This window comes from Molossus molossus, unplaced genomic scaffold (genome assembly GCF_014108415.1).
Source record: "Molossus molossus isolate mMolMol1 unplaced genomic scaffold, mMolMol1.p scaffold_m16_p_6, whole genome shotgun sequence".
Classification (NCBI taxonomy): Eukaryota; Metazoa; Chordata; class Mammalia; order Chiroptera; family Molossidae; genus Molossus; species Molossus molossus.
In genome coordinates, this window is record NW_023425399.1 from 11,962,207 (window position 1) to 12,090,306 (window position 128,100).

The 128,100-nt window shown below is 49.5% G+C and overlaps 7 protein-coding genes and 3 pseudogenes across 16 annotated transcripts; 6 read left to right on the top strand and 4 right to left on the bottom strand.

Annotated features, from left to right (window-relative positions):
* Positions 1–3,327: 3,327 nt before the first annotated feature.
* Positions 3,328–5,010, top strand: LOC118618430 (annotated as a pseudogene).
* An 11,448-nt stretch (positions 5,011–16,458) lies between these two features.
* PIGT (phosphatidylinositol glycan anchor biosynthesis class T) lies at positions 16,459–25,994 on the bottom strand. The gene is made up of 12 exons (XM_036245230.1): positions 25,791–25,994; positions 25,074–25,251; positions 23,328–23,455; positions 22,904–23,004; positions 22,655–22,741; positions 22,037–22,124; positions 21,831–21,928; positions 21,574–21,739; positions 20,775–20,975; positions 17,796–17,961; positions 17,619–17,702; positions 16,459–16,960 (listed from the first exon to the last, which is right to left on the bottom strand). The coding sequence occupies exons 1-12, from the start codon at positions 25,975–25,977 to the stop codon at positions 16,708–16,710; spliced, it is 1,737 nt and encodes a 578-aa protein (XP_036101123.1). The 5' UTR covers positions 25,978–25,994; the 3' UTR covers positions 16,459–16,707.
* A 6,690-nt stretch (positions 25,995–32,684) lies between these two features.
* Positions 32,685–56,631, bottom strand: DBNDD2 (dysbindin domain containing 2). 6 transcript variants are annotated; one of them, XM_036244843.1, is made up of 4 exons: positions 56,599–56,631; positions 34,580–34,726; positions 34,258–34,395; positions 32,685–33,344 (listed from the first exon to the last, which is right to left on the bottom strand). In XM_036244843.1, the coding sequence occupies exons 2-4, from the start codon at positions 34,716–34,718 to the stop codon at positions 33,139–33,141; spliced, it is 483 nt and encodes a 160-aa protein (XP_036100736.1). In that variant the 5' UTR covers positions 34,719–34,726; positions 56,599–56,631; the 3' UTR covers positions 32,685–33,138. The 6 variants fall into 6 exon arrangements, with proteins under 6 accessions (XP_036100736.1, XP_036100737.1, XP_036100733.1 ...); XM_036244844.1 differs by lacking the exon at positions 56,599–56,631 and adding an exon at positions 37,089–37,206; XM_036244840.1 differs by lacking the exon at positions 56,599–56,631 and adding an exon at positions 36,460–36,742.
* SYS1 (SYS1 golgi trafficking protein) lies at positions 34,643–56,775 on the bottom strand. 2 transcript variants are annotated; one of them, XM_036244847.1, is made up of 3 exons: positions 56,599–56,775; positions 54,922–54,989; positions 34,643–34,726 (listed from the first exon to the last, which is right to left on the bottom strand). In XM_036244847.1, exons 1-3 carry the CDS (start codon positions 56,758–56,760, stop codon positions 34,720–34,722), a joined length of 237 nt encoding a protein of 78 aa, XP_036100740.1. In that variant the 5' UTR covers positions 56,761–56,775; the 3' UTR covers positions 34,643–34,719. The 2 variants fall into 2 exon arrangements, with proteins under 2 accessions (XP_036100740.1, XP_036100738.1); XM_036244845.1 differs by lacking the exon at positions 34,643–34,726 and adding an exon at positions 51,581–53,720.
* TP53TG5 (TP53 target 5) lies at positions 45,285–47,914 on the top strand. The gene is made up of 4 exons (XM_036244838.1): positions 45,285–45,332; positions 45,573–45,644; positions 45,835–45,962; positions 47,434–47,914. Exons 1-4 carry the CDS (start codon positions 45,285–45,287, stop codon positions 47,912–47,914), a joined length of 729 nt encoding a protein of 242 aa, XP_036100731.1.
* Positions 56,776–58,577: 1,802 nt separating the features above from the next.
* LOC118618431 lies at positions 58,578–58,885 on the top strand (annotated as a pseudogene).
* Positions 58,886–67,700: 8,815 nt separating this feature from the next.
* Positions 67,701–68,677, top strand: LOC118618432 (annotated as a pseudogene).
* Positions 68,678–73,227: 4,550 nt separating this feature from the next.
* SDC4 (syndecan 4) lies at positions 73,228–91,140 on the top strand. Its single transcript, XM_036246019.1, has 5 exons — positions 73,228–73,314; positions 84,702–84,840; positions 85,812–85,858; positions 86,667–86,868; positions 90,103–91,140. Exons 1-5 carry the CDS (start codon positions 73,246–73,248, stop codon positions 90,252–90,254), a joined length of 609 nt encoding a protein of 202 aa, XP_036101912.1. The 5' UTR covers positions 73,228–73,245; the 3' UTR covers positions 90,255–91,140.
* An 8,217-nt stretch (positions 91,141–99,357) lies between these two features.
* RBPJL (recombination signal binding protein for immunoglobulin kappa J region like) lies at positions 99,358–108,870 on the bottom strand. Of its 2 annotated transcripts, none has more exons than XM_036244562.1 (12): positions 108,849–108,870; positions 107,538–107,646; positions 106,195–106,320; positions 104,859–104,929; positions 104,569–104,684; positions 104,163–104,337; positions 102,217–102,354; positions 101,699–101,808; positions 101,281–101,433; positions 99,958–100,113; positions 99,741–99,844; positions 99,358–99,634 (listed from the first exon to the last, which is right to left on the bottom strand). In XM_036244562.1, exons 1-12 carry the CDS (start codon positions 108,868–108,870, stop codon positions 99,358–99,360), a joined length of 1,557 nt encoding a protein of 518 aa, XP_036100455.1. The 2 variants fall into 2 exon arrangements, with proteins under 2 accessions (XP_036100455.1, XP_036100456.1); XM_036244563.1 differs by having other exon boundaries at positions 99,358–99,637.
* Positions 107,470–121,417, top strand: MATN4 (matrilin 4). 3 transcript variants are annotated; one of them, XM_036244558.1, is made up of 10 exons: positions 107,500–107,614; positions 109,901–110,014; positions 110,722–111,291; positions 113,876–113,998; positions 114,091–114,213; positions 114,296–114,418; positions 116,622–117,035; positions 117,129–117,281; positions 120,860–120,967; positions 121,050–121,417. In XM_036244558.1, the coding sequence occupies exons 2-10, from the start codon at positions 109,936–109,938 to the stop codon at positions 121,106–121,108; spliced, it is 1,752 nt and encodes a 583-aa protein (XP_036100451.1). In that variant the 5' UTR covers positions 107,500–107,614; positions 109,901–109,935; the 3' UTR covers positions 121,109–121,417. The 3 variants fall into 3 exon arrangements, with proteins under 3 accessions (XP_036100453.1, XP_036100451.1, XP_036100454.1); XM_036244560.1 differs by lacking the exon at positions 113,876–113,998 and having other exon boundaries at positions 107,470–107,614; positions 121,050–121,413; XM_036244561.1 differs by lacking the exons at positions 113,876–113,998; positions 114,091–114,213.
* The last annotated feature ends 6,683 nt before the right edge of the window (positions 121,418–128,100 follow it).

A 128,100-nucleotide genomic window follows, 5' to 3' on the forward strand; every position in this document is an offset into this window, starting at 1 on the left:
ACCGGAGGGTCATTTTTGCAGAAGCAGAATGGCCGTCATCCACACGGGCCACCACCTTTTTTTCAAATTTCATTTTACATTATGTTGTTGTTGTTTTTTTTTTACCACAATAAAAGTAAAAAGGTGGGTGGGAAAGAGAAGACATTTCTAAAAGAAGAAAAGGAAAGGCCTTCTATAATCCCACCGGGATTTCCAAATGCTGGAAGAATTTGTAAGGGCTAGTGCTTCAGGCCCAGTCCCAAGACTGGCTCCTTTGGGGATTATGATGTAAATTCAGAGAGTTCAGCTTCCTGGGCGCAGGAGCCCATGGCAGGGGCAAAGGGAAGCCTGCCTGCCCATGATGTGCACCCAGCGCGATGCCCGCCTCCCATCGGCACCCCCTCCTGTCTGCCGGACCCTGTTCTCAGACACCCAGGGTGTCCTCCAGGAAACTGGGGGTGTCTGCTGGGTGCAGGAGCGGTTCCACTGGCTTTGACCAGAAGGGCTCGCGTGGCCGCGTTGTGCGGACAAGCAGAAGAGCAGCAGGAAGCCCATGGTGTTGAGCCGGCAGTTCCTGGCTGACGCTGGTGTGTTCCTGTGCAGCAGAGTGGCCCTGAGGCGGCCACGAAGACAGGGCCTCCTGGGGCTCCTCCAGCGGGCCGGCGGTGGTCAGGGTCTCTTCTCTCTTTGGAGGGTGGAGCAGGAGCTGGTGGACGTCCTTCAGCCGAGCTCAGTGCCGTGTAGGACGCTGCGGTTGACAGTGCACAGACGGCTGCAGTCTTTCCAGATTTTGTTGTGGCCGCCTTTGCGTGAAAGTCAGCAAAAGCACTTCCCTGCCACCCAGGTTCAGTCCTTGCAGGGGCAGCCTCCGTTTTGATGACAGACAACATTTTGTGCCAAGAGATATCAGACTTCCGGTAATTTTACAGTTTCTGGAACACTTCTACCATATACCTTTACAGAGACAACAGAAAGAGTTTTGATATTTGGATACTTGACTAAATAGGATCATAAACTTTTATGAAATAATACTTATATATTTGACCAAAGAAACAATAAAAGATTTCAAGGACAAATACAGAAGGTTAGCTCTTACTATTGACAACATTGCATTTTCTTAAGTAGTCAAAGATCCAGTTAAGATGACAGAAAATTGTTTTGATAAAATACAGAATCTTTGCTTTCTTGGCAGATTACCTTCTACAGTCTCATGTCAGGAGCAAACAGTCCAAAAAAACTTTGTCCTTTTAACAGATAAAAAAATGTTTTAGTTTTACAGTGTACATCATTTATAATAAAGCTTAATTTTTAGAACAGAACCCTCATTCAATTAAATTAACTTGATTAGATTTGTTCAATCTAATTAACTTGATTACACATAAAATTCCTTTTTCATAAACCTTTGACAACTTTCTGTGTTCATTTTACTTCATCTCTTGTTGTCTTACCCATTCAGAAAAAACAACTTTATATCAGGACAAAATTAGTTTATTTTATTGCCTCATCCTGAAATGAATCGCCACACCTTAGATCATGTTTTACTAAAAACATATATTATTTTCCTTCCATATTATTTAGAATTCTTAATTCTTAGAAACCTTACTTCTAGTGAAAACTAAGAAGAAAGCAATTGTGTATTGTCTGTTATACCAATTTTTTTTAGACCAACAAATTTATAAATACATTACATAATTTCTAGAAATATATGTTTTTTTATAGTACAGTCTTTCAATGCGGCACATGCTCACCAAAAGACCCTAGTTTATCTTTTAATTTCTCTGTAACAAGAAGTCAAAAGTTGATAAACCTATGTTTAATAATTAATGTTTCATTATTTTATCTTATTGGGAAATGATCTGGATATTCAATTATTTTCGTCATGTAATTTAACTGCAAAATTCTAAGGTTTCAATTACCAAAATGTTTTGGGAAATGACTTTTAAGTACATATACCACAATACATTAATTATTAATGATTTCACCTAAAAAACTTTTATTCTACTAACATCTGCTTACTTGTTCTTAAAAATTATGTTTAGATTACTCAGGAAAATTTCAATGTACTGAGTTTTTTTTCTTGCTGACAAATTTTTGCAACAGAAATAACACAAGCCGATTTCAGTAAACCTAAGCAAAATAAAAGTATGACATTTAATGGTAATAACTCTGAACACTTGTCTCTTTTAATTAAACAAACACATTTCATTAGACTTAATATCAAGTATTTTCCCCCAGATCATGTGAACCAGAAAAGCATTTGGGTTAGCTTTTATTATATTATATGGAGATTTTTAAAAATATAGTGCTTTCTTGGTTAAGCCAATTAAATAGAACTCCTTGACAAATTAGTAATATCAGAGGTAGGGAAATCCACACAACACACACACAAACAGACAGACATATGCAAACAAAGACCTCCCCAGTCTTGGTTTTAAAAGTATTGCCATGACACTAGTGGCAGCCAGTCCTGGTTTGCAGCTTGGCCTGCCCCAGGCACCTTCAAGCCCAGCACAAGTAGTAGATTGTTTTGTATCTCATGCCGGGTGGCCCCAAGCAGGGCACAGGTGGTGGCTGACCTTGGCCTGCACCGCCCGGGAGGCCCCAGAGCCAACACATCCAATGGACAGCTTTGGACCACACCAAGGCACCACCCAACCATCTCCATGAGCAACAAACCCAAGGTATGGACTTAGCAGGCACAAGAGCCCTGCTGAAGTGAGTCCTACTCTATGGGGTTGACCCCTACACAGCAGACCCCCCATGGTGGTCACAGCCAGTCCTCACAGTCAATCAGCCTGGGGTAAATTCCTCCCATTGTTGTGCCAATAGCAATCAAGGTTCTACTACAACAGGAAGGTGCACACAGCCCACATGGGGCGGGGGCGCACCTAGAGCACCCAGCTTGCATGACCAGGAAAGCTGTGCCTCTGGGCCCTACGGTACACCTACTACGTAACGACACAACGACACTCTACCAAGACCAGGAAACACAGCAGCTCTATCTAATACACAGAAACAAACACAGGGAGGCAACCAAAATTAGGAGACAAAGAAATATGTCTGAAATAAAAGAACAGAACAAAATTCCAGAAAAATAACTAACAGTGAGGACAAATAATCTATCAGATGCTGGTTAAGGATGCTCAATAGGAAGTAGGCTTAGTGATAAGAGGAGGGAGGTGAGGAGGTGTCTGAACCCTGATGGTCAAGAACGATTTCATTGGGCATAGGATTTTAGACCTGGTGGTATATGTGTGCAACATGGGTGTAGCTGTAGTGCTGTACAACACATTTACACGAACCTGAGGTTTCAGACAGTCTGTTGAGACCAAAACAAAGACTCAGACTATGAGTCACCAATCAGACACTCTCCACAAGCCCTGTGGCCAGATGAGGAGCCAGGGCCTCAGAAACCAGAGCCCCCACCCCAGCTGATGGAGCTGATTCTGTGCTCGCAGCAGACCACAGAGGACTACATCATGCAGCGGGAGACCAGGCTCCTGCAGAAGGACTTGGAGAAGCAGAGGCACAGCCAGGCTACCAGGGAGCAGGGAGCCATCCTTGTCCACTTAATGTGTCAAGTGGCCAACTTCTTACAGTAGCCTGGAGTTGTAATTCCCTCTAGGGGTGATGTTGGAGGTGGGCAGTAGGCCCAATCATCCAGGCAGCCTAACCAGCTCTAAGTCACCAACTGAGTGATTCGGAAGCTGCATTTGTCAGTCATGACCTGTCTCATTGTGGGATTGACATCTCTGCCTTATACCACTCCAGCTTCCAGGACGACACAACCTACCATAGAGACAAATACCACGAGGACAAGAACACCTTGGGCTTCATTGACCTTGGTATCAATGAGAATAAGCTCTACATTGATCTTATGACTGAAAGGCTGAGTTGAAGTGACATGAACTACATTGGTGATGCCCTTTAGTAAAATTCTGACTGCACAGAACAAGCATTCCTATGGGAAGAAGTGGCCTGGTTCCTGATCTACTACTGCAAGGCGCCTGCCCAGCTTGATGCAGAAAATGTGGTTGTTCTAAGTGGCTGCTGCTCTGCCTTCTCAGTGTTGACCATGGTTCTGTGTGATCCAGGTGAGGCCTTTCTGACCCCCAGCCACTTCTATGCTGGCTTCACCTTTACTTTCTGCATATATGTGAAAGTTGAGCTGATTCATATCCACCTGCTCAGTGAGATCACTGAGGTGAACACTCATTTATTCCAGTTGACTGTGGACACGGTGGTGAAAGCCCTGCTTGAGGCTAGGCTTAAGGGGAGAAAGGTCAAAGACCTTGTGCTCATCGACTCTCATAATCCTCTGGAAGACAGCTACTCCCAGGACTCACTGAAGGGATGCCTGGAATTTTCCAAGAGATACAACCTACTTGTGATTATTGATGATATTTACATGCTATTTGTGTTTGATGAATCCATCACATTCCACAGTGTTCTGAGCATGGGAAGCTTGCCTGACCCCAACAGGACCCATGTGATCTGGGTACCAGTTAGGGTTGTGGGATCTCTGGCTTCCATTTTGGTGCTCTGTACACCTAAAACACGGAGGTAGCCTTTGCTGTGAGCACTTTTGGATTCCTCCACGTCATCTCTGACATCACCCAGCACAAGCTGTGTGAGCTGCTCCAGGACAGAGAGTGGATTGACAATGTATACCTGCCCACTAATCACTCCCGGCTGCGGGCAGCTCACAGGTACATCACTAACAAGTTAAACACATTAAAGATCCCATTGTTCAATCGTGGCTCTGGCCTCTATGTCTGGATTAACTTGGAAAAGTACCCGGACCTATGCACTTTTGAGGACGAGACGCTCCTTTATCACCACTTCCTGGACAGCAAGATAATATCATCCCCTGGCAAGTACTACATGTGTAAGGAGCCTGGCTGGTTCTGCCTCACCTTTTCGGATAAGCCCTTCCCCCTAAAAGTCACCATGTAGTGGTTCTCTTGAGAACTAATGAAGCAGAAGCAGGATTTGACAAAGAAGCAAATAAAGGATGCAATGAGGGTATAAGTGGTCTGCCTTCCAACCAGCAGCTCCAGCCAATCACATGCTCAGGGTGTCCCTGATATCAGCCTCTGGCCCAGAAGGCTAGGGTATTAACCTGCTGCTGTGACAGAGCAAAGAGTGGGCTCCTCCAAAAATGGGCCCATCTTACCCAGTCACCACCTTCAAGCTGAGCACTTGTTACTTTTGAAAGCTTTGTATTTTTTTTTAATTCTTTCCTAGCAATTTTGTGGTGTGAAATTATTTAAGAAGTTTAGGGTGGGAAAGCTTGTAGAAATAAGAAAGCCCTGGATGGGTTTTATTTTGTAGACTATATCTAATAAGTTCCATATTCTCCTATAAAAACAAAATTTTTAAAAGGATGCTTAATCATCTCAGCAAGAACTTCCACAAAGAGATAAGAAACATAAAAAAGGAACCAGTCAGAAATGAAGAATACAATAACTGAAATGAAAAATAAATTACAGGGAGTCAACAGCAGTAGATGAAGCAGAGGATCAAAGTAGCAATTTGGAAGATAAGAAAGAACAACAAAAAAGAAAACATCTCCCCAAATGAGAATAGCTTAAGGGGCCTCTGAACTTCACGCACACCAACATTCACATCTTGGAGATGCTGGAAGGAGAATATAGAGAGCAAGGAATTTAAAACCTATTTGAAAAATAATGATGGAAAAGTTCCCTAATCTAATCTAGTTAAGAAAATAGACATATAAATCCAGGAAGCACAAAGAGTACCAAACAAGACGAACCCAAAGAAGCCCACACCAAGACACAACTAATTTAGATGACGAAGATTAAGGACAAAGAGAATTTTTTTTTTTTTTTTTTTTTATCCTCACCCGAGGACATTTTTCCATTTTTTGTTCAGATAAAGTGGGAGGGAGAGAGAGGAAGAGAGAAAGAGAGAAACATCGATGTGAAGGGACACATCGAGTGGTTGCCACCCGCACGACCAACCAGGGCCGGGGACAAACTGCAACCGAGGTACATGCCCTTAGCGGGAACCGAACCCGGGTCTCTCTGTACCGCAGGCCGACGCTCCAACCGCTGAGCCAAACTGGCCAGGGTGACAAAGAGAATTTTTAAAGTAACAAGAGAAACGCAGTGAGTTGCCTACTGGGGAGCTCAAATAAGACTGATTTCTCAACAGAAACATTTCAGGTCAGAAGGGATTGCCACAAAATATTTAAAGTGATGAAAAGCAAGGACCTACAATCAAGACTACTTTACCCAGCAAGACTATCACTCAAAATTGAAAGAGAAATTAAGAGCTTCCAAGATAAGTAAAAGCTAAAGTAGTTCATCACTACCAAACCAGTGTTACAAGAAATGTTAAAGGGTCTTCTTTAGGAATAAAAAGAAAAAAAGATTAAAAATATGAATAATAAAATGGCAATAAATATATATCTATCAACAATTACTTTAAGTGCAAATTAAATGCTCCGATCAAAAGACATATGGTGGCTGAGGAATAGCAAAACAAGACCCTTACATATGCTGTCTACAAGAGACTCACTTCAAATTGAAAGACACACATAGACTGAAAGTAAAGGGGTGGAGAAAGATATTTCATGAAAATGGAAATGAAAACAAAAAGTTGGGGTGGCAATACTTATACCAGACAAAAGGTCTTTAAAACAAAGGCTACAACAAGAGACAAAGAAGGACCCAGCTATTACACTTCTGGGTATTTATCCAAAGAAACCCAAAACACCAAATTGAAATGACATATGCATTCATATGTTCATTGCAGAATTATTTACAATAGTTAAGATATGGAAGCAACCTAAGTGTTCATCTATAGTTGAATAGCTAAAGAAAAAGTGGTACATATATGCAATAGATATTACTCAGCCATAAAAAGAATGAAATTTTGTCATCTGCAATAATATGGATGGACCTAGAGGCTATTGTACTGAGTAAAATAAGTCGGACAGAGAAAGACAAATGCCATATGATTTCACTTATATGTGGAGTCTAAAAAAACACACATACAAAAAAACCCAAAATAAATGAACAAACAGAACAGAAACAGACTCACAGATACAGAAGATATTTTGACAGTTGTCACATGGGAGGAGGGTTGGGGTGAAAAAGGTGAAGGGATTAAGAAGTACAAATTGGTAGTTACAGAATAGTCATGGGGATGTAAAGTATAGCATAGGGAATATAGTCAGTAATACTGTAATAACTATGTGTAGTGTCAGATGGGTACTAGATTTATCAGGGTGATCACTTCATAAGTTATACAAATGTCTAGTCACTGTGTTGTACACCTAAAACTAGTATAATTGTATGTCAACTATAATTTAAAAAACAAAAAATTATTTTTTAAAAAAGTACTGCCACGCCCGGTCGATGTGGCTCATTGGTTGAGCACCGACCCACGTACCAAGAGGTCGCCGGTTCAGTTCCTGGTCAGGGCACATGCCCAGGTTGTGGGCTCGATCCCCAGTGCAGAGCATGCAGGAGGCGGCCAATTGATGTTCTCTTTCAACGATGTTTCTCTCTCTCTCTCTCTCTCTCTCTCTCTCTCTCTATCTCTATCTCTCTCTCTCTCTCCCTTCCTCTCTCCCAAATCAATAAAGAAAAAATATTTTTAAAAAAATGTTTAAAAAAAAATTACTGACATGAGCCCTGGTCAATTTGGCTCAGCGGTTAGAGTATCGGCCTGCAGTCCAGAGAGACCCAGGTTCGGTTCCCGCTGGGGGCACGTGCCTCAGTTGCAGTTTGTCCCCGGCCCTGGTTGGGTTGTGCAGGAGGCAGCCACTCAATGTGTCCCTTTCACATCGATGTTTCTCTCTTTCTCTCTTCCTCTCTCTCCCTCTCACTCTATCTGGAAAAAAAAAAAAAAATGTCCTCAGGTGAGGATTAAGTAAATAAATAAATGAAATTACATTTAAAAAATAATTAATGGGCATGATCATGAGATGGGCATGATCACGTACAATTTGCTAGTTATAAAAGAACAGTTGGAATAAGTTAAGTTTATTTACTTAGATGGTTAAGGCTTTTTCTTGTTAATAATTGTGGGGAAGATAATCTTGTGGAAGCTAAGGGCTAGATTTAAGCAAGGAAGCTTCTATACTCATTTGTATTTTTAGAAAAATACTTCCTTTTCTTTTCTTTTTTTCTTCTTTCTTAGGAATTGAGGGTGGTAAGGATAAGTGGGCTTTGCACTGCTTGCAAAGCTGCATCTCTGGTTTCACAAAGATTTGTAAGATAAGAACAATTGCCCTGGCCGGTTTGGCTCAGCAGTTAAGAGTGTTGGCCTGAGAGACCCGGGTTCGGTTCCCGCTAAGGGCATGTACTTCAGTTGCAGTTTGTCCATGCGGGTGGCAGCCACTCAAGGTGTCCCTTTCATGTCGATCTCTCTCTCTCTCTCTCTCTCTCTCTCCCACTCTATCTGAACAAAAAATGAAAAAATATCCTCGAGTGAAGATAAAAAAAAAAAAAATTGCTCTCAATTCCCCCAAAGAATTGGGTTGTAGCTTCAGTGAAACATAGGTTGATCTACTCATCCAATTACACCATCCTTAATTTGCTTTTCCCCCTCTGGGCACATAGTATGATTTCAGCTGAGAGGAAAAGACCTCAAAAAGAAAAGAAAGGAAAACCTCTATCGGGCTCTGAATATCAGCTTCCAATGTGGCCAAATTTCTGATGAAAAATTATTAGTTTCAAATATCTCATCAGGTTTCAGCCAAAATACACAATAAATATTTCTGGCCGTTTTAAGTAGTTACATGATATTTTAACAAGCTTCCCCAAAATCAGATTCTAAGTAGTCTCTCTGACCTCTAATAAGTTTGAGGTTTTCCAGACGGGTCCTGGAACATCTTAAAGGACTTGTTCTCTCTCCTTATAAAAGGAGAAATGTTCATCTAGCTAGGATCATTTCATATGTTAAATTACCTGGGAAGCATTAATAACTAAGAAGTAATACTAAACCTTATTAGGTTATATTTGGATTGATATATGTTATTAATATGGGTCCCAGAATTAGATAAAATTCCTAATAATCTGATATGCCCTGGTATATCAGTCATAATTCCGGTTACCCTATTTGTGTAATAACCAGAGCCAAATTAGAAAGAAGTTAAAATAGCAAGTGATTCCGTAATAGGTCAGTTATTTTATTTGCTGATAACCCATACGCTATAAAGATTGTTCAATGTAAAAACGTGTTTCCTAGTTATAAAAAAAATGATACTGTTCAATGTCATTCAAATGATACTAACATGAATTTTTAGAAATTAAAAATCATTTGAAATTTCACCACCCAGAGATAACTACTCTAAATGCATTGGTGAACAACCTTCAAGTCATTATTCTATAGGGTTGTACACATATTTTACATGAGTGGGACCATATTAGATCTCCTATTTTGTGATTTGATTTTTTTTTTTTTATCCTCACTGAGGATACTTTTCCATTTATCTTCAGATAGCGTGGGAGGGAGGGAGGAAGGAAGGAGGGGGTGGACATCGATGTGAGAGGGACACATCAGTTGGTTGCCTCCTGCATGACTCCGACCAGGGCCAGGGATCAAACGGCAACTGAGGTACGAAGTACGTGCCCTTGACTGGAATTGAACCTGCAACTCTTTGGTCCATGGGCTGACACTCTAACTGCTGAGCCAAAGCAGCCAGGGCTTGATTTGATTTTTTATTCAACAAAATTTACGGTCCCTCTTCATGTTGATGTATATAGATTAACACTATGCTTTTTGTTTTGTTTTGTTAATGCTCACCCGAGGATATTTTTCCATTGCTTTTTAAATAGAGTGGAAGGGAGGGAGGAACGGAGGGAGGAAGGGGGGGGGAGAGAGAGAGAGAGAGAGAGAGAGAGAGAGAGAGAGAGAGAGAGAGAAACATCAATTTGAGAGAGACACATTGATTGATTGGTTGCCCCCCGCACGACCTCAACTGGGGCCAGGAATCCAGGTACTACATGCCCTTGACTGAGAATTGAACCTGAGACCCTTTGGTCCACAGGCCAATACTTTACCTGCTGAGCCAAAATGGCAACACTCTGTTGTTTGTTTGTTTGTTTGTTTATTTATTTATTTATTTTTATGCATGCTTCTTAATGAATGCATAGAAGCCCATCAATTCCCTTCTGATGAGCAGTTCCATTTTTTTTCCCCAAATTATAATTTTTTGCCATTATAAACAAGGCTATGGCAAACATGACGTCGAGTTATGAGAGGCTGCAGGGTGCAGAGCTTGGGATTCAAAATTAGATCTAGGTTTAAACCGCAGGCCTGAACTTACAGGTTTTATGATTTAGGGAAAATTATCATGCTTCTCTGAGCTTCAGTTTCTCCATTTTTGAAGTGGCGACAGCAATGCCCTCTTCGTAAGATTGGTTAAATAACGCAGAGTATGGCAAAGACCTAGCGTGGTGCCTGGGGTAGAAGAGGTGCTCAGGAAAGCCCTTCTCAGTTAGTAAGAACACACAAGGACAATCCTGTCCTTCCTTACCGCTGCAGCCAATCCCAAGCATCGGCTCCCAGGAGTTGTCCCGGACTCTCCCCGCCTGGGCGAGCTCCTCACAGCTGGTGCTCCTGCAAAGGCTATTTCTGCTGATGCTTCTACAGCGCTATGTCCAGTGAGTCTGAACACTTAACCTACGGTGGTTCTCAGGGCAATACGTATGTTGACACCCCAGGGAGCTGTTTGAGGGTCTACAAACCACCTGATGCATCCTTTCCTAGAAGATGGAAGAGTGTTAGAGTGGTAGGATGATGGACATGTGCAGGGAGAGTGCTGGTGAGAATGGTGATGTTAGTATGGGAGCTGGTGATGACGGCGATAATGGGAGTCAGGGACGTGTCACCTCGGTGCTAATGAGGTGTAGATAGCCAGGCTGTGCTTGATGCTGGATGGGTAACACAGGTGAAAACAATCCTGGTCCAGGGGTGGGGAACGTCCGGCCTGCAGGTTACATAAGGCCCATGAAATCAACACCAGCTCACATCACACTCCTCACCAAATTAGCCTGACCAAACACAGCAGGCTAACGTTTAAGTTGATCATTTTGTATGGCCCAAGAATGATGTTATAAATATCCAAATGGCCCTCGGCAGAAAAATGTTCGCCACCCCAGATGCCTTTTTAAATATAAGGAGGTTGCCCTGGCCGGTTTGGCTCAGCAGTTAGAGCGTCGGCCTGCGGTCCAGAGAGACCCGGGTTCGGTTCCCGCTAAGGGCACGTACCTCGGTTGCAGTTTGTCCCCGGTCCTGGTTGGGTCGTGCAGGTAGCAACCACTCGATGTGTCCCTTTCGCGTCAATGTCTCTCTCTCTCTCTCTTCCTCTCTCTCCCTCCCACTCTATCTGAACAAAAAATGAACAAATGTCCTCGGGTGAGGATAAAAAAATAAAATAAATAAATAAATATAAGGAGGTGCTGCTGTGGCAGAGGTGAAGACAGCAATGGGGACGACCACGTAGACAGAGATGGCGAATGCGACGGTGGCCCTGATCATGCTGGGAGGTGATAGATAAGAAGAGGCCCCCAGGAGGGTAGATGTTGAAAGAGTAAGGAGTCCAGCTTGATGGCTCTGGCTCCAGGCCACCAATAGCCACCCGGAGGGAAGCTGATTGTCATCTTCCTTACAGAGATCAAGGTAAAGAGATGCCAGCACATTCCTAGGTCTTGACTAAAGGCTGGCTCTGTCGCCATCCCTGCACTGAGGCCCTGTTCTGAACCCATCCTGGAGCCTTCTGGGGATGGGTCAATAAAGACTCGCCGTGTACCCCATCTTCTTGGTCTGAGCATCTATCCAAGGACATTTCGGTTGTTTCCATGCCTTGGCATATATATATTTCATGTCATGTGGTACATTTATACAATGGGATACTGCTCAGTCATAAGAAAAGATGAAATACTGCCATCTGTGACAACATGGATGGATCTTGAGAATATCGCGCTAAGTAGAATAAGTTAGACAGAAAAAGTTAAGAACCATGTACTTTCTGCCCAGGCCAGTGTTCTCAGTGGTTAGAGCAGCAGCCCATGCACCAAAGGGTTGTGGGTTTGATTCCAGGTTAAAGTCACATACCTGGGTTGCAGGGTTTTTAAAATTGATTTTTTAGAGACAGAAGAAGGGAGAGAGAGACAGAAACATTGATGTGAGAGAGAAACATCGATCAATCAGCTGCCTCCTGCACACTCTCACAAAATCCAACATGTGCCCTAACTGGGACTCGAACCAGGACCTCTCAGTCCATGGGATGACACTCAAACCACTGAGCCACATCATTGGGGCTGGGTTGCAGGTTTGATCCCCAGCCCCAGTCAGGGTGAGTGCAGGATACAACCAATCAATATGTTTCTCTCGCATCAATGTTTCTCTCTCTCTCTCTCTCTCCTCCCTCCCTTCTACTCTCTAAAAATCAATGAAAAAAAATATCCTCAGGTGAGGATTAACAACAAAAGAACCATATGATTTCACTCATGCGTGGGATATAAAACTGAAATCAACAAACAAACAAACAAAAACTCATAGACACGAAGACAGTATGGTGGTCACCAGAGGAAAGGGGTCGGGGAAGTAAAGGGTAAAGGGGGTCAAATATATGGTGACGGAAGATTTGACTTTGGGTGTGCACACAATACAATATACAGATAATGTATTATAGAATTGCATACTCAAAACCCATGTAATCTTATTAACCAATGTCATCCCAATAAATTTAATCAGAAAAAATTAAGACTTGATGTGGCCTGAAGACTTCCTCCAAGGACCCTGAGCCTGTCCTTAAAAATTGGTCACAGCCTCCTCAGCTCTCATGGATGATCAAACCAGCTTCATCCTCACAACATCCACCTCCTTTGGGCCCTCGTTTTCCTGTGCTCCCAAATTAAAGAGAGGACACAGGACACAATTTGCCCTCTCACCGGAGGGTTATCACAGAAGTCAGACTGCATGGAAATTTGGGGACCTTGCATGTCTATCTCCAGAGCCTGCCTGCTGCCCATGCCTGGAGCTCCATGCTGAGCTGGAAGGTTCCTTCTGTCCAGCAGGAATCACATCCTGGAGGAGGGAGGGGAGGAGCAGACATGCAGGCAATTTTGGTCAGCCAGGGTGTGACTCCCCTCCTACCCAGAGGAATCCTGGGAAAACAGGGGTTTACTTTTTAGCAGTGTGGTAACATATATACAATATAACACTTACCCTTTTAACTACTTCTAAGTGGACGGTTTACTGGCATTGGGCATACTCACACTGTAGTGCTACCATCGCCACCACCCAGCTCCAGAACCTTTTCATCTCCCCAGATGGAAACTTTCTACCCATTAAAATCCACTCCCCATTCCTCCCCCCAGCTCCTGGAAGTCCTGTTCCTCTTTGTCTCCAGCAGTTTGACTGCTGTGAGCATCTGTGGAATCATGCAGTGTTTGCTCTTTCGGTCTGGCTTATTTCACTTAGCATAACGTCCTCAAGGGTACCCATGAGGTAGCATGCGTCAGACTTTCCTTCCCTTTTAAGACTAAATAATATTCCATTGTTATGTAATATTTTCAATGCCTGACGGGTCTGCCCTGACCACCACACCCACCTCGCACCATTACCCTCTCCTCCTGTCCTCCCTCTAGTCCAACCACTTCCCCTCGTAAACAGAAACACTACCCGAGATAAACAGCAATCCTAGAAGCCAGAACCTGGATTCCCAGATGAGACCCCTGTCCTTGGTGATGCCACTGGTGTTATTCTTGTGTGCGTCTCAATCCCATACCCCTCAGGTGTCCTGGCATCCCTTCTACTTGGCCAGGGATGGATCTAGGTCATGTGAAATCACATCAGGAAGAACGTGTTGAGTAGCCCAAATTGCCTTGCGCTCAACCCTCTTGGAGAAGGCCATGGCCAGGCATACACTTGGAGAACCCCCAAATGAGCATAAATGGAAACACCCAGGCCCTGTGTGCAGGGATAAGAGAAGACTGTCCCAAGTGCTGGCACAGAAGGAATTCCAGGCTCAGAACCCAGGTGTATGGGCGACCTGGCTTGTGTAGCAGCAAAATTACTGCATGATCTTCATGCATTCATCCAGCAGTTGTGGGGATTCAAACTCATGCTCCAGCCACTGCAGCCACAAAAGGCAAAAACGTTGGCCCCTGTAGAGCTCAATACTGATTAAACAAGATAAGTAAGACACGCAGCATGTTAGATGGCAGGAAGAGCGATAGAGGGAAACAACGGGAGAGGAGCCAGCTTGTAGCTGGGGTAGCGATTTAAAACCGTGGCCAGGAAGACCCCACTGATAACTTGATAGTGGAGATGAAGCGACAAGAAGTTGGATGCTGGGTGGATTCTGAAGGTAAAACAAACAGGTTTGCTGATGGGGTGTGCAGGGTGTGTGAGAGAGGATCAGACGGCGCCAAGGTTTCCGGCCTGGGCCACTGGAAAGAGGAGAGTTGCTGTTAACAGAGATGAGCCGACGACGGATGAGCGTGTTTGGGGCGAGGGTGGAAGGTAAGCAGCTCAGTTTTGGAGATGTTAAATCTGAGATCCTTTAGACATTCGGGTGCAGATGGCAATCTGGAATTCAGGGAGGAGGTCTAGACTAGAGATGTGGGGTGTTGTCACCGCACAGGTTTCACGACATGGTCGCAGGGGGTGTTTCTATGCACCGCCTTGGCAGGGGTATAAAGGACAGCCAGCCACAACTCCCGCTCTCCTGACTTCGCCGCCCACGCAGGCTGCCAAGACCACTGAGCTTTGGGGGCACACCCACTGGCATTCTCCCCATTTACACCCTGCTTAGTTACTGCTTTGGCAATAAAATCAAGTCAAAGCATCTTAAGTTGCATTTGTCCATGGCCTAGACTAGTTCACCGCCTACCTCCCTTCCCACCCATACTCGGTGCACACACATCACTTATGTGTTCTGAGGGCTCTTGGAAACCCCTCAGAGGCAACCTACAGTCCCATTTATGTTGGCTCTCCAAGCATCACCAGTACCATCGTCCTAAAGACTGTTGCACTCATACTTGTGGGGTTTACAGGTGCCCCTTGCCCTATCCATCCCTGCCTGTAGAGCCTAGATCCCCACCAGAACAGCCCGTACCCACTCATGCATTTACCATTTGCTGACTGAGCACTTACGGGTCCCGAGCTGGGGCAGGTCCAGATGGGAAGACAGCCCCTGTGCCTCCGGGAAGTCCGTAGCCCAGTGGAAACGAGAGGGCACCAGGTGATAAGGAACATGTAAAGGTAAGTCCGGGAGCTGTGGGAGCAGAAGGAAGGGGCACCCACCGAGCCTGGTGTATCAGAGAAGACTTCCCAGAGGGAACAACTCATCTGGTTGGTAAGGGTGGATCAGGCAGTTGGCTGAGTGGGGTGTGTGGCTGGTGGAACAGGGCATTCTAAACCAAAGCACTGTGATGGGAGGGAGGGAGAGACCGAAAGTTAACTTACACAGATGCCAGGTGTCTGAGGAAGAGATGGAAGAGGAGCAAGGGGAAGTGTCTACCTAAGGGCCTGCTCTTTGGAACCCAGAATTATATAACCAGAAGGGGAGGTGGTAGGGGCAGCCTTCAATCCAAGGGGCCTGGCTTCAAAGTCTGAGGGAGGTCTAAGGACCACCTGTGACACAAGCTCATGAGGAGCCTGATGAAAATTCCAAGGCTGGGCTACACCCAGACCACCCAAATCCATAGGATCTGGACCCCAGGAAACTGCATTGTTTTCACAAGCCCCAAATGGCTGTGGTGAACAATCCGGCTAGAACACCACCGCACACTGATCTCCCGCCTCTGCACTTGCTCATCGGGACTGGTCTCAAGGCCCCTAAAACAGGCGGAGAAAGCTTCATTTTCACGGTCACGGATGGACTTACAGACACCGCCAGCCACAGCCAGGGTCCTGGGAGCTGCTGTCAGATGAGGCTGGTCAGGAGGGGTAAGCAGACTGGCTGAGGCAGGAGAAGATCGGGAGTCAGTTTGTTTTAGGGGGTTGGGGTTCTGTGCAGGCGCTCAGCAAACAAGCCCTAGGCCCCAGCTCTTCCCCGGCCTCAAGGAGACAGGACACAAAGATCCAAGGAAGCAGCCACTTTTTATTCCACAACCAGTAAATCCCACCTACCACACAGTGGAATAAACTCTCCAGCACAGCCCGTGGCCTAGGCCAGTGCTGCCCAACAGAACTTTCCACAGCGGTGGGACGTTTGTTCACACCGTCCGACACGGTAGCCACTTAACTACTTCTGGTTACTGAAATGTGCTCAGTACAACCGAGGAAGTGGAACTTTATTTTATTTTATTTTTTATCCTCACCCAAGGACACTTTCCCATTTTTGTTCAAATAGAGTGGGAGGGAGAGAGAGGAAGAGACAGAGAGAGAGAGAGAGAGAGAGAAACATCGACGTAAAAGGGACACATCGAGTGGCTGCCTCCCGCATGATCCCAACCAGGGCCGGGGACCAACCGCAACCGAGATACGTGCCCTTGACGGGAATTGAACCCGCAACTCAATGGTCCGCGGGCCGACACTCTAACCACTGAGCCAAACTGGCCAGGGGGGATCTTTAACTTAAATTCACTTAAATTCAAATGCAGCTCAAGGCCCTGGCCTAGTCCAGGGACAGTTTGGTTCAAGAGCCAACTCTGGGAAGAGCAAGTGGCAGGAACAGTCCTCGGGGTCACCACCGCTCCCAGAGAGAAACAGCAGCCCCAGTGGTGAAGAGGTCGCATCTCAGAGCAGGGGGACGCCCCGGGCGCGCCGGATGAGGTTAGCCAGCCTCTTGGCCAGGCCGCCCTTCTTGGGCTCCTCGATGTGGAAGGTCCGGGTGAGCAGATTGTAGAAGGAGCCATAGCACACGGCCACCACGGTGCACGTGAGGCAGATGACGTTGTAGGGCATGCTGAAGTCCGGAGTCGGCAGGCTCACCAGCAGCGGCTCCGTGTAGAGCCGCACAAAGTAGCTAGAGCTATCAGAGACTGGGAACCTGGGGGTCAGGAAGGAGTGGTGAGGCAGGACCCCGGCTCCTCCCCCTCTCCCCCTGTTCCCCCTCGGGCTGCACCAGGCCAGTGCTTGGCAGTAAAGATTTTTGCAGCTGTCTTAGCCTCCCAGCCTCTCTGACAGAAGAATCTCAGGAGAAGGCTCCTCCACACCCTGACAGCTGCCTCAAACTGCGGGCGGGGAAGGGGCCTTCGCTTGGCTGCCTCTTCCTTCTCCTTCTGTCTCAGCTAACGGCTGTCTCCTCGGAGAAGCCTCCCCGGGTCACTCACCAGGTTCCTCCCAGCGCCACCTCGGACCCCACCGCTCCCTAGAATGGAACCTCCTCTCGGGACCGTTAGCTTTCGCTGGGCAGGGGCAAGTCTGTTTAGTTTACTGTTGGGCAGCAGCGCTCTCTGCAGTCCTTGCATCCGGTAAGTGCTCAGAGAAATATCTGTTAAAGCATCAGTGAGCCAACGGGCTTTACACACTGCTCTTCTCACCGATCTGTGCCCCTAGTCTGAATGATTACAGACCACTGGGCCTTCCACCAGGACTGAGTTCAAGCTCACGTTGCTGGGGGAGAGGCAACACCGAGCCCCAGCCTCCCTGCAGGAACCTGACCATCTGTTGATGCCCCTGAACCGTGCAGCTGAGGTCACACTTACAGGCTGTTGAAGAGGGGACTCTCTTCCCAGTCCACGGGTTTGGCTGCCACCATGCTGGGTACGAGGGCACTGAGGACAGAGGGGCTGCAGAGAAGCAGGCAGGTATTCCGTGAACCAGGGTTGGTGGCAGAGAAGGTGGGTCAGGAGGGTAAGGGCAGCATGGGGGGAAGGGCCCACCTGACATAGAAGCCGTGGTTGGGGTCTGGGGTGTACTCGGTCCACTTGAGCAGCGCCCGCTCAAACTGGATGGAGACTTTGGTGACCGAGCTGGCCGGCAGCTGAATGAGCATCTCCAGGAGGTGCGGCTGCAGTCGGTCCTGGGCGGGCTGGTAGTGGATGTAACCTGGAGACAGACAAGGCTCGAGCGTCACCCTACCTCTTCCCTGGGGTCAGACTACCTGCACCTCCTGCCTCACCTATTGAGGCCTTGAGGCCTGGATCTGGGCACCCAGGGGTGGGCTCTGGGTCAGAGAAGCCAGGCTGGCTCAGAGCAGGGAGCAGGGCCTCTGAAAAGGAAAAAGATGTTTCCAGGACAGCCGTTCCAGGCAAGCAACTAATCAGTCTTCACATCAGGTACCAGATGTGATGCAACAGGAAGTTCACAGAACTACCTGTGATGTTTTCCTGCCAAAAACAGGGGATCTGAATCTAATTAAGTCTCTATTGGAACCACCATACCCCAAAAGTATAGGGCATGGAGGAACATGTAAACAGCGATACAAGGATAATTCCAGAATGTGGAACATTCTGTACAAAAAAAGACCCCGTTTGCCAAACCAATAAACTTTTTAAAAAGAAGAGGAATGGGAATTGTTACAGGTTAAAAAGAACTTAAGCCCGGGCCAGTGTGGCTCAGCGGTTCGACCAGCGTTGGCCTGTGGACCAGAGAGTCCCGGGTTCGGTTCCCGCTGGGGGCATGTACCAAAAAAAAAAAAAAATTAAAACAAAACAAAAAAGAACTTAAGCCTTGGCCAGGTAGCTCAGTTGGTTAGCATCATCCCGCTAAACCAAGGTTTCGAGTTCGATCCCTGGTCAGGGAACATACAAGAATTAACCGATGAATGTGTAAATAAGTGGAACAGCCCAGCCGGTGTGGCTTAGTGGTTGAGCATTGACTCATGCACCAAGAAGTCGCCAGTTCGATTCCTGGTCAGGGCACATGCCCAGGTTGTGGGCCTGAACCCCCAGTGAGGGGCATGCAGGAGGCGGCCAATCGATGTTCTCTCTCATCGATGTTTCTATCTCTTCCTCTCCCTCTCTCTCTAAAAATCAATAAAGGCAAAAAATTTTAAAAAATAAGTGTTATTACAAATTGATGTTTCTCTCTCTCCCTTCTTCTCTTTCTCAATAAAAAAAAAAAAAAAAAAAAAAAAAGACCATTGGGGAAAACAGGAATGATAATGATAGTCTATATATATATATACACACACACACACACACACACATCTGTTAGATATATACTGAGTTATTTAAAGGTGAATGATATGATGTCTAGGACTTGTTGTAAGATACTCCAGCAGAAAAATAGCCAAACCAAAACAAGTGGGAGAGGAAGAGAGATGATACAAAAATGAGAGGAGGCTGGAGACTGCTGAGGCTGCTGATGGGAACAGTGGAGTTGATTCTACTATTCCATTTGGGTGTGTGTTTGAATTTTTCCAGAGCAAAAGTTAAAAAAAAAAGAAAGAAAAGAAACAAACAAAAAAACCCAAAATACACAGGCGGGTTGTTCGAAGCAGATATTTTGAAGGTGGTGCAAGTAGTGGTGCCGAAAGTCAGTAGAACTATTAACCACAGGCACGGAAAGAAGGGAAGCCAGAGCGGGCTTTAAAGAAGCCGGTAAGCCTGCCACCTGGCGTGTGCTGTAACCTCTCCTAAGGACTCTTTTCTGCAGTATCAGTCTTTCTCCACGCCAGAGTGCTATGCCTAGCACTAGCAGAAAGCAATCAGGAAATATTAACTCCTCTTCAGAAAAATAATAAAAAATAAAATAGGCCCAACCAGCGTGGCTCAATGGATTGAGCATCGACCCATGGACTGAGAGGTCCCGGTTCCACTCCCAGTCAGGGCACATGCCTGGGTTGCAGGCTCGATCCCTGGTAGGGGGCGTGGGGGAGGCAGCCAATCGATGTTTCTCACGTCAATGTTTCTATTGCTCTCTCTAAAAAATTAATAACAATATATTTAAAAAAAAGAAAAGAATAAATTTTAAAAACACTAACTTCTGCCCTGGCCGGTTTGGCTCAGTGGTTGGAGCATCAGCCCATGGACCACTGAGTCGCGGGTTTGATTCCAGTCAAGGGCACGTACCTTGGTTGCGGTTCACTCCCGACCCTGGTCGAGGTTGTGCGGGAGATGACCAGTTGATGTGTCTCCCTCACATCACTGTTTCACTCTCTCTCCCTCCCTCCTTCCCACTCCCATTCTTTCTTTTTTTTTTTTATCCTCACCCGAGGATATTTTTCCATTTTTTGTACAGATAGAGTGGGAGGGAGAGAGAGGAAGGGAGAGAGAGAGAGAAACATCGATGTGAAAGGAACACAACGAGTGGCTGCCACCCGCACGACCAACCAGGGCCGGGGACAAACTGCAACCGAAGCACGTGCCCTTAGCGGGAACCGAACCCGGGTCTCTCCGGACTGCAGGCCAACGCTCTAACCGCTGAGCCAAACCGGCCAGGGCCCACTCCCACTCTTTCTGAAGATAAATGGAAAAATATCCTGGGGTGAGGATTAAAAAAACAACAAAAATGACACTTTGTCCCTCCCAAGGAAGCAAAACCGAAAGCATCTCCAGGTTGGTTATGGTCTTTGTTCCCCAGCTCCCTGTTCTTGCTAGCCCCTCCTCTGCCTGAAAGGGCCCACACCACAAAGCCTGGAGCCCCAGGAAGGAGAAAGTGGAGAAGACCAGGAAACTGCTGCCCTCCTCAGGTCTTACTAAGAATCACCAGTAGTACGTGTTTAATTATTTTTGCTTTACAAATTACTCCAGATCTGGTATTGCTGAGGCTACCCTTTCCATTGTCAAGCTTTTCCTAATACTTTCTGCCTGTACTTTCTCTGGGTATGGAATTTAGGAATTACCCTGAGAAATGAGGGTTTGGGGACCTGGAGGTAGGCAGGGGTGGGGGGGGCTGGTTTGGAACTCAGTTCTCACTTGGCTTGTTCTCCTTGCCCTTGGAGGTGATGGTGAGGGTGTGCACATACAGCCGCAGGTACCAGGGCACGGTGTCCAGGAGCAGCACGGGGAAGGCCCGGTACGGGTGGGTGTTGTACAGCAGCGTGCTCAGCTCCCCGCTCTGCAGACCATAGCCACTCACGTACCGCTGGGCATACAGAAAGGGCACTGGCGGGGCCTCTGCGTAGACCAAAGTCAGCAGTTAATAGCTCCTAAAGCAAAGGGTGATTCCCCACCCCAACTCCCCAGACCACAATCACAGACTCAAAGCCAGGGACAGGATGGGAAAGAGTTTTGCTATCAGAAACCTGCATTCTGGAATCATTTCCATCTTCCCCAGGCCACAGCGATAACAGAATTACTATTATTTCCTGAATACTTATATGTGCCAAGCTCATGCCCCTTCCAATCAAACCAGGTGCTCTCAGGATATTCTGTACAATCACAAGTAATTAATTGTGTGATGTCTGCCTCAACTAGTAGACATTAGGTTTCTCAAATGCAGGGTATCTTCTATATTTGTTGATTAAATGAATACATGGACAGACTCCATATTTTACATTCATCATCTCATCCTATCTGCTAGGTATTACTGTTCCTATTTTCCAGATGAGGCAGTAAGGTCAGGAACCTGCCCAAGGTCAGAGAGCTTTGAAGAATGGAGTTAGAACCAGCGGACTGAGTCTAGAGATCTGGGTCTAAACATTAGCCTGTTATCTCGGGTGATGACGCAGGATGATCTACCCGAGAGATGACATCTCAGCCTGTGGGGGCCCACCATTCTCAGGGGGTCTCTTCCACTTGAGCTGGAGGTTGAGGTTGCGGGAGCTGTTGATCACGGCCGTGTCCAGCAAGTCGTAGACAGCGTAGGTCTTCCGGGTGCCCAGGATGACATCCTGGTATGTGGTGAGGGGAGGCGGGTTCACTTCCAATGTCTCATTATCCTGGGGACACAAGGGCAGGACTGAGAAGTGAGCAGAGGGGCAGGCTGGCCTTGGGGACAGGGGTGATGAGTTTGGCTGGAGACCTCGGTACCTGGTTGTAGCTGGTGATGTCCACGTAGACTCGGCTCTCTGAAGCCAGGGGGCAGGGCTCTGTGAGGGTTCGGGAGAACATCCGGAAGAGGGACCAGTCTGAGGAGCAGAGAGCAGGGTTGAGCAGGGGCTGGGACTAGGCGTGGTCTACATAAACAGAGTGGGGCTGGCGATGGGTGAGCAGAGATGAGTTGCCACGTAGCTTACCTTTCTTCCCCTGCCCCGTGACAAAGGCATCAAATACAACAGAAAGGGTCTGCCTCAGCTCCCAGGAGATGCTGGTACAGCGAGCATTCTACCACAAGGACCAGACAGCAGCAATGAGGACGTATCACTCCAACCACAGAGCCTCAGGGACTCCTACCTGGACTTGGCCCCTCATCTAGGATGTAGCTTCCCATCCATTGATTTGCTACCATTCACTACCAAGCGCTTGACCCTGTGCCAGCAGCTTTATGCATCAGTCGGATGAACCGTCGCCAACAACTGTGGGGAGTACTACCACTATAACTCTCATTTGACAGATGGGGAAACCAGGCTCAGGGAAACAAGATGATTCACTCAAGGTCATGCCAGCTGGAGAGTGACTGAGCTAGCGGCGCACTGCATAGCTATTCTGCAGCACTATGCTCCATGACAAAGATTTATTGAATGCCTGCCAGGCAACCACTCGGTGTCCTTGGTGCATGGCCAATGCCCCGAGAAGTTGTCATTGTATTTACCACTTACTACTGGCTCAGCCCTCGACAGACACTGGGCTACGTGCTTGGCCTGCACTTTCTCTCAGAGCCTTTGGATGGACCCACCCCCATTCCCATGACTTACTCTGCAAACAGGGCGGATATGCACTGCTTGGGAGTGGTAGCTAGTGTGGAACAAGCGGTCAGCTTTCAGCAGCATAGAGAGGCCTGCCTGGAGGAGGCGGGAAGAGATGGAAGGTCAGTGCCCTGGGCACCTGGGCATATGGCAGAGGTTATCTGTAAATACGCCTGAATGACTTGCAGTGAAAGGGCATTTGCCAACTCCATCCACTCTCTGGGGCTCCCGCCCACGTTCAGACGATTCTGGCCTCACCTTGGAACTACAGGGCAAGAGCTTCTTCCATGGGGTGAGGTTCTCAGTGCAGACAACCTCCCGCGGCAGCACAGCGTAGCGCAGGAAATAGTGATCAGTGTCTGAGGGAGACAGAAGTTTGTCTGGCGTGGGCCTTGGGGGCCCACTCTTCAGGACCCCCACGCTAGTGATAGGGGTGACCACTCCTGCTCCCCACACACCTCTCTAGCACCACCACCCTCACAGTCCCAGCTGGGAGTGGGACCCTCGCCTTCCCTGGGAAAGGCCAGCAGAGACAGCAGTCTTGGGAAGCCTTCTTCTGGGGCCTGCACACCAGGGGACTCATGCTCTGGCCCCACCAAGGAAAGAGGAAGCTGGAGGCGAAAGGAGGCAAAGGTCTGGGACAGGGTCACAGGGAGAAGGAAAGGCTGCAGGGGCGTCTCACCATTGGCCAGCCCCAGGGGTTTGAAGGAGGCAGTGGGAGTGACCGTGTTGGTGGAGTCGATGAAGTTGAGAGAGGCGCAGAAGATCCCTGAGAGGACGTTACTGAGCTCCTTCCAAGATTTATCCACGCTGGATGGAGACACAAACCCCCTCACTGTCCAGGGCTGCCTCTGCTCCCATCTCAAAGCCTGCACTGGCTGCCACACCATTAGACCGGCTAGCTGATAGAGCTGAACAGTGACACTGCCCCTGCCTCCACACAGCTCTTTGCTCAGGTGACTCCTCCTCCTGCCTAGGAATGCCCTACTCTCTCCTCTCTGCCACCTTCAAGGAGACTCCCCCCTCCAGGAAGCCTTTCCTGCCCTCCTCAACCACAGCCTCCACCTGTGCTGCTGCGGTTCTGACCATCCGAGTCTCTCCCTAGACTCCTCCTGGGAGATGGCTAGGTGGTGGCAGCATCTTGTCCTAAGCATCATTCTCCTCAACCAGGCTGTAAGCAACCAGAGGACAGGGAGCAAGTCTGAGTCCCTATGATGTTTCACAACACCATGTAAAGTACCCCACACTCGGCTGGGCAAAAGAACATATTCCCTGTGAATACCCTGGGCAGGAAGGTAAGTCCTGGTTCTATCTTCAGGGTGGGAAGTCTTACATCTATAAAGACTCACTGAACACAGGAAAACAACCATTCCAGGAATAAAAAAATAAAAAAAAGCGCCAGCAAGTTAAATTAGGTGTTGTTGTTTTTCCTTAGAGAACTATCAAAACAGATTTCTTCTCTATATTAATCGTAGAAAGCATAGAACCGGAAATCTAAACGTCAGCTCCATATTATAGGCAACTACAAGGTGCGGGGAGACAGTGACAGCAGAGCCGATGGAGAAAAAGGCAAGGGGCCAGTGTTCAGACAGAAGCCTTGGCAAGTCTGTGAGGGTCACTGCTTGCTCCTCATTTGATATCACCTTAGTGCTGCCCTGGGGTTTTTCAGTTGCTCCAAGCTTTAAGTCTCCAATAAAGATTGCACACTTGAAGCCTGAAAACTCGACCCAAAGCAGAATCATGTTGCATTTGGTGTGCACAGCAACCTACATAGCATGACTTACATTTTCCAATTCCTTGCTGATATTTAAATTTGCCAATTTTCACATTTAAATCTAGATTTCTGGTATCTCTTTAAAAATGAGAGTATCTTACAACAGTGGGCCTCTATTCCCATGGTAGTGATCCATAGGAGGTGAGTGGCAGCTGTCTTCTCAAGCTCTCTAGCCTGCCACAGTCCCCACCACTCCCTATTATTGCCCTAAATTTTTTTTTAATCATACTTGTGCTATTTATTTCTCATAGTGGAATTAAGAGGAAATTGTGGTACAACAGCAGTATCTAGCCCCATCCCCTCCCAAACAAAAGCAATTCCTCTAATATGAAGATCTGGCATCTTGTAGGCCAATTCCAGCCCACTGATGTTTTGCTTGGCTTTACATCCAAGTAAGCTTCAATTATTTGTTATCTGCCTCTGCAGAGATATGCATGTTACCTCCGGTCTGGAAGTCGGTAGGGGAAGTAAGTATATTCAGCAAAGTAAAGCATGCCACTCAGTGGTAACTTTATTTCTCACTTCCAAGGTAGCCTTACCCCCATGAATTACTGCCTGCTGGAACTGCTGCCCCTAAGGGCTGTGTCAAGATGATAACACCTTCCCGTCACAGTCCCTCCGTGGCCTGCAATAGACCTCAAGGTAGGCACTCACTCAGTGACGGTGTCTTGGAACCAGACCCAGAGCTCTGCACCTGATGGGGCCTGCAGGAAGGGTGGCCCCCAGTATCGAGTCCTCCAAAAGCCTTGAGTGAGTGACAGGTGCAGCTCCCGGAGAGAATACTTGGAGATCAACTGCCCCAGGGCTTTGGGGAACAGCCTGTAATGAGAAACTAGAGAAGGGAGAGCAGGTGAGAGATGATCCTGGAGGGAGGGTTCTTAGTCACCCCAAAGCAACAGCAGACCCCAGGGTCTGGGGTCAGAGAGATCTGAATTCCAGACCAGACTGTCATTTACCAGCGATGTGACCTTGGGCAAGTGTGTTTACCCCTCTACATCTCTAATTTCTTCCTAGTAATCTTTCTAAGGATTTAGCACTGTGCTTAGCACCCAATATAAATGGTGAACGTCAACAACATCATCATCAGTGTCGCGGAGAGAGGGCTCTAACTAAAGGTTTCGAGTGGCAGCCTGGAGCTGCAGGAGGAGCACTGGACTAGGAGTCGCTGCCCCTGTCTGCGCCTTAGTTTCACCAACGGGGCAGTGGGGTTCTTCAATAACTGTGCCATCCTTCCCCCCAGGACTCACTTCGTCCGGCTCCACACTCACCCGCCAGAAGCCCACCAGGGACTAGGCCCCGCCCCCATGGCTTGTCTCCACCCACTCCCAGCAGGTGCCACAGACACTTTCTCCGGTCAGTCTCTCCTCTCACCTTTCTCCCGCTGCAGCTCCGAATCCCAGCGCGTGCGGAACTGGAATGTGGCGGCTACGTCTCCAGAAGGCAGCGGGGTGATGACGAGCTCCTCCCGCAGGCTGTCGCGTGGGGGCTCTGCATGGCCCCAGCTGCTGGGCCCCAGAACGAGCAGCACCAGCGGAGCTAGCCGCACGGCCGCCGCCATGCCTGCGGCCGCTTCCGCCCCCAACAGCGCCCGCCCCCACGAGAGACCAGCCTCCAATAGGAAGAGCGTACGAGCAGTGACTTCCGGTGCCATCCCGGAAACCGGGGTGCGGTTACCAGGGCGATGGCAAGCCTAGGCCCTTCGGGGCTAGTGAGTTCAGGTGGGCGCACGGAGGGTGCGGAGAGCGGTGGGTGTGTGGCGTGTCTGGGGGCAGGGTTGAGGGTCCCCAACTTTGAGGTGGTGCCACCCACGAGAAAGTGCTTAATGATACCGAGTGCTTCTGCGATAGTGGAGAAAACAGACCGCCAAAGGTTCATAACTTTTGCGAGATGACAGGCTTTTCCCCTCCTCCCTCAGCTTCTAGTGCCTCCATTTGCTCCGTCCTAAGACTAGCCAGCTCCTCTGGTGGCAGAGCTTTCCTGCAAACCCCCAAATAATTGGCCCTTTTCTTATGAAGAATTTAAAACATACAGCAAAGTTGAAATGAACACCTGTTTCCCCATCACCTAGATTCCACCATTAACATTTTACTATTTTTGCTTCATCGCATACCGGCCTATAAATCCCTCAGTTCACTGAAATGCAATGTTTTAATGCATTTCAAAGTAAATGGCAGACATGAGTACACTTTCCCCTAACTATTTCAGCATTCATATCATTAACTAGAGTTCTATATTTGTTTACATTTTCCTTTTGGTGTAAAATTTACATACAATGAAATGCACAACTCTGGAGGGCACACTCATTGAGTATGACCAATGCGTTCAGCTGTGTACCCAAATTTATATGAAGAAAGAACATTCCTAAAGCCCCAGAAAGTTGGCTCATGCCCCTTGCCAATCAATTCCTGCACCCTACCTTCCAGAGGAAACCACTACTCTGATTTTTCTTCACAGAATAAGTTAATCTGTTGTAGATCTTCATATAAGTGAAATAATCATATAGTATGTATACTTTGTGTAAAGCTTCTTTCATGGCAAGGATGTCTTTGAAAATCATCCATGTTCTTGCATGTATTGGCAGTTTTTATTGCTGTGTAATATTGTAGTATATGAATATACCATAGTTTATCTATTCTCGTTGATAGACACCTGAGCTCTCTCAAGTTTTTAGTTATGAATTAGACCTCTGTACAATTTACTTTGTAGACATGTTTATCATTTACCTATCACTTACTAAATATTTAGTAGTAAAGAGTAGGTTAGGAGTATGTTTAATTTTTTTTCTTGCCAGTTTATTCTTGGGCAACAGACCTATTCAAACTTTCCGCCCAATCTCAGTTACAAACATCAAGTCATATTATTTTAGCATTAGAAAAGGCATTAAAGATGATCAATACTCAGATTATCCAGCTATGGAAATTAAGAGAGGGTAATGGAGCCCAGGCTGGGTAGCTCAGTTGGGTAGAGCATTGACCTGATATGCCAAGGTTGTGGATTCAGTCCCCGGTCAGGGCACATAAAAGAAGCAACTAATGAATGCATAACTATGTGAAACAACAAATCAGTGTTTCTCTCTCTCTCCCTGCCTCCCTTCCTCTATCTAAAATCAATCAATAAATAAAAATTAAAGAGAGGGTAAGTGAAATGGCATGACCACAATCAACATACAGCTGGCTGCTGGTATAGGCAGAGTAAAGCCAGGTCTCCCAACTCCTCTCTCTTGCTGTCCCCACCTCTTTACAGAGACTGTAAGTGAAAAATTAGCATGCATTCAGCTGAGATGAATCTTGTAGCAAAAATTTCGGGATTCTCTGCAATCTTTTTATTGAGATTCAAATCAGGATCACTGGGTTTCTTTTCTTCTGTTTGGGCGTGTATCGCCAATAGTACACAGGATTTAAGCCAACAGGCTCTGACTGCTGTAACCAAGGGAAATGGGAGGATCTGGGAGTCAGTTTGTTTTCAAGACGTTTCCAGGAGGAGCGGGTTGGGCAGTGCTCTCTGGCCCACGGAGCTTGGTACCAACTTCCTTTGCTTGTCCTGAGTACCAGAAAAAGCTTGACTGCTTGTTGCATCAAAAGATCAGGTTTTGAATCTGATTATAAATCACAAATATTATAGAGTGCTTATTTAAAATGACAACTTCTAGAAAATTGTGGGAAGAATAACTTTGTTCTTATTGGGAATGCAAATCTAGCCACTAGTATTTCCTTTTTAAATTTCACATAGCTTGTTTATTTTTTTCCTTTTTGAATTTATTGGGGTGACGCTGGTTAAAAAAAATTATACAGGTCTCGGGTATACAAGTCCACAAAACATCATCTGTACACTGTATTGTGTGTTCACCACCCCAAGTCTGTATGTTTAATTTTACAAGAAACTGCCATACCTTTTGCCAAAATATATACTTGTACCAACAATATATGAGTTCTTGGTCAATATTTGGTTTTAATTTAATTTTTCATTTTAGCCATGTGGAAATGTATGTAGAGGTATTTCATTATGGTTTTAATTTGCCTTTCCTTGGTGGCTAATGATGTTGAGCATCTTCTTATGTGTTTATTGGCCATTCATGTATTTTCTTTTGTGAAAGTTCTGTTAAAAGGTTTTTGCACCCTCCCTCTTTTTTACTGGTTGTTTGCCTTTTTATTATTGACTTGGGGTTCCAGTGTTAAATTCCTGCTTTAGGTTGTCCAGTTTCCCTATAGGGAACACATTCATGAAGAACTTTGTACACGTGTCTTGGTAAAACTCACAACCATACTTCTACGAAGAGCAAATTTGCTGTCAGGCAGGTGTGCCAAGATGTATTCCAGCCAACCAGAGGAAGTATCAAAAAGGTGTCCTTGTTTCTTTATGACTTCACTCTACTTATATCCAGTGTTCCTGTCCCATTAGACGTGGAATAGAAGGCAGGCCATGAGTTTAGATGTCAGACAGATATGGGTTCAAACCCCCTGCCAGCCTTCAACCCATACGAGCATGAGCAACCTGAGTGTCAGATTCCTCCTCCATAAAATGGATAAACCTACGCTCAGGGTTGTTTTAAGGATTAAAAGTTATGTGCATGTTGGATAGAGAATGTAGTAAGTGCTTAATGACATCTACTCAAACAACTCTTCGAGGTGGGTACTGTTACCTTCAGTTTATAGATGAGAAAACTGATCATTGTTTTAAGATCACAGTGAGGATGGAGCCAGGACTAGAGGATTTACTATCCACCTCAAAATTAAAAATAAAAAAGTAGCTGCCATGACTATGATTATGATTATTTTTTCTATGCTTTCTTTCCTTTTGAAATTGCCTGTTCTCATCATTCAAGACCCAGCTACCTGCAGAGAAGACTTGTCTTCGCCTGTCTAGTGCGCTACAGTCCTCTGTGCTCTTCTGCTATAGCTCACATTGTTTCCTTCACCCTTGTCCACGTCTGCTCCTGGAAGGGCTCTTTGTGGCCTTAGTATTTCTGTTGCCTAAGCAAGGAGGCTAGCATATAGCAGGTGCTCAGTAATGTTGAATGAACACACACACAAGACAGCATCGTAGCAGTTCCATGTTGCCCACACTGCCATGCTGCTCTGTGTCAAGCTCTGGGAACTGCTGCAGTATGAGCCTTCTAGGGAATCTCCCCCTGGGTTGTGGTCTCTCCTATTTCTTCCACACACAGGATTCTATAGAACGAGTTTGTCTTCCCTCCTTTCCAGAGTCTGTGATAAGTCTATACAACAGACAGAAGAAGCCACACTGGCTTGGGAGAGTAAAAGCTGGGCTGCTTGCCTTGGAATTGGCTCCAAATCACCCTCCCATCTCCAAGGGCACTGTGTTGCCTCAAGAAACAGACAGCTGGAGATGCTGGCTCTGAAGGCCAGCCAAGCCTCTGTGGTTTGGCAGAAGAAGAGGTCATTGTCCATCCAGGAAGTGGTCCTGGGTCTCAGCTGACCCTAGACTTTTCTAGGCAAGGCTGGAATTCTTAACAGCTGAACTGAAGGCTCCCAATAGGCTCCCAAACAATTCCACCTCTCCAGAGGGCTGTAGATGGATCCCTCTCCCCAGGCAGACTCCCTGCCCCAAACCCCACAGATCCTAGCCCTGCATGCCTGGGGTACTAAGAGGTTTGTTGACATGTTAACAGCAATCAAGCTAGTCTAGCCACTCATCACTCACCTTGGAGGGAAGTGTGGTGATCCCGGGAACTGAGAACCCCTGCAGAGCAAAGCTGCAGAGATTATGGGCTCCAGCCCAAGAGAAAGCTCAGCCACAGTCAGACAAGCGGTTGAGAGCTTGATGCTCCAAAGGAAGGGAGAAGGAACAAGCTGATAGAGGACAGAGACCATATGTACAGCAAAGTCAAACAACCCAGAAAAACTACAGAATTTAACATGTGATTGGGCCCTCACCCAGCTTAGTGGATGATCTCAGCTTGGATACAGTGGCTTTTAGACAAAAGGAACACAAAACTCCCAAGTTCCAATCCAGCGCTAGGGAGAGCACTTACAATGGCCTCCTGCAGGGGTAAAAGGATGGGACTATGGGACAACTGCAGCCCTGTCACTCAGCCTGGGTGGCACAAAGAGCTATGAGATTTAGGCTGAAGGTCACTGATCCATGGGTGGTGTTTGATGTATGAAAGGAGGGTGGAATGATCTGGTTTCTTTTTTCTGTGAGAAATGACTTCACGTTCCTTAAGGCTGGGTCTTACAACCCCTTCTTTCATTCCATACACACTCTCTGGACAAGCTCATTCACATCCATGGCTTCACTTACCACCTTTACATTGATAGCGCATGTATTTATTTTTCCAGCCCAATGCTCCCATCTAAATCCCACACTCATGGATCCAACTATCTCCTCAACATGACCCCTTGGATGTCTCAAAAGCACCTCAAACTCATCATGTAAATCAAATTTATGACCTTCTTCCCACACCTGGTTCTCTCCTAAACTCCCCATCTGGATGAAGCCCCCTCTTGTACAATGCAGAAACAATGGCGATGCCCTTGACCATTCCTCTCTCACACCTACCAGATCTTTCAGAATTTCCTTCTAAATAGCTCTTCATCCCTTCTGCTTTTCTACATACCCCCCACCTCCACCTTAGTCCATTACCTCTTATCTAGGTGGCTGCAATCATCTCCCAGTTTCCAGACATCCACTTCGGTCCCCTCCAATAAACACTCCATAAGGAGCCCTTCCAGCCTCTTCCCCTACTTGACTCCTACTCATCTTTCAGATAGCTCAAATGCCACTTCCTCAAGGGAAACACCTCGTGACCTCTCTGAGTAGGCTATTAACTCCTTTCTAGCACTAGTCAGAGTTGCAATTTTACATTTGGCCTCTGCAAAACTCGAAACTCCGTAAGAGCAGGACTGTGTCTGTATTTGCCACTACTGCATTCCTAAGGCCATGCTCAGTGTCTTACACATGTGCAATCCCGACATCTAATATCTACTGAATGAGTGTCATTTGTTTATACCCAGTTAACCTAATCATCACCACAGTCTTCTGGGCCACTGTTATGTCTTGCATGATTATGTTGTTATATGTCTATCTTGACCCTGTCCTCCTTCAGTAGATTCTCTACACTGCAGCCAGAATTGTCTTTTTAACAAGCAAATTCAACCATTTGTAATCTTCCATTACGCTCAATAGAGTTCAAATTCATTAACGTGGCCTCTAACATGAGAACTGCTAGTTAACCTATCCATAGATTGTCGTCTTCTTGTTCCTTAGTAACATAGCTCTGATTTTATCAAGATAGCAGTGTGCCCTACTAAAGGACTAGCCCACCCTCCCCAGTAGCCAGCCGGCTGCTGAGAGATTTGAAAGGTAGAACAACAATCAGATGCATTGGTAATTCAGTGACTTGAAAGGGTTCTTATCTTTCCAAAGGCCAGAACTGCCTATCTTCTAGATAATGCTGTGTCCCTCCATCTATAAAATGAGAAATAAAACATTTCTCCTATCAGCAGGTGCTGGCCAATGAGATGAAAGTGGATGGTACTGGTTCAAACTTCCCAAAATGCTTGACATGGGAATACACAGCTGGGTGTGCTTTGCTCCTCCCCAATTTCTTTGCGTTCTGCCAGTTTCAAGGATATGACGATGGGGGCTTCAAAAACCACCTTAGACATGAAATAGCAATGAGAACTCAAGCCATGTGCCTGGGATGGCTGAGCAAAAAGAGCCAACCAGGACCCGGCGCCCACTACCGAGGAGCCACGTTGCCCTGTACTTTGGACTTTTTAGATGAGGACATAAATCTATTATCTTAAGTTACTGATATTTTCCTAGCAGTCAAATTGAAACTTGATACAGGCTGGATGTTTTTTCAGTTCCTTGTAGCTATTTCTCTCCATTTCAAGTCTTCCCAAGCTGTTCCTTCTGCCTGGGATACAGCCCCCACCTGGCTAACTCCTACCCATCCTTTGGGTTTCAGCTGAAGAACAGCCCTTCAACGACCACACAGCCAGGTGAAGATGCCCCCGTTTTCTAACACCAGAGCAGTTCCCTGTCATGTTGCTCACTGTACTGTGAATTGTGGTATTTACTTCATCTCCTCCCCCAGAGACTTCAATTCCATGAAGGCTGGAGTACAGCCTGTCTTATTCAAAACTGCATTCCAAATGCTCAGCACAGGTGTTCAATAAATATCTCTGGAATAAATGGAGTAGATGAGTGAGGGGGATATGGTGTTTACAGAGCTAAACAAATACAGTGGGGTCGACATCTTTGCAGTGTGAAAAATGAAGTGGAATGGTTGGTGTGTTATCATTTGTTTATTGTTTATTCTGTGCCCTATTCCAAACGAGGACACAGGGAACCAGGATCGCTCGGGCACCGCCTCACGTGAGTGCTGAAGGGTTCGCGTCCATTTAGAGACACTGGTGTAGGAGGCTCCGTTAGAAGACTGCACGGGTAGTTTGGGGGATAAGGGGTGCTAAGAAAAGCAGTGGCATCTTGTCCTACCTTATCTCCATCTCCTTGCTCGAAGCTCTACCTCAGGAGTAAGCCAAAAACTAATGGGAGGGTTGCAGCAGGAAAGGTTAGCAGTAAAACAGGAGAGGGTTAACTCCCAGGAGGTATACCACCCCACCTTCCTTTCCACCCTCTCTCTGGTGCCTACTACAAGTAGAGTCTGGTCTTCTCCGAAGGGCTCTGGCTGGGCCTAGGGTCTCATGTGGAGAGTAGCCAGCTCGGCCAGTCCATAGGTGGGGGCCCACTGCTAGCTGCAGGCTCCAGGCTCTGCCCCTCCCTCATCCCCATCCTCCTCCTCGTCAGACTGTGCCAAGGGCGTGTCTGCTCCGTCGTCACTGGGATTTGGGCTGTGCAGGTTGGTGGAGGAGTCAGAAGATGAGGAGGAAGTGCGGGACGTGGTCCTGTCTGGCCTGTGCATTGGCAGGCTCAGCTCCTCTGGATGGTCAGCAGCCCCTGCCCAGAGAGAAGAGCTGGTCAGGGCCACAGTCGGGGCTTCAGAGGACTCTCAGGGATGATCTGGCCAGGAGAGACTGAAGCCCAGACAGGGCCAGGGACTTGTCCAAAGTCATTTAGCCAGTCCAGCAAAGAGCCAGGTCTCCTGACTCCCAGCTCCTACTTCTGGGATCACATCTGGGCCCTAGAGTCGAGTCAATCAATTCAAGATTTCAAGTTCTATCTGTGTCACTTATTTACTTAGTAGTGCTGGGCAAGTCACTTTCCTCTTGAGGACTCAGCTCCTTCCCTGTAAAAAATGGGATTCCTACATTCCAGAGGGGGTTTGGGGATGAACTCTAACAATGCTGATAAAATGTCTGGCACACAGTAGTAGCCTATCAAGCAATAGCAGCAGCTTTAAATAAGAGGATGCCTACAAGTTAGTATATGGGCTTTGGAGTCAGAAAGCCATGGTCTGAATCCAGTTTTTCTACTTTCTGGCTATGTGACAACTTCTCCGAAGTCGAATATCCCGCTTTATAAAATGGAGATAATACTACCTGCCCTAATAGGACATTTGTAAGGATTGAGATAATATATGTAAAGTATTTTAGCACAGTATCAGAAACTTAATAAAGTGCCCAATAAATACTGTATTATTAAGATGACTAAAACTGCTTAAGTTCTCTAATGTAAAAATTACATTAATCTCACAAGTATAAAATTAATAAGGCTAAGGGGGGTTGGGCATTCCTAGAATTTTAGATCAGGGATCTGTAACCCAGCTGCCCTCAGGGTCAACTTCCCTAAAATCAGAACAGACAGCTGTTTCATTGGTGGAAACGCCCCCTTCCAGCCTTCCAGTCACACTTCAGAGCCCCAACATCCGGCTCTGGCTAAATGGCGCCCAAGTCTCAGCACAGGAGCATACCAGACGTCTGGGGGGTTGGTGGAGGATCTTCGCAAGGCAAGAACACGTCTGCTCCGTCCTGATCCCCAAGGTCAATAAGCTCCACTTGCTCCAGGGTGTCCACATTCACTTCCATGGATGAGATACTACCTATGGGGGCTGCAGATCAAGAAGGGGGCAAGTCAGGAGGACCCAGGCTGGAGCTGATAGGCCAGAGATATCTGTCAGGTCCAGAGATAGAAGTTCAGAGGGCCAAGAAAACAAGGGGGAGGAGCCCCCAAGATTCTGGATCTTTAAGACTTTCTCCTTATCCCAGTCCCTCTCCCCAGGACTTAGAACTTACGTCTCTGTGCCTCAAGATGCAGGTGGGACAGGGGGAAGACAAACTCTGTCTCTGGCTGTAAGATGTCCTCAAAAAATTTCTGCCGCTCCCGCAGGCGGAGCTGCTGGCGCTCCAGCGATGCCCGAGGATTTGGGTCCATGTCAGCTCCTGGAGAGTGGAAGACGAAGCTATGAAGCTGAGAGGCAACGCAGTGGGGGCCTGAGCTTGGGGAGCCCCACTGCAGCCAGCATCCCAGCAGTGAGGCCTCTGGTTCCAGCCCAGACACCTCTGAACTTGGCTTCCTCCTTCTCCTTCCCTAAAACAAAGTCCATTACCACAAACTTCAAGTCTCATACAGAGGCGGGGCCAACCCTAGCTCCACAAAGGGGATGCCAGTTCCAGGCACCGCAAGAGAGGCTCCTCTGTACTCAGGGGACAGACAGAGCCAATGGCCAAGTCCCAGAATCAATCCCATCTGGGGGTGGGGGGTGTTGGAGGGACTGATCCAGCCCAAATTGGGGAGGCATTTATCCACCTCACGGACCCCTCCCTCCTCAGAGGCCAGGGAAGCAGATAGGACAGAGGTCTCGGGGTGGAAGGTCCTCTTCCTCTAGTGCTCTGGTTCCTGCCCATTCTTCAGACACCCGAAAAAAAAGCTTAAGTACCCCCTTCCCTCCTCTCTCTCTCTCTACTCACACCCCCCCATCACCTTCACCCCCATCCTCTCCAAATCCTGCTCTGAAGTCACAGACCTGACTTCCAGACTTGGCTCTTTGCCTAAGGAAGTCAGCCTTCTAGTCTGTCTTTCCGTCTGAAAATGGCATATCATCCTACCTACCTCAAACACAAGACATAGCTTGCGAGGGTGCTCTGTGAGACGTAAAGCTCGCTCTTCTCTGCGCTCCCACGGCTCTTTATTTGCGCTGATGTCCCCTCTGACACACGTCCCCTCTGTCTTATCTCCCCACCAGTGAGTAGCAATTGGAAGGGCAGGTTCTGGGTCCAATTCGGACCAAGCCCAGTTCTGAGAGCTTTCCAGAACACCAGCGCTCTGGGCAGCCCAGGCCCTGTGCATTCACTCGTATTGGATCAATCTACTTCCAGGCACTGGGCTCAGAGCCCATCACCGGAGGCAAGGAAGTAGTATCTAACCCGAGGACGATCCTCCTCCTCCGCAGACTCCTTCCTCGCCCCATCCGTACTCAGCGTATGCAAGACCCCATCAGCTCCACCGGCGCTGGGGCTGCGGTGATGGACCCAAACCCACTGGACCAGGCAGCGCCATGGAAGTGTGGGGAGACCTTGCAGCCACGGGCTGGCGGGCTAGCGGTGGAGGAGAAAGGCGCTGACACCAATTCCTGGGAAAGGCTCTTAGATCTGCGGCCCAGGTCACAATGCTAAAAATACCCGGGCTCCTGAGGCCGACTGCTTTAGCAGCGGGTGGGGGAGGGCGAGTGAGAGGGTGGGGGAGTGACAGGGACCAGGGGCTCCTGGACGCCTCCTCGATGTTCCCTTCCCCCAACCCCCATCAATGGCAGGAGACGGAAGGAGCTGCCCCCCGGGGGGCCACAGGGCCAGTGCTGAACAGAAGTAGGGACTTGTTTACACGACTAACGGTGCTGGGGAGAGAGGTGAAGAGATTTGGAGGCAAGAGGTTGCCAGGGGCCCAGCTGGGGACCAGTGAAATGGAGAGCGCCCTCCTGGTCTCTGCCCCACCCGCACTGTAGTCTGGGAGAGCGAAAGAATTCCCTAAAAAGGGACAGCCCTGTCCGCGAGGGAAGGGAGGGGAGGTGACGGAGACACCCCCACCCTTGCCCTGGCCATTCCACCCGGGATCGCCCCCCCCCCCCCCACCGGCCCTCCCGTAGCACCTGCGCCCGCCGCCTCGGCGGAGCCCCTACCTGCCGCGCTGGCGCCGCCGCTGACTCAGTCTGTCCGCTCCAGCGAGACGGGGACGGGGGCGTGGGAGCGAGCCGTGCCGGCCGGGGTGGGGCCGCGCCGCCGGGTCTCCCCCGGGACGCACGGGCCCTGGGAGCCGGGAACGAGGAAGAGGCGGGAGGCGGAAGTGGGGGAGGGGCGGCGGCGGGCACACGCGCTCGCCTCTCACCCCGCGGTCTTGGGGAGCCCCTTCGGGCGCGAAATCTCTTACTTCCAGGGCAGGCGAAAAGTTCCCGGCCCGCATCCTTCCTCCCCGCTCCCAGCTGGCCTCCGTCCGGCCACTGCCGTGCGCTCGGGGCCGCACGCTCGGCTCCACTAGCCGCGCCCTGTTGCCGGCGCAGACCCGCCGTGGGGACACGCGCGGGCTCCCTACCCACACGCACTTGATGCTCCCGGACTGCCAGGCAGCCCCCACGCAACCGGCGCCAACCCGAACCCCCGCCACACTTGCACGTTGATGCGCACACATCTCGACAGGGAGCAAGCAGGGAAAGAGAGGCTGAGGACTGGTCGGAGGGGGTGGGCACCCACACAGTGCTACCCGTCAGGGCAGGTGCACTGCGGCGGAGGACCCCCAGACCCTGGGACTCACCAGGCAGCCCCTGGTTCCGAGGTCCAGGACTAGATAGAGCCAACGCCCAGCCTTCCAGCGCACTGGGCGGGGTGGGCGCCGGACCGGGCGGGTCAGGTCTAGAGGGGTGGGCCGCTGCGCTGCACCCCCAGACACCGGCGAAGAGCCAACTCCTGTAGGTACTAAGAGGGGCGCTGCATGCCGGGGCTGGCGGGGAGGGGTGCAAATTGCAGGACGAGAAGGGAAACACTTGCCCCCTTGCCTGCAGTGCCTCCTGGCTCAGACTAGTGCCAGAGTCCAGTCTAGCAGTTCCGGGAGAGAGAGACTGTGCCCATTCTCTTCCTCTTCCCTTCCACCCATCCTCTTGTGCTCATAACTCCAGAAGCCAAGGGGGTGGAGTGGAGGGGTGGGGGTGGGGGGCAGGTGGGGAAGTGTCTGTAGGAGATGCTTCTGCCCCGAGGGGTCACTTGATCATTCATTCAACGAACATCCTCGAGCAAGCCAAGAGCTAGGACTCATCCTTGGCACCTCCCTGTCCTTCTCTGCCCTCATTAAAATACATCTTCATTTCCTGTCGATTCCTTTCCTAAATATCTTTCCAATCCACCATTCCTCTCCGTTCCCACCACCATCTCTCCCTTGGCTCCTACAACAGCCTTGTAGTTGGTTTTCCTAAACTCATTCTGGCCCTGCTACACTCCATCCCCGCCTCCCCCAATCCCCCCAGCACTCAGTCATCATTTCAACATGTAAGTCTGACATGCTATACTCCCTGCTTAAATCCCTCCATTGTCAGAAAAATACCTAGGCCTGATATCTGAGCCGAGTTTTGAATAAATAAGTTCAACAAGCAGAGAAGAGGGGGAAAAGGAAGGGAAGTGTGAAAATTCATGACACATTCAGGTTCCATGTCAAGGGAGCAACACTCTGTACAAATACTTAAAGCACTGCCTCTTCTATTGTTATTATTGTTGTTATCCGGTAAACTCTTTCTCACTAGTTTACTGGAAGAAACGTGCGCAGTGGTTAGGCACAAAGGCATGGTAGTCAGACCCTCTTGGGTTGTAAACCTAGCTCTGCGTCCAGCCAGCTATGCAAACATCTAATTTCTCTGATCCTGGATTTCCTTGCCCCTTAGATAGGAACAATTAATCCCTGCCTCTTATGAGATAATTCATGTAAAATGCTTAGAACAGGACTTAGGCACTTTGGAGATGTTCAATAAACATGACCTGTTTTGACTGTAATGGGTTCTGAGAAAGGGAAGAAACTGCTTTCTTCTACAAATTTCTGAAATTATAAAGTATGTCCTAATAGTTAATAGTTCTACACAGCTTATTATGCACCTGTCATTATTATAAGTACTTTGTGTATATTAACTCTTTTAATCCTCTTAACAATCTTGTGAGGTAAGTACTACTATTATTTCCATTTTACAGGTACAGATACTAAGATGCAGAGAAGTGAAGGGACTTGTCCAAGGCCATACAGCTAGTAAGTGATGGAGATGGAATCTGAACCCCAGTAGGCTGCCTCCAGAGACTGTGCTTACAACCACTACTCCGGGCCTGTTCTTCTTTTACCTTGTTGCAGTTTTCATCTTCCAGGAAATGTTTTGGTCAGTTGATTCCTACTCCTCATTAATGGATAGAATGGATACCTGGTCCCATTTGCCAGCACAGAGAAATAAGGCCAGTTCAGGAGCAGAGTGGATGAAAACTCAGCTCACACGGTTATCTCCCCCCTTTTCAGGCTCATCGCTAGAAACAAGACTCCATGGATTATTTTGAGCTGTCCCCAAGATAGTGACAGATCAGGAACCCCTGTCCTTTCTCTTCGCCAGATATTTCCCAGATGAAAGGGTGGAGAGGGAAGAAAGCATCCGAACTAGAAATAATGCAGGGGCTATGCTGGAAAAGTGTCGGCCAAGAGGAACCCAGACAGCGGACGTAGGAGTGGTGGCAAGAGGAGCTGAAAGGAGCAGTGGAAAAGCAGATGGCTTGGACTTCTGGCTTCCATCCAGGATGCAGAAAGCTGGGAAGAGCATCGCTCCCACACTGATAAATTTTTAAATTGTTAGGTAATCCATAAAGTTATAACTTTTGTTGAATCCATCAGAGAGTTGAGGTTGCAGAGCAACCAATTAACCTGAATTCCAGAGGACAGGAGTGTTAAAGAAAAAATGGGATGCAGGCACTGGCACACTTGTGAAGCAGGAGGAAGACAAGGTCTCCAGACAAGCAGGTAAGAAGAGTTCAGTTACAGGTTTCATTGAATTGCTAAAGGCCCAGTGTGGCTAGCGTGAGAGTGGGAGTTCACAGATACTAAAAGTAATCATGGAAACAAAAAAACCCAAACCTAGTTCAACTCCTGACAAGATTGATTCAGACCTCTACCCTAATGGCCTAAGAAGAGATATGACAGTTTCTTTTTTTAAAGTATGTTTTTAGCCCTGGACGGTTCTGCTCAGTGGTTAGAGCATCGGCCCATGGACCAGAGAGTCCTGGATTCAGTTCCTGCTAAGGGCACGTGTACCTTGGTTGCAGTTTGTCCCTGGCCTGGGTTGGGGTCGTGTGGGTGGCAACCAGTTGATATGTCTCTCTCACATCGATGTTTCTCTCTCTTCCTCCCTCTCTCCCTCCCACTCTATCTGAGGATAAATGCAAAAATGTCCTCGGGTGAGGATAAAAAATATATATGTTTTTATTGATTTGTTTAGAGAGACAGGAAGGGAGACAGAGATAGAAACATCAATGTGAGAGAGAAATACTGATCACCCCCCAACCGATAGTGAGGACAATGTGACAATTTCTAAGCATAAATAATATTGTCCTCATTCTCTACTGTTCTACTCATTATGTTCATAAATCAATAAAACACTATAACATATATACAAAAAGCAACTTTACAAAAACAAAAAACAAAAAGCCCTATTGTCAAGAGACAAATTAATCAACAGAACCAGAACCAGACTGAAGACCCAGATAACTCTGAAGTTATCTGACAGAGAATTTAAAACAATTGTAACAATATGTGAAAGGCCACTGTTGGAAAAAGTAGACAACATGTATAAACCGAAGGGGAATTTTAGCAGAGAGATGGAGACTATAAAAAAAGAGTCATATGGAAAATTCTAGGAATTTTAAAAACATGTAACAAAGATGAAGACTGCCTTTGGCAAGCTCATCAGTAAACTCAATACATCTGACAAAAAAATCAGTAAACTTGAAGATAGGTAAACAGAGACCACCCAAACTGAAACAGAAAGAGAAAAAAGAGTGAAGCAAAGCAAAACAAGAACAGAACAGAACATCCAAGAGCTTAAAAATGTGTAATTTGAATCCCAGAAGAAGAAATGCAGATAAACACACACACACACACACACACACACACACACACACACACACACAATATGACCTAACTATATAGTCAAACTGTTGAAAACCAAGGAAAAAATCATGAAGGCAGCTAGAGGAAAAAAATACACTACTTACAGAGGAACAAAGGTAAGAATTAAAGAAGACTTCTCATAAGAGGAGTTATATGATTAGAAATTATATGATCAGAAGACAACAGAATGTTATCTTTAAAATGCTGAAAGAAAAAACTATCTACCCAGAATTCTATACCCAGCAAAAATATCTTTTAAACTTGAAGGTGATACAAACACTTTTTTCAGATGAACAAAATAAAATTCATTACTAGCAGGTCAGCACTACAAGAAATGGTAAAGGAAGTTCTGGAGGCAGAAAGAATTTGATACCAAAGAGAAACCTGGATCTACATAAAGAAATGAAGATCTCTGGAAATGGATGAAATAAAGGTAAATATAAAATATTTTTCTGCCCTGGCCAGTTTGGCTCAGCAGTTAGAGTGTTGGCCTGCAGTCCAGAGAGACCCGGGTTCAGTTCCCTCTAAGGGCGCGTACCTCGGTTGCAGTTTGTCCCCAGCCCTGGTTGGTCATGCGGGTGGCAGCCACTCAATGTGTCCCTTTCATGTCGATGTTTCTCTCTCTCTCTCTTCCTCTCTCTCCCTCACACTCTATCTGAACAAAAAATGGAAAAATGTCCTCGGGTGAGGATAAAAAAATAAAATAAAGTATTACTTTGTTTTTAATCACCTTAAAAGATAATAGACTGTGTAAAGCAAAGAAAAGTGATCTGCAGATATATAAAAGGAAAATGTATGACAATAACAACAGTAAAAAAAATGATGGGATGAGGAATTGGAAGTATACTGTCAAAGGGCCCTTATGCTATTTAAGAAGTGTTATAATATTATTTGAAGACTGACTCGATTAATTAAAAATATATATTGTAAATACAAGGGCAACCACTAAAAAAAAAATTGAGAAGTATAACTCACAAGCCAATAGTGGAGATAAAATAGAATCATAAAAATATTGGGATGCATCCTACCTGGACCTCTTTGTTTTCAATATGACTGGTTGAGTATGTTAAGATTGCAAGGCCCTGACTTCTCTTTCACTTGGACCCTTACTCAGAATTATTAATACAGCTAGCAATTTTGAGAGGTGAGATCATGTGTTTCTCAAACAAAAGCAGGCTTGTTTATCGCTTGCTATAAAAGTGCTAGATGCGGGTTTCTAAGCCACAGTGCAAACCCACTTTATGTATACTGTGCATCTAGGAACTCTGTATCACTGGTTGGACTTAGAGCTGATGTTCATGTTGTTTGGTGTACTATTAGAAATATACTGTCTTGATTAGATACAGTCTCATTCTCTACTTTTTGTACCCATGAAGTTAAGGTTTTTCCCTGACAAACCACAATCAATCCAAAGTAAGGAAGAAAAAGAAGGAAAAAAAATGCAGAGATGAAAAAACATAAAACAAATAGTAAGATGGAAGAGTTTAATCCAAATGGTCAATTAAAAGACCAATTACTAGATTGAGGGAATAAAAGGAAGAGGCAAGAAACTCAATTTTATTATAAATAAATATATGGGTTAAAAGTAAATAGATGGAGTAAAATACCATACATACACTAATCAAAGCAAATTGGAGTGGCAGTATTAATGTCAGAAAAAGTAGACTTCAAAAGAAGAACTATTAACAGGGAAGAAGAGGGACATTACATAATGATAAAAGCTTCTATTCACTAAGAAGACTTAACAGACATAAACATATATACATCTAATAACAGAGCTTCAAAAATACATTAAGCAAAACCAAAAGATGTACAATAAGAAAGAGAAAAATCTACAATACAGTTATAAAACTCAAAGCTTCTCTCTCAGTAATCAGTAAAACAAATACTAGATAGACAGAAAAAAAGCTAAGGCTACAGAAAACCTGAACACTAGCAACTAACTTGTTCTGATTGATGTCTTATAACCCTTTTCCCCAAAACAGCAAAATAAACATTCTTTTCAAGTACACACAAACATTCACCGAAGATACATCATATTCTGGACCATAATGCAAACTTTAATAAATTTTAAAGAATTTAAATCATATAAAATATATTTTATGACTTTAAAAGAACTAAAATATAAATAATAACAGAACGATATCTGGAAAACAGTGCAACACATAGAAATAAAACACAACACTTCAAAATAACCCAAGTCAATGGCCCCGCCGGTGTGGCTCAGTGGTTGAGCACCGACCCATGCACCAAGAGGTCACCGGTTGGATTCCCGATTCCCAGTCAGGGCACATGTCCAGGTTGTGAGCTCGATCCTCAGTGTGGGGCATGTAGGAGGCGGCCAATCGATGTTCTCTCTCATCGATGTTTCTCTCTCTCTCCTCCCTTCTTCTCTCTCTAAAAATCAATAAAGAAAAAACAAAATTAAAAAATCAAAATAACCCAAGTCAAAAGGAAATTTTAAAATTATCTTGAATAAAATTAAAATGCAGCAGCCAGCTACCTAAAAAGCCCCATGTTCCTTGCCTTCTGTTTATTCAGACCTTTGTATAGTTCTCTTCTATACTATATTAAGATTAATCTATGTGACCAATAAGCATGGCAGAAGTGATGGTATATATTGCTTCCAAAATTAGGATTTTAAAAAGAAAGGGCCACAGCTTCCATCTTGGCTGTGTTCTCTATTGCTTGGATCACTCACTCTGGGGGAAGCAAACTACTACTTTGTCAAAAGCCTCACAGAGAGGCCCACATGGCAAGGAACTGAAGATTCCAGCCAGCAGCCAGAGGAGAACAGAGGCCTGCCAGCAACCACATGAGTGAGCATGGAAACAGTTTCATCGGCCCTCATAGGCCTAGAGATGATGCAGCCCTGGCCAGCAGCTTGACTGCAACCTCGTGAGAAACTGAGGCAGAACCATTCAGCTAGAGCATTCCTGGATTCCTGATGCTCAAAACCTTTGAGATAATAAATACTTCTTGTTTTAAACTGCTAATTTTGGGGATGATTTGCTTTGCAGACATAGATAGCACACAGAGATGTTGGCACTGGGGCAGAGGGCTGCTGTCACAGCACTCTAAAATATGGGAGTGGTGTTAGGACTGGGCAACAGCCTTTGAGAAGAGTGTAGTGAAAGCCTACTGTGCCTTGAAAAAGCTGTTACTCGAGGCCCTGGGCCTTTGATATGGTTGCAGTCAGTCACAGCATAGAGGAACGAGATATACACATTGGAAAGTGGGGGCAGAGGAATTCTTGTGATGTTGTGGCACAAAGTTTAGCAGCTCAGTTGCAGTAAAGTGGAAAGCAGAAAATGTGCCTGATGGGTTGAGTGATCTAGCTAAGGATACTTCCAAGTAAGGTGCTAAAGACGCCACCCGATCTCTTTTGCTGCTTATAGTAAATGCAAGTGGAGAGAGAGAGAGAAACTATAGCAGCAGTTCTCAAATGAGAGCAATGTTGCCTCCTGGGGGACATTTGGCAATGTCTGGAGACATTTTTGGTTGTCAAAACTGGAGGTTGCTACTGGCTTCTAGTTAGTGGAAGCCACGGATACTTAAATATCCTACAATGCACAAGACAATGTAAACAAAGTTTTACTGCAACACAACCATGCCCACTCATTTACATACTATCTATAGCTGCTTTCACACTACAGAAGCAGAGCTGAGCAGTTGCAACTATATGGCCTGTACAGAAGAACTTTCCTGACCCCTGGTCTAGCCTTAAGTAATGGAGATGTTAATAATGCAGGTTAAGTGTAAACATGTGTCCTGTCTATAACTGTTACATGTAAATAGCAACACACACCCACCCCCAAAATGAGAAAATATACTTCCAGTATTTGAAAACTATGATCCAATACAAGTAAGTTTCTCATTGATGAATGCGTGGAATTTCAACATCTTTGTTCTTTTATTTTTTTCACTTTTTCTTACTCTTAGTATAAATGAAAATATCGACATTCATGTTAGAACTACACTTGTTCATCCATTACCACTATAGACTGGCTATGGATACAAGAGTTAGGCACAATTAAAGATAAGGCACTGTAAGAATCAACTGGCTACACGGAACTTACAATAAAGAGTATTGTCAAATTTCATTATTTCAGATTTCTATTAGTAAAATTTATAAGAAACACATGCATGCCCTGGCCGGTTTGGCTCAGAGGTTAGAGTGTTGGCCTGCGGTCCAGAGAAACACACGCACACGCGCGCGCGTGCGCACACACACACACACACACACTGTTTTAGAGAGCCAATTATTGAACATTTACAAGCACACACTGTTTTGTTTGCCCTCCACTAGAATGTAAGTTCCTTAGGGTAGGAATTTTCTATTCCAGTACTCAGAACAACACTTGACATGTGACATGTACCCTGGGCATTTAACACATGTGATATAAATGAACAGATGAGCATAGTTGGGAACCCCTGGTTTCATGGGTTGACTGTTAGACCTTAGGTTTCCACCATTATCCAACTGTATGGATAATGTTATTTAACCTCTTTGAACCTTGGCTTCTTCATTAAAAGGGGATAATCCTCTTACCTCACAGGGAGGTGGTAACAACATATGCCTCTGCCTGGCTTTCTCCTCATATGGGAGTTCCTTCCTCACCCTCCACCCCTGCCACATACACACTCCTTGGAGACCCAGCCGCTGTTGTCACACATTTCAGTGATGTCACAGCTCCCCTCCCTGGGAGCTGCAGCGCAACCATCCAAATGGCCAGCCTGTGTGCTGGCTGAATTGAGAGGGGCAGGGCTCAGGCAGTACCTGGACCAGTCTTGCTCCATCTGTTTTTGAGGCGTCACAACCCCAGCATGAGTCCATCAGCAAAGAAGAGGCCCCGGAATAGTGTGGGTTCCAAGGTGGGACTAGGGACTGGAGCTAGAGGGGTCCTTACAAAGAGTCCAACCACACGGACGCAGGTGGAGGGAAAGGGAGTGCCGAAGGGTGAAGGGAGGTCAGGAGAGTTAGAATGATCTCCCTATTTCTGCCCCCAAACCGAGTTGACAAAACTGTCAAATCGTGCTGAGTCACATGGAGAGGCATAAGGGAGGTGTTGGGAGGGGGTTCCTCCTGTGTCAGCACTTGCCCCTCTCTCTCAGATGCAAGATGAGGAACCACACAAGATACAGCAGCCTGTCAGCAAATTATTTAAGTGGAACCGACTTAAAATGGTAAGAGGCCCCATCGTGGCCCGGCCGAGAGAGCCCCAGCCCCCATGCAGTCCTGCTCCGGCTGCATGAACAAGTGACCCGGAACAAGTCGCCCGGCTGAGTTGAGCGAAAGTCTGGATGGTGAGTGGGAGGCTATCACAGAACTGAAGCATCTGTTTTTTGTTGTTTTTTTATTTCTCTACTCTGACAGGTGTTAAAAAACTTGTCGCTCTTGAGGCTACTCAAGAACTCAAACCCCCGGATCCAAGAACTGCATAACCTGGCCAAAAGGTGTTGGAATTCACCGTTCAAAGTTCAGAAGGTCCTCCTGATCTCTAGGTGAGCTAAGCCCACCCACAGCCCCCACATGGGCCCAACATCTATCTCTACTAGGAACAGACACTGTGCTAAGGAAAGAATTTTCACAAAGGCTCTGTATATGAGCCCTATTTTACTAATAAAAAGCTGCGGCTCAGGAGATGAAGTGACTTGTCCCAGTTACCTGACCTGGTAAGTGACAGAACTAGGATTTGAAGCCATTCCTGTCTATCATCAGAGCTGTGATCATAACCATGGTCATAACCGTGCAGTTATGGGACTAACTACCACCTGGGGCCCTGAGCAGGGTGGGCACCCCTCTCTTCCCCCTCTCAAGTCAACACAACCCCAACATTCACCTGCAGACTAGGCATCTTGCTGAGGCTCAGATTCCTCATCAGTCACATCAGAATGTTAAGAAAACTCACCTGCTTTATTAGGCCCCTGCTAAGTACCGGATACTGTGCCATTGACCAATACCACACACCCGTTCTTTACAAGCATTGTCCCATTTAGTTTATTCTTCACAACAATCCTATTTAGGTAGACAGAATTATCCCAATTTTACTGATGACGAAACCAAGGCTCTGAGAGGTTACATTTCTTGCCCCAAATCACACAGAGAGTAAGAGGCAGAAGCAAATTTGATCCCAGGTTGCCTGTCTCAAAAGCCTGTGCTCTCCAAGCCACTTCACGGCCTCCTCCTGTGCAGGACTGTCGTGAGGGTCCCGGGCCTCACACATAGTGGGCGCTCAATCAGCGCAGGCCATTATCATCCGCAGTATTGTCACCATCTTGAGCCCAAGGCCTCGCTGCTCTCCACACACTCAGCTAGGCTGGTGCTGCCACTTTGCAGGGGACCCAGTCTATTACAGACACCCTTGGGGAAAGTCCCTTCCAGTGCTTCTGGGTAACTCCACCTCTCTGGGCTCCTCTCTCTCAGTTGGCCTCCTAGATGCAAGCCAGAGGATCAAGATCGTCTAGTCTCTGATAATTTTCCAAACTTTTCAAAGCAGCAGAACCTCTCTTCAAAATCTTTTCCCAAGCCTTAATTGTGTTGTGTGTGTGTGTTGGCAGGGAGGGGGTCTCCTGCCTTCACCCTGCCCCTGGAGAGGGGATGGGGGGATTCCTCAGAACCCTCAGGTTTCTTGGAACACAATTTGAAATAAACAACATCGGACTAGTTCACCCCATCCACTGAAACCCAGAGAGGCAGAACCCTAACCTGCATTTGATGCAGACTACCCATGTTCCTAGGCGTCCTACCTACTAGTCACTGCCTTTGCCTTCCCAACCTCTCACATCCCTGTGGCCAGTGTGTATCACATCCCTGCCCCCAGGTGTGAGGCCTCTGGGGGGTAGAGGAGGTCTCTTCCAGGCTCTCGCTAGCTTTCTCCACGGGCTCCCCCGAGCGTCTGCACACTATCTCAGGGCCAGGCTGGAGGACCAGGCCTCAGTCCTGCTCTCTGACTGCTGTTCCTCCCCTTGCCAGGGACACGGTCCGTGCTCAAGTGGACCAGAACAAGGCGGAGCCCCAGGAGGCCTGCTACTCCAAGAAGAAACTGGAGTCAAAGACCTTGGGGAAGCCTAAGGAGTCAAAGCCCAAGGAGGGGTTGCCAGAGAGGAAGGCCAGGCAGTCGTGTACGGCAGTGCCAGAGAGAGAAAAACAGGTGAAGCCTGAAGGCCTGATGACTTTGAGGGGTCATGGCCAGACCACTTGCCCTGGAGCCTGGGGGAGGCACCTACTCACTGGGGACCCTGGAGTTGTCTTCCCGAAGACCCACCATGGGCACAAGGAGCAGCTGGAAGGAGCCGACCAGAGGAACTGGTTTGAGGGGCTGCCCACGCGAGTCCACCTCCCAGGACCCCGGGTGATGTGCAGATCATCCACCCTGCGCTTCGTCAAGCGCTGCTGCACCCGCTTCTGCTCTGCGTCACTTGAGCTGCCTATGTGCCATCCATACAGGGTGTGACAACACCGCTGCCGGGCCAGGTGCGATGCAGGCCCCAAGCCAGACCCAGAGCTGGGCCCCAGAATCAGAGGGCCCAGGACCCAGGGGGCTGTGGCTGGCAGTGCTGGGAGGCCCCAACTTCATGCCTAGAAAGGGAAGCTCAGAGAGGGGGAAGCCATTGACCAAGACCACACACAGGCCCACTGGCTAGGCTGGAGCCTCTCAGGACCCAACTAGGGGCCCTAGGGAAGGAGAGGCACTCTGGGAGTGTGGATTCTGAGGGAGATCCTGTTGCCGGGAAGCCTCGGGAGGGGCCACGACTGCTATGACTCAAAATCTCACAGAAATCTGAGTAAGCAGTTTAGGAATTTAAGTGTGGGGGAAGACAATGTGGGCAAGTAGGGCTCTGCCACATCCCATCCCCTCTCAGTCCAAATCAGCTCTCCATTTGTTTTATTTATTCATGCTTCAAGTAAGATTTACTCTGAAAAAGTTCCTTAGCACGAAAAAGAAAGAAAGCACCCCAGGCCCTCCAAGAGAGAATTCAGGTCCCAGGAAAGGAAGGGGGTGTGGGCCCATATCCAACCTGCCAGACCTCGCTGCGCCCGCTCCCTAAGCCCTCTCCCTAAGCCCTCTCCCTGGACGGCAGCGCCCCCTGGGGGCGATCTTAGCTCCTAACACGAAGGTCTCTGCTCGCAGGTGTGTGACCTCGGATGGGAGCCAGAGTGTGAGCAGAAGGCGGAGATTGTACAATCATGTGAATGGGAGGGTTGGACGGGAAAATTCGCGAGTATACAAATAAAACCTCCCATATGGCAATGAAGAACACTTCTGCTGGCTCTGCCTGTTTGCCTGGGGCTGGAAAGGCCGGAGAAAAGAGGCCCTCCGTGGAGGTGGGGGAAGAGTGTGCATGGACTTCAGGCCTCTTCCACCCCAACCCCAGGCCCCTAAGGTAAGTCTAGAACCCGGAACAAAGAAGTCAGAGAGCTTCACCCCTCTCTACCTCCCTGAGCTGGCCTCCTGAGTGGTGTACTCTATGAAGTCATAGAAAGGGAACATTTCCTGGGTGCTTTCTGGGTGTTTCCTGGGTGCCAGATGCCTCACAATGGCCCTGCAAGCTCAGGAGAGAAGGCAACCACTGTGCAGAGAGGGAAGGTACTTGCCCAGGCTCTCACAGCTAGGAGCGGTGGTGGAGTAAGAAGCTAATGTCGGTCTCCTGGCTGCTCCCCCTTCCCTTTCCAGAAGAAAGGAAAAAGGCCCAGGGGAGCATCCATCCAGCCCTTCATGTGCATTGCTCCCTGATTATCACAGCATCTGGTGTCAATACATGGGTGTTGCTGGGCCCCACCTGAGTCACAGGTCACAGAAAGATGGAGTCAGGCCGGGACCTGGTACCGTGTTCCTACTGCTCCCATGAGACATGGCACGCACATCATCCAACTCCAAGCCGTGGTCCACCCACCCAGTCGGAGTCACCCTCTGTTGGTAGAAGCTATAGGGCCCTGAACATGCAGTTGGGAAGAAAGGTCGGTCTTTCTCGAAGACTATAATCCTCCGTACTCCTTCCCCTAGAGGCAGGATGCATTGAATAGGTGCCTCAAGGAAAGCAGTGGAGCCTTCCAGGGGCCCAGAGTCCCACCTCACCTCACCCCAACCCTGGGGGAGCCAGGGCAGTTGATGGAGAGGGATGCTCAGATTGGGAGAGAGGGAAAAGGATAGGAGGGGCTCCCCTTGAACCCTCCTACTTGAAACTCTCCACCCTACTGGTGCTCAGCACCATGATGAGCATCCAGCAGAATGGACCTTGTTTCCCTTGGAGCAGCAAGACAGCCTGGGTGCCCTGCACAGAAATGCTCTAGACTGCAAGCTCTGCCTGGGTAAGGAGGCGGGCAGCACTCCCTCCATCTTGCCACAGTGCTGCTCCCCTACTTACCATGCGTCCCCTGCCCCACCCCCCTCCCAGCCCCCACCACTTCTAATCAATCGCCACCCCAGCAACCTCTGCTTCAAGCTGTCTTCCCACTCAGATTGCATCCCAGCCTAGTTCTGAGTCTCCGTTTCAGTTCCCTTGGATGTCATCAATCCATCAGCCTTTGAAAAGAACCTCTACTAGATCTTTCCTCTCGAGCACTTTCCATTCCATCACCCCCCATTCATGTGCACTTCCTTCTTGCCCTCGCAGCAGGCAGGTGGTCAGGGCAGTTCGCTCCCAACCAAAACAAAAGACCTGTTGGGGGGCCCCTGCACTATTCTTTGTGGGACCCTACCCAGGGAACCCCAACTGGGGGCCCAGAAAGATCAGCAGCTTAGGCTTTGCCCCAAGGGAGCCAGAGCTGCCCACAGGCAAGGTCATGAAGCAGACAGGAGCCGGGCCAGGCCCCCTGTGACTCCTAGCAGGGGCACTGCCCAGCCTTAGCCCCACCTGCACTGGCACTGGGTCCTCAGACAACCTGCCTACCACAACCCCACAACTGGAATCTCCCCACAATACCCTCCCTTTGTTTAACCACTTCAATCTGAGGCTCTTCTTCTGGGCTCAGATCCTGATTTGGGCAGGAGGCTGCAACGGGGATCAGAAACCACCCCAGAAATGGTTCCCTAACAGTTAAGTGCATGGGGAGGGAGATTCAAGTGTTTGAGTGATTTTTAACAAGTCACATGACCTCTCTGAGGCTATTTCATCTGTTTACTAAATAGAGAACTAATATCCATTCCAGACGGCTCGGAGCCAATCAGGCTTGATGCAGGCAAGGCCGGTTTATGGGGTACTGAGCAAATGTCTGGCCTGTTTTCCTTGCCTTCTCCCTGGCCCTGCACCATTAATAAAGCCCTGAGGCTGGCACTGGTCCTGTTTCTCACTTAGGAGCAGCTGCCTAACTGCCCACTGCAGGGAACTGGCTGCTTTGAAAAAGCCAATCCTATGTTCATATCCACCTTTTGCTGAGATGGCATCCGGGTTCCCGAGACTGTCCTTCTCCCACTCAAACACGACTGGACCATGAAAATATGAAGCTACAGAAGCAAACAGGCATAGCTTCTTACCCTCAATTTACTCCTTATCCTCAATTTGTCTGCAAAATGAGGAAAATATTGGCGCCTTATCTCATTGGGTTAAGTGAGAATATACATAAGTCACTTTGCAGTGCATGGCACACAGGAGCTCAGTACTTGCTGGCTCAGAAAAAAGGTGTGTCCTCTGTTAAAAGGGGGGGAGGGGCAATAACTATAACTTAGATTTATGGATCACTTCCTGTAAGCACCGGGCCCAGTGCTGAGTGCTTCAAACATGATGACTCAGTGGATCCTCACAACCACCCAGGGAAGTAATACTATTATCCTCAGTTGACAAATGAGGAAACCGAGATAGGGAAAGGTGGCTAGCTTATCCAAGGTCTCACAGCTAGTAATGGGACTCTAGGACTTAACCGGGAACTCCATGATAGCTCTCAAGCCTTCCATATTAGACCCCTCGGATTCTGACTTACCCAGATAGGGGCAGGGCAGGGACTAAAACTCTCTACGCCCTCATCTCAAAGCTATATAAATAACAATAGAGGTTATTTATTACTAAAATGACATCACTGCCATTGTCCAATTCTCTCTGGAACTTGCCTGTAAATACTGCTTTTATTGTTACTTTACAAAAAAACAAAAACAAACAAAACAATTCATTAAAGTCACATATTTTTGACCTCATTGTTCAGCTCAGTCATTGTATTATTATTTTTTTAATTGACTCCCCTGACTTTTGGCAGTATCCAAAAACCAAATTAACACTCAGGGAGCAGAGATTGATCATAGGAAATACGCAGAATGGCACAGCTCCTGAAGGAAACCCCCAAAGAGGTGTGCCATCACAGCTGCAGCAACCACCACAGGTGACCAAAAGAAATGGCAGCCACATGATGAGTGTGCTTATGGCTTTCTCAAAATAAAGTTAGTCACGTGCCATTAGAGTTTGCGGTGTCTGGAGGGAAATCCACCTAGGGGAAGTCATCTTAGCTGGTATTGCCTCTCGGACCCTGCAGCCAGGGTTATATTACCAAGCTGCTTCCTTCCAGCTTAGCCAGAGCACCCTGAGTATGGAGATGCCTCACCCAGCACTTTCCCAGCCTCTGTCCAGGCACATTCACTCTTAAACCTTCATCTTGTCAGCCTCAAAGCCCTACTCTGGAGGGCTGGGGGCCAGGAGGCTAGAAAGGATTCCTGGGGGGATGCAAAACTCATCTGTGTAGCCCTCACATTAAAAGTTGAAAACTGACAGCTCTCCTGGGCAGACTCCAGAGGACCCAAAGAGGAACACCAATGGTTTCAATGCAGAAGTGGGTCTAGACCAGTGTGTTCCACTGGATGTTCAGAAATCACCAGCAAGTGAGAAAGGAATCCTGAGAGTCATGGCAGTTCACCCCAGGTGTAGCAGAGGAGGCTGCAGGTGGAGAGGGTGGGACACAGGTCTTCCCTGTACTTAACCAAATGAAAGAAGAATCTGGGTCCAGGAAATGAGAAGGTGACCTAATAATTCCTTATATACAGCTCCCTTGCCTGGCTGTGCTGATCTCTCACAGCCCCAAAGCATTACAAAGTAAGTACCGGCAGAACTGTGGAAAATACTGTATTTATGTACACAGGAAGGACAGTTATACGCCCCTCACAGAGGACACTCCACCCCCAAGAAAAATCTTAACAGCAAATTCCTATCTCCCTTGGCACTGTCAAGGTTGGGCTTCCTGTCTCGGCACCCATCATGCCCCTCCCACTGCAGAATTCCAAATAAGTCAGGAAAAGGACCTATTGCCAGAACTGATGTCCAGTGGGAGCTGAGCTGCCTGATCATTCCCAGAGATTCTACTACAAGGGTTAGACTGGGAACAATGCTGGGGCTCTTCTCTGGGTCCTAAGGCCAACCGTGCTGAAAGCTGGCCGCAGGGTGGGGACCCAGTAGAGAAACCTTGAAGTCAGTCAGTCATGGGTTCATGGGTGCACGCACACATGCATGTAGTAGGACACGGGTTGTGCATTTTCCTTGTGCTTGATTGCCTCCAGCTGCCATCCTCTCCGATTGCAGCCTAATACTTTGCACCTGCGTCTTTTTCTGTGGCTATGAATCCAGACATCAAGCGTTTCTCCAAACAGAATAGCTGTGGTTCGGCAACATGACAAAGGTAACAGCTGTCCCAGGGAGATAAGACAGATGACTAGAAGAGTGGTTTGCTTCAATCAAATATCCTTGATTTTTTTCTTTTTTAAAATAACAGGCTGGTGACAGGTATGATGGCTCAAGAGTGACATGGTTCCAATTCTGTTATTACCCTGAGAGAGGTCCCCTTGCTGATCTCCCAGATACCAAATTCAGATCTCTTTGCTGACCTCCCAGATACCAAGGCTTCAGCAGACAGAGGCCATTCTTGCAGCTGTGATCCTGACTGCGACCTGCCTTCTCGACGGGCCTCACTATCTCTCCCACACCAACAGACTTCACATTTCCAGGGTTCCTCTCAGACCAGGGCTGGACCTCAGCTGGAGGGTCTGAGCAGCCCAACGTGTAGGGGGGCCAACGGCCCAGCAGGGTGTCCAATGGACCCAATTCTAGACATTGGATTTAGGGGCTGAGTTGAGGGGGATCTCCTTGAGCTCCGTCCGCATGCACAGGTACTCCCCGATGACAGCCATGAGCGCAATGCACACGGCTTGGACCAGCCACCAGGTCAGCGCCGAGGGGAAACGGGAGCTGTAGAACCAGCAGCCCAGGAGGTGAAAGAAATGGACAGTGACAGTGAAATCCAGACACTGCTTCCCTCGCCGGATGAAGTACAGCAAGCCCAGGGCACTGTGGGGAGAGGACAGCAGTGAGTTGTCACTGGGTTGTCCTGGCCTTAGATTAGGTTATTTGGGGAGTGGGGACAATTAGGATGACAGCACAGAGATCAGAAGCAATCAAGATAAGTGTGAAGCATGGGTTACACTATTAGATGCCTAGAGGAACCTGTCAGGTAATGCTGAGCGTGAGTCAGGCTGGGTAGAAGAAAAACAAAAGTACGAGCTTGATGATAAATGGCAACTGTCACTCGGGGCAATCCTAGGGATTGGTGGGAATTATGGCACCCTGAAGCATACATGTTCCATGTGGGACCAAGGGCTACTTGCAGCTGGATAAATCATCATGCTAGAAGTCTGGCCTAGAATCAATCCTCCCCTTTTCCAACAGGAGCCCGAAATCTGGATTTTTTTATATATAAAATATTCTGACTTTCAACTAAGTGGAAAAATGTTTTAAACTCCATGCAGGTACTGACAACTGTGTAAGCCAAACAGAACACATTTGGGAGCCAAACTGGAGTCAGCCCACCAGTTTTCAACATCCAGTGTAAGGTCAAGAGTAGTCATGTGTAAGGTACTGTTCTAAGTAGTTCCATGAATTAGCTCATTTAATCCTTACAACTATGAGATGGGTAATATTACTGACCTCATTTTACTGATGAGAAAACTGGAGTTTAGACAGATTAATTTGTCCATAGTCACTAGACTAGTGGTAAGGCTGAGGTTCAAAGCCAAGTAAGTCTGCATCCAGAGCTTGAGATCTTAATCACTATGCTAACCTGCCTCTCAAGAGAAAGGCAATAGTCATGAGTGACATTAGATGTTACCCAGTGAAACCCCTCAGTGTACAGATGAGGAGCTTGAGGCCCAGAGAGAAGGGAAATAACTTGGCCAGTGGCACACAGATCAAGAACAGAATCCAGTTCTCCTGATTCCCAATCTACTCCTTTCCTCAGCACATCGGGGAAGTGACCTGAGACAGAAGCTGTCCCATAGGCAGCATGCACAGAGTGACATAGAGCTTTCTAGCTAAGTCCAAACAGTGATGAAAGAAGCACAGTGATAGAGCCAGTCCCAGAATTGGCCTCTGCCACCCACTTTAGTCCACCACTCCTCAGGAACAAATGCCAGCCTGGCTCATGTCCAAATTTAGGAAGTTAGTTCCAGTGCTAAGACCCCAAAAGCTGGACAGCAAAACTGGTGATACTCACCAGGTGAGGGCGTTGAGGATGAAGGACATCATGGAGAGCCGGCCTGAAGGGGTGGAAAAGCCCAGGATCTGAGGGGGAATCACAAATGGAAACATGCTGGAGAAGTGACTTGGTAGAGCCCCAGGCTCCAGGACCTCAGCCAGCCTCCTAAGGGACTCTTCCCAGAGTATAAAAGACAGTACGGTCCTTCATCTGTATGGCAGCCTATTTCCACAGGGTGCTTTCATAGACATCCATTATGGTATCTCATCTGAACCCTCACAGCAGCTGGGAAGGGGCTATTAATCCTCATCTTACAAAAGAGGAATAAAAGCTCAGAGAAGTAACTTGCCCAAAGTGATATAGTAAGTAAACAGCAAGAGCAAGGTCTAGAACCAGCGATCAGCGAACTATGGTTCCAGGGGTCAGGCACCTATTTTTGTAAGTAAAGTTTATTGAAACACAGCCACACTTACTCACTTAGTATTGCCTACGGCTGCTATTGCACTACAATGGCAGATTGAGTGGTTGTGACTTGAAATCTTTACTAGCTAATCCCTTAAGAAAAGGTTTACCCACTCCTGGTCTAGAATTCAGGTTGTGTGTGCATGAGATGGCTCTTCAACAAAGCCTAGGATCCCCACATTCCCAGGAGGACAGAGACTCCTAAGAGGGGACTACTGGGCACCTGTGGGTATGCAACCTCCAGCACTTTGACACAATACTACTGAATACCAAACATCTGCACAAAACTTCCAGCTTACAAGGACCTTTGATATCCACAGTCTCATGTTATCCTCACAACAATCTCACACAGCTATTATTTTTGTTGTTGTTATTCTTACCTCTTTTTGGATAAAACTTACCCCAGGGCTACACAGAGAATAAGCAACAGGAGTCAGGATTCCATCCCAGACCTCACAGCTCCAAGAACAGTGCTCCCTGCCTCACACCACAGCTACCTCTCAGATGCAAACACCTCTTATGCCCCTCATTGCCCGTTATAAAGTACTTCCATATTCCTAGGCCCCTTTGGGCCTCATAACACTTTGCTGAAGATCATTCTGTCCGGTTTCCAGGGCGGAAACAGGCTCAGAAAGGTGAAATGGTGCAACAACTGTCCAAAGTCCCATAGCTAGTACGTCTGGGCCTAGGGCGAATACCTAGCCTTTTTGAACGAAAAATACAGGCTCTCTGTACTGCAGTCAAGACCTCTCTCTCCTCATCTCATGATTTTGCAAACTGAGGTTCAAAAATATGACGACACTTGCCCCAAGTCACACAGCTAGTAAGTGGAACTTAAACGGAGGCCGACTTCAAAGTCCAGGCAGTTCCCATTACACCTCTTTGAATACTCTTTCATCCTTCCTCCTCCCCAGTCTGGCACCTGAGAATCTGGGGGCTCAGACAAGTTAAGTCACTTTCTCAAGAGTGTCAGAAAGGAGATGGATCCGGCTGCCTAGAACGCTGGCTTGTTTAACATCCAGCCCCTTTCCTTTGTACTAAATCAGCCTCTGTTATCAGCCGTTCCACTTTACAGATAGGGCAGCCGATGCTCGGCAAGGTGAGATCCCCTCCCCAGGGTCACAAAGCTAGACGGTGGCCCGGCCAGGTCTAGAGCCCAGGCGTGTCGGGACACACAGCTCACTCTGTGAGGCCGAGGCCCCGCCCGCGCCCGCGCCCACCCGAGGACCCTACCTCGGCGTCGAACATCTGGTCCAGCGAGGGGCTGCCGCGCAACAGCCCGTCCACCAGCGCCAGCCACAGGCCCAGAGAGCCGTAATAGACGTTCTGCATGAGGACGATCTGCGACAGGATCAGCACCGGATCCCACACGTAGCTGCGGAACTGGCCCGCCATGCCAGCCCGCGGGGCCCGGCCTCTGCCCGGGGCCTGAGTCAGCGCAGCCGCGCCATGGGCTCTGGGACGCCCCAGCACCTGCGAGGACACAAGCGGAGCCTCAGCCAGCCGGCCGTCACCATGGCAACACCACCCAGCCCGGGAGGAGGGGCTGGAACAGAGGGGGCCAGCCCATTTCGGGAGTGGGGAGGGAGGGCAGGGCGGACAGACCCATTCCCAAAGTGAGGAGAAATCCTCCCGTCCAGCTGCTCGGCCCCACCCGTACTCAAGCTCCCTTGGGGTTCACTCACGGGTGACCGAGTCGAGGATCGAAGCGACCCAGTGCGGCCCAGCCTGCCTCACCGGCCGACCCCCGAAACAGTCCTGACAGACAGGACCATGGAGGAGAGGCCCTGCTGGCCTAGAGAGGCAAAGCTCCAGCGATCCCGGAGGCTGTGGCGGCTGCGTAAGAAGGAAGCGTTTCCGGGGACGGCGGAGAAGGGGCGGGGCTGAGACTGCGCAGGCGTAGTGGGTGCAAGCTTCGGCTGCGCCACCTAAACGAGGGCAGGGCCGCGTTAGCGAGGTGTGCGCATGCGTAAAATGAAGATTGGGCGATCGGAAGTGAGACACGAGGACCGTAGAGCTTGCGTGCCCTCTAGAGGGCAATTTTGAAGAAAAAGAGAGCAACTATGAGAAGGAAGAGAGGTGGCCAAGGGCGATGAAATGTTGACTCTTCGGCAAAAATTTCCAGTATTTTCTTTCCCCTAAAGTCTGGAATACTTGAAATGAATTTAACAGCTTTTCCACATATGATTTTGCCACTGTTCGCGTTTCACAGATGAATAAGGGTCAGAGGAAGAAAGCATTATACTGTCCGTCTCAAGACGTAAGAGTTAGTGGCAGTCGGGGTTGGAATTCAGGTGTTGCCAACACCGGTCATTGATTCTGTACCTACTGGGTGCCAGGGAAGATTGGACTCATGTTAAAGAGAATCCTTGCCCTCAGACAAAACCTAATGAGAAGGCAGCGTGTGGGTGTTTTATCATGTATTCATGTATACTTAAAATGGGAGGGAAGAAAAACACAATAAAAAGAAAGACACAGGTTCAGAAGTCCTGGAGGACCTGGGAGCACATCGCTGTTTTCTCTCAGCCTTCTCTTCTGAGTCCAGATAGTGTGGACAGTCAGTAAATATTTGCTGAATGAGTCAAGAGTGGAGAAAGGGCAGCAGCAAACTGATGAGTCACTTTATTCCTGCACCAGCAGACTGAAACCCCTCAACTTCATTGATAATAAGTTCCCCCTCTCCAGAATGGAAAGAAGGGAAGTAACTGGTTGTGGGAAAGGGACTTGGATTTTCCAGCCAGCTCTACTAGCTAAGTGACTAGCAAGCCACTTCCTTCTTTGAACTCAACTTCCCTGTTCATGAAATGGGGAGTTGGGCAACATTGTTTCCAACATTTAATCTACCCTCCTGCTAATTATTTTCCCATTAACAAAACAGTATCAAAGACCCATGTAACTACCAATCAGAACTTCTGAACAGCATGTGACAACCGTGAGTTGATACAATTCCAGACAAACGTAAAGAAACTTGAGACTTTATCAGGAGTATGTGATTTCCTTTATCATTTGGAAATACTGTAAACAATTCACTTGGACTCCAGTTTTGAAGTTATTAAGGCCTAAAGATTTCTGAGGGACTTTCCAGTTCAACCATTCTCTTAGGTTCCTCAAATTGGTTCAATAAAAATACAGGGGTGGGTGCACCCCGCACTGCGTTCACCCTCTCCACCTCCACCTGTTGCTCACCCAAGTCCACACCACTGTGCCCTGACATGGCTGGCAAAGCACACATGCTAAGTGTTGAGGAGAGGGACCAGCTGCTGCCAAACCTGAGGACTGCGGGGTGGAATGAGCTGGAAGGCCAAGATGCCACCTGCAAGCAGTTCCATTTCAAAGACTTAACAGGGCTTTTAGCTTCGTGACAAGAGTGGCCCTGCAGGCTGAGAAACTGGACCACCATCCTGAATGATGTAACGTGTACAACAAGGTCCACATCACCCTGAGCACCCGTGAGTGTGCAGGCCTGTCAGAATGGACCCTGGCTGGCTTCATCGAACAAGTAGCAGTGTCCATGGCTTAGACTCTGCCTTTCCTCTTTGAATTCTTCAGGGTAAGAGGTGACTGAACTGGAAATCCAGAGAGAACAGGGGGCCCCAATATGTTGCTGCAGTCAATATTGCCAAGTCCACCCTGTTGCCTTCATTTAGGGGTGAGTCCTTGCTGTGGACAGAGATGCCAGCATCACTGCCAACACCAGGAACTTAGACCGTTTCCCCCCACACCATGTTCTTCATTCTTCGGGCTCTATTAAATGTACACAAATTTGGAAAAGAGCTTCCCATTCTTTCCAGCTTTCCAGCAACAGTAATGCTATTCTTTCCAGGCTGTATCTTGCTCCCCTTCTAATTCATTTCCCAAGAAGCTGTGATAGAAGCTGTGTCTAAGATAGACAAAATCTTGTCTTAGAAACCAGAACCCTCATGCCAACCCCTCTGTGTGATAGAAACACGTGCCTTTATGCCTCAAATAAAATCATTGTTTCGCTTGGGGAAAAAATACAGGGGTGAGCAAAAGTAGTAATAGTAATAAATAACACAACAATAAATAACTAATAATATAAGAATAAACTGTTTCACAGACTCACAACTGTAAACCTACTTTTTGCCCCCCCCCCCCCCCCCCCGTCTATATTTAAATCTCTCTGGTCTCTACTTACATGATCCAGTGTTTCTGAGAAAACATCTGTTTAGGTACCTACATGATCTTGTTTCACCCTCACAATCCAAGAAGATAGATATTATTCTCGTTTTGGAAGTGGAAACTGAGGCTCAGAGAGGGGGTGACTCTATCTAGGTCAGAGAGCTCATAGGAAGCTGAGCTGAGATTCAAACCCAGGACATCTGACTCTAAACACCGAGATACCAGTCCGGAAGAAAAATAGGAAAGAAACGGAAACGAGTAGTGGAGTAGCGGGAGATGGAAAGGGAGCAGTGAGCCCCCCGACTCGGGTAGCTTTGGGGTAAAGGATTGAGGTGGTGGGAGGAGAGCCCCGGGAAAAGTACTTGAGAGGTTTAACTTAGTTCCTGGAAGCAGGTTCGTCTTCCTTCTAGGTACTGGAATGTGTGGCTCTTCCTGAGGCGCGTCCCCTGACGTCACAGCTGGTCCTTGTCCAGCATGTCTCCTCCCACGGAGGGAAGGCTCTCCCTACCCACTCTCCTGAAATGGAAAACACAGGTAGCCTGGAGCCGAGGCGTTGGGGCAGGCTGGATAGCTGGTGCTGGTATCTGACATTATGCTTAGAGCCTGGAATTTTGCTGGTATCTGACGTCATCCTTAGAGCTTGGAATTTGTTTCTGGGAAACCCCCGAGGGCCAGCAGGACCGCCTAGTGCAGTTTCCTTTTCCATGGAGGATTCCAGCTCTTGAATTCTCACCATTCCTAGGCCCAGAAATGGGCACCATTCTGTGTTTTTATTAAGGTGCAACAAGGAAACCAAGCACTGGGGAAAACCACAGTAACCCTTGGCCAGCCTCTTGGGTTTGTTTTAAGAATGTGACCACAGGCAGCTGGAGAATAAAGAATGAGCTTTGGGTTCAGACCACAAAGCCTGCGCTAGGAGTACACTGACGTGTCATGTGACCTTAGGCAAATCCCATGCTGGTTCTTAGTATCCGAAACTAGAAAACAAAAGAGGGGCATTGGACTCAACTTGCAAATGCAGTCCATGGCCCTGTTGCATCTGAATCACCCATGGAGCATATCACGTAGTCAGATTCCTAGGCCTTGTGGCAAACCAAAGTCTGAATCTCCAGAAGCAGAGTGCAGAAATCTGTGTATGTAAAGAGCTTGCCAAATGATTCAGAGGTACAGCTATATTTGGTAATTACAGAACAAGATGATCTGTAATTGACTTCAAACCAACTGTCCTAACAGAAAATTGCTCTGTGACCTTGCCATGTACGCGTCTGTCTTTGGACCTCAGGGGTTTTTTTTCCATCTGTAATATGAGGGGGTTGGACTAGAATAGCTGATCTCCAAGGTCCCTTCTCTCGTGGCCAAGTTTGTGATTACAAACTTATGAATGAAATTTTAAACTTTAGGTCAGAGGCAGAATGCCAAACAGCCACAGGCTGGGACAAACTGTCCCCCGGGAGTGCCTCTGCTCACTTGGTGACGTCACTTACGTCACTCCCTCACTCGGCTCCCACTATGGTCAAGTAAGAACAACTGCTGCTGGGGTAACTTTCCAGATCCACCCCCACGAATCCCTTGGGAAATGTCCTCAAACAGGTCTAAGGGCTTTGGAGCCCTGCTTGTATTCAAATCCTGGCTCTACTACTGTCTTGCTGGGTGACCTTGGGGGAGTGATTTCATCTTTCTGAGTCTCGGTTTCTTCTTCTATGAAATGAGGGTCAGAATATTCCCATGTCATGGGCTGTCCTGAGGGTTAAATGTGTGCTTACCTCACCGCCTGGCAATAGCATTATGTAAATGTTAACAATATTAATTATTGTTATTTTTCTTCTGTTGGAATGTGTGAGTGGCAATACCTGATCTCTCAGATTTATGGCAAGGATCTAGGCAGATATCAGAGTGAGCCCAGTGTCTGGCACATAGTAGGGTACATAGTAGTACCCTCTTCCTAATCCCACCCCACCCCGAGTTTCTCCAACTCCCTACCTTTCTCCTTTCTTCCTCCCCTGGGCTGCCTTACAGCCCTGCTCACATGATCCCTTTCAAGGAATGTTTGGTGAAAACATGTCAGGGGAGACACGTGTCTCAGGGACAGCTTATACAACTGTGCTTACGCTTTTTTGGAAACTCCATGTGGGAGGTCAGCGTTTGGCTGCTTGTCCTGTGCATCAGTGACCATCCTGGGCTCTGGCCAGCAAGCTCCTCTTTGAAACAGGAAACTGGAGAGTGAGGAGAGAGAGAGAGAGCTAATCACCTGCCTGTTTTTTCTTTCAGATCGAGAATCCTCTGTTACCCAGACATTTTTAAGGGCTCTGTATGGCTCCATGTTTGGGAAGGAGTATTTGCTGAGTACCTACTGTGTGCCAGACACTTCAGTTAGCTCATCTAATCCTCATATAATTTCTAAAACAAGCCTGTGAATTGTGGATACAATATTCCCACTTAACAGATGAGGAAACTGAGGCTCAGAGAAGGAAGTGACTTGCTCAGGTCACTGCTAGGTGTCGTTGGTCTTAACCCTAAGTATAATTTATTCCTTGGTCTGAACTTGAGTGATTCAGGGCTTTATTTTGAGAAGAAAAAACTGGGTTTTTTTTTCAACTTCTTTTCATTATCATTCATTCGGTCAGTCATTTCTTTGATAAGTATTCATTGCGCATTTACCAGAAACTGGTCTGAGTGATACAGATATACACAAATAAAGTGAAGGAAGAGAAAAACTGTGACTTCATAGAGTTTATGTTATCATGGAGGAGCAGACAGTAAACAAGTCAACCAAATTATAAAATTTAACATCAAGTAGTGAGAACTGCGATGAAGGAAAATGGGGGAAGGGAGGACAGAGAGCAGGATGGTGAGACAAATCAGTTCAGAAATGGTGGTCTGGAGAGCCTTCCCTGAAGAGGTGGCATTTTAAACAGAGGTCTGATTGGAGTGAAAGATGGAGCCAACCGATTATCTGGGAAGAACATTCTAGATGAAGGAACAAGTGCAAGGCCCCGAGGCAGGAATGAGATCAGCATATTAGAGGGAGAGCAAGGAGGTGAGTGTCATGGGAACTGAGTGAACAGCGGAGGAGTGGGGGCTCCGGACCTCAACCCTCACCTCGGAATTTCCAGCTTACAGTTCACTGTCACCTTGCAACACCCCTGGGAGGTGAGGGGGGTAGTCGGGGTGGGAGGAGGTGGGAGGGATGGAAAGGGGGGCAGTTTCATTCACTCACCCAACTAATATTTTTTAACATGTTTTTATCGATTTTAGAGAGAGAGAGGGAGAGAGAAACATTGATCAGTTGCCTCCAGCACACACCCTGACAGCTCAAACCTGAAACCTGGGCATATGCCTTGACCTGGAATCAAACCGGCGACCTTTCGGTGCATGGGAAGATGCTCAACCAACTGAGCTGCACCAGTCAGGGCCCAACAAATATTTTTTGAGTACTTACTAGGTAGCGGGCACTATGCTAGTCTCTGGATATAGGAAACAGACACAGCCCCTCCCTGCAGGCAACTTCGGGTCTAGCAGAGGAGATACCCAAGAAAACAAGAAAGCAAATAATTGTATAAATATAAGTGGCAGTGTTATGAAGGAAGTGATGTAAAAGAATTTGGGCAGGACCACAATTTGGCCTTAGGGAAAGGTCTCTCTGAGCAAGTAGCCTGCTGGTAGTAAGCCCCAGAGATGGCTGAGGTTAGCCAGGGCAAGGATGTGCCAGGCGAAGGAGACAGAGCATCTGTAATGGCCCTGTGTCATCACATGAGAACCTTCCTTTATAGAAGGAGAAAACACAGAGCCAAGTGAATTGCCCATGTCGTAAATCAAACGGCCAGCCAGGCTTCAACAGGCTACCCTGTTTTTCTGTTGCACCAACAGCATTTGTATGAAGAACACATTCTGAGTTCTGTGGCACCTGGAAAATAGTTGCACTGTCTCCACCTTGACCAGATGTTGGACAGAGGCTGGGGAAAGGGACCTCAAAGGAATAGGGCAAGTTGGGAGGAAAGGGGAGGCTCAATGAATGGTTGGTGAAGTGAGATGATGGGCTGAGGGTCAAAGTGTCCTGCTCTGTGCACTGCACTCTAGCTCCAGATGCCGTGGCAGGTGAACCACATAGTCCTGTACTACCACAGAGAAGTGCTCAGATGAATGATGGTCTCTGTCAGGGACTCAGAGGCAATAGGGAGTCTGTGGAAAGAGCCCAAGGCTAGAAACCAAGGGATCTGGGTTTAGATGAGGCTTTGTAACCCAGACAACTCATTTTACCCTCTGAGCTTTAGTTTCCTCAACTATCCACTGGTTGTAATAATACCGGCCCTGGCTACCTTCTGGAACTGTCTGGGTGTGCAAATGCAGTAATAACCTAGATGAAACCTCTTTGAAGAACTCTGCGTATGGTTGGAACTGTTATTATCTATGTCTTTCTCTCTAGCTATGGAGTTGGATGCAGGGGAAGCAAGAGCTCAGTATGCAGGTGATTCTCAGGAACAAATTTCTCAACCTCTTTTCCAGTGTTTTCCTCTCTGTTCCTTTGGGGATAGGAGACACTTCAAAAATGGGGAGAACAGAAATCAGACCCATAAACTCAGTGGGACATGGTGAAACATAATCAAAGAAACTGGATTTGAATCTTGTATTAGTCAGCTGTTGCTGCATAACAAACAACCCCCAAATTTCAGTGGCAAACAGCAAGAGCATGTGTTTTTCAGTCATAGGTTTGCAAGTCAGCTTTGCTACAAAGTCTGTTGTCATTTCTCCTCTCTGAGCCTGTTTTCTCATCTGTAAAAGAGAAATGTTCAACACTCCTGTTTAACTAAACATACCCTCTGCTCAGGGTATGTTAGAAACTAGATGATATTCACCCTCTGGGCCAACTAGTAATCCAAGAACTGGTCTGACCTGAAAGCTCTCGCTCTAAGAGACAATGAAGACCAATCAGACTGGCTGTTTCTCAAATTCAGCCTAGAAGAGAGAGCCAGCCAGTGAGTCAGTCAGAGAGTGAGAGGTACACATCTAGGAAAAAGAGACACTCTCAAATAAAGCCCACACAGACTTCAAAAGCTGGAGAGAAGTCTGCCAGCCCCTGGAATCATCTTAGTTCTTGATGTCTTTTCTGTTTTAGTCTTTAACCCTCCTATATCCTTCTAAAAATGCCAACCCTTTTATTCTTGAGTCCTGGCGATTTCAAGAGCTGCTCTGACACAGAGAAGACAATGCATCAAGTTGCCAGCGCACTGGTGGCCATTGTTCACTGATCAGGAAATTGTTTAAGAGCAAGAATAATGTCTCATTCACCGGGATTCTTCAGAAGGCCTCTTACTTAGAAGATGGTCATTAAAAGTTTATTGGATAAATGACCAAATGAATGCATTTCTCTGCTTGGCTCTAAGGACAACCGTCCAAGTGGCATTCGTCCAGTTACCTACACAGCAAACACTTACTGGAGCAAGGCACCTGGGATACGTCTGTGAACAAGACAATGTCTCTGCTTTCATGAAGCTAAATCTGGCGGGGAAACAGATGATACATAAGTAAAAGAATAAATGACATGTTGTCGAGTAAGGAAAGCGTTATGACAAAAAAAAAGAAAAGCAAAGAGAGAGAGGGATTGGAGGAGGTGAGGGTTTTTTTTCGAATTCTTAGAAATACCTCCGGTGGATGCTGACTCACCGTGTGGGCCTCGGTTTGCCTATCTTACAACAGGTTTGCCTCTCTCTTAAGTTGAAAGGTCTGCCCAAGGGGAGGGACAGACACAGTATTCGAGGTCTCAGGGGAAAGAGAGATGAGAGCTAGACAGAGAGGTGAGGGATTTAAGAAGGCTTCCAGGAGGAGGAGGCATTTGAGCTGGGCCGTTAGGGACAGGATTGTTGTAGCTTCTTGGCCTCGGTGTCTCCGATGCTCCAGCTGTGCACACAGCCCCTGTTAAACTCAGGCCTCAGAGGCCTGGAAAGAGGGGGAGGGGCATCTTCACCCTTGTAGGCTGGGTCTCACCTCCGTTTTTGAGATGGGTGCCCCTTGACTCCCTGAATCACGTCTCTGCTTGAAAGAAGCTACGAGGAGAACATGTCCCAGACTCACTCCACCTCACAGGTAGAAAATAAGAAAGGGGGGGGGGACTATAATGGGGGCGCGTACTATGGACCTGGCCTTCACCTTATTCTATCCTCCTAATTGCCTCCAAGAAGTGGGTCTTTTACCCCCATTTTACTGAGGAGCAAAGTGACTTTCAGACTTTCCTCTAACTGGCAAATGTTGGAACCAGGATTTTTTTCCCCTCTATTTTTGTAGTTGTTGTTGTTGTTCTTCTTCATCACCTCCTCCTCCTCCTTCTTCTCCTTGTTTGTTTGTTTAAGTAGGTGATGATGGAACCAGGATTTTAATCAAGAATTTCTTACCTTAACACCTCTGTGGGTTTTGTTTGGTTGGTTGGTTGGCTTTTTATTTTCTTATTGTTGTTGTGTTTTTTTTTTCTTTGTTTATTTTAGAGAGAGAGGAAGGCAGAGGGAGAGAGAGATAGAAACATTGAGAGAGAACATCAACCGGCCACCTCCTGCATGCCCCTCACTGGGGATCGGGCCCACAACCTGGGCATGTGCCCTGACCAGGAATCGAACCGGTGACCTCTTGGTGCATGGGTGGATGCCCAACCACTGAGCCACACCAGCCAGGCTCTTGTTTTTTTAACTTCAGTCTCAGGCAGATAACTGGGGACTTCAATTCAATTCTACAAAACTTTGACTACTGCATTTTGTTTTCTAGAGCCAGAGAAGAACCCATCATAATTTTTTAAAGAGCCCCAGGTCTAATTGTTTTGAACTCTTTGGAGGTCATGACTTCTTTGTGCATCTACAGAGAGAATCTGAAGTTTCTTGCCCAGAAAAATTTACAAAGAGACAAACCCTACAAAAGTAGTGACAATCCATGTACCCTTTGCCCCCGATCCAAGGAGCACAGGTTAAAACCCCACAGATCCACAAAGAGCTGTATTCGAACATACTATACACCTTCAAAGAGATTCTCAGACCTTGGAGAAAGGGAATTTAATTTCTTAATTTCAGGGGGTTGGCATAGTTTTATAGAAGAGCTTCCTCTAACTGTCTCAACTAGTAGTCCTCAATTGCTTTTGCTCATGTACCCTCTAAATGACTATTGAAAAACTATGTAGCTCTGGCCAGTTTGGCTCCGCGGTTAGAGCGTCGGCCTGCGGTCCAGAGAGACCCGGGTTCGGTTCCCGCTAAGGGCACGTACCTCGGTTGCAGTTTGTCCCCGGCCCTGGTTGGGTCGTGCATGCAAGAGGCAGCCACTCGATGTGTCCCTTTCACGTCGATGTTTCTCTCTCTGTGTCTCTTCTTCTCTCTCCCTCCCACTCTATCTGAACAAAAAATGGAAAAATGTCCTCGGGTGAGGATTAAAAAAAAGAAAGAAAGAAAAACTATGTTCCTTACACACTTTTTAGTTGACTGTTAACCTTTTTCATCAAATGTTTATGTAGTGCTCTGACCAGTTTGGTCCAGTTGTTAGAGCGTCGGCCCGTAGACCAGAGAGTCCCGGGTTCGGTTCCTGCTAAGGGCATGTACCTCGCTTGCAGTTTGTCCCCGGCCCTGGTTGGGGTCGTGCAGGTGGCAACCAGTCGATGTGTTTCTCTCACATAGATGTTTCTCTTTCTCTCTTCCTCCCTCTCTCCCTCCTGCTCTATCTGAAGATAAATGCAAAAATGTCCTCAGGTGAGGATTAAAAAATAATAATAATAATAATAATAATGATAATAATAATTTTTTAAAAAAGTTTACGTAGTGTCCGGCCTGTGTATCTCAGTGGTTGAGCGTCGACCCATGCACCAAGAGGTCACCGGTTTGATTCCTGGTCAGGGCACGTGCCCAGGTTGTGAGCTCGATCCCCAGTGGGGGGCATGCGGGAGGCGGCCAATCGATGTTCTCTCTCATCGATGTTTCTCTCTCTCTCTCCTTCTCCCTTCCTCCCTCTCTAAAATCAATAAAGAAAAAAAAAATTTTTAAGTTTATGTAGTTACCAAGGTTGTAATTTCTGACACATTGTAAAGTCTTACACTCAAACAATTCCATAACTCTTTTAAATGTATCCAGTTAATTAAATACCCTAGCAATTTGATACTTACAGCCATCCATTTAAAAAATACATGAACAGAGTTAGAGCAGCAGCGGCTTTTGGAGCAGGCACGGAACTTGATGGCTTCTACAGGCAGCCAAGCCTCGGACACAGGCAGCGTTTGTGGATTCTTCCGTGACAGCACAGCCCCCACCAAAAAGCTGGGACGCTGTCTTCAAGCTTAGAGAGTAAGGAGCCCCAGGAACTTGAGCCGGTGGTTGGAACAGTCATGAATGCTGCGGCTCCAGCCCTGAAATCCTGGCGGGTGTTAATTCGGGCCTTACTGGGTGCTGCCACGGACTTTGATCTTCCAGAAGATAAGGAGAGCAAAAAATTTCAGAAATGTCTCCAGGAAGATAAGACTTTTGCTCATGTTGCCCGTGACCTTATTCAGGAACGCTCCTCGTGCTAGTAATAATGACGGATCTGTTTATATGCAGGACTGTGTATATGCGGTATTCCATGATGTGGAATCAAAGATGGAAGACTCTGGAAAGCAGCTACTGTCAGTTCTCCACCTGATGGGAAATGGAGCCCTGGTATTGAGTACAAATGTTGACAGTCTCCTGGAACTGTATGCAGCTGACCAGGGAAGACACCTGGAATTCTTGGCCTTACTGATGGTCCTAGAGTGGGCTCAAGAGAAGCAGAAGCTGAGCTTTATGGGGTCTACTCCAACCCCAGTGTCACTGTCCTTCACGCAGCTGGGTATCAGCATGTGCTCGGGAACACTGAAGTTACGACAGAGATCTAGAAAGTCTGTGAAGACAAGTCATTTCTTTGCCTGGGTGTGGCCAGACTGTGGATGACATCACTTTCCAAGCCCTTTTTCCAGAGACTGTCAAGCACAAACCTGACCTAACACGTGTCACGCTGATTTGGATAGGAGATAGAGATGAGTTCAGGAAGCTTCAAGAAGACCTGGGGGACAAAGGGACTTATGTTGTCCCTTATGGAAACGAATATGCTGATTGATTTTCCAGAACATTTCAAGCCACTGACCTGTGAGATGTCGGGGAGGGGTAGCTCAGCAGGGATGGTGAAACAGATCATCTAAATGGCTTGTCTGAGTACCCAGTGAAATGAGACCGCAGTAGACGGGAGAGCTACAGAAGTCACTACCATTAGGCCAAGCTGCAAGGTGCTATCGTGGACTGTGTTTAACCTTCAAGAACCCAACACAGTTCCCAGGAAGAACCAAAAACCAGAAGCTGAAGGCTGGGGCTACATCTAGTGCCAAGGGATGGGGGGCATTCCAACTTAATCCTTCGTGTTGGCCCAGTTCTTGGTCTTTTTTTGTTTTGTTTTCCCAGTTCTTGGTCTTATGCGGTCTTTTATTCAGTTCAAGAATACCCAAGTGACAACAGGACCCAGGTGCACCCCACCCCACCCCTAGGCTGGACACACTGCTTGCGTCCACGAAGCAGATCAACGTGGCATCCCCTGAAGGGCTGCTGCTCTGCATAAAAGACTTGAGCCCGGCTGGTGTGGCTCAGTGGTTGAGGATCGGCCTATGCACCAAGAGGCTGCTGATTCAATTCCCAGGCAGGGCCAAGGCCCAGGTTGTGGGCTCGATCCCCAGTAGGGGATGTTCAGGAGGCAGCTGATCAATGTTAATGCTTCTCTCTCTTATCGCTGTTCCTATCTCTCCCTCTCCATTCCTCTTTCTCTTAAAAAAAATAAATAATAGCCCTGGCCGGTTTGGCTCAGCGGTTAGAGCGTCGGCCTGTGGTCTGGAGAGACCCAGGTTTGGTTCCCGCTAAGGGCACGTACTTCGGTTGCAGTTTGTCCTCGGCCCTGGTTGGTCGTGCGGGTGGCAGCCACTCGATGTGTCCCTTTCACATCGATGTTTCTCTCTCCCTCTCTCCCTCCCACTCTATCTGTACAAAAATTGGAAAAATGTCCTCGGGTGAGGATTTAAAAAAAAAAAAAAATAATAATAATAATAATAAACATTAAAAAAACCCACAAGACTCAAAGCTCTAGTTTTCTAGATCTCTTACAGTGTACAGTATTTTACTTACCTGAGCTGTATTAAAAGCTTGTTCACTAAAAAAAATAATAAAATACATGGGGCAAGCTCTTCTCTAACAGAAATTTCACATCATTCCTTTTTCTACTTGAATTCAAATTTCCACTCTGTGCTCCACTGCAAAATTTCACCATATGTATTTTTTAATGCCTACTGATAACTTTATCGTATTACTCTGCCTAAAAAATATATATGACTATTGGATTATTATTTTACTTTCTATGACCATAAGATGGGGTATTAAATTTTTCTATCGTTATAATTACCATCAGAGTGCAGTTAATCAAGACAATGTAAATATGTTACAATTTTTTAATGTCCTACCAAAAATTTTAATACCTTTGTTGAGATAGGGCTGACAGAAAATATTTAAATATTTAAAGTGTACAATTTGACATATGTATGTACTCATGAAACCAGTCCCCAAACTTTGCTAAATAATCATTAAACAGAAAAAGTAAAATTGGGTAAATTTTCCTTCCCAGTTAGCTCATATATCCCTGGGTGAATATTGCCTGTGCTAGAATGAGATCATTTTAACAATAATTGTATTCCTCATTTTTACAGCTGTTGAGCAGTGAGTGGTGTGCTGAAGCCAGCTTGTATTTGTTCAAGTTTGGGAGATTTTGTGGGTAGTAGTTAAACATAACTGTCACTAAAGATGAAATGATATAAACTTACAATTAAATCAACTACATAAGAGACAAAGGGGCCCTGGCCGGTTTGTCTCAGCGGTTAGAGTGTCAGCCTGCAGACCAGAGAGACCCGGTTTCGGTTCCTGCTAGGGGCACGTACCTCGGCTGCAGTTTGTCCCTGCCCTGGTTGGGGTGGTGTGGGTGGCAACCACTCGATGTGTCTCTCTCGTGTGGATGTTTCTCTCTGTCTCTCTTCCCCCTCTCTCCCTCCCGCTCTATCTGAAGATAAATGCAAAAGTGTCCTCGGGTGAGGATTAAAAAAATAAAAATAAATAAAAAGGTGTCACATCTCTGCTTAAAAAATTAGAAACAACAACAACAAAGGAAATAAGTATTCAAAACTCATCACTGCCTAATTATTTACCTACATTTTACTGTTATCTATGTTCTTGATATTATTTGCACCTATTATATCTGTGTGGTAGAAATACTGCTCATTCCTAACCAACTCCAAGTTAAGTGACATCACATTGGTAGCTTGAAATCAGCCATGGTGGGAGTATTTACACCACAGAAATTGGCAAATGGTACAAACGACCACTTCCTGAGCCCCAAACCACCCCATATACCACCTATTGTTAAATATTTGCCAGCATACCACTGGCTATAAGTGCTGAGAAACCCTCTTCACTTAGAGAAGCTGGTGGGAATGAAAGGTGTTTTGTTATAGCAATGTGATGACAGAAAAGTCAAATCACATAGTGATCTGTCATCAAAAATTATTTTTAATGATCTATCTACTGACAACTAGATTAGGCCCTCCTTCAATTCTGTGGACAGCAAAGATTGCAAAACCCATCTGACTTGCAAAAGGATTTCTTATTCTGACATGAAATTCATTCATCTTCTCAGTTTATTTCCAAATCCTAAGGAACGGTGTTGAGAGTAGCTGGGGGAAAAAAAAATGCTTAGCTTTAAATCCGTGGGAGGGGAGTGGGGGTGGGGGAATCTGATCAGCATTTGAAACTTAGTTTATTGTCAAGGCTGTCTGTCTCAAAAGATTTTCATCCTTTGATAATATTTAAGGGATGGGACAAACAGGGCAAGTCACTCCCAACTCTTCACAAAGTGTATGAATTCAAAGTATATGAATCCAACAGAGGCCAAAATATCCTGGTTCAGCCTTAGAAAGATATATATATATATATAAATATATATATATATATTCTTATAAAGACATATTATATAATATATGTGTGTATATATCTTTATATTATATATTACATATCATATCTTTCTACCATATAAAATAGAGATAAGGCCAGGTACCTTTGATACTTTGAGTAGCATAGGATGCTTCCCCTAATAATTCCAACAGTTCCTGTACTTGGAGCCCCAGAGGGTTTTTACCATCCCACATCCCCACACCCCCACTCACCACACACACACACACACACACACACACACACACACACAGGAGCGTGCGCTTTTAGGAGGATGCAAGCAAGGATAAGGACGAGACAGACTTGTTTTTACAAAGGTGGAAGCAGATGAGAATGGAGATAAATTTGTACACCAATCTTCTGAGACATCAAACGTTTTAGAAGTTCAAAATCTGGGAATACAAATCCCTTACAACAGAGGTCAGTCACCTTAAGACCAAGAAGTCTGTCCATGGTTTATTTTTATTTATTTATTTTTTTTTTTATCCTCACCCGAGGATATTTTCCCATTTTTTGTACAGATAGAGTGGGAGGGAGAGAGAGGAAGGGAGAGAGAGAGAGACATCGACGTGAAGGGACACATCGAGTGGCTGCCACCCGCACGACCAACCAGGGCCGGGGACAAACTGCAACCGAAGTACGTGCCCTTAGCGGGAACCGAACCCGGGTCTCTCCGGACCGCAGGCCGACGCTCTAACCGCTGAGCCAAACTGGCCAGGGCGGGCCATGGTTTATTTTTGTTCAACTCACTGCTAAGAATGATTTTTACATTTTTATTTTTTCATCCTCACCTGAGGACATTTTTCCATTTTTTGTTCAGATAGAGGGGGAGGGAGAGAGAGGGGGAGAGAGAGAGAGAGAAACATTGATCTGAAAGGGACACATCCAGTGGCTGCCACCCGCACGACCAACCAGGGCCAGGGACAAACTGCAACCGAGGTTCGCGCCCTTATCAGAACCGAACCCGGGTCTCTCTGGACCTCAGGCCGACGCTCTAACCAAACGCTGAGCCAAACCCAAAACGGCCAGGGCGGATTTTTACATTTTTAAATAATGGGGGGGGGGGGGGGGGATCAAAAGGAGAATGCTATTTAGTGACCCATGAAATTTTTGTAAAATTCAAATTTCAGTTTTCATAATTAGTGTTTATTAGAACACAGCCACACTCATTCTTTTAGGTATTTATTGGTTCCCTCTGAGCTACAGCTCTAGAGGTTAATAGTGACAAGAGGCCGTATGGCCGGCAAAGACTAAAATACTTAGCCCTTCACAGAAAAAGTTGGTTGACCCCTTAAAACTACCGATGTCCATGCCCCATTTGGAAAGTCTTCCGCCTGGTTTTGAAGAGCGCTGGTCTAAACTGACGACTCTGGACAAGTCCTTCCTGTCCGTGGGCCTCAGTGTCCCCCACTGTAAAATGGAATTAGACGCAGTGTCCTTGGGGGGCCTGCCTAACAGGGGATCAAATGAATAAAGGGGGTTGGGGCTCCAGGAGGACGATGACTCGGGGTAGATGGGGACCCGGCTGACGCGCACAGGGCGAGTCTGTTGGGATTTCCATGTCCCCAGGCGGGCGCAGCGCCCCAGAGGCCCGTCTTTCTCGGGGAATTCCTGGGGGAGGAGGGCAGGGGTGCGGGCCCGGGGGCGGGGCGGGGCGGGGCCGGCCACCGCCTATAAGGAGAGCCGGCTGCGGGCCGCGGCCACTGCCTGCGCGCCCTTTCCGGACCGCGGTACCATGGCCCCCGTCCGCCTGCTCGCACTGCTGCTGCTCCTCGTGGGCGCCCCCGCCGCCGCCGCAGAGTCGGTAGGTGCTTGGAGATCCCCGGGGGCGCGGACCAGTCCTCCTTTGTTCCTGGCAGCCTGGGATAGAGGGTGATCCGGGGGCTGCGCCATCCCCAGGGAGATGCCGAGGCCGGGCAAACTTTGTTGGAAACTTGGCTCCGAGGTCACAGGGAGGCCCCGGGGGGTGGGGGTGAGGTGTGGCTCCTCCGCTCTGCGTGCGCCCCCAGCCTGTTGCTCTTCCCGCCTCCCCTTGGCCTCCGGCTCGCCGCGGGCTCCAGGCTCGGACGTGACTAAGCCGGTGTCACCTTCCCCCCTCATCCCCCGCACCTTCCCTGGTGATACGGGGACAGGCTCAGAGCCCCGAAGCCTCCTCCTCACCCCCTCGGCGCCGGGAGCAGGCAGCTCAGAATCCGAGGTGCCTGGGGATGAGGGGGACTGCGAGTACTCGGGAGGGGGAGGAGTTGAGGGTTCTGCGGGGCCTTGTTTCACACACTCGGGAGTGGAGGACTGAGCCCTGACCTCACTTCTGGCTGCAGCGTTGCACTGGCTTCTGACGGAGGGCAAGGCCCTGCCCCTGCCGAGTCTCAATGACCCCATCTGCAACAAGGGTACGGGGCAGTGGGACAGGAGGTGACCGGGGCCCTTCTGGGGTCTGTCTTTACAAAGTTGAGACTGATCTTTCAAGGGCGGGCCGTGGGGATGGCTGGGGCTCAGCACTTCACTGCCCACACCCCCCGGACCCCCTGGACTTTATGCAAGAAGAGTGTTTATTTTTGCTCAATGCAGACTGGAAAATCGAAGCACCCACTTTGAGAGCGAGGGTGAGGTGAAGGGGGCTGGGGAGAGGCCTCCGTGAGCTGGGCGAAGCCTTTCCTTCTCGCTGCTCACTGGCCCCTGGGCCGCCTGAAGCTCCATTCATCCCAGCAGCCAGCTGGGGAGAAGGGCGGCAATCTCCTCTGGGAAGCTGGGGGTGCAGAAATTGCTGGGAGAGCCTGGGCTCTGTGCCCCTTTCTGTCCTTAGGCCCAGCTTTGGGGGTGGGGGGCGAGTACGTGCTGTCAGTTCCTGTATGGGGTTCCTATTCCTCTGGGCTTACTTAGCGGGAAGTCGTTTCTGCTTGGGAGGCTTCAGTTGAATGAATAAGACCCTGAGCAATAACCCTCCAGCACATTTAGTGCGTATGATGCGCCTGGCCGTGTTCTAATAGCTTTCTAATGGCTGCTCTACTAGCTCTAGCAACTCGCCTCAGTCTGACAACAACCCTGTTCACTGTTCTTAAACTGGTCCTGAGGCTAGAAAGGCTAACTCACTTGCCAGAGGTCACACAGCTTACCAGGGGCTGAGCAGATTCTCCCTGCCCTCATCTTAACTTGTAGTCCGATGCCTCTCTGAATGGCTGCTGCTGTGTCCCATCCTCAGATATCAAAGCTAATTTAGAGTCTGAAGATTTGGAGCCAATCTCAAGGAAGTCTGAGGTAGAAGGTGATGACTTTCCAAACTAAGGGCAACCTTGCCAAAAAGTTAGTGGCTGGGCCAGGACTCGAACCCAAGCCTGCTGCTCCCTGGTGCAGTGGTCCTTACTAGGCCCTGAAGGATGTGTGGGAGCCCAGCAGGCAGGGAGGCACCCAAAGGAATGCCATGTTGGGTTCTATTGGTCTGGGCAATGGGAGAGGATAGACCCCAGAGGTTGTGAGGTCAATGCGTGGGCAGTCACGTGCGAGTCTAGGCTCAGGGACTGCTGAGCCTGCAAGTCCTTGAGTGAGGAGCAGACAGCTGTGTCCCAAAAGGATGTGGTTTGGGGGAGGGCTGTCAGTCCTGCGGGTGGTGATCCATCAGCTGGGGGAGGTCAGCCCCGAGCAGCTGCTTCCTGAGAGAGGTGTTCTTCTGTTTCATCCTGACCTTAGTGCCCCCCTTCCTGGCGAATGTCACAGACCTTCTGCCTCTAATTGGGTCAGAGGGCTTCCCCTTTGGGCCCTTCCACCCCCTTTCCTCCCATGGTTGTGGCCAGAAAAATCAGACATCGTCCCAGTTGGATTAGACCATAGAGATGATCCATTTGGCCCTTTTTTTGCAGGTGGGGAAAATGAGGCCCAGAAGAAGAGTTTTGCTAATAGCAGTTATGATTTATTGGGTGCTTTCCCCATGCCAGGTTGGGTATATGGAAAACACTCCACAAAAAGCCTGTGGGGGTTGTACTATGCCCACTTTACAGATGAGGGAACCGAGAACAGTAACATGGGTACCACTTTGGGGCAGCAGAGAGCATCTAGGCCATCAAAATCTGTCCAGTAGCCCCCTTCAATAGTGCTGTTGGGGCCCCTCCCCAAATTCAGGTTTAAGCCAAAGGCCTGCCCTCCCCTCGGGTGGTGCCCCCCTTCCCCTAGGTGCCACAAGTTTGGGGAAGGAAGCCGGGGCTGAGCACCCAGCCTCTTCTCCCTTTGGCTGGGGCTTGCATCCTAAACCAGTTCTTCCTGTCCAGCTGGGAGCGTTCCCCTGCACCGCCTTACTGCGCTCCTTTCCTGGCCAATTAAAGGCAGCCTCGTTTTGGGAGTCTGAGCCCCACCTCCCAGGTGGTGCTGCCCAGGAGCACAACCCACCTCTGTGGCACCAGGCCCAATTGGTTCTGGGAAATTGTCCCCCACACACCAGTGTACTTTAGCTTAGAAATGTTTCTGGTCTCCTTGACTGCACAGAAGTAGGGTTGGGGAGGAAGCCCAGGGGTCTAGGACCCTTGAGGAACCGGTGAGAGCTCTTTGGAATCCTTAGGAGCCCTGAGAGCTACCGAGTGCCCAGGAGAATATTTGGGCCGTGGTTGGGGAGGGAGAGTTCCATGAGGTTGGGTCCCTTTCCCTCTCTGGGTCGCCATCCCCCATCTGTAAAATGGGATTTGAACTAATGGCCTCCAGAGCCCTGTCCAACTCGGGCATTTTATTCATGATTAAGTACCGACACTTTGGAAAGGGTTTTGGAAACCATAAAGACATCTAAGGCTTTCCCTCCCTTGAAGAAAGTTATGTTTGGTGAGGGAATGTATACTCCACCAAACTCGGAGTTGCCCCCCGCCCCCCCCCCCACACACACCCCCAAGGCTCTATTCTTTTTTAGTGAAAACACCTGTCTTGTAGTTAGTAGTTAGGAAATGTTGGTATGAATGAAGAAGTAATATTCAGGTGTGTAAACTTCATTCTAAAAAGGTGCACTGAGGTCATTTAATACTGATGCGAATGCCTCCCGGTGTACTGTGAGGTAGGTGTGATTATCTCCATTTTTACCAGAAACTGATGCTCAGAGGAATGTAAGCGTTTGCCAAGGTCAGAACAAGGTCTGTCTGATAACACAGGTGTTTGCTTTGATCGTTCCACAGAGAACATTCCAGATCAGGAAACTGCTGAGTTGAAGGTAGACACCTTAGGTCCTACTTCTGAATTGATGACCTTGAGCAACATGCCCTATCTCAGGATCTCAGTGTCCCTAACTCTAAAATAAGGAGATTGGGCCAGAGCCCTTCAGGGTTCTTCCTGTCCCGAGAGCCTCCTGCGAGGGGAGGAGAGTTTTCTTGGCCTGAACTAGAGGAGAGTGGGGGGTGGGGAGGGACATTCAGCTCCTGCCATCCCCAGCTCCTGGAAACGGAGGGCTTTTCCAAGGACTCGGAGTGCCGAGCGGCCTGAATGAGGGCTGAGAGAGCCAGGCGGGCTGCCTGCCCCAGCTCCCTCCTGGGCGAAATTGACTCCTCGCTGTCCTCAGCCTCCTGGACCTCTGGGTGTGACTTCCAAATGACGTTTAGAACTGGGGAAAGGGCCCTGGCCAGTTTGGCTCAGTGGTTGGAGCATCGGCCTGCGGACCCGAGAGTCCCAGGTTCGGTTCCCGCTAGGGGCACGTACCAAAACAATAAATAAATAAATGTAAATAAAAATAAAATTGGGGAAAGGGGCTGACAGGGCTCTGAGTCACTGGAGGAGAGTAGTAGCTGGCCTGCCTGAGTCACCCATTCCTGTCTACCTCTTGGCTATCGGATGGCTCTGTGGTGGGGCTGTTGAGGTGGCTCCAGAGTTTTGCCTGTCCTTTGACAGGTAGGCAGCATCTGTGTCCCAGGCCTTGAGGGGACATCACAAGAAATGCTAGTACTTGGCCTAGTCCTTCACAGCGCCTTGCGCTGTGTGTGGACTTTGAAAGAATAGACTTCAGCCAGCCCTCAAAGTTGGTTATTTGGCCTCTGCTGAGCAGGTAGTACTTTTTTTTCCCCTTAAAGCAAAATTAAGGCTGCAACTGATCTGAGTTTATAGAGCGAAGCTGATACAGCCCCAAATGGATTTGACCCCAGGAGTCTCTGGTCATTTGGACACCCCCCTCGTTGCTTTCTGGGACGGCTAGAGGGCATTGAAACACTGATTTGGAGTTAGGCAGACCTAAGTGCAGAGGTGTGAAGTCCTACCTGGCCCAGGATGGGCCACTCAGCCTCTCTCTCAGCTTCTTGGTCTGCAAGATCTGGACCGAGGTGAGGTTTGTAGGAGATGACAAGACCGCAAATAAAGATCCCAGTATCGTGCCTGGAGGGCCACTTGAATGCTCTCTGGTGCCTTTGAGAAGCCCACCCCCTTGGCGCCTCCCCCGTTTCCAACCCAGAGCTGCACCGGTGGGAAGGGAGGAGGCCAGGGTGGGGCTGACAGAGCCCAAATCTGCTATTTGTTTGTCTTAGAAGTGGGCTGTTTGCTAATTATCAGATGGGTTTATATTTAATCAAGAACCAGTTCCTGGCAGCCCCACCCCTCCTGCCCTGATCCATGGGAACCCCTTGCCTGGAGGGAGAGGGGGCTGGGGGTGTGCAAAGGGTTTGGACCACATGGACACCGCCCGGGACTCAGGGGTCCTCCCCAGTTGGAGGACCTGGTCAGAGGCGGAGTGAATGCGGAGCGTGCTCTGGGCTTTGCGGAGAGGCGACCCTCCGTTTTCATTGCCTGCTGCCTAGAGAGGGAGGAGAAGATGGCATTTGTCAACAGTTGGGGCCTGCTTTAACCCTAGGGAGGAGTACAGCAAACCTGACTTCTCGGGCTGGTTCGATCCTAACTCACTGGGGACCTTCGGGTGCTGTCCCACGTCTCCCAGCGGCCTCTGGCCCTGTCTGCTGGAGCCTGGGTGCCTGGAAAGTGGGTTTGTTTCCCAGCCAGAAAAACCTGAGCCCCATCCCAGCTCCGCCTGCCACCCCTCAGTGACACACAGTGAGTTAATAAGTCACTTAGCCCGATGGGAGCCCCAGTGTCCTCTATAAAACACCTGTGTCGCTGGAGGGTTATAATCGGTGTTTGGCAAACTTGTAAAGGGCTGGCTTAAGTTTAGTTTATTATTATCCGCTAGACAAGGGTTCTTAACCTGGCCAGAGGTTGGCTTCGGGAAGGTAGAAATGTTGAAAATGTAAACCCATGGTTACAGTTCTTGGGGTTCAAAACTTTTCTTTTTTTTTTTTCAGAGAGCTCTATGAGTCCCCCAAAGATCAGTCTGTGGTCTGAACAGTTCTTTCTGTCTTTGGCTTCTGCAGTTGCTCTACCTCTGTGAACCTCTTCCTCCCCACCCTCTATCCAGGCCCTCCAACTCAGCCCCACCCCCTTACTCTGCATGTCCCCCTTCCCTGCCCTTCAGGCCCGGAGCTCAGCTGCCCCAGTTTTCTCTGGCACCAGAGAAGAGGCTGCTAGTCAGGTGACACCTGGGGTAATGGAAAGGGGAGGCAGGGAGAGGCTGGTATGTGTGGAAACAGTGACTTGATGGAGCCTGCCGGTCATGGCCAGGCCTGCAGGGACTGGCTGTCCCACTCCGGCTTTGGGGCATGGAGCAGGGTGACCAGTGGCTGGGCGAGTCACCAGGAGTGGGGAAGCTGGGCTGAGATGTCTTCGGGACACACTGACTTGGTCCAGAGCGGTGGCTTCCCCGAGTGGTAGGGGAGGCTTCGGCAGGGCAGGGAGCCAGCACCCAGAGCTGATCTAATCAGTCCCGACCAGGCTATCGACTGCTCTTGAGAACAGGGAGGCTTGTTTATGTCCTGCCCGCCATCCAGCAGGGACCTCGGATCCAGGATCCGCTGCCTAGATTACAAACCCCGGCTTCAATGCACCTCTGTCTCCGAGGCCCTGCGGGAGCCAGCCCCTCCCAGCTGTCTCCACCGGTAATTGGAGCAGTGCCCAGCTTGGTTACCAGGCTTCAAGACAGAGGGAGGCTTGTCTCTTGCAGGACCGTCTTTTACAGGTGGGGAAACCGAGGCCCAGAGAGGCAATCTCCCAAGATCGCCCAGGGAGTTAGTGACAGGCGTGTGACATCAGCTCCGGGCAGGGGGACATCCAGAGGCTCCAGAAGCTCCCACCCCCTGCCCCCATTCCTAGCTGGCACCCCAGGATCCTGGAGCCCTTGCTGTGGGAATGGGCTGCCCTGGGGGGTTGGTGAAAAGCTGGCTGCTGGCAGTGCCAGGCCTGGCTACTCTCCTGAGTGATTGTGTTCCGAGTAACCCGACCTCGGAGTGGGCCGAGCCGACATTCGAACCTCACCTCACCCCCAGACCTGCCTTAACCCTTCAGATACCAGAGCACTAGGCTGTGGATTGGCGTGTGGTTGCTTTTGCCTTCTAGATATTTTTTTCATCTCCAAGGCAGGTCAGGAAATACTCTGGCATCGAATTTCAGGCGTTAGTCAACCTCGCCGTCTGATCCTTTTGGAAAAATACAACGGCTGGACAGGTGCTCCAAGTTGTGTGGCCTTGGGTGGGTCTTTGCCCATCTTGGGGTCTTTCTCCCTTGCACATTCTGAAGGGGACGTGATTGGCTGTGGAAAAGTCTCTGACCCAGTATAGGGCATGTCCCCTCTCAGTTTGCAAAGCATCTCCAACCACCTCCTCTCTAGCAATGGAATTGCTTCAACTTTCCCCAGGTCTCTCTGACCCTTTGACTGCCAGCCCCATCATCCAGAAGGAAGACAGGTGGGGATTAATAATAGCTGTGATTCGTTGAGCACCTGCTATGTACCAGGTCACGTGCCAGGTCCCTTGCACACGCTCATGCCTTTCACTTAATCCTCATCATCCTGCCAGGTGCCTCTATCCCTAGTTACAAAAAGAGGAAACTGAGGGTTCAAGATGCGGAATAAGCCCCCAGACTCATAGAGTTTTGCTTATGAATCTGCCTTTGCAGGTAACCACTCTAGCGGAGCCTTCCTTACTGCCGAGGTGGAGAGTCCTGGCTGTGGCCCCCAGGTTGTGCTCATGCTGGGGGCTATCTGACCCTTCAGAAGGGGGTTAGGGGAAACAGCAACAGTATTGATGGTCCCCTCTGGAGATCTCCTGCCAGGATCATTCTGGGGGGTTTAGTTATGGAGCCCAGGGTGCTCATTAACGTTCCCGCTCCCAAAATATGGCATACCCCGTGCCCTCTGGTCTCACCTCCTAAAAGAAGGACCGAGTGTGTCCCTGACCCTACCTCCCCTGGGGAAGAGTCAGGTAGGGGAAGGTTCTCCTCCCACTTCGTACCAGTTCACAGTTAACCAAGCCCTAACCTTGAACTTCTCCCCGGTGCCCCAGCCAAGTTTCTGTTCTTTTGTTTAAGCAATATCACTTTCCACTTTGTTTACTCCCTGGCCAGGGGAAGGGGTGCCCTGCAGCCCTGGCCTGGCAGTGTGTGCCGTGGGCTCTGAGGTTGGGGTGGAGGTGAAGCGTGGATGGCAGTGAAAAGTTGGGATGCGGCCAAGACATTGTCTTGAGGAAGAACGAGGACTGAATCTCAGCTCTGTCGCTTTCTAGCTCTGTGACTTCGGATGAATAACAACCGAACCTCAGTTTCCTGCAAAATGGGTAGAACACCCTACCAGTTTGTGCCAACAAAATGAGCTCGTACAGAGAAGAACCCGGCTTGGTGCCTGGCATGCCGTGCACACCTGTGCTAGCCACCCAGCCCCCATGCTTGTCCTGGGTGACAAAAGCTATAGAACTTTGGGGCAGGGTCAGTGATCTTTTCCTAGCTTCATGCCTACAGCCTAAGGACTGGATGGGGATATATATATGGAGTGACAGCTACTGCCTGTGGACCTCCTGAGACCCTGAGGGGGCAGCCAAAACCTTAGAAGGGGGGAGGGAGGACAACTCCAGCCCGAGCACCAGGAGACCTAGGTTCTAAGTCCAGCTCTGTCGCCAGCTGCTCAGGTGACCTTGGCAGAGCTCCTTGTCTTTTCATCTGTTTGCTGGGTTATAAGATGAGACACTTGGACTCTGTGGCCCCAGAGACCTTCTGTTGGCAGGTGTTAGTCTCTTTAGAACAAAACAGCACCTACCCGCTCTCCTTTCCATGGAGAATGTGGGAAGCACCCAGCATTTCTGACCCCAGGGCACCAACCCCAGGGGTGCACCAGCCACAGGGCCAGCAGGGTCCGTGAGACCCAGGCTCGCTGCCTTGTTCCCCTGGCAATTTCTGCTGTGTGTCTGTGAGAAGGGCAAAGACACAGGGAGACCCAAGAGTCGAGAGAGGATGCCTGTGCGTGCACACACATGTGAATACACGTTCCCTGGGCAGGGATGGGGTGAGCTGAGGAGAACAGACCACATCCTTAGCTGGGAGCAGGGTGGGGTCCTTCTCTGGTCAGGGCTGGGCCTGGCTGCTGGGTGGCCTGGTTCTTCAAAGCCTCCCCAGACTGAATGGGCCCTGCTGAAAAGAGGGTGGGGGAAGGGAGGGCTGTTGGCACCCCCACGCACACATATAAAGGGATGATTACCCACAAGCCCCTGCAGTGAGGTCCTATCTTGCTGGCCTAGTCTTAAAGGGCTCCTGCCCACTTGGGAATTTCCATGTTCTCAAGGGTCATGGGCAGAGAAGGAGCCAGAGAGGGTGCTTCTGGAGTTGAAGAATAATTTAATTTCCTGTTTCCTCTTACCAGCACACCTCACAATTCTGCCAGGGCACCTTGACCTGCTGGAGAGGGCCCCGAGGCTCTAGGATGCAGCCTTTAGGGACCCCATCCTTTTAGAGACGGGACAGCCCTAGGAATTAATCCGGCTCAGCCTCAGTTTTGCAGATTTGGCTGCAAGATTGCCATACCCGCCTCCTTCGTCTTCGTTTCGCCAGTGTACCACGGAGGTAGTTCCCATCCACCAGTCCGTGTGCTAACCCACTAACCCACGGGGGCTTTGAAACACTCCAGCACTGAAAGGCAGGAGACGGAGCAACATTCCATGGCACCTGGGATGAGAAGGGGGAGGGAGGGTCTCAGCCCGAGGCAGCCCCTGTTGGGACCCCAGCCCCCGTCTCGAGGACTTGCAGCTCTGACTCCCACAGCACAGTCTGGTCTCAGGTCAGCTCAACAAGTGGCCGTAGCGCCATCTTTCCCTCCTGGGCTGGTTTGACCTCCACTGAAGAGGGCTTCTTGGGTAGGAGGGCACTCTGTGCACGTGTGTTTATACGTGTGGGTTTATGTATATGTGGGCAAAGCCTCAGGGAACCCATGCTTGGGTTCTGGTCCAGTGTGGCCATTTTCTGCGTTTGTGAATTTAGGCAAGTGACTTCACCTTTCTGAGGCCCCTGCCCCCGGCCTCTGCCCCCTTTCCACTTCTTTAAAAAAAAAAAAAAGATCTGTTAGGAAAACCACTTTGTGCTGAGTGCTCAGCTAGGTAAGCCACAGAGGTCCTGCTCTCAGATTCTGAGCCCCAGAGAAATTTGCAACAGGAGAAGAGGGTAGGAGCACAGGGACCCGCCCGAGGTCCTGGCCCCTTGCGCAAGCAACCACCAAGGAACTTTAGTTCTGAGCTGCCAAACCAAAGCCACGGGCACGGGCTGTGTGCGGGGGCTGGAATTCCAACCCCAGAGGCTCAACAGCTCCTGATTCCCAAGTCATGAAGTCATCCCTAACCAGGGCTTAACCCCTTCTGCCTCCCCACCCCCATGTGCCAAGCGGTCAGCAAAAATTCCCCCCTCCTGCAGGAGGTGCGGTGCCTCCCCACTGCCTTCCTCCCAGCCTGGCCCTGCTCCCTTCCGGAAATCCAGCACATGCCCTCGAATATGCGCCCGTGGGAGTGGAAGAGGGCCTGACAGGCTCCACCTGCCTCTGCCGGAAGCCAGTGGAGGCGCCTGGGCCCTTCCCTGCGATGGTGACCTTGTCTTAGGAACCAACATGCCTTCTCGGGCTCCCCGTCTCCCTGGCCGTCTCCAGCGGGCTAAGGGACAGCCTGTGGGTCAGAAACAGAGACGGGGCCTTTCCCTCTGTGAGCTGTAGAGCTGACTCGCTGTGTGAACTTGGGCAAGTCACGGGCTGTCTGGGGCGATCTTCTCTCCGGTTCCATGAAACGAGGGAACAGGACATCGCTGACCTCCTGCAGCTAGGGCTCTGGGAAAGAAGGTGGGGAACTGTTGGGGAGGGGTAGCGTTGAACTTAGTAGAAAGCCTAACCCTCTGGCAAATAGTAGACACTTTAATATTTGAATTAAACACTGAAATCATGAACTTGGCCCAGGGCTGCTGTTCTGTGGGCAGCCAGACCCCCAGCCAGGGGCTAAGAGGAAGGTGGAGGGCATGTCGAGCACTTTCTACCCTCTTGAGCGCTGGGGGTGGAAGCAGAGTAGGACCTTGAGAAGGTTCTCTGCCTCCCTAGATCTTTGTTACTTTCCTTCTAAAAGCTTCTTGGTCCGGGTGGACCTAAGATTCTGCTGTGACCAGGTAGGTCCCCATGGCGTAGGTAGGGGCTGAGTGATCCTTGTGGGTCCTGGAGTAGATGGTCCGTGAGGGCAGGACTGTGCCTCTCCGTGTCCTGCACAGTGTTGGTGGCAGAGCAGACAGCTCTGTGGGAGCTGTTGGGAAGGCTGAAGACAAAAGTACATGTGTGTGCTCGTGAGTCACTAGGTCTGGGTGACGCCCTGCCCTGAGGCTGTCCTGGGAGATGCGTGAGCCAGCCCTGCCTGTCCCAGGCAAGTCTGACTCAGCTGGGAAAGGCGTCCCAGAGCCAGCAGCCCTCTGCTGTGGGTGAATCAGCTACAGCAGTGTCCCAGAGCCCCTGCACAGTGGACCCTGTGGCCAGCCTGTTGAAGGGGGCGAGGAGGGGGGAGGGTGCTGGCTCTGAAGTCAGGTGACCCGACATGAAACCCTCACTCCTCCCTCTGCTACTTGGGTCACCAAAATAAAATGCTTAGTAAATAGCACCTAGTACTATATTTACATTCTGGTTATTACCACCTTTATTAGCCCAGAATGGGAAAGAGACTTGCCTAAGGTCACACAGCAAGTTAGGGGCCAGGAGGAGTCCAGGACTCAGGACTCCGGGCTCTGGCCAGGTCCCCTTCCAGCACCTCAGTTTACCTTCTCGAATGCCCATTTTCACTGGGTATTTTGGGGCTTGGGGGTTGTTGTAGACCATTTAGGGGCTATTGGCTGATCTGTCTCTTTTTTTTTTTGCCCTAGATCCGAGAGACTGAGGTCATCGACCCCCAGGACCTCCTGGAAGGCCCGTACTTTTCCGGACCCCTCCCGGACGATGAGGACGTGGGGGTGCCCGGGCAGGACTTCGATGACTTTGAGCTGTCTGGCTCTGGAGACCTGGGTATGGAGGCCTGGGGCACGGGGCTGGAGGGAATGTTGACTCTCCTCCTGGGATGGTGACCACGTTTGTGTAGATTTTCCTAGAGTGCTCCTCCTCGCTTAAATAAGAGGGAGCAACGTAAGTGGATCAGCCATTTCCATCGCTGAGACCCTCCCTGAGCTGGTTGTTTGTAGTTCTAGGTTTTCTGAGCAGCAGCCTGGTCCTGTCCACCCAGGGCACAGTGAGAGTGGGGTGGAGTGGGGAGCACTAAGTGTTTTCCTTCCTTTGGAAAGAAAAAGACCTGGGGCCCTACAGGGGAGGAGGTGTCGGTGGGAAACCATGAGCAGGCCCCTGCTTCAGAGCTGGTGGGAGTGGGTGAAGGCGCCCGGGCTTCTTGGGGCTGGTCTCCTGTGACTTTCTGGCCCTCGATGCTGGACTAGACAGAGCTACTAGAAACATCCCTGCTATGGGCAGGGTGGTGTCATGATTCAAAGTTTGAGCTTTGGAGTCATGTAGTCCTGAGTTCAAACCACCAGCCTATGGCCTCTGAGCTTTGGTTTCCGAATGTGTAAAATGAGAATAGAAATGACATCACATCCGTGTTTTGGGCACTGGACTCTAATGTTTTAATATCGCAACTTCTAATATTTCATATTGCGATCTTGCTTTCTCAAACGAGTCCCCTGGGGATCTTGTTAAAATGCAGATTCTGGTTCGGTGGGCCCTGGACTTCTGCATTTCTCACCAGCCCCCAGGGATGCTGTCAGTCCCTGGATCCGCCCTTTCCTGAGCCAGGTGTTGGAGTGGACAGAGCCAGGGAGGCAGGTGTTAGGAGCCCCATTTTACAGATGCGGAGGCTGAAGCTGGGGTGGAAACAGTCACTTGTAAGCACTGAGCTTATACATGTAGACTTCCAGCAGCCATGGCTGAAAAGGGGTCATTTATCTGGGGGTGACTGATCTCACACTCACACAGCCTTTCTGACCTTACAGATGACTTAGAGGACCCCAGGGTCTTCCCCGAAGTAATCCAACCCTCGGTAAGTAACCGCATGCCTTGCTTCTCCCCCTGCCCCTCTGTGACACCCATTGAGAGGGGCAGAATAAGAGAGGGTCTGACCTCACACTCTGCAAGAAGGCTTTTATTTATGACCCTGGGCTCCTCGGGGACGGGCACCACTGTGGGCCATGGGTAGGCCACCCTCCCTGCAAGGATCATCACTGGCAACACTTAGATGTGTTTCCAGCCCCTTTCCTGTGTTTTTATAGGTATTTCCCAGGATGAATCTCAAATGATACACACAGTTCTGTGTACTGCATTTTTCACTCAAAGTGGTCATGAGTATGTCCCCACATAATTAAATGTTCTTTCTGTTGTTTTTAGAGGCTGCATAATTAGAGTTCACCCGACTCCCCTGATTGATGGAAAAGTTGTTTATAACATTTTGATATTCTGAAATTATAGCATCACAGCAAACATCTGAAACAAATTTCTGATTAGCATCTTAAGACAGAGTCCCGGAGGCAAAACTGCTGCCTTAAAGGGCAAGCAACTGCGCGGTTTGGCCAGACCTTCCCTCCAGAGCGGTTTCTCTTAGAAAACCCCCGAGCAGCAGTGAGTGTGGACACCTGCTTCCCGGTTCCCCCGGCCACACTGTTCATTCCCACTTTGAAACAGACCTACTAGAAAAGTGGAGGGAAGGATTGGACGGCACAATGATCGAGGTTGTGGCTGATTTCTGCGCCAGGGCCACATGGTTCAGTCACCAAGAAGCAGAACCAGATTCCCCACCTGCCCAGGGTCTCTCTCCAAACTCTGATGATCTTTCTCTTCTCCTCCCCATCCAGGTGCCCTTAGATAACCACATTCCCGAGAGGGCGGGGCCTGGGAGCCGGGTCCCCACGGAACCCAAGGAACTGGAGGAGAACGAGGTCGTCCCCAAGAGGCTCTCGCCACCCCTCGAAGGGAACGAGGATGTGTCCAACAGGGTGTCCATGTCCAGCACTGCCCAGAGCAGCAGCATCTTCGAGAGAACAGAGGTCCTGGCAGGTAAGGTCCCTGCACCTCCAAGAGGGGGCGGGCTCAGTGGGAGGTAGTGCTGCAGGCAAGGACACTTGAGTCTTTGGGGCTCCTTGGTGGCCCTTCCTTGCAGCCACATTCAAAGTATCCCACCTTGAAGGACTACACCTCCCTGAGGTGGGGGGGGAGAATAATCGCACATCAAGTCTTCTAAAGAATAGACAAACGAGTCATTCCCTTGCCTGAAGTCCTTGCCTCTTATTTTGAAAGCATTTTCACCTCCTTGGTTTGGTACCTAGGGAGTGAATTATTAAAAGTCAACAATCTTTGAAAACCTCCCTTGAAAGTCCAGACCCTCCTTAGGATTAGCTGGCTTCCCCTCCCCCTCCTCGTCGCTTGACATTCTCTGACCTCGGCTGAGAAGCTTTTGAACCTCAGTGGATGAACCTCAGTTTCCCCCTCTGTAAATGGGGACAGTGAGACCTCTTTGGGTTGGTATAATGACTCCATGAAAAATAGAATCTGAAATAACTAGGCAAACTGTAAAGGGCTGTTCTGATTGACTAGTATGATAGGTTCACCTACCATACAAGGTCAAGGTGAGAGGCAACAAGGGTTTGCGATCCCAAAGGATAGCTATGCGGGAAATCTGATTCAGGCAGGAACCCAACTAGAGTTCCGATTAGGAGGTGAAGATAAGGGGTATTTATGAGAAAGGGAAGGGGAACTATGACATGAATAGAAGGAAGGAATTCCTACGGGTGTTGCATAAGCTAAGGAAGCAGATAAACTAACAGAGGGATGCTAATTATAAAGAATGTCTTTCATATTCTGTCATGATGTCTGCTTTCCTGTTATCTTTGCAAACGCTTGTTGGGAATGCAAGGCTACTGCTCTAGGCCAGTCCTTCCAAAGGTTGTTCCGCCCAGTTTGAACCTCTCGAAGGTTCGAAGGTTCGAGGAGGAACACCTGCAGGGCAGTTCCTCTAGGCTGGCGGCTCCCACTCCATTTTGAAGTGGCTCCGCTCATCCTGTTTTTCACAAATGTGTCATTGAATCTGCATTGACCCTTCACAGTAGGTGGCACACGGGGGACCTTCATGTGACAGACTGAAAGCTGAGGCCTAGGGTGGTTCAGTGGGTGGCCTCAGGACAGAGCCGTGGGGTCCTCGACTGTGTCGCGCTGCTGTGGGGGGAGCTGGGTCCCAGGGTGAGGCTTTGGGAGCAGCTGCCAAGCCTCACTGGACCTTCAGCTGGGCTGGTGACTGGCTGCCTCCTTCCCTGGCAGCCTTGGGGGTTTCCAAAGCTGGGGGCATTTTACAGGCCAAGGGCCAGCCAGTCTGGATGAACCAGCCTGGGCAGCGGGCACTCCAGGCCCAGGCTGAGTAACTCCTGTCTCCTGGCAACCACCTGGGCCAGTAGCGGCCAGAAGGCTCGAGGTACAGGGAAGGAGCCCTGTGTCCTCCCTGCGTCTGGCAAGTGAGGCTCCTAGAAGTCTAACCCCAGGCGACTTGGGGCCCATCTCAGCCCTGACCCCGGGTCCCTGGGATCTGAGCTAACATTCTTTGTACTTTTCCTTCACTACCTTCTGTGTGATGGGGGTGGGGTAGGGGTATTTTAAAGCTTCCCCCATCTTTCTCTAACCACAGAGTTTCACTTTCTGCCCCACATGTGGGGTTCGTAGAAGGCTTTGCTTTAACCAACAGAAGGGTTCGGTTCTTCTTTTTCTAAAAAGGGCTTTTTCTTTAAAACAACTGATCTATTCCAAGGAACTGTTTCTTATACATGGGGAAGCTGCCACCCCATGCCAGAGAAGGCAAACCGCTCGCCGTGGCTCACATAGCCAGAGACAGAACCGAAGACAGGTGCTCGCTTCAATCTTGCGGTAGAGAAGGGTCTGAGCACGTGATCTTCGTGTGAAGTGCTGTTGTTGAGCTAGTTGAGGCGGGACCCTGCCCTCCCCCCTTTCCAACAGCACCTGGGAGTGTATCAGGTGCTTGCCATGTGCCCTGGGATTCGTGTGCCCCCCTCATTTGAGTCCCCACATCGACCCTATCAGATGGGTATGGTGATCGGTACTGTTCCAGGGAAGGAAACTGAGGCTCGGAGAAGCCAAATCACTTGTCCAAAGTCATAACACCAGAAGGTGGTGGGCCTGGCATGGGAACCTAGGACTGCAGTCACTTCTGAGACTGCACTTGAACCTTGACCTGTGGGAAGTCCCAGCACAGACCTGCCAGAGGGGGTCATCGGAGGGAAAGGTGAGGCTGACAGACTGGAGTTGGTACCTGATATTCTCTTTTCTTGTCATCTCCAAAGTGGGCACTTTGTGGCTGCTTTGTCGTAGAGTTTTAGCCAAGAAAAACCTTCCTCGGCTCCGGTGCCTCCGTTCTCTGCACAGCCTTGGAGTGTGTGCAGGGACGGAGAATTAATCTTCTTAGCCTGAGTAAGTCCGAATTAGGGGACTCAAGCTGCCACAGAAAGGGTTCTGCGGGACATCCCTGCCCTCCACAAACGAGCCATTCCGGCCTCCTGGCGGAGAGCAGGGACATCCGCCCGAGTGGGAAGGCCCCACGTGTGCCTGACACTGGCCCGGTGTCCGTGGGCTGTGCCATTCACTGCTGTGCCAGCCCAATTCAGGGTGCCAGGGCCTCGGAGAGAAACCACGTGTTTACAGTTCATGAGTACTGAGCACATGCTATGGGCTTCTCAGTGCTCTAAGTGGATTTGTGTATTTGATTAGGACACATGGATGCGAAAGGTACTGTTATTTCCATTTTGCAGTGAGTGAGATGAAGGAGCTTAAGGAAACACAGCTGGGCAGTGGGAGGGTTGGGAGGGGAAGCTGGGCCTTACCCAGTGATCATAAATCGCCATCTGCAATTGTCTAGAACATAGTAGGGTGGACATGACAGTGTGTGGCACCTGTGTATGGTCGTGTATACCTGTGTGTACACAGATGCGTCTGCCTATCTATAGGAAGGTACGTGTACAGGTGCACACAGGGACAGCTAGAGGACCGCGCGATAAGTGTGTGTCTACGGCCATTTCCACAGCCTGCAATTTTGCTTGCTTCTGGCTCCGTTAGGGCTAAGCTGCCCCTGGGAAGTCGGCTTGGTATCTGGAAAGAGCTGGGCTTTGGGCTCCGACAGATGTGGGTTGGAATGGTGGCTTTGCCACTCTGTCCCTACGGTCGTCAGTGACGGGGGAGGGTGCCCGAAGTCCCCAGGAGACGCTCTCACCTCGCTGTCCCTCTTCCCTCCAGCTCTGATCGTGGGCGGCAGCGTGGGCATCCTCTTCGCCGTGTTCCTGGTCCTGCTGCTGATGTACCGCATGAAGAAAAAGGACGAAGGCAGCTACGACCTGGGCAAGAAGCCCATCTACAAAAAGGCCCCCACCAACGAGTTCTACGCCTGAGGCTTCCTCACGGGCACCAGCTTGGACTTGAGGGGGTGGGAAGCCACGGATTGTGGAGGGTGGACTTTGGGGCGGCGGAGGAGGGCAACCTAACACTGACCTGTCAGCACCTTCAGCTCTGATCACGTCTTAAGGGACAAGAGAGATATCACCTCCTATTCCTGCCTGCCTCGGCTTGATTCTCCATGGTCCCAGCAGGAAAATGAGGTTAAACTTGGCCTTTCCAAAAACAAGTCTAAGATTGGATTATTTCCTCATCTTCCAGTTTAGCATCTAGGCCCTGCTTAGAGCCTGTACTCTGTACCGCAGGCCGACGCTCTAACCGCTGAGCCAAACCGGCCAGGGCTAGAGCCTGTACTGACCATGCTTCATCCAGATCCCTTTGGAAACTGTCCTGTGAGTCCTGCCGGGGGTCTGTCCCCAGCACCTCCCTTCCTCCCTCCTCCCTACAGCCCGTCCCTCTGCCAGGAACTGGGAGAAGGAGCTAGAACCATCGTACCTTGAGATGTGTCCAGCAAAGGGCACTGTGTCCACACTGCAGGAGTCTGTGGTGTACCTTGGGCCACTGGGCTCTTTGCAGTGACTTTTGGAAGTCAACTGTTTTATTTGGGGGGAGAGCTGAAGGTTCATACCGCAGTGGGTTTGTAGAATATTTGTAAATCTATTTTTAGTGTTTTTTTTTTTTTTTTAACCGTTCATTCCTTTGTGTAGAGTCTCTGCCTGGGCAGGAGCACACAGGTGCCTGGGCGCGCTCTGCTTGTGCGGTTCCATCGCTCCTGCTACGTTTGTATTTAATGGGTTTTTTTTGGGGGGGGGGTTGTTCGTTTTTATTTCTCGAAAATGAGAGAAGAGCTGGAGATATGATTTTTATTAATTTTTTTTTTTTTTACTATTTATAGCTTCAGACAGGGCCTCGCTTTTCTCTGTTTCTTTACATCCCCTCCCCGTTTTATAAAGTGGACCTCACGCCCTCTGTTCGGGACTTCGACCCTTTCCGAAGCTGCTTCCTTGAAGTCGCTTTTGCTGAGACATCGTTTTCTAGCCGATCCCAAAATATAATGTAAGCGATGGTGGGATATTTGCATCTCTTTTCTTGTAATATATTATTATTCTTCCTTGGTTCTAGAAAAATAGATACATATATTTTTTCAGGAGATAGTGTGGTATTTCCCATTTGAAGTTGGCTGGGCGGTTGAGTGAGTGGATCTTTATGTGGCTGAAGGGGGTTTTGCCTCTTTCTCTGGCCCAGTTCCTGGTGCTTTTCCATCGGGCTAGGGTAGTTGAGGGTAGATAGTTCTACCTTCCTTCTAGCTTCTGCTTTGAACCCAGCTGGTGTTCCTTCGTGTCTCCAAATTTAAGAGAAAATTGGAGAGTTGTGCTAGCCAATAATGCAGTAGCCACCGGCCACAGGTGGCTGTTTAAGTCAATTAAAAGGATATAACATTAAAAACCCATTTCTTGGTTCCACTGACCACATTTCAAGGGCTCAGTTGCCACGTGTGGCCAGTGGCTGCCGTGGTGGGCAGGCAGGTGGAGACCATTTCCATCTGTTGGAGAACTGCTAGAGAACTAAGCTGGATTCGCAAGTCACAGCCCCAGCTTTGCTGGGGTGACCTTTGTCTCCCTGGGCAGAGGAGGGGCTGGAGAGGGCTGACGGGGCCCTCGCCCTGGAGCCTGTTAGCTGTGACCTTCCCTTCCGGAGAGGAGAGGCTTGGTGGCTTAGCCTGGGCAGGCTGCGTCTTCTGACCCCACTGGCTGGGGTGGGGGGCATCCGCCTCACTTCCTGTACCCCACAACCCAGGGTTCCCAGCTGGCTGGGTCCTGTTCCCACCAACCCCCACCCCACATCCTTTCCTCTGGCTATGTTGGAAGTGAGCCCCTCTTGTAGCCCCCTCACACAGTTGTCTGTTACTGATTTTTTTTGATAAAAAGATAATAAAAACATACTTTCTAGATCGCCTGCCTCTGTGATTTTTTTTAATGAATTTATTTGTATTTATTTCACCATATTGTTTCCTTTTTTGTTTGTTAATCCTCACTCGAGGATACTTTTTCCATTGATTTTTTTTTAGAGAGAGTGGAAAGGAGGGAGGGAGGAGGGAGCGAGAGAAACATCAATGTGAGGGAGACATATTGATTGGTTGCTTCCCTCACGTGCCCCGACCGGGGCTGGGATCAAACCTGCAGCCCTCCGTGTGAGCTCTAACCACTAATTTTAAAGTTCCTACGAAGTCCTCCTTTTTGGGCCGGTTCCCTTGGCTTCGGTGGAGCCTGAGATGAATGCCCTGCCCAAACGCCCTGTGGGGAGGAAGATAGCAGCGGCGGAGACGTGCGAAGCCAGGAGAGAGTCTGGAGAGCGGGGACAAGTGACAGCGTGCCCGCTGCAGCCACAGGGCGCAGCCCGCCTGCCTCGCTTTGTTTAGGCGGCATCGTGTTTAAAAAACAAATGTACACAAGTCCTTGGATTAGTTGCCAACTAGAAACGAGGCTGTTTCCCATAATAGTCTAGATTCCTCACTTCTCTCGGGGCTAAGACTTGGCGACTCTCGGGCAGCACGGCGACCATTGGGAGCTGCTGTCGCGGGAGCCGTCTGGACGTGGCTTCTCTGCCTTGCCAGTCTCCACCAGCTCCGCGCATGTCACCTCAGCGGGCACTGTCATCGGCGGTGCTGAGGTGGGGAAGATCCTTTTTACCAAGACCACCGCCAGCAAATCCGGTCCAGGCTCTACCCCTGAACCCGCTTAATCACCACAATTCCACCAAGTGGGTGATGTTAGCCCCCCATTTTATAGGTGGGGAAACTGAAAGGTTAAATAACTTTCCCAAACTGACAGCTACCAATGGCAGAGGCGGGATTCAAACCCAGGCAGGCAGGCTGTAGAGTCTGCTCATAACCGCACCATCAGAGGGTTTACGTCACCAGGGCCCCTTCACTGGGGATGCTCAGGCCCCACGAAGCCCCTCTGAGGTGATGAGTCTGGTCTCAAACCCCTCCCAAGACCCCTGCCACACAGTTTTTTCTGAGCCCCGGGACGCTTAGTGGGGTCTCTGCCCCCTGGGACTTGGGTCTTGCAAAAGCCCTCGTATCCGTTCCATCTGTGCTGTCCAAACTGGCTGCTGAACACATGTAGCCACTGAAACAAATTAATTAAAATGTAAAGATGAAACTGTGTTCCTCAGGGGCACCAGCCACATTTCCGGGGCTGTTCTACTTGGCAGTGCAGATACGAACACTTACTCGGCGAGGAGTTTCTGTCAGGGCTACGGGGGTGGTGTGAGACCTCTGGGTGTGGACGGCAGCTTGCACCGGCTGGTACCTTGTGCTGCGACAGCCCACGGGAGGAAGGTCAGAGCCTGGGGCACAGTAAGTGCTTGAAAAGCGGCACTTGTCCTCACCAGCACCATCTTTCAGGAGAGGCATTAGCTCCAGGAGGCCCGAGTTATCTACTTGTAGAACTACCCTTGGACTTGGTGGCGTATGGCGGCATGACTATCTCACAGGGTCTCCTTGGGCCAGGAATTTGGGGCCTGCTTAGCTAGGTAGTTCTGGGGTCTCATGAGGTTGTACTTGAAATGTTGGGCAGCACTGTGATCATCCAAAAGTTTGACAAGGCTGGAGAAGCCACTTCCAAAATGGCTCATTGGCATGTCTGCCAGGTTGGGGCTGGCTGTTGGCAGGACAGTTCCTTACACTGTGGACTGCCATAGGGCTGGTCAAGTGTTCTCGTGACATAAGGATGGCTTTTTCCATCAAATGATCCAAGAGAACCAGGTGGAATCCATGATGCCTTTTTAAAAATATATATGTTTTTATTGATTTTAGAGAGAGGAAGGGAGAGGGAGATAGAAACATGGATGTGAGAGAGAAACATGGATCGGCTGCCTCCTACACGCCCCCTACTGGTGATTGAGCTGGCAACCTGGGCCTGTGCCCTGACCCGGAATGGAACCTGCGACTTCTTGGTGCATGAGACGATGCTCAATCCACTGAGCCACACCAGCCAGACCCATGATGCCTTTTATAGCCAAGCCTTAGCAGTCACACTCTGTCACTTCCGCAATGTCCTACTGGTCACACAGGTCGGTACTCTTCATTACAAGAAGGGACTACAGAAGGGTAGGGGGTAAGCCTCATTAGAAGCTGTATTAAAGGCTGGTGACTTAGCCCTGGCCGGTTTGGCTCAGTGGTTGGACCGTCGGCCTGCGGACCGGAGAGTCCCGGGTTCGGTTTCCGCTAAGGGCATGTACCTCGGCTGCAGTTTGTCCCTGGCCCTGATTGGGGTTATGCGGGTGGCAACCACTCGATGTGTCTCTCTCACGTTGATGTTTCTCTCTCTCTTCCTCCCTCTCTTCCTCCTACTCTATCTGAAGATAAGTGCAAAAATGTCCTCAGGTGAGGATTAAAAACAAAACAAAACAAAACAAAACAAAAGGCTGGTGACTTATAGTAGACCAGACTCGTTGCTGGTCTACCCTGAACAGGGGTTAATTTACCTGGAGAGCTAACTCTGAGTGAAACTTGGACTAATATTATTTCTGAGAACTGGGCAAAGTGAGTTTTGCATGATATTGGGCTATTTTTCTTCCTGTCAACCTTCTGAGAAGCAGAAGCACCTGTGGGGCCTTTCCTTGATGGGGCAACGGAGGACCTTCAGGCCAAGTAAATGTTCCTTTGCCAATAGTTTGGGGAGTGGGATAGGCAGGATCCTAAGATGAGATGGCCCCCAAGATTTCTGCCCCTTGATGTCTACAACCTGTACACGCCCTCCCCCTGGGGGTGGGCAGGACCTGTGAATATGATGGCTGTCACTCCCATGACTAGGCTTCATCGGATGGCAAAGGTGAAGGGATTTTGCAGATGGAATGAAGGTCCCAAACGAGTTGATTTTTGAGTTAGCAAAGAGGGAGATTAGCCTGGGTGGGCCAGATTTAATCAGTTGAAAGCCCTCCCAAGAGGGTCTGGAAACTTCCTGATAAGAGCGAGGCTCTCCTGTTGACTTTGAAGAAGCAAGTTGCCATGAGTTCTAGAGCTACAAGGAAAGAAAGTTTGCCCACAGCTTTGTGAGCTTGGAAGAGGACCCTGCGCCTTAGCAAGACTGCAGCCCTGACTGTAGTCCTTAATTACAGCCTTGGGAGACCCTGAGCGGAAGACCCAGCTAAGCTGTGCTGGGACTCCTGACCCATGGACATTGTGGGACAAGCAGCGTGTGTTGTTTCAAGCTGCCACATTTGTTGCAATTTGTTACGTAACAGAGAGGGCAAATACAAAAGGTCACTTAGCTCCTTGGGACCATCAATTACCACATCTGTTCAATGGAGAGAGTGCAATACTTGGATTGTCTCTAAAAGTGTCGTGAAGTAACAGTGACAGCAGCAAGCCTATATAAGTGGTTACTGTGGGCCGGGCCCTGTTGAAAGTGCTCTACATATATTAATTATTTTATTTCTCATGGCATCTTCTGAAACAAATACTATCATCCCCATGGACAGAAGAGGAAACTGAGGCACGGAGAGGTTAAATGACTTGAACTTGCCAGGCTCACCCAGTTATCACATATCACTTTGACTCCAAGATAGCTATTGTCTGAAAAGGCACTAGATCTGTATTCCTTCATTTTAAGGTGACCCCTCTGAAAATACACATGAGTACTTATTGTGAGGAGTGTATGTATGTACCAGGACAAAACCCACCAAAACTAGGATACCCTCCCCAGGTAAGGTGCTAATGATGCATTTTCAGACCCCAGCCAGTGTTGGGGAGGAGGTTTTGGATCGGTAGGGGCTGGGGGATGAGCTTGGTAGAGTGGTCCCCACTTCAACACTTTATAACCAAAGTGAGTCCATAAAGAGCTTGATACAAGGTTGTGCCTTTCCCCAGAACTTTGCCTGCTCCTCCCATCCCCCACCCCTACCCCAGGTAGCGAGCAGCCAGTTATAGCAGGTGTTTTCTGATTCACCACTGAAAGCATTATTGTGCCACTCCTGCCCCACCTGCCTTTGTCCCTTGGGATCTGGAACAGAGCCAAGCCTGACTGTGGAGACTCGGTTGGTGAGTATGGTCAAGGCTGCCCTTTGCCATGCTTATTAGATACTGTCATTGGTTTCATTTCCCTGAAAACCACTTCCTCTCTCCCGGGCTGTCTTCATGGTCTATATGTCCTGAGCAGCACACATCCTCCCCAGGGAAGGCAGCTGAGAATTTCACCCACATTGCGGTTATGAGTTATCTTTGAAGAAACCCAGCTCAAACCAGAAAGCGAGCTCATTCATGGTGGAACCTCGGGCAGTGTGAGATCTGGTCAGGTGGGAGATTTCAGAACAGAGATTTTGACCTTATTCTCACTATGTGCTCCATCGCCCGCTCCCTGCTCCTTGTAACACACACACTCTACCTATACCTCGCAGCAAACTAAAAGAAAAGTATTAAATATGATTAGGTAGAGAATTAAAAGAAAATCAGAGCCCCAGACAGCATCAGAAGTACTATATAGGATTCAAATCAGGCTCTGTCCTCAACCTGCTCTCAGAGCTTCATGAGCCTTCTCTCCCAGAGCCTCAGTTTCCCCATCTGTAAAAATGAGGAAATGTGGATGGGAGCAATGATTGTCAACCCTGGAAAAGTTCTGATCCTGAGAGCTTGAAAAAGTGTCCCTAACAGTTTAACGACAGGAAAACTCAATTCTCAGGAGTGGAACACTGCCACCTGCTGGTTCTACTTTGCACTTGCAATCTCCAAATACCTGCCAATGCAATGCAATGCAATTTGGTGTTTATTGAGCCTATCTCAATGCGTAGGCATCGTAATGTGCCCTCCAGGACATGCGGCAATGAGCTCCCTTCCACTTGAAGCTCACCGTCTATAGGGAACACTTGACATGTACATAAATCCCTTTGTTCCCAGGAAGGTTTTCCATAAGGCGAGAAGCCTGAAGCCATGGCCTGCTTTTTGGACGTGTGTTGTATGGTCACGGTAGGCCTTGTGCTTAGCAGGGCCCTGTCTTGATTTCATGCTCTGCTGTCACTGTCTTGGAATTCTTAGTAGTTTTCTTAGCACAAGGGGCCGTACGTTTTCTTTTTGCAGGAGGCCCCCACAAATTATGCAACCAATCCTGCCTTGGAGAAATCTTGCAGGTGGTGACATCTGAGCTGGGTTTGGAGAAAAGGGCAGTAGTGGAGGGAAAGGAAAGGAAGAAACCTATTTTAGTGTGGAAGAAGAGGTGGAGTTAGGTGTTAAGCCTCAGAAACTGCGTGGTGTGGGGGAAGGAAGTAGATCAGGGGCTGTGAGGGGGATGGGCAGGGGGGGAACTTGCTGTTCCATGGACTCAGGCTCGGGGCTAGGGGGACCTCAAGGACAGTCCAGCAGCTGGAACTCAGAAGAGAGGCCAGGACTGGAGCTCCGACTTCCAGGAGGGTGTGCAGGTGGGATCAGGGGTCCTAGGGTGTCCCGAGGGGAGTGCAGAAGACAGAGCTGCACGGCTGGGCCCGGGCTTTCAAGCCAACCTAGATTCTTGGCTTCCCACACTTCTGCCTTGTGGAGTGGCAGAGGAAGTCCTTGAGGGCAGGGCTGGGTGGGCCCTTGAGCCCCAACTTCCTGTGTGGTGTGCTATGAAACTCCTCTTAGCCTCCTTGGAGTGGCTGCCTCCTTCAACAGCATCGCAGGCACTGAGCCCAGGCTCTCCTGAGCTGTGCACTCCTGGCGGGGGTATTTCCCACTCAACCTGTGCCCCGCATTCCTTGGCCAGGATTCACTCTCAGGGACCATGAGGGGCTTTGAGCAAGCTTCCCCTCCCCTGTCATAGTGGGGCCAGCCTGCTGATGGAGACTTTGGGGAATCTAAAGAGCAAACCTCTTGGGAAATGTCAGCATCTTCTTTCTCATGAGGCTTTCCATGTTCTGGGGGAGGAGTTTAGCAGGAAACGAGCCCCTCCTCAGAGTTCAAGGAAGGTCCAGCAGGGGGGAGGTGAGAGCCGGAACCAACATTTCAAACCAGTTCTCCCCACTTGGCACCATCAGGGGCGAGGACAAGTAGCTGGCACCCTTAATATCTATGTAGCTGGTTCCAGCAGCCTGAGCCAGGACCCTGCCTGGTTCTTCTGCTTCCCTGTAGAGCACAGACCAGGCAGAGGGTGTGCAGGCTGAGCAGGGATGCGTCGTGACTTAGTCCCTGGGCCCCGCGCAGAGAAGCTCCTCTCTCAGCTGGGTTATTGCCCAGTTGATCGCAATAGTTGTGCCCAGAGTTTTCCTGGGAAAGTTTTATTCTGAGCCTTGTGTTTGCTTCTGGACCTGGGGTGCATCTATGCTTGGGGTAGGGTAACTCATTGCCAGAGCTGACAGGTGGTCCCCACAGCAGGAACAGGGGTCAGGGATGCTAACTTCTTCTCTGGAAAGGTCTCAAATGGCAGGCTCTCTGCTCCATTGAACTATTTTCTTCCTGTGTGTGTGTGAGGGTGGGGTAAGTACATGGGGTTCCTCTCTCCTTTCACTGGTGAGTCATACAGATTAGATTCTGCCTTGGATTGGGGGTGCTGCTAGCACAACAGAGGGACCCCTGATCCTCAGGACTGCATCCACCTGAGCCTGCGAGAGAAGTGCCTGGGGGGACAGTTAGGATGGCACGACCTTCCACTGCCCCAGGCGCCTGCCCAGCCACTAAAGATGTGAGCCAGAGAGCAAACACAGGCAAAAGTCCAGTGCCTGGCTCCAGCCGTAGGGAGTACAAGGAAGGGCAAGTCTTTGTGTTCCAAGGTAGGATCCACTGCTCCAGGTGGCACTTGGCACTCCAGGACAGAGCTGGTACTCGGTCAGGACGGTGCCCCAGGGCTTGAGTGTGTGAGCCCCTGTGAGACACAGAGAGGGAGAAAGACAAAGATGGAGCGATAGGGGCACACAAACAGATCTACAAAGTTACTGCGGGAGAGAGACAGAGATTGTTGATTTAGAGAGTGAAACAAAAGGAGGAGCCATGTAAGACCCCCGGGGCCGGGTTTCAATGGCGTGAGCCTTCTGCTGCCGCGCGGACTGGGCCTTCCCTTCCACCCACAGCCAAGGGGCAGAGGGCAGGGCGTAGGACCCGGGAGACCGGCCGGGCCAGCCTGGGCGCGCCTAAGTCTGGACGAAGAGGTGGAAGTTGGTGCGCGTGAACTCGCGGTGTATGTTCTCCAGGAGCGCGTCGGCGTCGGCGGCGGCGGCGGGCTGGGGGGCGCCGGGAGGCCCGGGCCGCGCGCTGTACTCGGGCGTGTAGGTGAAGGAGAAGGCGCTGGGGTAGAAGAGGCCGTCGGTGCGCACCAGGCTCACTGCCACCGTGATTGGTGTGCGCAGCCAGCGCCAGTCGCTGCCAAACACGGCTACATCGGGCACCACGCACACCAGGGACCGCGGGCTCCTGGGGTGGGGCACCGGGGTCAGGGCTGCAGTGACATCGGTTAGGGCTGATGACAAGCACACTCTTCTCCCCGTTTCCTGGGACCCAGGGGAAGCTCCCATACCTGTACATGGTTTCGGCCTCCACATCCCCAAACCACACCTTGAGCCCAGAGTGGAAGTTCTCCCCGTGGAGCTCCAGCGTGGCCACGTCACCCCCGCCACTCAGCTGGGAAAGGGTGGGACCAGGTGGTGTGGGGGAAGGGTGGCCAAGGGCCTGCTACCCCCCCCACCCCCTCGCGCGCAGTCAGCCCGCCAGGGTCCCGCCGCGCCCCGATTCACCTCGAGGGTGCTGATGAGGGGCACCGGAGTGACTGGCTCCCGGGTACACGCCAGGCTGGTGCTGAAGGAGAATTCCACCGACTCCGTGCCAATAATGGTCCAGCAAGAGCTGTCGTTGAGCAGCGCCCTATTCGCCTCCTTGGGGCAGGCGGAGGCCTGGGAGGAGACCCGAAGGGACAGGCAGAAGCTCCGGATGGTGGCACCAGCGTGGGGGAGCCCAGTAATGCCCGTCTCTGGGTTCTAGTCCCAGGCTTTGTGGTTTACCTGCCCCTTGAGCTTGGACAAGACCTTTCAGTTCTCTCAGAATTAAGTAAGTTTGCTGGGAGCCGGCTCCAAAGGCCTGTCTTGTTAAGATTCTAGAATTCTATTTTTAACATTGTACACTTCTGTACCCTAACATTGTACAATTCTAAGGTTCTTTGGGAGAGAATATTGCTCAATAATGTTATTTTCAACGTGAGTATGATTTTATCCTTCAACATTCTATGATAATCTTCTTTGGGGAGTAATATTGCTTAATAATAATAATAATAATAATAATTTTCCACATGCTACAATTCTATGACTTAAGATTTTATTATTCTAATAGTCTTTGCTCAATATTACTTGAAATTATTACTTATATTTTTATTTACATTCTACAATTTTATTTTTATTGATTTTTTAGAGAGAAAGGAAGGGAGAGAGAGAGAAACATCGATGTGAGAGAGAAGCATCAATTGTCCTGCACACCCCGCACTGGGGATGGAGCCTGAAACCTGAGCATGTGCCCTGACCGGGACCTCTCAGTCCATGGGACGACACTCACTCCACTCAGCCACACTGGCCAGGCTACATTCTATAATTTTTTTTTTTTATTCTCACCCGAGGACATTTTTGCATTTATCTTCAGATAGAGCAGAAGGGAGAGAGAGAGAAAAACATCAACGTGAGAGAGACACATCAAGTGGTCGCCACCCACATGACTCCAACCAGGGCTGGGGACAAACTGCAACCCAGGTAGGTATGTGCCCTTAGCGGGAACCGAACCCGAGACTCTCCGGTCCAAGGGCCGATGCTCTAACTGCTGAGCCAAACCGGCCAGGGCATACATTCTACAATTTTATATTCCAACATTCTATGACTCTAATATTGTTTGGGAAGGATATTGCTCAGCAATATTATGACTATTTTTCTACTTGCTCTGCTTCTGTCTCTACAGCCTCTGAGTCTGGCATTCCCTGGGTGGCGGTGGGCTCGTTACGATGGTGACGGCCTTACATGCTGTGGTTCTCTGCATTCTGACTTCCGAAGATGCCTGGTGCTGATATTCTTGCTTCTCACCTGGAACTGCACCACCTTCTCTGTGGCAAGACATAAGTAGGTACCACCGCCTCCAGGAGGCCCACCGGGAAACTGGAATGCACACTTGTGCAGTTGGGAGATGGGCTCGTCCACATCGAGGAGCGCACACTGTTTGGCTACTTTACGGATGATCTACGACAAAAAGGTGGCAGGAGGTGTGGCGGCAAGGTGACTGGGTGCCCAGAGGCTGCCCTCCCAGCCAGCTTTCTGCTACTCCAATAGCCATGTGGGCGTTGGCAGGATCCCCCCATGCCTGGCTCCAGCCCCACAAAGCAGTGAGTATCCTGGGTGAGAACTGAGTACTGTAGGTGTCTTTATGCCTTGGGTGCTCACTCTCCAGCCTGCCCATGCGGGTCATACCTTCTGCATGGATCTGGAGGGCCCTCCCTTCCCATACCATCGGAGGCAGAGTGATGCCCGTGACGGTGCAGACGAGCTGCACCAGGGAGCCATAGCGGACGTAGCCCTCTCGAGGCGGGAAGTCCCCCTGGGAAGAGTGGTCATCAGCTGGGGGTGAAAGGAAGGAAGAAAGGGCTTCAGGGGGTTCCAAACTTCTGCTCCAAGTTCTGCCCTTCTTGCCTCTGACTCCACCCCAACTGCGCATGGGCCTTGTGGGTAGGTTTGGAATGTGGGGAGGCAGCTAAGGCTGAAGCTTCTCATCTTGGAGGGGTCATTTGTAGCCATCCTCAAAAATGTCTGCCTTCCTGGGATGGGGGCTGAGATGAGGGACCAGGCTGGACACTGGAGTCACAAGACCTTGGACTGGTCACCAAGTCACTGAGACCTTTGGCAAGTCTTTTTGTGTTTTAAAGCCTCAGTTCCGAGGGTGGAGTATACCTTCCTCGAAGTGTTGTGGTGAAGATGGAATAAGCTAATGAATGCGAAGTGTCCAGCCCCACCTGCTGAGATGATTACCCAGGTGGAGCGTGAAGGCAGCCCACTGGCGTGCACTGGCCACGAAGGCCCCATCCTCCACGGAGAGGTAGCGCGTGGAGACCGTCTGGGAACGCAGGCGGTTGAAGAGGGAGACCTTGGAGCCCGAGGATATGCACACTGTGAGGGGAGGTGGAATCAGTGCCCTGCCCTAGCTTGGTCCCTTGCACATGCCAGGCACATCTGTCTCTGTCCCCTGTGCCAGTTTAACTCATATGCCCACTAGCCTAGACACAGTGGGCATTCATTTTTCACAGCCATTTATCTGGAACCTGCCCTAGTCTTGCTTCTGCTCCTGTGCCTGTTCCCTTTTGCTGCCTGGGCATCCTTCAGTTCAATAAATAGAGTTGTCAAGTATTCACTACTGTGGCAGGCACCGTGCTGGGAACTGGGCACCGAAGGGTGAATCAGACCCAGCCTTGCTCTGGAGGAGTTCACCGCCTCAGAGAGGAGACAGGGACATAAGTATAAAATTTCAGTCTGATGTAAGGCCTGGGTTGGGTTGAAGAGGGCTCCCTGGAGGAGGTTATATTCTCAGCTGCAGAGCATGAAGTAGGTAAGAGTGCTTTGGGGGGCTGCACAAGCCGTCCATGTGGTGTGAATGAGCAGTGCAATGTTTCTAGGGCTTGACATTGATCTCTTCCAGCCTATCACACTGGCAGTCACAGTTTTGTTGTCTTCAGATTGGATTTTGACCACCTGGGGAGAAAGCATTGGGTCACCCCCCTTCTCTCCTCACAGTGCTAAGCTCAGTTTATACTTAGCCCAAGTTCCCATCCATTGAATAATAGCTAATGTTTGTTGTGTGTCAGGTACTGTTTTAAATGCGTTATAGGTATTAGTTCATTTGAGCCTCTCAACACTTGAAGGTAGATAATATTATCACTACGTTTAAGACAGCAAATTGCTGAAGATCACGGCTAGCGCAGGGTAGAGCCAGGATTCCAAGCCAGGCCACCCGGCTCCAGACCTGCGCTGCGCCCACCACGCTGTACCACTTGCTCCTCCTCGGCCCTTTCCTGACACCGGGAGTCAGCCAGAACATGGCCTGGCTCTGAGCCACTCCTCAGGGTTTTTGACAGACAGTAAGCAATGGTGAGGAGTAAGAGTTGGGCTCCGGAGTCACACTGACTGAAGTCCAAATCCTGGCTGAGCCACTTCCTAGCTGGTCAATCTTAGGCATGTCACCTAGAATATGACAGGCCCAAATGTTTCTCAGATGAATGGATGAATGTTCCAAACCTCATGTACCTCATCTACAACATGGAAACTGAGGTTACCTCAGAGGGACACAGCGACATCAAATAGGACAATCAATATAAAGTGTAGGAAAGCCAGCCTCCCCCCCCCCCCAGCGAAGGTAGTGGTGGTGGTCACTGTTATTCAGGCATTCCCCCTTATATTCTCAAATCCTCCAGCCCTGGGGTTTGTCACTTGGCACTCAGGACATTTCTTATCTCAAAATGTCTCTTTAATCCGCTATGCGCGTCTGTCTCCCCTGCTAGTACGTTCCTCCAGAACAGACACTTGTCCTTGTTTTATAGAGACCCAGCACCTAGCACAGAGCCAGGGAGAGAGCAAGCCCTAAATAAGTATTTTTAACTGATTTTCCTCTGTCTTCTTATTATCACTTTTAATTTTCTCTAGTTCAAAACCTGCCGGCTGTTTGAGGGGGCCCCAACTCCCCCGCCCCAACACACACACTCAAGTCTGCTATCTGTCCCCTCTCCTCTCTGCCCTTGCTTCTCTAATTTGTCATTCCCAGATCTAAGCCGCTCAGCCAGACCCCGCCCCTCTCGGCTCAGACGCCGCCCCTTCCACTCCGACCCCACCCCTACAATCCCGGTCTCTCCCGCGCCCAAACCCAGCGCTGCAGACTTGACGGCACCTCCCTGGCCTGCCCCACGATCAAGCCCCGCCCCGCTCACGGTCGGTGTTTTTCAGTGACTGCTTCTTCTGCGAGGGCTTCGAGATGACCTTGATGAGGCGGCTGTGGAAGGTGCCCAGCTCCCGACCTCCTCGGAGCACCAGCCGCAGCACCAGCCGGAAGTGCTTCCTCTTATCTGCGTCTGAGATGTACAGGGTCTTGGCGCAACCGAATTCCTACGGGGTTCAGGGGATGGGGCCGGCTCATCTCAGCCGTCCGCCTCGGGATGCGCCGACCGCCCCCAGTTGTCTGACACCCGCCCCGTCGGACGTGACAGGAGGCGGCACAGTCCAAGCTCTGGGTCGCACCCTCCCTGCCGATCGCTTGGCTTCTGCAGGGGAGTAAATGAGCACTCGCCCCAAGGAAGAGGCAAGGATGGGACTGGGACCCCTCCTATGCACTCTCACCCTGGAGTCGGGCTGCTCCTCGAAATTCAACTTCTGCGTCTCGGCGGCGCTGCCGGACGCGCCGTCCAGTCCCATGTAACCGCAGACAGTGGGCCCCGTCTCCCCTGCCAAGTGGGCTGGAAAGGGAGGCCACCGGGCTCTGGGCCTCCTGAAGACCTCAGGTGCCAGGCAAGCCTATGTTTCGCCGCCAGAGGGCGCGGCGAGACTGCGTCTGTGAACCGCCCCTCTCCCAATCCCTGCTGCGTGGTCCCCTACCGAGGAGGGCGACCATTCCCGGAGTCTGTCCTCACCTTGGCCGTGCCCTGGCTTCACCCTCCAGCCGGGACCTGCGAGGTAGACACAGGGCGGGGGGCAGAAGAACCTGTGGAGACATGTAAGCACTGAACTCGTGTATCATCTCCACTAGACTGTCCTGTAGGCATCTCAAGATAGCCGAAACCGCAAATAATTCCCCTCCACCTTTCCCACCGCCCTCCCCAGGCTTCTCCATGACCGTGAACCCCATTAATATCCAAACCTTTCTTTTTTCAATCCTCACCCAAGGATACTTTTCCATTGATTTTTTTTTTTTTTAGATAGAGTGGAAGGAAGGGAGAGAAAGAGGGAGGGAGGGTGAGAGAGAAGCATCTATGTGAGAGAGACACATCAATTGGTTGCCTCCTGCAGGACCCCAACGGGGGATGGGGAGAAAGGGGAACCAGACTTGCAACTGAGGTACCTGCCCTTGACCGAAAATCGAACCTGCAACTCTGTCCGGGGCCCACTCTCTTATCTCTGAGCCAAATGGGCCGGGGCCACTCTGCCTTTAAAACATATCCAGCCAGAATCCACTGGCTTCTTACCACCTGCACCTTTTTATTTGTAAAACCATGAACCAATCGTGTTACTCGTCTTCTTAAAATCTTCCAGGGGGTTAAAATTAAAGTCCTCACATGATCTGGTCTCTGCTTACCTCTCCAGCTTTATTTCCTGCAGTCCCCACTCCCCTTCCCAAACTGCAACCACTCTAACTTCTTTTGTACCTCGAACAGGCCAAGTTGGTACACCTCAGTGTCTGTGCATCTTCTGTTTCTCCTTATTGGAACACGATTCTCCTAGACTTCTTCCTGTCTGGCTCTGTTTTCACATTCAAGTCTCATTTCAGATGTTACCTTCACCTTTCTAGCCAAAGTACCTTCCCTTTTATTTCGATCACGTTGTACTATTCTAGTCCCTTCTAGCTATCGTCAGAATCTTGTTCATTGATTGTGGGAACATTATTATGTGTCTTTCCCACACTAGAATGAAGATGCCATGAGAGCAGGGGCTGTTTTTGTCTTGTTCAAGCTGTATGCCCAGTGCCCAGTGATGCCCAGAGAGCCCGACACATAACATGCACTCAGTTACTAGTTGTTGAATGAAAGTATGCCTGAATGGGTGAATGAGAAAATGAATGGGGACTAGATTCCCAAGAAGGTTCTGTTAAGACCGAAGAGGGGACTATTGGTGGCTGAGGAAAAAGGCCCATGATCGGCCAATAGCCGAGCCCCGAGTTCTCCCCAGGTTCCAAAAGACACTAAACAGGGAGGGGCGCATATGGACAAATGCCAAAGCGACCTGGGAGTGATGGATGAGGCACCCACCTACCGCTTCTCATTTCCGTACGATTTCTGGGCCACCTTGGCGTGCAGGATCCGCACCGTCTGTTCGCACTGCTGCTGTAAGCACCGGCGCACGCCTTCCCTCAGGACAGTGGTGCGCTCTGGGGATGACCTGGGAGGCCCGCAGCAGGGAGCTTCAAGGGGTGAGGTGGCATGGATCTCGAAGCTCGTAGATGGAATGAAATAAAGTTCTAATGGTGCCCCCTCGTGGTCATGGCGAGGAAGTGTTAAGGGAGGGGACGCGTGCTACTTGTGGGCTAAATATTTGGGCTGTGCGGTGCACAATGAGACTTGCACGGAGTCCACTGGGACCATCCAGGCACCGCTCTGCAGGTCTGGCTCCACACCCGTTGGGGAGATGCCCCAGCGGCACAAAGGCCGCACTTGTGTTGGCCTTAGGATGGAGGTAGAATATGCGAGGGCATCTGGTTTTCCCTGCACCCTGAGAGGACCCACCCCAGGAAAGTCTTGATGTCAGGGGGGGGGGGGGGAGCCTTTGCTGGACCCATGGACCAGAGTGCTCTCTTGCCTGCTGGCAGATGCCTGCAAACATAGAAGGGCCCCAAACATGGAAGATCCTGGAATTGGGGGGCGGGGGGGGCGGCATTTCAGTTTATCCATAGTCAAAGTAATCCTCCCTCCTTACTCCCAAGAGCAGGGGCCTGTTACTGTCTCAGCTTTACTTCCCTTGATCACAGAGCCTCCATCCTGTGGAGTGGGCCAGGCAGAGCCTAGGGGCCTGATGGCCTCTCAGGCTGGGAGTTTCAATGGGTGAGGGTGGGTGGGCCCAAGACTTAGCAATTGCAGAGAACATGTAAAGGAGTCCATGGTGGCAGAGATTTGAGGGACCACCAGATGGGCTGGGGAGAGCCATGAACCCTGAGGCTGTCCTGAATCTTTTATCCTCTTCGCAGGACCAGTGTCGGGGACCTCTCCTCACTCCTAGAGGGGGCAGCGGGGGGCAGGAGCCGGGCCGCGCCCTCGGAAGCGGGGCCAGGCAAACGGCGGCCCAGCCGAGCCCCGCTCCGCCCTTTGGGGCTCTCCTCGGGGAAGTGGCTCAGAGGCCTCCAACGCATTCCGTCTGCGGAGGGGGTAGCCGCCCAGCCTCCCGCTGTACCGAATTCCGGCCCAGCAGCCCAAGCCGGCGGCTCCCAGGGTGGCTGGAGCAGGGGGCGCCGCTCTGGCCCCGCCCCGACCCCTGCCAGTGGGAGGGGTCGCAGCCGGCGCTCCCCCTCCCCATCCGCCAGCCCGGGTTAAATGCGGCCGCCGCCTCCACTCGCTCCAGCTGCCTGGCAGTCCCCACCTCGGGCACGCTGCCCGCGCCGTTACCTGCTCCAACTGCCCGGGAGGCTCCGCCCGTCTGCTCCGCTCTGCGGCCGCGCCTCCGAGTTGTCCAGAAGGTTCAGGTGAGTCAAGAGGCCTGGGGGCGCTGAAGGGTCTTCGGGGGAGCAGAAGGCCAGCCAGACCAGGCGACCGTACTTAACCTCGGCAGCACCGCTTGTGGTGCCCACATTTGATCTGCAATGCCCTTCCCACTTCTGTGGGTCCCTTTCCAAACTGAGTTCCCACCAGCAAGCCCACCAAAAAGGGGAGGGGACGTTTTCCGTAATCTCCTCCCTCTGGGACCCCCCAGGAACTGCCCTCAAGGTTCACTCTTCAGCCAGCTCCTGAGGAATTGCCCACAGACCTCTCCTCCCTTTCGAGCCCACTCTCCCACCCTACAGGCATTTCCAAATCTTTCACTTTACGCAGGATTGATTAACCCCTCCAAGGAGCTGTGGGTTCTAGTGTCAGCCTTGTCACCACGTTGCTGTGTGACTTTGGGTGAGATGCTACCCTTTCTGGACCTAGTTTCCTCCTCTGTAGAATGAGGGGGTTGAAAGGAGATGAACTTTGAGGCAGCCGCTATTTTGACTTTCTAGGGTTCCTGGGGTACAGGTAGGGTACCAGGCGAGATGTTTACTCATGCCAAGAGAAGAATAAGGGGGACCTTGATCAATATTTGGGGGCCCAGAGGTTTCTGAAAGTAAGAAAGGGTGAGCGGTGGCAAAGATCCCTTATGCCTTTACCCCCATGCTCCCCAGGGGTGCTGACCTCAGCTATGGCCCAAGCTGGAAAAAGCATTCCACACCTTCCCACCTCCAGTAGCACATCTGGCTTAGTCACCCTCCCGTGACAGACGCTGCCAGAGGGATTTTTGTTCCTCTACCAGGTCTGAAAGGCGAAGGCGGAGAAGATCCGGGAAGGGAAGGCCGCTTAGAGTGAGCTGCAGGCACCCGACCTTGCTCAGAATAGGCCCATTCACGGAATTGGGGGGAGGGGCGGGGCTGCGGTTGGGTTAGGGGCGGCTGGCCCCCTCTACCCAGAGACAGTAACAGACAAATGGCTAATGCAGCTTCAGCATGGGGCGCGGGGGTGTGTAGAGAGCAGAGGGAGTGAATGGAAAGAAAAAAGGTTCAGTGCCTCCTGGACACCAGGTTGCCAGGCAACTCAAAAGGATGAACCGGAGCAAGGAGTCCCAGGTTCCTTTGCAGCTCAGGGGGCCGCCTTCTTGGGCCTCGTTTTTGCCATCTGTACAATGGGAGTCTTTCGTGACTCTCAAGGGGCCTTGTCAGGGGCCTCGGGAGGGAGAGCGCTCACCTGCTGCCCCCACGGGGTCCATGGCCGCGGTCCGAGGCCCCACCGCTCACTCACAGCCCTCTGGGTGCATCCAGTACTGCTTTCCTCAGAACGCTGCGCACTCCTGCTCCTGGGCTCTCAGGCCGGATATATCCTACCCGCCCTTATCTCAAGGCCCCCGGGCTCCCGGCCCGCTGTTTGCTCTGGGCAGGGGCACCTGCTGGGCAGATGTGGGCTTCCCACGGCCACCTAGCCGACCTGGGATGGCGCCCCCTGGTGGCTTCTCCTGAAAGCTGGGGGGAAGTGGCGGTGCCAAGCCTCGAATTCAAGTGCTTGGTGAACTTTGGCCAACGCAGTGCACGCCCCCTACCCTCTCAAGCCAGAGCGCGCGGCCCTCCCGAGGCCTGCGGTTGCGCCATACGTATCTGAATGCACGTGTGTGCGTGTGCGTGTGCGTGTGCGTGTGCGTGTGCGTGTGTGTGTGTGTGTGTGTGCGCGCGCGCCCGAAGGACAGCCACACAGAGGCGCCTTGTATGGAGAGGTTATGGGGAGGGAAAGGGGCCCAGAGGTATGGAATGGCTTCCTTTTCCTCCCTGGGAGACGAGGGCGTGGAACACCTCAGCTTGTCCCCTCGAATGCCTTAGGTTTAGGATTGGATCCTGGCGCAGCCACTTTCTTGTCGCTAGATGTCGGGTAACAGCACTTAAATTTTTTGAGTCTGTTTCCTAATCTGTACAATGGGAACAATAACAGCCTTTCTCACGGAGTTGTCGAATTGTCAAGAGGATTAATTGCCACAATGCGTGAGAAGCGTTTAACACCGTGCTTGGCAGTTAGGAAAACTTTTTCTTTTGAACTTTTTCATATTTTTATCTACTTTTATTTATTGACAGAGCAGTATTCCTTGTGTCTTCCAGCAATCTCACTGTAATAAAATTAATTATGAAAAGATACACAAAAGTAGAGAGATTAGTAAAATAAACCCATGACCCTCCTCAGCCTCTAAGTGCCCATCACCCAGCATGAGAGTTCTGCAAATACTATTGTTTTGCTATTTCCCTTCCTCCCTCCAGGCTCTGACACCTCCGTTCTTTGTCCCCAAAGTGCCATGAGGGGCCTTCCATGCTCACCACTGCCCATGTTGCTGCTCCTTCTCCAGCCCTGGGAAACCCAGCTCCAGTTCGAAGGTGAGCCTGGGCCGAGCCCTGACCAGGGAGGGGAGAGGAACAAAAGCAGGTTTTCTGGCTGCAGCCAGCTAGGCCTACCGGGAGAGAATAGCAAGAGCTTTGGAACCCTCCAGGCTGGGTTCACTGCTTCGCCTCTGGGCCTGTCTCCTCATCTATAGGACGTGGCTTAGAGATAACAAAATTGCACTCATGCAGAATGCCCATTTGGTGTTAAAATTTTTTTAAGTTAGTCAGGAGGCTTCACATAAAAATTCCAATTTGGGACTTTTCTTGAAAAACCCAAGGATCTGCTAATTCGGGGTCCACGTGGCTATATTGGCAACATTTGGTTTCATATACCCACTTTAGGAGGGCTGGGGACTCTGAGTATCCACTGCCCTCCCCTGCCAGTTCGCTCATTTATGTTGCCTGCCTGGCCACTACAGGCATTAGAGTTTGCATATCCCCTCTCCTCTCCCAAATGAATAATACCTCCCCAGAACAGTCCTCAGAGCTGTAGGATAGGATAGAGCTGTTGGTGAAATCTCCTCTTCCAGGCCCTCAGCAAATGCTGGGCCAGTACGTGTATCTAACTTGCATTTACTAGGGTCATTCCTTGTGGGCGCTGTTATGCAGGGATAGTAACATTATGCCCTGGTTTTCCCTGGGTATCTCTGCGGAAATGAGGCTGTGCTGACCTAGGAAAGTCCTTCCTGATCTCCTCGCAGGTCCCAGGTGCCGTACTGGACCCCTGGATTTGGTGTTTGTGATTGACAGCTCGCGCAGCGTGCGCCCCTTCGAGTTCGAGACCATGCGGCAGTTCCTGGTGGGCCTCCTCGGCCGCCTGGACGTGGGGCCCAACGCCACGCGCGTCGGCGTGATCCAGTATTCGAGTCAAGTGCAGAGCGTGTTCCGGCTTGGCGCCTTCTCGCGCCGAGAGGATATGGAGCATGCCATCCGCGCTGTGGTGCCGCTGGCGCAGGGCACCATGACCGGGCTGGCTATCCAGTACGCCATGAACGTGGCTTTCAGCGTGGCCGAAGGCGCACGCCCCCTGGAGGCCCGCGTGCCTCGAGTCGCGGTTATCGTGACCGACGGGCGGCCCCAGGATCGGGTGGCAGAGGTGGCAGCGCAGGCGCGCGCCCGCGGCATCGAGATCTACGCGGTGGGGGTGCAGCGCGCAGACGTGGGCTCGCTGCGCGCCATGGCATCACCCCCGCTGGACGAGCACGTCTTCCTGGTCGAGTCCTTCGACCTTATCCGGGAGTTTGGCCTGCAGTTCCAGGGCCGGCTGTGTGGTGAGTTAGGGGAGCACTGGAGCGAGGCTCGAACTACCTAGATTCCCATCCCCACCTCAGTAAATCCCACCCTATCCGGGTGGACCCGCCCATTCCAGTGTTAGCCCCGCCCACCAGGTAGTTGAAGCCCTCGGGCCTAACACACGCTGTGTCACCTGCCAGTTCCGCCTGCTTTTGCTTAGGTTTTGCCCACCAGGAGCAACAGTTGGCATACCCCCCAACCTGGATGAGCTGTGGTTTACCACAGCCTTAATGTCCAAATCCAACACCGCCCCCAACACAGGAAGCACTGACCCCCAAAGCTGAGAGCAACCTTCCACTCAAAGAGCCATGCTCCGCCCACATGGGCATGACCCCGCCCCCTCGCATTTTAGCTCCTCCTACAAGCTGCAAGGTGTGCTCTCGTCACACCTTGAGTTACTTCACCCACCTTAATTCGGCATCTCTCCACCTTGATTCAGCATCTCTCCACTTCCCTACCTTACCCCTGTGCAGTCCTGCTCAATCCCATTGACACTCAAAGCCAGGTCTCCCTCTTCCGAGCCCATTCACCGGGGCTGCTCAGGCCCTATTCTTCCCAGAGGCCGTCCCACTTGGATCGGCCCTTCTCAGACGAATTATATCCCACCTAAGGACATACTTGATCATGGTTCCTGCCTTTGACTCCATCCGGCTGTCTCTTTTTGGAGAGTTCAGCCCATCTGTTTCCTGATGATTCTACTCTTGTGTGTCCTTAGGAAAGAACCTGTGTGCTGAGGGGAGACACGGCTGCCAGCACCAATGTGTCAGCTCCCCTGGCATGTTCCATTGCACCTGCAACCCCGGCTACCAGCTAGCAGCAGATAACAAGAGCTGTTTGGGTGAGAACTACTCCTGCCCTGCAATCCTGAGCCTTCGGTGGCTCCCCATAGGCCCAGCATCAGCCCAGTGGGTCTGGAAGGGCCTTTGGAAATAAAGTCCAGCTCCCACACTTTACAGGTCTAAGAAAGGGAAAGTATGCGTGGTGTCACACACGTCCTTGGTGGGACCAGGGCTAGAAACCTTGACCCCACATTAAGCATGCTTTCTGCATCCTTCTGTCCACTCATTCAGGCTCATCTCCTACCTGGCTCCTGTATACCTCCCAAACTTGTTTGTGTCTTCTCACAGCCACATCCTTACAGTTTCTGTAACTTAGGCACTCTGGAGTCATCAGTGAGAGTCTCTATACAGCATCACCCCTGCCTCGTACATGCTGTCATTCCTGCTCCTGCATCTCAGCTCATTCTGGGCTGCTCACTTGGACTCTCCTGCGGCTCCTCTCTGCACCTGCAAATCTTTCAAGGCTTGGTTCTTCATTTGTCCCTTCTGAAAAGCTACGGCACACAATGCCTCTGCTTGCAGATTTGGGACTTTCTTTTTCACATGCATGTGTGTCCACTCCTTTCGTCTTAAGGGCAGCTACCGTTTACTGAGTGACAAGTTAATACAAGACTTTGTGCTTGGAGCACTACATATATCCTCTCCCCACCTCGCAACAACCTGGAAAATGATGTCAGCTGGGGGCTTCTTGTTTCTAGAGCTTAGACAAAACTGGCTTAAAGCCCCATGTGATGACCCATGAACATCCCAATCCCTTCCCAAGATCCCCAAGTGCTTATATTCTGTGGTCCCCTCTCGCTCTGAGCTTCTGCTGAATGCAATCAGTGTATGGCTCAACCCCACACATGCTGTCCTTGTTTCATGCGTGTAAATCAGCTTCTTGTTTTACACACTTGTGCATACAAGGGCATGTGTGTATATGTAAGTGCATGCATATGTCCATTTTACTAAAGATGGGAGTAGACAGGAGTGTGAATTACATCTAAGTAAAGCCAAACATACACACACAAAAGGAAACATCCATTCTTTATCATTGAATATTAGGCTCCCTTGACCTTGAAAGCCCTCAGTCGCCCCACTACAAGGGATTTTTTACTTCCATCCTCGACCCACACAGTCACTCATCTTCATACCATTTGTCTTGTTCTTTTCTTTTTCCTCTCTGCATTCCACTTCTTTTCTAGGAACCCCAAATTTTCACATTTTGATGCAGGATAATTCGCCTCCCTCCAGTCCCTCTATTCCAGTGCAGCTCTAGTCCATCTTTGCACGTCTAAACCATCAGATACTCAACAGGGCAAGAGTGCACCTTCCTCAGAAGGAAGTTGTAAATAGCAATTGCTCTCTTCCATTATAACCCCAATTTGCAGATGGGGAAATGGAGGCGCAGACAGGTGAAGGGGCAGAGTCTGGTCCTCTTCTGTTAGTCAGTGAGCATCTTCAGGGCAAGGGCCCTGTCTTCTACAACTGTGGATTCTTGGTCTTATTCTGGCTTAGTAAGGCCCACTCTGGGATGCATCTGGGTCTTGACTTGGTAGGGCCACCTGGCCCAGAGCAAGGAGGCCAATGCACAGAGCAATCACAGATGCCTGGGGACCACCCCAGAATAATTAAATCAGGAACATTGGGAATTGGGGTCCAGGCATAAGTATCTTTTAAAAGCTGCGTTGTCCGGGCTGAGAAGGGCGCCTCAAGGAACACGCCAGCCTCCCCTCTTCCTCAGCCATTGACCTGTGCACTGGAGGGACGCACGGCTGTGAGCACCACTGTGTCAGTTCCCCAGCTTCCTATTTCTGTCACTGTCAAGCTGGCTTTGTACTCCAGCAGGATCAGAGGAGCTGCAGGGGTGAGCAAGCCCTCCTCCACTAGCACCCCGGACTGAGGTCTCTGATGACTCCAATCAGAAGTGACACCTTGCTGCCTCTTCCTTCCCACCAGTCATTGACCACTGCAGCTTTGGGAACCACAGCTGCCAGCATGAGTGTGTTAGCACCCTTGGTGGGCCAAGGTGCCGCTGCAGAGAGGGCCACGACTTGCTACCTGATGGGAGGAGCTGTCAGGGTGAGGAGGGGTCTCCTGCATTGTGCAGAGCGGGGAGGGCTCTTAGCTGGTGGAGTCCACCTTGACCTGTCTCTCCTTTAAGCTCGGGATCTTTGCAACGGCGTAGACCATGGATGTGAGTTCCAGTGTGTGAGTGAGGGCCTCACCTACCGCTGCCTGTGCCCTGATGGGCGGCAACTCCAGGCAGATGGCAAGAGCTGTAACCGTGAGTTATGGATGGGAGGGCATTCTGTCTGTCCCTGCCCACTGCTCACATTCTGAGCATCCTTGACTTTGGTGTGGGTGTGGTGTGAATGTGTGGATGTGGGTAGTGGTGATGGAGTTGGAGGGTGCCATGCCCTGATTCTATCTCTTTCCTTTCAATTTTCTACCCTGTTGTCAAGGTTAATTTCTAAAATACATACAGGGGCCCTGGCAAGTTTGGCTCAGCGGTTAGAGTGTCAGCTTGCAGTCCAGAGAGACCGGGGTTCGGTTCCTGCTAAGGGCACGTACCTGGGTTGCAGTTTGTCCCTGGCCCTGGTTGGTCGTGTGGGTGGCAGCCACTCGATGTGTCCCTTTCACGTCGATGTTCCTCTCTCTCTCTTCCTCTCTCTCCCTCCCACTTTACCTGAACAAAAAATGGAAAATGTCCTTGGGTGAGGATAAAAAAAAAATTAAAATACACACAGGGGTGGGCAAAAGTAGGTTTATAGTTGTGAGTATGTGAAACACAGAACGTATTCTTATATTATTATTTATTAATTATTGTATTATTTTCCACACAAACAACTGTAAACCTACTTTTGCCCACCCCTGTATTTGATCGTATTCCTCCCTTACTCAAAAGCCATCTGTGGCTCACCAGTGCCTACAGAATAAAGATCAAATGCCTTACCCCTGAGTTTTTCAAATGATGGGTACAACCACATTAATGCATAATGAAATCAAATTAAGGGGTTACAACCAGCATTACAAAGAAAGAAAGAGAAAAACAGGGTTTAAAGCATGTAGAAAGAATAAGTGTTGTTTCATGAAACTTAATTTTAATTTTATGTGAGCATATGTTGCACATCATGATCTATTATTGTTTTTTGTTTTGTGTTGTTTTTTTACTGTGGGTTGTGGTCAGATTTTTGAAACCACTGCCTTGGCTCATCACAGTCTAGCCTTGGCCAGCCCCATAGCCAATCTCCTGCCACACTTGAACATGTAGCCACACTGGCCTGCCCGTTCCCGGATGTGTCAAGAGAGCCCAGCTTCCGTGCCTCTGCACATTCTGTTCCCACCGTCTAGAGTTTCCCTTCCTGCCTCGGAGACTCCTACTCATCCTTGAAGACCAAATCAGATGTCACCACCTCTATGCAGCCTTCCTTACCAACTCCAGAAAGAATGAATTATTCTTACCTTGGGCTCTCTGCCTGCCCCTCTATTCTAGCAATTTCCTTCACTGTAACATATGGCATGACTGCTCTGCTCCATCCTTATGTGTTCAGGATTATGTTGCATTTATGGTTGACACCCATCCAGTGCTAGAAAAATCCCTGGCTCAGAACAGGGGCGTCAACATTGCAGAGTGATTAGAAGCATGGGTTTGGGGGCCAGACAGACCTGGTTTCAAATCGTGGCTCAGCCGCTGCTGGCTATGGGATCTGGAGCAAAACACTTTATCATTCAGAACCTCAGGTTATAGAAAATGGGGAGAATCCCCAAGGTTATTGGGAGGACTGAGAGAAAATATATGAAGCACCTAGCCCAGTGCCTGGCACATGGTAAGCTATCAAATAATAATGTTTTTGTTTTTATTTTGTATTTTTTGTTGTTGTTGTTGGTTTTTTTTTTTAACCTCACCAGAGGACATTTTTACATTTATCTTCAGATAGAGCTGGAGAGAGAGAGGGAAGAAGAGAGAGAGAGAGAAACATCGATGTGAGAAAGACACATTGACTAGCTGCCACCCACATGACCCCAACCAGGGCAGGAACAAACTGCAACCGAGGTACATGTCCCCCTTAGCGGGAACCAAACCTGGGACTCTCTGGTCCTCAGGCCACTGCTCTAACTGCTGAGCCAAACCGGCCAGAGCATGTTTTTATTTAGTATTGTTAATACTGGTAAAGTGTTTAGAATTCTATCTGATGTATAGTAGATGATCAATAAATCATAACTATTGTTATTGTGGGTATTATTATTATTATTTAAAAGATGCTTTTAGCAGATTGTCTGGCTTGTGCTCAGCACTCAATAAATGGCCAAGTTTATAGCGATGCTGATAATAATTATATATCATGCCAGTGCCTGGCACAGGAAGGCCTTCACACATGGTATCTATTATATAGTAAGTGTTTGTGAACGAATGACCAGATGGGTAGCTGGCTGTTGCCGGTCAGGATGCTGGTCCCACCATCCAAGTCCATCTCCTCACTGGGTAGGGTGCCGGGAAGGCCACGTGGACCTGGTTCTGCTGGTCGATGGCTCCAAGAGCGTGCGCCCCCAGAACTTCGAGCTGGTGAAGCGCTTTGTGAACCAGATCGTGGACTTCCTGGACGTGTCCCCCGAGGGCACGCGTGTGGGGCTGGTGCAGTTCTCCAGCCGGGTGCGCACGGAGTTCCCGCTGGGTCGCTACGGCACCGCGGCCGAGGTGAAGCAGGCGGTGCTGGCTGTGGAGTACATGGAGCGCGGCACCATGACCGGGCTGGCGCTGCGCCACATGGTGGAACACAGCTTCTCCGAGGCGCAGGGCGCGCGGCCCCGCGGCCTCAACGTGCCTCGCGTGGGCTTGGTCTTCACCGACGGCCGTTCCCAGGATGACATCTCAGTGTGGGCAGCGCGCGCCAAAGAGGAAGGTGGGCTTAGCGCGGGACGCACTGGCACGGGATTGGGTTGGTCGCGGGCCGGTGGCTTTCCTGAGGTCTCGGCACCGTCTGTATACTCCGTAGGCATCGTCATGTACGCCGTGGGCGTGGGCAAGGCAGTGGAGGAGGAGCTGCGCGAGATCGCCTCGGAGCCCGCGGAGCTGCACGTGTCCTACTCCCCTGACTTCAGCACCATGACGCACCTGCTGGAGAACCTCAAAGGCAGCATCTGCCCGGGTGAGCACACCTGGCTCAGGCCCCCTCCCATTCTCTCACTGCCAACTCTGATATCTCCTTGCTGTTCACCCCGACCCCTCCTATAGAGTTATCGGCAGGACATGGACTCACCAGACAGAGCTTTGTTAGGCAAAGCCAGGTCCTTGGGCCAGCGGCAGGGCTGTCACCCGGTGGCTTGTTAGAGCTGCAGCATTTCCAGCTCTCTCCAGGCTGAGTCCGATTTTACCCTTGAACAAGACCCTCGGGGTGTTCATATGTATGTTAAAGTTTAAGAAGCACTAGACTAGGTACCTGTCCCCCAGTGGGTGTTCAGAATAATGGAGGGAACTTTCAGAGGACAACCAAACTCAGCATTTCTAAATGGAGTCATTAACTTGTTGGAATTCAATTTCACAGCCCTGGCAAAGTGGCAGGACTGAGTGTGTGTCGAGAGTACAACGCTGCATGTTTGCTTTTGAACAATGTAGCCCGGAAGTGCAGTGCATCTCCTTTATCTGGTGTCCAGCTGGAGAAAGGAGCCAGTGCCCCCCGTGAGGGAGCAGAGGGCTGGTGACCTTGTGACTGTACTTTACAGGCCACACAGCAGATTTCCTGGGGGTAGTTTTTACCATAGAGTCTTTAGACTCTAACCCAGGCCTAAGATATGACTCTCCTTTTAGATTTCCAGGCCCTACCTCCAGAGCTAAGTTCAGTAGGGCTGGGCTGGGCCCAGGAAATCTTACACACACACACACACACACACACACACACACACACACTTGACCCTTGAACAACACAAGTTCGAACTGCATGGGTCCACTTATATGTGGATAAAAAAATCTGCCTATAAGTGGACTTGGCCAGTTCAAATCCATGTTGTTCACGGGTCAACTGTATTTTCCATCCACAGCTGGGAATCTGCACATGCACAGGGCTGACTTAAGTGATATGCAAATTTTCAACCATGCAGTGGATCAGGGCTCCTCACCCTTGCTTTGTTCAGCATCAGCTGTATATACATACATATATGTGTGTGTAGATATATGCATATACATATACCTATATACATGTGCACATATACCACCACCCAAGGCTAATTCTAATGATTAGCCAGCATACTGTGGAGGCACCAGATTAGTTGCTCCTTCAGGTCCCTTCCTGTCCTGGCTCTTATGTCCCACACAGTGTGACTTTGGACAAGTCACTTAATCTCCACCTGTAACAGGGGTGGGGGTGGGGTGATGGCTGCCCAAGGTTGCCTCCAGCTCTACAACTCTAAAAGAAATCTGGGCTTGAAGCTCTTCGCCAATTGGCTGTATGATCTTGGGAAGATCTTCCCCCCTCTCTGGCCCTTGGTTTCCTCATCTGCAAGGTTTGGAGTCTTTGCGGGACAGTCATCAATACCATTAATGACATGGCATACAGAAGTTTGCTTAGGGTACATACAAGACTAGAAATAACTTTTTAAATCATAATAGCAATTCTTTTTTTAAAATATAGTTTTCACTGATTTTTAGGGAGAGGAAGAGAAACATTGATGTGAAAGCACAGCACTGATCGGCTGCCTTCTGCATGCCCCCCTCTCCCCTCAGGCATATGCTCTGACGGGGAATCAAACTAGCAACATTTTGGTGCACAGGGTGACACCCAACCAACTGAGCCATAACAGCAATTCTTTATTGGAGGCCCATGCATTGTGCTGTCATTTTAAAAATGGCACATGTTGCCCTGGCCGGTTTGGCTCAACGGTTAGAGCGTCAGCCTGTGGTCCAGAGAGACCTGGGTTCAGTTCCCGCTAAGGGCACGTGCCTCGGTTTCAGTTTGTTCCAGGCTCTGGTTGGGTCGTGCAGGTGGCAACCACTCGATGTGTCCCTTTCACATTGATGTTTCTCTCTCTCTCTCTCTCTCCCTCCCACTCTATCTGAACAAAAAATGGAAAAATGTCCTCGGGTGAGGATAAAAAAAAAAATGGCACATGTTTACAGAATGTTAATGAATCAAAGATACCATCCATTGTCAACTTCAACATTATTTTCTATACAGCTAAGAAAAAAATGGGTGCCAAATTTAATTGTAAGACAGTTATTTTGATTTTAGAGATGTTGAAATGTGTCAGAGATAGACTTGGGTCAGTGGTTCTTAAACATCAGACTCACCTAGAGGTTTAGTTAAAACACAGCTTGCTGGAAGGTTGGTTAAAACACAGATTGCTGGGCTCCAATCCCAGTGTTTCTGATTCAGTAGGTCTGGGGTGGAGTCTGATCATTTGCATTTCTTTTCTTTTCTTTTTTAATCCTCACCTGAGGATATTTTTCTATTTATCTTCAGATAGAGTGGGAGGGAGAGAGAGGGAGAGAAAGGAAGAGAGAGAGAAACATCAACATGAGAAGGGCACATTGACTGGTTGCCTCCCATAGGACTCTGACCAGGGCTGGAGACAAACTGCAACCAAGTTATGTACCCTTGACTGAAATCAAACTCTCAACTCATTGGTCCTCGGGCTGACACTCTACTGTTGAGCCAAACAGGCCAGGGCTGAACATTTGCATTTCTAATAACTTCCCAGATAATGCTGATGCTTCTGGTCCACGAACACACGTTGAGAACCGCTGGTGTAGTTGAAATACACTATCAGGTGTTTACTGTACCAGGCCGTGCTCTGGATCCGCACTCCCCAGTAAGGTAGCCACCAGCTGCATGTGCCCACTTAATTTAAATTCATTACAATTAAATAAAGTAAAAAAACTTTAGTTCTTTAGTTCCTCACACTAGCTACTTCAAATGTTAAATAGCCACACCTGGCTTGTGGCCGCCACACTGGACAGGGCAGCTATAGAACATTTCATCACTGCGTGAAGTTTCGTTTGGAGAATGCTGCTGTGAACTCTTGTCACTCAAAGTGCAGTCCATGGCCAGCAGCATCAGCAGCACTTGGGAGCATCTCAGCTCCTTCACCATTTTGAATAAGAATCTATATTTTAACAAGATCTCCTGGTGATTTTGAGCATCAAGTTTTGAGAAACACTCTTTGCCCTGGCCGGTTTGGCTCAGCGGTTAGAGCATCCGCCTGCGGTCCGGAGAGACCCGGGTTCGGTTCCCGCTAAGGGCATGTACCTCGGTTGCAGTTTGTCCCCGGCCCTGGTTGGTCGTGCGGGTGGCAGCCACTCGACATGTCCCTTTCACATCGATGTTTCCCTCTCTCTCTCTTCCTCTCTCTTCCTCCCACTCTGTCTGTACAAAAAATGGAAAAATGTCCTCGGATGAGGATAAAAAAAAAAAAAAAAAGAGAGAAACACTCTTCTAATATGTGTATACACACGTGCGCGTGTGCACACACACATCATAAAATCCTCAGCACTAACCAATGAATAGTTTTTCTTGTATCCATTTTTACAGATAAGAAAACTGAGGCTTAGAAAGTTTAAATGAGGTTTCCAATACCTCGCAGCTGTGTAGCTGGGGCTCATCCCAGGTCTCTTTGAACCCAAAGCCCTTACAGTCAACCAAAGGCCGGGTGGAGGTATATCAGAGGGCCTAGGCCAGGGCCTGCTGGTCCTCCTGCAGGTTCTCATTTTCCCAACTCTGTTGCTGGCTGGCAGAGGAAGGCATCAGCGCGGGGACAGAGCTTCGCAGTCCCTGTGAATGCGAAAGCCTCGTGGAGTTCCAGGGCCGCACGCTGGGGGCGCTCGAGAGTCTCACTCAGAAACATATCCTTTGGGGCTGGGGGCGCCGGCTGGAGTGAAGGGGACGAGACTTCCACGATCCCCACCGGCTTCCTTAACTGCTCACTCGCCCAGCTGACCGCGCGCCTGGAGGATCTGGAGAACCAGCTGGCCACCCACATGTGAGGCCGCGGTGGCCGAGACCCGGGCAGGGGCGAGGCCCCGAGGACTATGCCCCCTCGTGCGCGGTCGGGGAGCTGGGGCCGGGCTGAGCCTGAGCCCCTGGGGCTCGGGCGGTAGGGGACCAGGGGCTGGCAGGTTCCCAGCGCTGCGATCGAGCTGGCCTCGCTGGACCACAAGCCGGACTGCGGAGGACCGGGGGGCACGTGCTAGATCCGCGCGTCCTCGCCGCGTGCTGCTGAGCTCAGTTCTTTGTTGGATTTCTTTTTTGTTTTCTTTTTCTTAAAAAAAAAAAAAAAATCTGGTTTCCACCGGGTCGGTTTGTGGGTCTTGCTGTGCCGCCAGGGGGAGGGGAGGCCAGACGGAGCGCACTCCGGCGGCGCCCTGGCGGCGTCTCCTCCGAGAAAGGCTCATTGTGCGGGGGTCGGGCTGGGGGGCAGGGGACTGGGCACTGCTTCCCCCTCCTTGTTTATTCAGCCGCGAACAGACGGCTCCTTCTGCGAGCTGAGGGAAGGGAGGGGGTTCCACGGGAACCCTTGGGGTCTGCGCAAGACTGCGTCCCCCCTCCGTCCCCAGCGGATAGTACGCTTCGCTCTCTGGCCCTGCCCATCTCATGGTGCCCCCAAAGCTGGCTGAGAAGCTGCTAGAGTTGAGTGGGGGAGTTGGTGAGGAAGCAGGAGGCGGTAATTGAGCCCCTAAATGGACGCGGTGGGGGCGGATAGGTGAGTTTCGCTTGGATTTTACCTCCCTCCTGCACTAGGTAGGAAGAGGAGGTATCAGCCAGGACCTCTGGCTCAGAGCAGGCATCTGCCTTCCCAGCCTGTGCCCACACTCTCCACCTCCGCTCCCCCAAACGAAAATCTCTAAAACCACCCTCTGTGGTAAGGAGCATGTAAGAAAATGCAAAGATTAAAATGCTTCCAGTCCTAGAGGGACTGTGGGCAAATTACTCTGAGTTTGTTTCCATGTCTGTAAAATGAAGATTGAAATTGTTACCCCCAAGAGTGATGGTGAGAACTGAGGACACTATTCTAAGGCACCTGATATTGTGCCTGGCACATCATAGGCTCTCAATTAACCGTGGCCATTAATTCTTACAATAATAGCGAACATATTTAGTCTTGAACATTATTCTAAGTGATTTGCAGGTGTTTTCGCTTTATCTTCTCAACAGCCTTGTGAGGTAGGAACTAATGCCTTTATCATTCGCATTTTACAGACCTTCCAGCCAAGCCTTAGCCTATGGCTGGAATTTCTGCAGGTAGACATGGCGGATTTTACAGATAAATGAAGCATGAACGTGTGTGATTAGGAGTGACTGGAGTATGTGGGGATGAGATGCTTGCGATCTATCCCACCTGAACTTGAGGGCCAGATGGGCTGAAGTGCTAAGCACAGTGCCTGACTTATGACCTCATCTGCCCCCAACCTTTATTGTACTGTGGGGGAACCAGGCCTACCTGCTCAAGATCACACAGTGAGAGAACCCCATCTGGATCAGGCAGCAGCCCAGCAGGGTCTGATTAGACAAGGATGTCGATTGATGAGGTGCCACCGAGAGCAAAGGCAAGGCTCCCTCGTTTGCGCTGCCCAGGACTGCCTTCCCCTGGGTTTCTTTTCTCATTTGCTCTTTTGTCCTGCAATCTCCAAAGTAGCCACTGGATGGCGCCTGAAAGCTCTGATTTGGAGTTGAGTCCCAAATCAGGCGCTTGGCATCTGACACTGGGACTAAGGAGCCAGGCCTGCCCTTCTCCCTGCGGCCTTCTTCGCTGTTCAGACCCCTCCCCTCACTGTGGCAGATCCCGCCACCACAGGTATGGAGCACACACTCCTGGATTTGCAGACCAGCCCTGCTGCTTACCACCTGTGCACCATGTTGACAGATGCTGGTTTCCTTTCCCGTCTCCCAATTCCTTCTCTCATTTCCCTTTCCTCTTACCCCTCTTGCCTTTTGGATAGGGAAGAATGTCCCACACAGGGGTAGTTCGCCCTGGCTTCTTTGTTCACACCCCTCCTACTTTGAAGGATAGCAGAGTTACAAAGGATTCATCAGTTCGGCAAAACAAACATCCATTAACCCAAGAACAGAAAGAATCCAAGAAACAGTGTGGGGATGGGGGCAGTGTCAGCCAAGAAAACTTAGGTCAGGAGAAGGCACAGAGCCTTACTGACACTGGGCCTCCTGGTGGCCAGAAGCTGATAACACTGGGCATAGATCACTTACATTTGGGGGACTCTTGAGCTCAGGAAGGAAGGAGTACCCTCAGACCTCTTGGTTCACTGGAAATTTGAATATTTATTTATCTTATTAAAAAAAAATTTCTTTATTGATTTTAGAGAGAGAGGAAAGGAAAGGGAGGGAAATAGAAACATTGATGAGAGAGAATGTCAATTGGCCACCTTCTGCATGCCGCCCCCACTGGGGACTTGGCCCACAGCCTGGGCATGTGCCCTGATGGGAATCGAACCGGGGACCTCTTGGTGCACGGGTCAATGCTCAACCGATTTAAAAAATAAAATACAGCCCTGGCCGGTTTGGTTCAGCGGTTGGAGCGTCGGCCTGCGGTTCAGAGAGATCCGGGTTCGGTTCCCGCTAAGGGCACGTACCTCGGTTGCAGTTTGTCCCCCCCGCCCTGGTTGGGTCGTGCGGGTGGCAGCCACTCAATGTGTCCCTTTCACGTCGATGTTTCTCTCTCTCTCTTCCTTCCACTCTATCTGAACAAAAAATAAAAAAATGTCCTCGGGTGAGGATAAAAAATAAAAAAAAATACAACTTAAATACAAGAGGGTTTCAAGTGAAAAAAATCCCCTGGCTCTCCTGATCCCATTCCCAGTGGTAACCCCTGGACCACGGCTTCTTGGGGTTCTTTCCAGACCTTTCCTGTGCTATGGAAGCAGCCAGTGCTCTGCCCTGAAGCCAGCTTGCCGGGGTTTGAATCTCAGGTTTGCTTATTCGCCAAATAAGTCGGACAGGTTCCTTCTGTTTCCTCATCTGTAAAACAAAGTTGATAATCACACTCACCTCAGGGAGCTGCTGTGAGGATTAAAGAAATTAATTCAAGTAAAGCAATCAGCGCTTGGTGTGCAGGGAACACGATGTAAGTGTTAGTGATTTCAATATGTGTTTTTATAATTTATTTTTAAATATGGTTTTATTGATTTTTTAGAGAGAGAGAATGGGAGAGAGAGAGGGAGACATTGATGTGAGAAACATCGATTGGCCGCCTCCTGCACGCCCCCTACTGGGGATCCAGCCCACAACCTGGGCATGTGCCCTGACTGGGAATTGAACTGGGACCTCTCAGTCCATGGGACAGTGCTCAATCCACTGAGCAACACTGGCCAGGCTTTTTTTTTTTTAAATGAAACACACTGGACACACTTCCTGAAACGTGTTATTTTCTCTTACTGCTTTATCAGAAACATAGTTTTCCCATGGCAGGGCATGTGCATCTAGGTGTAGAGAATGTTTCTCGTTTTCTGGCTACCCTGTATTTGACCATTCTTCCTAATGGGGGCTCTTTTCATCCTTAGGCTCATTAGAATCCCACACTCAGAGATACCCAGAGACCAATCTAATGGTCTTTCTGTTCCTCCTTGAGTTTGCTCACCAAAGCGTACTTAGTCATCACCTTATTGATTCCAGTCCCGCTGTTTGAGAGATTTCTTTTTATTTTTTATTATCTAAAAATCTAAACAGATATCCACTTTTATGGGACTGGGTGTTAATGGGGATGGGATATAGAGGGTTTTTCTTATAACTTTATTTTTAAAAAAGGTGTTCCCTTTTTTAGCCTCTCCTGATGCACAAATGACCGGCTGGGATGAGACCTGTCTTAATTCCACCTCTACCTTTTAGGCAGTTTCCATGGGCACATCCGTCTCTGCTCTTTAACATTAAACAAAACTGGTACCATGTTTACACAAAGAGAAACTCCCCATGGATATCTTGTAATCATTTCACATTCCATTTCTTGCAACATGTAACATTTATATTTTTGGGAACTGTCCATGAATCTTGGTATCATTGCTCAATTTTTATAATGTATTAATTTTTAAATCCAATTGAGAGAGAAAAGTATTACTGTGAGTGTAAGAGAGTTCCAGACTTATGAAAGCATTTTGATTAAGGATTTCTTAAAAGAATAGCCAACGGACTTAATTAGGAGATGAGTTCATGAAAGGAGAGGATTTTCCAGAATGGAAGAACAGTGTGAGATCAAAAGCATACATCACGAATGAAGCAGAATGAATAAACTAACATCTATGCAACAAGATACTTGGCTTTGGTTACAAGTTCATGACTTTGGTTACTGACTCGAAGCGAACAGACCAGAGGCTGACTAAAGGCTGTATGGGCAGGGAAAGTCCTACATTGGCCAACTGGGGGATTGCTTATTCCGAGCAATCCTGAGCCTGTTGCATCAACAGGAGTGTGGGAGGGAAACATAATAATGGGGTTGGTCCACGGCCTTGCTCTCTCCTAATGTGATTAAGGCCAGAAGTATTCAGATGTTCCAACCCCCAAACGACTGTGAGAAGAAAGACCAGCGCTAGGGCAACTTTTGGTGCTGCCAGAGTGTGTGTGGGAAGACCCAGCGGAGGCTGACCTCATGCAACTCACTTAGTACCAGTCTCTGGTGCCCTGGGCCATGAATAAGAGACCACCTGCCTGGTTACCCCGAAGGGGAAGCTTCTGCCTGGCATTTCTAGCTCTACTTTTGTGCAAGCTGTGACACAAGGCTTCAAATTAAGGCTCCGTATCATATGTTGACTTGACCTCTGGTAAGGAGACTTGGCATGTCCTGACCTTAGATTCCCCTCCCCTGCTCCCACTAATAAGATCTGTAATGATGTACTCAAGTTGCCAAGAGCTTGTGTTACAAGTAAGTGTGATATACACAAACGCAGATCATGCCAACTGTTGCTATTACAGATATCATGTTGTAAAATGGCCAACAGCTCTTGATAAAATTTTGAAGAGAAAATAAGCTTCCCTGAATTTACATCATAGTTGCATTCCTGAAAAACACACACACACAAAAACCAACCTAGCATTATTATAACTGAAAAAAGAATACTTTCCGTGTGTGTGTGTGTGTGTGTGTGTGTGTGTGTGTGTGTAAAATGAGTTTGGTACGAGGCTCAGGTAAACAGGTTTCATCTTCAAAATGGCCAACAAGACATTTAAAAATTAAAGTAAGATTCATATAACATAAATTTAACTATTAACTATTTTGAAGTGTATAATTCGGTGGCATTTAGTACATTCATGGTGCTATGCGACCATTACCTCTACCTAATTTCAAGACATTTTCATCCCCACAAATGGAAACTTTTACCCTTTTAAGAGTCCCCTTATTCTCCTTTCCCTGAAGCTCCCGGGAGTGACTAGTCTGCCTTTTGTCTCTATAGATTTATCTATTTTGGATGTTTCATATGCATAGATTCATTCAGTAGATGACCTTTTGTGCCTGGCTTCTTTCACTTAGCGTGATGTTTCTGAGGTTCACCCACATTGTGACATGCATCAGTGCCTCATGCCTTTTTCTGGCTCAGTAATATTCCACTGTGTGGAGAGATCACCACTGTGGAAAACAGTTCAGTGCTTCCTTAAAAAGTTAAACATAAAATTACCATGTGACTCAGCAATTCCACTCCTAGCTATCTACCCCAAAGAATGGAAAACAGGTATTCAAGCAAGTCCTTGTACACAAATGTTCATAGCAGCACGATTCCCATCATTGGCACATTCTGAGTCATTTGAGGCGTTGACACTTGTTGTATGTGAAGGACTGTCCATGCTATACATGGTGCCTGGCATCCTTGAACCTCACCCACTAGATACCGGTAGGCGTCTGTAATCATTTCCAAGCTCAACACTACCTTTAGCAGTTTTCCAAAGTCCCCTGGGGCTTTGCCACTGCCTGTGAGAACCACTGTTGGGACCAAATGTTCTATGACACAGGGAGTCAGTTGAAGCCAAGATTAGAATTTGCTTCTCTGCAACCCAAGCTGATGTTCTTTCCATGCAGAGTTTCCATCGTCCCCTAGAACCTTTAGGTGGGAAGAAGACACGTGGCAGGTCCCCATAACCTGATTCCCACCGCCAACTGGAGAGGATGAAAACACCCTCACTAGAATGTAGGCCACTCTTAGAAGAACATAATTTCCTAATTTTAATTTTACATAAGGCTCATGAGGACAGGGACTTTGAGTCTTGGTTATTTCTGAATTCCCCATGCCTGAAAAGTGCCTGTACTTAGTAGGTTTCACATATATTTGTTGAATGAATGAATGGGTGAATAGTATGTGGTCCTGTGGTACAAAGATTTTCTTTCTCCTCCCTGGGATGGGAAAGTGGACACGTTGCCCCTCGTATGAGCACGTTTTTTTGTTTGTTTGTTTTGTTTTGTTTTTTATCCTCCCTCAAGGACATTTTTCCATTTTTTGTTCAGGTAGAGTAGGAGGGGGAGAGAGGAACAGACAGAGAGAGAAACATCGACGTGAAGGGACACATCGAGTGGCTGCCACCCGCACGACTGACCAGAGCCGGGAACAAACTGCAACCGAGGTACATGCCCTTAGCGGGAACCGAACCCGGGTCTCTCGGGACCGCAGGCCGACGCTCTAATCGCTGAGCCAAACCGGCCAGGGCGAGCACGTTTTTTCATGGTAACTTTAGTTTGATTCATCTGTGTCCCCCAAGCACTCAACTCAGGGCCTGGTAAAATTCAAACTTTGTTGGGTCCCCAAGGAAAAGCTAGGAAGGAAGGGATGAGGCCATCTGTTTCTCTCTAAGGTGTGGGGAGATCTGGCTGCCACATCTGTCACCCATGCATCACCAGAGGTGATTGAAATGACCCCCCTCCTTGTTTCCATGCTTTTTTTGGTCCCCACTCAGAGGTATTCCTCCCTGATACTCTCACCACCCCGCCTGGCTGCTTCTCCATTCCTGGCTTCCGAATCTCCATTCCTGTTTGGTCATTAGTGAATAC

Coding starts and splice junctions, on each gene's coding strand:
- PIGT (XM_036245230.1), bottom strand. CDS start 25,977: ATGGCGGCGGCCGTGCGGCTAGCTCCGCTGGTGCTGCTCGTTCTGGGG. Junction 17,703..17,795: donor AACCACGGCTTCTATGTCAG/GTGGGCCCTTCC, acceptor GCTTCTCTGCAG/CCCCTCTGTCCTCAGTGCCC. Junction 16,961..17,618: donor AGTCCCCTCTTCAACAGCCT/GTAAGTGTGACC, acceptor CCTGACCCCCAG/GTTCCCAGTCTCTGATAGCT.
- DBNDD2 (XM_036244843.1), bottom strand. CDS start 34,718: ATGGACCCAAATCCTCGGGCATCGCTGGAGCGCCAGCAGCTCCGCCTG. Junction 34,396..34,579: donor GCATCTTGAGGCACAGAGAC/GTAAGTTCTAAG, acceptor CTTGATCTGCAG/CCCCCATAGGTAGTATCTCA. Junction 33,345..34,257: donor ACCAACCCCCCAGACGTCTG/GTATGCTCCTGT, acceptor CTCTCTGGGCAG/GGGCTGCTGACCATCCAGAG.
- TP53TG5 (XM_036244838.1), top strand. CDS start 45,285: ATGAGTCCATCAGCAAAGAAGAGGCCCCGGAATAGTGTGGGTTCCAAG. Junction 45,333..45,572: donor GGAATAGTGTGGGTTCCAAG/GTGGGACTAGGG, acceptor CCTCTCTCTCAG/ATGCAAGATGAGGAACCACA. Junction 45,963..47,433: donor AAGGTCCTCCTGATCTCTAG/GTGAGCTAAGCC, acceptor TCCCCTTGCCAG/GGACACGGTCCGTGCTCAAG.
- SYS1 (XM_036244845.1), bottom strand. CDS start 56,760: ATGGCGGGCCAGTTCCGCAGCTACGTGTGGGATCCGGTGCTGATCCTG. Junction 54,990..56,598: donor ACCAGATGTTCGACGCCGAG/GTAGGGTCCTCG, acceptor ATTCCCCCTCAG/ATCCTGGGCTTTTCCACCCC. Junction 53,721..54,921: donor ATCCTCAACGCCCTCACCTG/GTGAGTATCACC, acceptor CTCTCCCCACAG/TGCCCTGGGCTTGCTGTACT.
- SDC4 (XM_036246019.1), top strand. CDS start 73,246: ATGGCCCCCGTCCGCCTGCTCGCACTGCTGCTGCTCCTCGTGGGCGCC. Junction 84,841..85,811: donor GTCTGGCTCTGGAGACCTGG/GTATGGAGGCCT, acceptor CTGACCTTACAG/ATGACTTAGAGGACCCCAGG. Junction 85,859..86,666: donor CCGAAGTAATCCAACCCTCG/GTAAGTAACCGC, acceptor CTCCCCATCCAG/GTGCCCTTAGATAACCACAT.
- RBPJL (XM_036244563.1), bottom strand. CDS start 108,870: ATGGACCCCGTGGGGGCAGCAG. Junction 104,930..106,194: donor TCGTACGGAAATGAGAAGCG/GTAGGTGGGTGC, acceptor ATGTCTCCACAG/GTTCTTCTGCCCCCCGCCCT. Junction 100,114..101,280: donor AGAAGGTGGTGCAGTTCCAG/GTGAGAAGCAAG, acceptor GTCTCCTCCCAG/GCCTCCGCCTGCCCCAAGGA.
- MATN4 (XM_036244558.1), top strand. CDS start 109,936: ATGAGGGGCCTTCCATGCTCACCACTGCCCATGTTGCTGCTCCTTCTC. Junction 117,036..117,128: donor AGCGCGCGCCAAAGAGGAAG/GTGGGCTTAGCG, acceptor TATACTCCGTAG/GCATCGTCATGTACGCCGTG. Junction 117,282..120,859: donor CAAAGGCAGCATCTGCCCGG/GTGAGCACACCT, acceptor GCTGGCTGGCAG/AGGAAGGCATCAGCGCGGGG.